The sequence below is a fragment of the Lycorma delicatula genome, chromosome 5 (assembly GCF_047948215.1).
Source record: "Lycorma delicatula isolate Av1 chromosome 5, ASM4794821v1, whole genome shotgun sequence".
Taxonomy (NCBI): Eukaryota; Metazoa; Arthropoda; class Insecta; order Hemiptera; family Fulgoridae; genus Lycorma; species Lycorma delicatula.
In genome coordinates, this window is record NC_134459.1 from 143,143,637 (window position 1) to 143,283,359 (window position 139,723).

The 139,723-nt window shown below is 30.8% G+C and overlaps 1 protein-coding gene across 1 annotated transcript; it reads right to left on the reverse strand.

Annotated features, from left to right (window-relative positions):
• Positions 1-4,846: 4,846 nt before the first annotated feature.
• Positions 4,847-118,514, reverse strand: PolA1 (DNA polymerase alpha catalytic subunit). Its single transcript, XM_075367225.1, has 29 exons — positions 118,359-118,514; positions 114,838-115,059; positions 107,524-107,753; positions 104,071-104,216; positions 100,393-100,534; positions 97,074-97,220; positions 95,119-95,288; positions 93,579-93,708; positions 89,855-90,019; positions 86,999-87,190; positions 85,689-85,865; positions 83,414-83,630; positions 79,860-80,137; positions 73,728-73,838; positions 70,921-70,985; positions 62,850-62,968; positions 57,533-57,660; positions 51,008-51,259; positions 41,395-41,541; positions 38,398-38,506; positions 37,379-37,518; positions 32,705-32,913; positions 26,743-27,010; positions 24,434-24,608; positions 16,535-16,643; positions 11,575-11,638; positions 9,290-9,424; positions 6,952-7,080; positions 4,847-5,232 (listed from the first exon to the last, which is right to left on the reverse strand). Exons 1-29 carry the CDS (start codon positions 118,369-118,371, stop codon positions 5,002-5,004), a joined length of 4,620 nt encoding a protein of 1,539 aa, XP_075223340.1. The 5' UTR covers positions 118,372-118,514; the 3' UTR covers positions 4,847-5,001.
• Positions 118,515-139,723: the final 21,209 nt, after the last annotated feature.

The window sequence follows — 139,723 nt, forward strand, 5'->3', positions numbered from 1 at the left end:
TTGCTTCCTCTATTGTTGACAAATATTAACTATTTTAAACAGAAATTCTCAAAAAAAAGAAGAAAAAATTGTGCCCCAATAATTCATTTAAAATACATTCAAGAAAATGAATATGAATTTTGATACCTTTTTATAAGACAATTTTTAACTATAAACATCTATCTAATAATGATCATTTGTTTTATAAAATGAAATTTTTTTTTAATTTGTTATTATTTTTAATACATTAATTGGCATGACAGAATAACTTTAAAAATGTATAATTTAAAATAAATAATATATATTACTACAGCATTTTGACATTTAGTAAATCTATTTTGAAATGTCACTCTTTTCATACTTTAATCATAAATACAATTCTAATCGATTGGTACAGGTGTTCTCAATTTGTAAACATATTTTATAATCATTTTAAAAAAAATTTTCAAAATAATGATACTGGATTATAAGTATTAGTAGTTTAAAACAAATTTCATAGACATACGATGTCATAAATCTGATTGGTTTATTCATTTACAGATTAATTATGTACATAAAAATTAACTTTTATTGAATGTTTATCTGTAATATAAAAGTAATATTCTTTATCATAATATTAATATAATAAGTGTAACATTCATGTTTTTAATAAAGGATAGGAGGTTGAATTGCACTGACTATTAAATGAATGTTAAAATGATAAACAATTATTTTTAAATAATCAAAACCGTTTACTTCATGATAATACTTATTTATGTTCTGTAATTAATTAATAATTATTTCATGCACAACAGTTTTTTATATATGATATAGTAAGTATTCATATTTTTTTTATTTCAGAATACAGTATTCATGAAAATAAAATAATTACTTAAAAAACATATATAACATTTTAAAATATAATAATTTTAAATACTTTTATCTACAAATAAATTAAAGAATATAATATAAATTCTTTTATGTTTGGTTGAATCTGTTTTCTTGGTGCCAGTGAATCATGAAAATAGTCTGTAAAAATTACAAAACATATCATAGTTAATTTTGTTGTTAAGCGATCAAAGATCAAAATAAATAAAATTTAAAAAAAAAGAAAAAGTCTAGAAGATTATTTGAATATTGTAATATTTCATTTTTTGTCAAAATAGTAAGGGAGTCAGGAAACATGTGATGACTAGAACTTCATCAGTAATCCTTCCTTTCATGCTTGAGAGCTGGTGACCCGATTCATATCCCGCTGATAGTCCTCTGCCACTCGAATCAAGGTGCCTAATGTTTCTCCAGTTGCATCTTCAATTTGGTCCAGCCATCTTTTCGGCGCTCTTCCCCATGATCTGCTGCTTTTGATTTTTCCCTATGCTTCTAGCTTCTCAACATTTTGCCAAGCCTATGGACTATATGGCTGAAAAAGGGGAGGATGCCATGGAAGCATTCTTCCCTTATTGTGGACTATCTCTTCTGTATGCTAGCTCATTTATAATCCAAGTTGTTTGTCCTCTTTTCCATCCATGCCACGTGGAGCATTCTTCTGTAGGTCCACATGAATGCATCAATTCTCCTTCAGTCTTCCATCTTGATGTTTCATGTCTCAATGCCATACATGACTACTGGGAACCAGTACTTGAAGCAGTTTCAGCTTTGTATTCCTCGTAATTACATTATCCTTCCACACAGCTGTCAACTTCATAAGCACCTTAGCCAAGATAATTCTTCTTCATATTATGGCCGACAAGCCTCCATTCTTTATCTATTGTGGATCCTAAATATACAAAATGATTTCTCGAACATGGTACCACTGATTTGTTAAATAAATAATAATTACCTGTTTGATAACATGATTCCGTTTGATTTCATTTTAATCCACTTCAATATACTGGTAGGACCAGACAGTCATGACTGGTTTACATTTTAACTGTGATCTTTTAAAATTTTTAACTTTAATGCAATAATTCTATCTCCTGATGATGGCTTTCCAGTAAGCTGAAAGATCTTGAGTTCATATCAATGTGCAGGTAAGGTGGATTTCATTAATTGTTATTATTATATATGGAATGGTTCACCTTTTTGAAATCACACAGCACATCACTGACTGGAAGGTCGTTGGCTCCGTCTACGATCATAACTTTGTTTTTCCAATGTTTAATTTCAGCCCTAATGCCTCACTTTCTTGCTGAACTCAGTCGAGGATCTCTTTCATTTCAATTTCAGAATGTGCAAACAGATATATACCACCAGCAAACCTTAAATTGGTTATACGCTGCCCTCCTATTCATACACCACCAAGCCAGTTTTTGGCATTTCCGCAAGATATATTCATCGTAAATGTTGAATAAAATTGAAAAAAGAATACACTCCTGTCATACTCCTCTCAACGAGTAAAAGGCGCTCCATTGTGTGATTTTCCAGTCAACCATTGCACTGTTCTTTAGATATAGGCAAAACAATAACAAAATAACAGTAACAAGATGATCAGGAATGCCCATCTCTTTCAATACTCACCACAGATCTTTCCACCTGATCAAGTCAAAGACCTTGGTGTAATCTAGCAAGCATATTACTAGAGTGGTATTGAACTCTCTGGCTTTCTCTATCAGCTGCCTAATATTTAGGATTTGCTCACGTGTACTATTTTCTTTGACAAATCCGGCTTGCTCTGCAGGAATTTCTCTATATCATAGAACTAAATTTTATTTGTAGAGAGTTTGGTGCATCTGTGATAAATTTTTTTTTTTGGAATATGAATTTACTTTTAGAAATTATGAACTATACTGACATGAAGGAGACCAACAGAAATGAAATTAGATTTGCGAGGCGATGTATTCCTTTATAGTTTGTGAAACTCAGTAACAAAATATCTTTTAGACCATTTGTTCTCAAAGTGGGCGATAATGCCTTCTTGTGGGCGCTGGAGGCCTTCAAGGGGAGGTGGTAGAAGGCCTGCAGAATCTTGGAGGTGTCCAGGCAGTCTAAGAAGCTGATGGCTAATTACAAAAAAGGCAAAAATTATGTTTTCCTGATATTTCAAACTAAAATTAAATACACTAGTACAAAACAAATTAAAGGGACACCTATATTTTATGATAAAAATGATTGTATCAAACTAATTTTACTTTGCAACCAAGAGTGTTACAGAGATGAATAAAAAAAGAATTAAAGCTTGAATACTCTACTTTTTGACAGTATACTTCAGATTTCAAAAATCATCAAATAAAAAAAAAACCAGATCAGTGAGAAAAGAGTTTTAAAAATTTGAAAGTTTTTCTGTGTTTGATCAAGCACATAGGGGAAACAAAATTTTTTCAATAAATTGCATTAAAATCATTTAAAAGCTTAAGTCTTTAGCTTTAATTTCTTTTTTTATGCCTACAATTTTTCTGAACTGAAATATTCCACTTTAAAGAGAAAAGGCCACTTTTATCTTAAATACTGTATATCTCTCGATCTAAGGAACGTATTGACACAAATAAATATGGAAATTAAAAGGTTTTGATCCAGCTTTAATGACAAATTGTGAGGTCTTTAATGTAATGTTGCAGTTTTTGGCTTTTGTTCATTTTGTGTCGAGGTATTGGAATCTTTAATGATTGCGACTGTAACATGACTTTGGGTTAAGCTGAGAGCAGGTACATGTTGTATATCCTTCCAGTAGTTAACTTGGAAATGATTGTTCTCCCTCCACTCCTTATAAAAATAAGGCTTTTCTAAAACTTTCATACAGCAATGGATAAAAATGTTGCTGAATTTATTAATTTGAAAAAAAATTTATCATGATAGTCGTGCTAAACTTAAGAAGGAATTTTTTTTGTTTCCAAATTAGAACTTTGATTTGAGATGAACAACTCAGAGAACTAATAAGCCAAGTCAAAAAGTTAGCGTGGAGATTATTTTAAAGTGTTAAGCAAAATAATGATTTTCTAGGAAATCATAAATACCCATTAGTTACACTGTGGGTGAATTATTAATCATAAAGTCACAAACATAAAGTACTATCAACACTGGATGTTAATTTCAAGGTATCCTTGGCATCTCGTAAAGTTATAAGATCTGCAAAAGCTTTGAACAGGAATATTTTACTTTCAGAGGGTATTAGAAATAAAAATTACCATATCTGCATTTCTGATGTTGTTTCCATTTCTCCAAAACAGCAGCAAACATAATATTAAAAAATGATAACTGCTATTTTCTTCATTCAATTTTTAGTAGAATACATAGTTTTAAAATTATTTTTTCTTACTAATCTTTTTATATCCGACTCTACATGTACTACAACTGACAAAATTCATTTCTTAATAAACGTAGAGGGAGAAATTTCCCATGTGTCCAAATTTGCCTCTCAAAAAAAGTCCATCATTATTGTAAATAAAAGCAAGAGCATGTGAGTGGATGATAAGAGTATATTAACAAGGAAAGGAGGTGGAGAGTTATGTTACATTTGTCGACCTAAAAAAGACATTTGACCGAGTTAGATTGGATAAATTACTGCTAATTTTGGAAAAGAAGTGAGGCAGGGATGCTGCATATCACCAACACTGTTTAGTATATATCTGAAAGAAATAATTAAATGCTGTCTGAATGGGAAAACAGGAATAAAAACTGGGGGAAAAAGAATAGAAACATACACATAGTTTTGCTGATTACATGGCAATATTGGTGGATAATCCCAATAAACTAAATGAAATGTTTGATGAATTAAATGAAGCTTGCGAAAGCCAACTGTTTTAAATTAAAATTACAGGTATAAAACTGTACATAAAATCTATCTGTAAATTGTATAGCAGTGAAAAACTACCAATATGCAAGGAGCATATCCATAAAAATAAAGATTTTTGGAAGAGTAAAAAATTCAAAATGAAAATTTTGAGACATAGTATAACACATTTGATATGTTTTTTATTAATATAATTAAGATATACAAATATATTTTTTAAACAAAAATAATTTAATACCGGTACATTAAAAAAAAATTAATATACAATATAATAACATTTAAATATTAAAGAGATTAAATATAACAGTTTAAAAAATTTAAACATCTTTTTCAGCTTTTTTTACAGCAAATGGTGTTAATAAATAAAAAAGATGTGATAAATCTACAGATGCATAAGCACTTAAACTAAGAACATTCTTTACATCATCTTGCAGCACAGCATATGCAGCCAATACATCTGTATCAACTCTAACTGAGGCAGGTATTTTAGATGAATCAAAAATCGAACGGTAATATACAAGCTGAGTGTATAACTCGTGATCTGTGTACTGAAAAACAAAACATATTTTCAAAAATAAGCAAAAAAAAAATAATAGCAATAAAATTACTGACCCCAAGTTGTTCATAGCAGAAAATTATTTTCTTTAGAATTTAAATAATAATAATAATAATAAAATTTATAGACAAATAAAAACCCATTCTCTCCTCTTTGTATCAATTGTACACAAAATTTGTTATCTTACTACATGTCTAACATAATTAGCATGTCTATTAGCATGTGACAATATCAGATTACAAAAATAAAACAGAATTAAAAAACTTCTAACAATTGAAAGAAACGAGAAAATAATTACATTTAAAAAAATTTTAAATATGAATTTGTTAAAAAATTTGTACCTGAAGAAAAATTTGTACCTTATGAGCAGAAAGCTGCTCATAAAAAACTGCATTTTGAAAAAAATAAGAAAAAGAATGCTGACTTTTTTCTTCCACATCTTTCAACAATTTATTTTTAATTTAAATATGAAAATACTTAGAATGTAAAAATTACATCATATAAGAAACGAGTACTATAAGCTACAATTCAAATAATCTATATAGAAAATGTAACTTTTTTTATTTCAAAAAAGTTTTCCAGTTAAGTTAGCTGAAAAAAATTTACAACAGTTCCACTGAACAGTCACCACGTTTTGTTTGATAAAGAATACAGTTTGAACAAATATAGATAACAGACTGAAAACCTCTTCCATTTTATTTTGCTAATGATGAATTAATTCATAAAAATTTCATTATGTTTATATTTCATTAATTTACTATATCAGGTGATGTCATCGTTTTAAAACAGCAGACTTGAATTGCTTTACATGTCATTCCACAATATACCAAAAGAGAAAAGATCTTATGACAGAGATATACGGGAGCCATCCGATACGGATTATCATTTGTTTGGTCCACGCAAGCAGGCATTATGTCGAAAAAGTTCAGCAACAACGAGGAAGTCAAAGAATTTGTGGGAAACTGGTTCAAACAATAAGACAAAGACTTCTTTGCATCAGGTATTAAAAAAACGATTTCATTGTTGGGACAAGTGTATTAATATAGGTGGGGATTATGTTGAGAAGTAGTAAAAGTCCCATTTTGTAAAAATGTACAGTTTTTTTTCTACATCAATTTGTCTCTTTAATTATTGAATGTCCCTTGTATATATATTTTTGTATTGAGAAATAAATACCTGTTACAATACATCTTCATTTCAACAACAAAATGTAAGATAAATTGAGGAGCAATGTAATAAAATGTAACAATGCTTTAAATTAACCAGAATAGCTATTTTTTTTAATGGCTGCTATTATGAAACTTACAATCAGAAACTTTTAAAAGTACTTAATTAAGAAAACTGTGTTTTTATATGAGCTTAAACAATAATTTTTTTTATAAAAATCTCTTTAATATGAAATATCAAAATTGCATTACTGAAAGTATTGTAAGAATTAAAAAAAGATGTTTCTTACTGTGTTTTCTTCAAATAAGTTGCAACTCACAATTTTACTGTAGAAAAGAACAAAAGGATCATACAGGGTATGGCTTATTTTTGAAAGTATTGTTTTGACGAATAACATATTAATTACAACTAAAATATTGCATATGTTATCATTCAAAGTTATACAGCCCACTTCCCTAAATCACTTAAGTGAGAAAAAAAAAATACCAGAAATGTTTACATCATATACTTTTAAAAATTGTTTATTAAAAATTAAGAAGCATACCTCAACTTTCATAATATTGTGAGAATTGTGTTTTAAACAAGAATCACAAAGAGGAACACCATGTTTTCTTCTCAGTGCAATTCTACGTTTCCTGTTTGTACAATAAGGATCTTCACATTTTAGCCAACCCTGAAAAATATTTTTGTTAGTAAAATTTTAAATAAAAATTATAAAATTTGGTAATTAAAATTTTATAATGTAATATCAACAACTAAAATTAATAAGTACTGGCCAAATATCCAAAATCGACATTCAATGATAACCAGGTACAATTTTTTTTTTTTGGATTCGTTTCAAAATGAATAAAAAATATTTTATAAAAAAGATGATTTTCCTTTCTGTTTCTTTTTTCTTTATAAAGAAAAATTTATACCTCAAGACTGAATGAGAAATCATTAATAAGGTGTGTATATTTGCACGAACTTTAAAAAATAAAAAATTATGTTGTAAACATTTTCAAAAATTACAAAACTGAGGCCACATCAATTTGGTAATTTTTTATATCAAAATCATTGTTTTTATCAAAATATATTTTATTACTTAAAGCAGATTTATAATAAACAATGACATCTTATTTTTGAAAACTGGTTGATAAAGAATTATGCAGAAAAGTCTGCATGAATGAGCCCTTTGCAAATAGCAAATAAATAACCTCCTCACAACGATCATTTCTAGACGAAGAACCCCATGGTAACACATTGTTCTTAACTGGGCAAAGTTTATTGTTGATGGTAGCATTCCACTCACTTTGCCACTCATCAAGAACCACCCTCTTCAGAAAACAGACAAGATCATTTGAAACAACATGATAAATGAAAGAAGAGTGCAAACAAGCCTCTTTTGGTGCACATCAACGCATTCATTGCCTGAAATTGCAATATAACTAGGGATCCAGAAGAAGCTCTCGGTTGTTATGATGAGTCATTTCAGTGATAACAGACTGTATATCTCAGACAATAGGGTATCTGGAGTACATGTCTCCAATCGCCTGCAAGGCACTCATGTAATCTGAACAGACAAGTACGTGTCGGAATGTTGGGCTAAGTATATTTAAGGCCTTGTGTTAATAGCATACAGCTCCACAACAAGAACACTTGCGATCCAAACATTATAAATATTTCATTAATGGACCCTTTCTATAAAAATATAAATGACTAAAACTTTCCTAACATTGAATGTGACTTTTTGCACTACTTTGTAAAAGCACTTTATTTAATGCACATAACTATATCTTAGTTGAAAATATTAACTGCATGATAATTTTATACTTAAAAATATTTCACCAGGATGTTAACAAAGTATGGTACCCTTAAACAACTTTTCAACAGTTAAACAAAAAAGATTTATCAAATGTTCCTATGTCAAAACAATCTACTTTTCAGTATGAAACCACTAAAACCCCAAGCACAAGGTGGTCATCATGGGAAGCAACTCAAAAATTTTAAATGGAAAGGAGTAGGATTATGACATCATTTTAAAGAGATTAAGAAACCAAAATTTTAATGTAAAAACCTGACTATGTTTTAGGTAAGGGCTCTCATGAATCTTAATCAAAATGGTGGCCATGTAATGTCTTTAACTGCGCATTTCAAAAAGATCTTCGGTACCTCTTAAATAAATGCATAAGAGTGAAACTAAAAAATAAAATTTAGCAAATGCTATACCTCAAAAATTACCATTTTTTTCAGAATAAAACCAAAACCTAAAGTGTACTGTAGACCAATTTTGATGAAACTAGGTGAGAAAAATATTAAATGGTAACCATTTTGGTTATGGTTGTTTGATATTTTTATGCCAAAATCTTTGTTTTTCAGTATCCCTTAAAATGTTACAACCCTATCCTTTCAATAAAAAGGTTTTGAGTTCCATCCTGAGAGCTCGGGAAATATTGTCACACCAAAATATAAATCGTTCCAAGGATGGAGCATTTGCTAATCTCAATTTTGTATGTTTAATTTCTGTAATAAATTATTTAAATCTAGTTATAAATAATTTCCATTACTTTGTTAATAAGTGAAATATTTGATTTGAATGTCTCCAACAACTACTGTAAGCTTCTTTACTTGGGTCATACAAACAGATGCATTCCTCATTTGTGAAGTCGCATACCTGTGAACTATTACATCAATGGATTTCCAAGCAAAAATGTGTTAATTATAACTGACAACAACCAGCTGTAAGTATAACTGATTCATTTTGAAACAACAGTCAGCATGGGAAATCTGTCATTAACCACCTGTGCCAGACTGAAATAGCCATTGTAATATAATTTCTTAATTTATTTTTTATCTGATGTAAATTTATCATTAATATAAAAATAATAATTAAAAAGAATTACCTGGTAATACTTCTTCATAAAATTTTGCATACACAATGAAAGAGCATTTCTTATGCTAGTTAAATACTGTCTTGGTTGAACAGGACATTCATTATTTGAACAGCAATTAAGCACTAATACTTCAACTCCATTATCCTATAGTAAAAATAAATAGCCAGAAACAAATCATTATAAAGCAATGTTAACATAGACAGTATTACTATAGCTTAGGCTGATATTATTACACACAACAGCAGCGGCTTAATATTTATATAAATAATATTGATCATCTGACATTTACCAATTACAAATGCAGACAAGTTGTACCTATTTAATAATGAGGCTGTGTTTTTACTGCTAAGAAAATGGGCAGTTCAGAAAGTAACCTCTGTTGTACCCATAGCACTAGTAGTAGTGTTAGTGGCATTGCCACTGGCATACTGGCGTTCTCACTGAATCAGTGTGCTTCCAGCTGTCAGTGTAAGCCATGTACTTTAGCCTGTTCGCTTGTTATAACCTAAAAACATGAGCGCTGCAATAGAAAATCCTGCAAAATGTGAGGGGCGTGCTGTCATAAGATTTCTTTGAGCACAAAATGTTTTGGGAGCAGACATCCATCATCAGCTGTGTACTATGTATGAGCTAAATGAGTGACAGTGTAATGCGGCAACAAGTCTGTTTTTTTAAAAATGGAAGGACGATCATCCACAAAGAAGAGAAAAATGGTAGGCCTTCCGTTGTGAGTGATGATCTAGTCAGTGAAACTGATGAAAAATGCATGAAAATCAAAGAATCACCATCTCTGAACTTTTCAAACAATTCTCGCAAATTTCTCATACAGTTTTGTACGAGATCGTCAATGATAAATTAGACCACCGGAAGTTCTGAGCTCGATGGGTTCCAAATATGCTTACAGAGATCCATTGAACCAAATGAATGGACTCTGCCTTAGACTTCCTTTCATGCTACGATGCAGAAGGAGAAAGTTTTTTGAAGAGAATTGTGAGCGAGGAGGAAGCTTGGGTGGCCTACATGATCGCCGAAATGAAACAATATTCGATGGCCTGGAGCCATACCAGTTCTCTATGCAAGCCAAAGAAAGCATGTGGTACGATGATTACTTCAGCAGACTACTGCAAAACTTTGAAGAAACTTAGGCGAGCCATTCAGAACAAATGTTGTGGTATGCTGTCATCTGGTGTTTTTTTTGCACAACGCTCACCCTCACAGTGCTCAAAAAACTCAACAACTTCTGAATTAATTCCAATGGGACATTTTTGATTATTCTCCTTAAAGTCTGGACTTGGTGCAGAGTGTTTTTCATCTTTTCACTCACATGAACAGGCAGTGTCTTAGCAATTTCATGACAACGAACTTCAAAATGCTGTGAAAGATTGGCTAGGTACCCAGGTAGCTGAATTTTATGAAGGTATTTGTAAATTAGTGAAACCTATGACAAATTCTTGAATTTAAATGGTGACTATGTTGAAAAATAATTAAAAGTTGTAGTTTTAAGTTATACATAATAAAATATTTTTATCTATGCAGGTTTTTTATTTACAGCCAAACGGAGGTTGTTACTTTCCGAACTGCCCCTGTACAATTAAGAAGTGATTATGGCAATAAGATTATAATAATAAAATCAATAATAAATCTTATACAAGAATTATTCACTTTTACTATTTTCAAAGGAACCTAATCTAAAATTTTATTAATAAATAATGACACCTTGTCTCCTAGGAACTCACCAAGGAGCTTCTCATACTTCATTGTTATTGCACACTCACTCATATGCTCTTAGTAATATTTTTTACACCAGGCTTGTAGTTTTCATAATATAACAGCAGCCAACTAATCCTTTTCATCAACCAACTGTAATGGCATCAAAACATTTATTGCCTGAACCTTCAAACAGTTCTAAAAATTCTTTCCATTATTCCTCATATTTGTTATTACTGGATTTTCTCATGTTTAAAATTTATTTGTTGATTTACATTCTTCATTTTCTCTCTCTCTTTCTTCTTCTCATCTTTCTATTATTAAGCTTCTTTACCTGTTACAATATATTTTTATTTTCAAAATAAGGGTTATATTTTTTATATACTAATTTGTTAATATCTACCAGTTTATAGCAAAGTAATTAATGTAGATGAGGATGACCAAATTATATAATGTACTGTGATTTTAATGAAAAATCATTTTCACTGACAAAATAGCAATTTAAAAGCCTAGGAAATTTAAATTATAAATATATCCCTAATCAAATAATTCTAAAATTAATTAGATATAAAGAGATTAATATTTACCAATTTTCTGGTTACTCCTTCAACAACATTAATTGTGCCACATTTAATACATTTAAATGAAAATCTGTAAAAAAAAACTACAATTATAAACGAAGTTAAAAAAAAATCATTAAAAGAATCTCATAGAAGAAACTCATCAAAGTTATATCTTTATATAAAGCACTTTACAGTGAACTGCAACATTAGTTGATCAACTTTTCCAAGTTTCAGATATAAGATTTAAATAAACAAATGCTAACAAAGGGTTGCAAAAATTTTCCAACACTGTTCCTTTCATTCAACAAAATTTTAAATTGGAAATACTTAAATATAAATTCTGCTTTTTGAATATAAAAATTAATAATTGGTGCTATAAGTTAATAATTTTATTTAATAAAATAAATGAAAATAAAAATTGTGAACATTATTTATTATTAAATATTAATGATTATTATTAATAATAGTAAAAATAGTGGTTTGGTTAACAGAGTGCAGGAAGCAGCAAATTTTCAATCAACTGCAAAAAAAGAAACAAAATGTTTAGTAAATTAATTTGGGTCCAATTTAACCCCCTTAATGAAATTATGTTTTTATCTTAAAATCTGTGCCATACCAAAAGAATGTAGAGAATAAGATCAAAGTTCTTAGTAAAACACTTAAGGTCCCAGTCGTTTCTCTTGACCGAACGAATGATAATTTCAGCATTTATTCTCTAAATTCAGCATAGTTTTTATCATCAAAGTTATGCTGAATTTACAGAAAATTGCTAAAAAAACAAATGTATTAAAAAAAAACTTTTGTCTCATTTGACCTTCTTGCTCAACAGCTATTTCTTACAATATTTTTAATAACAGGCACATCTTGAAAAAGAGATAAAGTATAAGAAATTATAAAAAATTAATATATTTTTTCAAATTTTTCTAGAACCTATGAGATTCTTTTTTTAAAAAAAGTTCCTTACTGTTACAGTAATACTAGATACACTTGGTTTTTCAGTATTGAAAATTAAGTTAAAAAAAATTGATATTAAGTACAGATTTCGTTAGGCTCTTTTTTAGTCTCAAAAACTTATTTATTACAGTAATTATTTACTTAAATAAGTAGAATTTGGTGAAGTGTAAAAAAATTAGTTTACTAAAAAAAAAAATGCAGGTACTCTAATTCCCCCTTGTCTGATATGTTTAAAATCAAGCCAAAGACAGTTATATATGATAGTTCTGCCAAATTTCAATTTTTTGGTCAGATTTTTAAGATGCAATGCAAAAATTGTTTATAACAAATTTTGAATATCACTTTACCCTTAAATCAAATTGACTTAAAACTTATGAATTTTAAATATCTTAATAAGAATTCTCAGTGAGCTAAAGCTTAATTTTCTATGATGAGTATACAAAAAAAATCAAACATTAAAAATGTTGAAAACTACCACTCAATAAATGCTGTTATGTTGGTTATATTTAGTTTTTTGAACATGGCACCATTTGGTATAATAACTATTATATATAAATTCATAAACAGCTTACCAAATTCCAATTTGATTTCCTCGAACACTTTTAGCTATTCTGCCATCTTCAAGAGGAATATAATTATAATTAAAATAATAATCATACATAATTAAATTATATAAATTGTTACCACATATATGCCTAATTTAATATCGGCAGATGAACATGGTAGCAACTCAGATGCGAGCCGGTGCACAGTATATGTACACGTTGGTATAAGCATCACTCCGGCCACACAGATCTCCCATCATAGCGACACTGCAGCCTCACCACTCTCAGGCTCCAATAAAAGAGCGTGCACGAGAGTGAATTTTCAATTCATCGACCACCACATGGAGAAGCCCCAAGAAGAAGACGAAGGAAAAAGACAAAAAAAGTACCCTGGCCGTCTCAACACGGGACCTCCCTGTGGATGCCAACATCCCCACCAGAGCAGCAGGCCTGGCTGGCCCACCGAGGGAGCCGCTGGATGCTACCTTCCTGCTCCAGCTCACCAGGCTTCAATTGCCCTGGCCAGCAAACTCAGCAGCAGGAGCCAGCCCAGCATGGGATCACTTGGGAAGAACCACCTTGGCTGCGCCAGCAGAAGATGACCAACGCCAACCCAACACTGCAGGGCTCTGGGGGCCACCACTGCCATACTGTAGTGGGGACCCAGCTGCCAATGACGGGAAGTCCGGTCTGACGTCAATGGACAAGCCGTAACTCCCCGACTTCATCAGAGACCAGCTTCTGAACCCAGCTCTTCTCAGAGCTAACGCAAAACAGCCATTTTCAGGGCCACCACAAGGTTATGAAATGCATTATGGTTATGAGTTAGCCATTGAAGCCATTCAATGACAACAGTCCTTCTCCGGGATACCATAATGTTATTAATTACAACGAGCTGTTGAAGCCAATCTATGACAAAAACGGCCCTTTTCAGGCCTACCACAAGGTTATTAAGTGTCACATGGTCATATGGCATTGAAGTCATTCGGCGACAATATATATATAGTTTTAAGTTTAGGTAACTATATCTGTATTATAATAGTTTCTCAATTGTTATCTGATTGTCTTCATTGTTTGTCAATTGTTTTCAATTGAGAAACTATTACAATACGGACATAGTCAGTTAAAATTTTAACTACTGATGAATTTTAACAAAATGACGATCTATTGTTACATATATAATTTAATTATGTAAGATTATAATTTTATATATGTTAATCATAATTATACTCCTCTTGAAGATAGCAGAATAGCTAAAAGCGCTTGAGGAAATTAAAAACAACTTAAAAACAAGTTATATATGTAATGGTTATTTTTATATTGTGCTATGTATATCGTAGCGTTTGTTAGAAGAAATTTAAAAACTTTTTTTCAACTTTTTATCTTTATTTCTTTAGTATTTTTGTTATTCATTAGTTTTAATTAGAATTAGTATTAGAAATAGAAAAATAATAACATAAAAAATACATGAGATTAGTTTTTTATGGCAATCATTTTAAAGATGATTGATAACAGAATTCTGAAAAATCTTTCTATTTTATTTAAAATGAAGAACTAAAAGCATATTTGTGATAAAATAAAAGAGTACAGCAGAAAATTGACAGAACATGTAAACACAGTTCAAAAGGTAATGCGTTGGGGGCCACCCCCCCCCCCCCCCCCCAAGGAAACACATGTACAACATCAGACAAAAAGAAATCAATCAAAAATTTTCTAGTGCTTCCCAAAATTTTTTAACTTACCATCTGTTAAAAATAATAATTGCAATTGCTGTTTTTAAGATGTCCTCTTAATGTAAAGTTGCAAGTTTTGGATTTTGCTCATTTTGTGCCGAGGTATTGAAATCGTTAATGATTGAGACTGTAACATGATCTTGGGTTAAGCTGAGAGCAGGTGATGCATATTGCAGTCTTAATCTTTAAAGATTTCAATACCTATGTACAAAATGAACAAAAGCAAAAAACTGTAACGCTATATTGAAGAAATCACAATTTTTCATTAAAGCTAGATCAGTTAGATCAAAATCCTTTAATTTCCATATTTGTTTGTATCAATTATGTTGCTCAGATGGAGAAGAAATGACACATTAAAGACAAAAGTGGCCTTTTCTCTTTAAAGTGGAATACTTCGGTTAAGAAAAATCGCACAGAGACATACAAAAAAAATAAATTAAAGCTAAGGCGTTAAGCTTTTAAACAATTTTAATGCAGTTTACTGAAGGCCCCCAATTTTCTGTGGGCCTTTTTCCGCCAACCTGAAGGCCTCCAGCGCCCACAAGGGGGCGTTGCACCCAGTTTGAGAACAAATACTTTAGAAGAATACAGCATAGCTGGAAAAACAAGGGCACTCCACACAACAGACACTCATGAGCACCACCTCCAAGATAAAATTCATGGGGTAAACTTCAGCACCAATAGAGAAATAAACAGGAGTCAGACAAGGAGATGGGCTCTCCCAGTTATTCAAAGTGGACAAAATTATTAAATAGTGGGATAAACATGTCAAGGTGATACATCTGAGAAGAAAACAAGATGCCAAAAGTCATAAGATGCCTGGCATTTGCAGATGAGAACATGGCAATACTCAGAAAAAACAAACAGTAAGCATGAGAAGCATTTAAACTCTTATATGAAATTACTGCCAAAATGGGATTACAAATATAATATGAGAAAACATAACACATGGAAAGGCAAAACAAGAAGACACAAAACACAAAAACATAGAGAGAGTTGAAAAATTCAAATACCTAGGCAAATATATACAAATGGGAGGATCAAACAAGGCATTCATCATGGAAAAAATGGAAAGACTTCAGAAAGCATACAGACTCGCATGGTTCCAATACAATAAGTGAAGTATATTGAGTCAGGCAAAATTCAGACAATAGAAGATAGTTGTGCTACTGGAGGCATTGTACACATCAGGAATTGCCACAATTGGAGCATCAGGCATCACCGAAGCAGAAAAAAATAGAACGGAAAATACTTACAAAAATTTTTGGAACAGTACATAGAGAAGGCATATGGATAAAGAGGCCAACCAAAGAATAATATGAACGAACAGGCACACTCCCAGACATGATCAGAAAACATAGACTTACATTCTATGGGCACATACAGTGAATTAACAACAGACTCATGTAAAGGATTGTTGATGTAGTGAAAGACTCAACCAGGAAAACCAACTGGCTCAAGAAATAGAAGAACCTAAGACAAGCAGGGATCAACACAGAAATGATAGGAGAAAGAAGAATGGTGAGAAACAAAATTATAAACACAAAATTTGAAGTGAAAGAAAAGAAGAAAACAGGAGCAAAGTAGACAGAACAAAGGAAACAGTCAAGGAATGAAGAGATTTTGGGAAGAGAAAAGGAGAAAACAACTTAGGATTGTATAATCATGAAACATTCAAGTTTAAACACTGTCCTCAAGGGCAAAAATTAATAATAATAAAAATATATATTATATAATAATCCTTTCTCTTACTTTTCACAATTTTTATATTTATCAGTCTTCTTTGACGATAACATTTTATCATTATCATCTTCATAAGAAAGCATGGCTGCTTTTTTCTCATACTGTTTATAATCAAGACCTGCAACAGAAAGAAATCATATCCACTATATACACAGAGTAATTTTACACATGCATACTTTTTTTATCTGGTCTATGTTACTATAGTACTTCACATGTAAATACAAATAATGAATGACAAAAATTTATATCAGGAACATAAAGATTAATTTTTAAGCTGGAGTCTATAAAAAATATGGCCCTTAATGTGACTAAAATGTCTGTATAAATTAGAGTGTAATCTGTTATGACAATGCTTAATCCTCCATTGGTCATGACCTTAGGATTGGTCATGTACAGTTGCTTGGTTGTAAAAAGGATAAAACTTATATTGATATACGCTCTCAGCAATGCTTCAATGAATCATTCCTTGTTATCACTATGTGATCGAATTCATCAACTTGCCATTAGGAAACGTGACACCAGACTATAAATATCCTAGTTAGAAAAATCTAATACACAACTTATGGTGACCATGCTTTTGTTAGATATAAACTAACACGTGACTAACTGTGATATTTATTTATTGTTTTTTTTTTTTAATTTTTAATATATTATTATGTTTAGTTTTACTAGTTTACATTAAGTTACTTTTCTTATAGTTAGTGTTAATCAGTGTTAATGTAAATTTTTACGTTTGCTTATGTTTTTAATTTTGTCAATTGAAATACTGAAAACAGGCCTTCAAAATGTCATATAATGAATTTAATAGAAGAATTTTAGCATTATAGGAAGCTGAAGAAAACTCAGTCGATGTGAACAAAATGAATTCTGGTGAAGAATCGGATTACGAAGATGCTGAAACTGAGTCCAGTGATCACGATACAATACTGAACAGTCTGGTATTAAATATAGTTGATAAAATACCAGAGAAACTAGAGATGTGGATGCTGTAGAAGAAATTGAATGTATTTCAAGAACAAACTCTCATTCTAAAAGGCTTAACATACGTACATTTTTTTTTGCAATTATAACTTTTTAGGTAATATAGCTTCATGGTATGCACGTACCACTTGTTGGAACCCTTAGTAAAAATAAAAAAGGAGATTCCTCCTGCTTTCACACACATTAAAATGAGCAGCTAAAATCCAGTATGTTTGCTTACAGCAAAGACGGAGTATTCCATTTTAATTCAACTAATTTTCAAAAATTTTACTTTACCACTATTTTTGATTTTGATGATATTTGGTATATCATAACTACCCACCCTGTAGTTGCTAAAACATATTTTTTTATATTTTTAAAAAGTTTTTTTCTTGAGTAACAGACTATTTTCTAATTTTCCAACAAGTATAAACAGCCATTTTCATCACTTTTTCCAAGAGCAGTAGCATTCTTATTTCAAAAATGGCTGCTAAATCTTAAGATTTTGAAAATGTATCATTTTTGTGGACTAAAAACCACATGTTGGACAGGTGGAAAAAATCTGAAATGTTTACAGCAGTAAGTACTGTTAATGTACTTTAAAACAATATAAAATTTATTTTGTTACTCAAAGGGGTTGATGAGTAATGAAACCATCAAAACTGCTAAAAACACCATTCCTTCTAACCATAAACAATGCATCCAAAAAATTCACAGTGTGTATTTTTTCAAATAATAATGTAGGCCTAATATACAAAATATTTTGATATGTTTATAATGAGATAGGTTATATTCTAGATAGTTTGTTAATTAAAGTATGACTCATACACACAAACATGTTTAAACACCAAAGTGAATAGACACGCATGGACATGAATGATTGTGTTATCCTGAATATAAACATTGTAGAAGGCTCAATTACTGTTTTGATTTCAATCTGATATGTTATATTGTTGCTAGTGAGTTAATACTGTGGCTAGGTAATATAACTTGTTTATAAAGTAATATTATTAGCAGTGATATTCTCTTTTATGCTATATCGTTTATTTTTAATTTTATTATTTAGAGAAATGTTTATTTTATAGAGAAACTAGGATAAGACAAAGTGAGATACAATTGGTAGTTTTATATTCATACTAACTGTATATTATTGTTAGAACCTTTGCATTTTATAAAAATGTATTGAGTGTTCAATTGGTACTCACACTGAAATATTAAGTCACAAATTGACTTACTTCAGTATTGCATGATATTTTTGAGTTTACTGAACAGCAAATAACACTGATATTTATCTTTAAGAAGTAGATGTACTGAGAGAAAAAAATATCTATACTTTCCATAAAACCGAATATTTAGATAAATGTTTTCATATTAATGAGAAAGGTTGCTCTGACCCATTTAGCTCTCACACTAAACCGAAATCTCTTCAAGAAATATCTTGAAGAGATATTTAGAGCAATCTAGCAGATCTAAATTTAAAATTAATTCCAGGCAGAGCACTGTGTACAAAATGTTTAAACAAAATATAAAATCACAAGATGATGCAGAAAGTGAACTGGAATGTCAAGATATAATTGAGCCTCAATGTGTTATAGTCAGAATTGGTGAATAAAGCTTGTTCAGCACTTGGCATTTCCTCCGTTAAGGTTCAAAAATTATCGAGCAGCAAAACGGAACCAATTTTAAAAAATAAAGTTAAAAAAACAGCCAAGTCAGTCACCAGTAAATTAAACGATTCCTTTGATTTAAATATTTCTACAGAAGAAACCAGTTTAGTACCACAAAATTATGCTGATTTTTTTTTAAGGAATATGAAAAATTAATCATTAAAATAAAGGATAAAATGAAAACAGTTACATCAACCCAAGAAAAATTAATATTTTAAGTTTTTTACCAAGCAGCTTGAGCATTCAAAAAATTGAAAATTATTTTAGTGTTAGTCAGTATTTAGCCCGTCAATCCAAACAATTAGTTAAAACAAGTGGAATTTTGCCACAAATCGGCAAAAAGAGTAAACCAGTCTTTGATGAAACCAGTCAAGTAATTGATGAAAATATTATTAAATATGTCCAAGATTTTTACCAGAATGATAAGCACAGCCAAATGATTCCAGGCAAGAAGGATTTGGGTCTGTAAGACAAGAAGATTTATATTCAAAAAAGGTTTATCTTATGTAACTTAAAAGAATTGTACACAGCCTTCAAAGAAATACAATTTAAAAATTGGTTTTTCAAAATTTGTTAGTAATTGTTAAGATACTAGATAAACTTACTAAAAATGTAAATAATCTAAAAAGGCATCATTTTGTTGCAAAGAAACAAGCTAATTTCCTCAACATTAAAAACGAAAACTTGTTTGAGGGTGAATGTATTTTAATGGGAGACTTCTCTCAAAATTTTCCTTTTGTGAAGTCCAGTCATATCAGTGATCAAAAACTTATGCCACAGTACATACATTTCTCATATATTTAAAAAAAGAAGGAAAATTACAAAGCCAAAGCTACTGTGTGATTAGTGAGTACTTGAAGCACAATACTACATAGTTTTCCTGCTTCCAAAAGAAAGTTATAAATAAAGTAAAAAAATACTGTTACAAGTTAAGCAATTTTTTTATTTTTCTAATGGCTCCTCAGCCCAGTATAAAAACAAAAAAATTTCATAAATTTGTGCTACCATCAAGAAGATTTTGAAATGGCAGCTGAATGGCATTTTTTGCCTCATATCATGGAAAAGGACCATGTGATGATATTGGTAGAACTGTAAAAAGGGTAGTGACAAAAGCAAGCCTTTAAGGACAGTCAACAATTGAATTGTCACATCTTCTGAAATGTACAATTATTGCTGACTATTAAAAATATAACATTTATTTTTTGCTCTAATAAAGATATTTAAGAGACTGAAGAATACCTCAGTTCTCGTTATCAGGTAATCACAACAGTCCCACAAACAAGAACCTTTCACAGTCATGTTCCAACAAGTCAGAAATGTATTTTGAAAGTCCAGGCGACCTCTGAATCAAAAACATTTAGCATCGGTGAACACAGACATTAGTGTTTCTGAATGCTTTATAGGTTTATCAAAACCAAAATGTAAAAATTATGTATGCTGCGTATACAATGGCAAGTGGTGGTTAAGCGAAGTCATTGAAGTCAGAATACATGAAAATGAAGAGGAATATTGAATACACTTTTTCCATCTGCAGGGTCCTGATACTTCATTCAAGAAATCATTGAGGGATAATCAAACATGGGTTCAACTGGAAAATATTTTAAAGATTCTCACACCTTCAGAGCTTTTTCTGTCAACTACTGAAAGAGGACACAACATTACACCAAAGATGAATGAAGTTTGTTATCAAAACGTGTAAGATTTATTCATAACTTCCATTAGCAAGAATAAAATAAGATTAAGTGAACTGAACAACTTATTAATGTATTTGAACTGTTTATGATTTTGTAATTATTATTTATCATTCTGTAATTGCCTATTTATTAATTATCAATTTATTCACGCTAATGAGTTAAGTTGTGATTTTTATAATGTGAAAAAAAATAGATAACATCAGTATTTTTGGATATGTTGTTTACGATCAGAAGGAACAGTGTTTCTAGTGGTTTTTTTTGGCTTTATTACTCGTCAACCCCTTTGAGTAACACAATAAATTTTATATGGTTTTAACATAAAACAGTACTTACTGCTGTAAATATTTCAGATTTTTGCTACCTATCCCACATATGGTTTTTGGGCCCCAAAAATGAGACATTCTCAAAATCATACGATTTGGTGGCCATTTTTTTTTTTTTTAATGAAGGACACTCAGTAACAGTCAAATTTTTTTTTTTATAAGTACTAGTAGTACCTAAGAGTTAAAAACATAGGTCTATTACCTTAAGCCCTTCATTATTTATTTTGGCCCCAAAAATTGAAAAAACAAGTACACAAAACTTCAGAAACATTACAAGATTTGTTATGTAATAAAATGAATTTCGAGTACACTAAAATGAAGTTCCATCTTTACTCTTGCCAATAAGCCCTTTTTTACTCCCTGTACGATATAAAATAAGAATGCTACAGCTCATGGAAAAAGTGACGAAAATGGTTGTTTTTATCAGTTGGCAAGTTAGAAAATAGTCTATTACTCAAGAAAAACTTTTTTTTTAAATATAAAAAAATATTTTTTGGCCACTACAAGTTGGGTAGTTATCATATACCAAATATCATCAAAATCAAAAATAGTGATACACTGATCATTTGTTGAATTAAAATGCAATACCCCAGACATAAATAAATGTTTACTTGTATCATATATCCCGAAAAAGAATAAAAATGTGTTACTTTTATCAACTTTTCACAACAATTATGAAATAAAACATAGAATGTGGCGTGGATTTAAAACCGAAGCTATATGTTTTTACAACTTGACAAATGGAAGAGTAGATGTGGTCAACAAGATGAAATCAGAATATTCTGTAACTAGGATCAGTAACAGATGGCCATTCACTATATTTTGTTATTGGAGGTATAAATGCTCAAATTATTTACAAAAATAGTAATATGGGGAAAAAGTCAGCCAAAAGGATTATCTAAACGAATTGGGAAAGGCTCTCACCATTCAGCACATAATGAAAAGAGCCACAATTCCAACTCTATCTATGATGTTGCAGCAAAAATTCGGTTTGTTTCTACCTTCTACAGCTACGTCAGTCAACTGCAAGGACTTTGTGGACAAAAAGTAACAGAAAACCAAGATGTGATTTCTGTCCCCAAAAAATAGACAGGTTTACAGGCCATAAGTGTGACTCATGCACGAAGTATAGAGTATAGAAGTATTTGTATAGAACACAAAAGCGAAACAAAATACTTTTGCCAAGAATGTACAGTCAACATGATTCAGGCTAGTCCTAATGTTAGTTCATAACAAACCTTTTTGTAATATATTTGTTCTAAACTCATTATGTAACAGATGCTACCTTACATTTTTTTATACCTATTTTGTTAAATGTTCACTTAATTAAAACCTTTGCTTTAGTAAATAAAATTTGTATTGCATTGAAATTAACTCACTTTGTACTAGATAATATTATACTTTTTTTAAGTTTATTTGAATAATTACTTAATTATATCTTGGCTTTAATTAATGTAATCTTCAATAAATTTTACTTATTATGTTGTAAAAATGAAATAAATGTTGTAAATAAAAAAAAAAATCAAGGAAAAAAGCGATCACTCCAGTAATACTAGAAAAAATCTAACACACGACTTATGCGTACGTGCTTGGTCTCATAGTCATGACCAATGGAGGGTTAAACATGTAATATTCATTATAAATTCACTGAAATGTAATACACAAATAAATAAATCTTTTATTCTGATCGGTAAATAATAACACATTACGCAGATCCCAAAAAGAATAGGTAGGTATATCTGCTATCCATGGATAAAAAAAGTAACTGCCTACATTTGAGTGAATAGATCAAAGTACATGACTATGGTATAAACCTTAATCAGTCAGCATCACAAAATAAATAAATAATTTAACTTATAAAATTAAAAAAATATACAAGATTAACGTCAGTATTATTTAAAATATAAATATATGAAGATACCGAATATAAAACATGTAAGTGGCTGAAATGTAATGGGAAACAAAATTCACACCAAGTGACAGATACTGTTAAGTCTGCTATGTCAATGCATTTAAAACAACATGCAGTGATTGAATTTTTTTCCTTTATGCCTAAATATAGCCAGGGATTATGTTAAAAAGTAATGTCAGTTTCAATGTCATTGAATAAATAATAACTTTTCTCATCATCTTTTTCTTTAATTATTGAACAATTCTAGATTCTTCTTCTATCTTTGCTTTTGTTATTTTTTTCAAATGGAATTAATGAAGTTATCTATTTTTCTTGTACTCTTTCTAATATATTTATTACTAATATTCCCTATAAAAATATCCCTACATCTATTTTGCTTTACTTCATTTTACTAAGTTTAATTTTATTTCTTTATGTAATTCCATTTTGTTACTGTTGTATATATTTGTATGCGTTGTGTGACTTTCCATAATATGTATTTATTTTATTTTATTTTATATGATCAAGAATGATTTGATTCTCTGTAGATAGTAATATTTTGATGTAACTAGTACTATTAGTACTAGTAATATTTTGATGTAGATAGTAATATTTTGATTTTAGTAACTTATTATCTATTATCAGCTTACATGGTAAATTTTAATTTTACCTACATACATACCATATCATATTTACTTTTAACAAATATATATTGTCTACAGAACGATACTAGAGTTCTGCTTTATGAATTTCAAAATGTTGTATCAAAATTTTACATTCAATGATAATACAAGTACATTACCTGATATAGTATTTTAAAATTAATGATTATGAGAAAAAGTCTTGTTATAAATTCTATTGCCATTTTTAATAAATTAGTGCACCATTTAAAAAAATCTTCTCACAAATTCATTTTAAAAAAAATTAATTTTTTTTAAAGAACAATACTCAGTAATTTTGATATAATACCAATTAAAAAAAAACTGGTTTTCTATTTTTTAATAATGAATTTTATGCATCATATTTAATATACAATATGTAAATATGTGTTCAATTTTTATTAACATCTTTTGACTTCTAAATTATTTTGTAGTTATATTTTATACTTCCTATCTTTAAGTAGTGTTAATATTTTAAATAGTTAATATAGACTTTAATTTTGTCTATATTTTTATTTTATAATTAATTATGAAGTTTATGATACACCTCTGATCAAGGATTTCCATTAATCCGTAAAGACAAATGCTGGGGCACTTCAATTTTTTTGTGTTGTGGCATATCTACCTGTTTCCGATGGGAACTATATATTATTATGTACTGATCGAATTAAAAGATTTATTTATTTACGTGATGTCAGCAATAAAAAAAATTACCAAGAGATTCTGCTAATCGAGCAGGTTCACATCCATCAATAGGTTCACAAATACGGCTAACGACAGGTAAAACTTGTTGTTCTATATAATAATTTACATCAACTTGTAAATCAGCATTTGTTTTTAATTCTTCAATAAGATATGCTCTTTGAGTAGCTGAGTTATTAGTACCATCCTGAAATTTAAAACAAAGTAAAATAAATTTTAATGGCTAACTTTGATATTACTGTCATTACTTTATAAATAAGAAAATTTAAAGTTTTTCCACTTAGAAAATGAAAACATAAAGATTAAATAAAACTGTAAATTTACATTAGCAAAAGTTTATATATTTATCATATTTTTATAACAAATATTTGAAGTGAGTGCTCTATATAGCGTGAGTGCATACAGTTTGGCACATGAGTGATCAATTAAGAAATTAGAGATATAGCTATGTAAAGTTTTTTGTTTCAATTTCCCATGTAAGATTGAACACTTACACAGCCAACTGTAACCCCCAAAAAAATGGAAGTAGAAACTGACTTTTGTTTTCACAACCTTGCAGTTGAAGATACGTGGAGACTAACTCATATGGGCTCATACTTGCATATAGGACCATGGTTTTAACAACTCCTATTTGTAAAAATCCATTAATAGGAATTAAATGAAAATTATTTTTGATGCAAAAAAAGATCCAAGCAAGATGGTTAACAATATGTTAAGCATTCTTTCCCCCTACCCATTCTGTTTTACTTATATGTCTTCTTATTTTTTTGTATGATCTCTTTTCCTAGTTACTGATTTTGTGATTGAATGATTCTAGAACATTTTTCATCCTCAGGACAAGACATGATGAGCCATTCCATCACTTCCTATGAATATTGCATCAATATTGGCTTCCAATACTTTTATGAGGGGCAACTTATGAATTGGAAACTACACATTTCTAGTCCAGTTGCTGCACATTAAGTCTAAGGCTTCTAAAAAAAAAAAACCCTGGCTTTGCTCTTGACAGATTTTAGGGGTTTTTTAATATTAATGACACTTATGCAATTTTTGGAAAACAATTGCGAATATATATGAAACTGAAGTAAAATAATTTAGTTTTAATTCAACTTCTTTGATCAATTAGGTGAGACTCTCACATATAGGTTATTAAAAGTTTTATGACTCATATAACAATTTTAATGGCCTAACTTTTCAATCAACTCATTTCTGGTTTGTCGAGCGTCACCAGGGACACTGTTATGTAAAAACAACATCCTGCGGGGTAGCACCTCACTTCTTTGCTTTTTTTTTAGCTCATCTAAGATTTTTTAACATTTCAGAATACATATGAGCATACAGAGTAGTTCTGCAATCACTAAATTCAACAGGCAAGACACCGTTTTTGTACCAAAAAAACAGTAGCTATAAGCTTCTTTAACAAATGTTCTTGCTTAAACTTTTTTGAATACAGATGCAAGGCCTTAAGGAATAGTAAGACATTCAATAACTTTGTTCCATTGTTCCGTAAGATATTTTGGGTGTTAGCTCTTACTTTAAACTTCCGACACAATGCCACATAAGACACAGTCCACAAGGATGTGGTGTACCATTAGTTGACAATCGCAGTGAACACAAACAGGTACATCAGTCTGAGTCATCAGATAAGGAGTATGCTTCCTTCAGTATGAGTCAGATCAGGAAAGGGAGCATTTTGCTAATGATGATGAACTGAAGGAAGCAGTCCTTAAATGGTTGAAGGAGACTGGATGAAATTTTTAGAGACTGAAATTGAAAAAGTTATTGTAAGATATGAAAAGTGTTTAGAAAAACTTGGTGATTATGTTGAAAAATAGATAAAAATATGTATTTTTTTGTTCAATAAAAAAAAATTGTCTTATAAATGTGTTTGTTTCATAGAGGGGGTGTAACTTACTTTCTGATCATCCCTCATATGCTGAGTTGATCTGGAGATATTAATCAAAATACAGGCCAACACATATATACACAATCATCTTCTGATAATTTCTATAACTGTTTTTGTGTTTTTTATACTAAGGGGGTTTTAAAATGCTGATATTTTCAAAAACCTTGATATCAAAATTTTTGTCGGTCACTCTTCTTTTGTAGCTATGCTCATCCAACAGCAAGAGAATTATAATATAGAAAGTAAAAATACATAAAAGTGGTACCGCACCGGGTTATCATTTGTTTTCCTGTAAGAAATGTCAGCCAATCTCTCAGTTACCATTAAATAATTTAATTAGAAAAGCTAAAAAAAAAGATATCCAAAAATTTTTGGAAAATCCTATAAATAAATATTAATGAAAAAACCAACAAACCTCACAAACAATATAGTGTACAGTATCACCAGCTTTAAAACGCTTTTGTCCAGATTTAGCATTAGCACGTAAAGCAACTTGTACATGTTGTTGTGACTTTTTTTCGGTATATTCTTCAGGTGCTTTAGCAAGCTGTTTAGCAATTGTTAATAAACTGAAAGGCACTTTTCCTTGTTCTAAATCCTCACGAAGTTGTCTTAAATGTTTATGTATATTTTCTACACGTTCATCTGTCTCTTGATCAGATAATATTTGGGCTAATATAAATCTAAATAGGAAAAAAAAAGAAAAACAAAAACAATTTTTAATTATTCTTTTATCTCTCAATTTTTTATTCCTTTATTCTCTTCATTTCTCTTTTGTTCTCTCTTTTGAGAGGGAACAAAAAATAAAAGATACTTGTGAATGAAAAAAGTTTATGAACTGTCAATTTTTTTTGAAAAGAAATTATATTTTTATGGTTAAGCATGAATGAGTCAAAACCCAAATAAATAAATAATTGTAAGAGGGCAAGTCAAAAAGTAAAGTTAAATTCAAAAATCAATATATTTATTTGTACTTACATAAATGATACATGCATTATTTTTCAACATAATTCCCTCCAACTACATGCACTAGTCCATCTTTTAATGAGCTTTTGAATTCCTTCCTGGAAGAAAGTTTTCAGTCTGGTGTGCAGAAAATCTTTCATGGCTTCTATGGCCTCTTCATCAGATCGATAATAATTCCTTTGCAACTCTTCTTTTAATGGGCTAAAAACAAAAATCGCTTGCTGGGCTACTGGGCAGAGTTTCTGTAGTATATAGTTCTCCTGCCAGGAGAACTTCAAGCAGCATCATCTGGGAAGGTTATGTCAGACCTCCGAATTTTTTTTGTGAAAGCTGTTTCGCTTGCTTTTTATTTTATGTCATGGTGGACTTCACTGAACAGCATGTGGCCAGGGAGTTTCTTTTGCTTCCTGCTCAGGAAAAAGCTTACACAAACTATTGTGATGTTGAAAACAGCTTACAAGTATATTGCTATGAGAAAAACTCAAGTGTACAAGTGGTTTTCAAGTTTCATAAAAGGTGAAATGTCAACTGAAGGCCAACCTCATTCTGGACATCCTTCAACTTCCCAAACAAACATTGTCAAACAAAAATGTCAAAAAAATTCACACAATTGTGCTTGAAGACAGATGTACCATTGAAGAAATCAAGAAGTTGTCTTGAATAACTTGGAGCTTGGTTCTGTGAATTTTATTGGAAGATTTGGGGTGAGAAGAGTTGCTGCAATATTAGACCCATGCCTCCTGACTTCAGCAAAAAGAGGGTCTCTTGGAAGCATGCCATGCTTTGAAAGAACAATCCCAAACTGACCCAAAATCATTACTGATGATGATGATGAATCACGGTGCTATGGTTATAACCCCCCAGAAACCAAACAGTCAAGCCAATGGAAGACTGCAATGTTGTCTTGCCAAAAAATAAAACTCGAGTGATGAGGTCAAACATCAAAACAATGCTAATTTGTTTTTTCAATGTGAAAGGGGTGGTGTGTTCAGAATTTATTCCATTAGGTCAGACTCTTAACCAGGGTTTCTACTTGGATGCTCTGAGAAAATTGTGCTACAGTTTGTGGCAAAAAAGTCCTAATTTTTGGAAGACAGGTGAAAAACTATGACAGTACACCTGCTTGCACAGCTCTCTCGTACACCAATTTTTAATATAAAAAAAAGCAAGACTCCCCCCCCCCCTCTGTGAAAACACCTGATTTAGCTATGTGAGATTTTTTTTGTTCCCGTGAATGAAGAGGGAGCTGAAAGGAAAACATTTTGCTGATGGAATGAAGTGAAGAAAAATATGAGGAAAGTGCTGCTGGGCATCATAATGGACTGGATAAATGTACAAGGGTAAATCAAATATAAATGGAATTTTTTTCCTGAGCATCTATGGTTGGTAGGACTGGGTACACTCTTCTAGTGTGCTTGGGTGGGTCATTAGGAGTGGGGAGAGCTGGCCATTCCACACTCCCAACCAATTAGTCAGTAATGCTCACAATGTCAGTGCAACAGGTGCAGCCGTCCAGTGCGCAACGCATAATTATAAAATTTCTTGCTCGTGAAGGAGTTAAAGCGACAGAAATTTCCAGAGATTGACTCCATAGTTTGGGGACCAAATATTGTCAAGGACTCGTGTATTTGCCTGGCATAAAGAGTTCAAGGGAAGATGAGAATGAGTGAAAAATCAGGAACACAATCACTACTCTCAAACCACGATTACAGACGGAAACATTCATGCGGTTCATGACATTCTTGAAGACGATCAACAGGTGAGAGTATCTGAAATTGCAGAACAGGTTGGAATAAGTTATGGGGGCTGTCAAGCGATCATCACAAACAACCTACAGTTCTGTAAAGTGTGTGTTTCAGATGGGCCCTCACCTTTTGACTGCAGATCAGAGAAGCTGGGACGTTTGGAGGTCTGTCAGAGGCTTATAGCAAGGTTTGCAAAAGAAGGTGATGCATTTTTGAGTCAGATCGTCACCTGCAATGAAACATGGGTCCACCACTACATTCCCCAGTCAAAACAAGCCAGTATGGAGTGGTGGAGGAAAGAGGAGGCAGCCCCAGTGAAAGCCGACTATCAGCTGGCAAGTTTCTTTCAACCAGCAAGGCATTTCACTCATAGATTTTTTGCATGAGTGACACATACAATGAATGCTGATAACTACAGCGAGCTGTTGAATGAGATGAGGGCTGCAAATCGCCGCAAAAGACAAGACCAACTGATTCAAGAGGCCATCCTCGTCCATGACAATGCCAAGCCCCATACTGCAGCTCTAATGTCTCAAAACTAGAAGAAATGCACTGGACTCAACTTGATCATTCTTCATACAACTCAGACCTACTGCCCTGCGATTTTCATTTGTTTGAGCAGCTTAAAAAAGGTCTAGGGGGTCAACGATTTGAAGATGACAAGGGCTGGAGGGATTCATGTGCAATTGGCTCCTGATGCAACCAGCTTCATTCTACGATGCTGCAATAAAAAACCTTCCTTCTCACTGCGAAAAATCTATTTCTAAACCAGGAAACTATATAGAAAAATAAATTATATTTGCCTTTTATTTTTCAATAAATAATTTTTATTTTAAATAAAATCCTGTTTATATTTGATTTACCCTCGTATTAGCTGTAATGTATAGTATTTTGAAGGAGATTAAGTTTTTTGTAAAAAAAAAAAAAATACATATATATATAAATTAAAAAAAAGCATTTGGTAATTTTTGGGTACCGTCATATATATAAAAAAAAAATCATACAAATATTTACATTTTGCTGCAAGATTTTAATCAAAATGGCTATCCTGTAAATATAGTACTGGTGAAATTATTTGAAGCAATATAAGAAAATGGAAACAAGAGATTCAGAAGAGACAACGAATTAAAATCAGTTATTTAATGAATCAGACATTGTTGATGTGATAAGCATGGTAGGCTAAGGTGGCTAGAATAAATCCTAAAAATAAAAGAGGATGAAAATGTTAAAGCTGTATTAAGGGTAGGCATATTACATTACTATTAAGGAAAATCTAACAAAGTTGGTATGATGAAGTAAAAACTGACTTGAAATACATTTGTGGCTTGGGATGGACACATGATGCTATAAACCAACTACAGTCCACTCTACTAAGAAAATAAGTGAAAAATAATACAAATTTTTAGTGCGCATATTACAAATTTTTATCAGATTACAAAAGGTTAGTTTTTAAAAAATCAACATAAAACCTTTATTTATAAAGATAGGTCTGAATATGAAATTTACATACAATTTTCAGAAATGCTCAATATTGGTACCATCCAAATGCACAGGATGAAATAGTTAAACTCATCCCATACTTGTGCAATCATGTCTGGTGTTATTGCAACCACTGCTGTTATTATGCAGTTTTGCAGTTCATTACAGCTGCTGGAATAGGAGGCACATAAACAGTCTTTCAGAAACTCCCACAAGAAAAACATTACGACAGTGAATAGGACAACTTTGGTGGCCAGTGGTGTAATACCATATCAGCATCCCCTTATGGCCGATCCATTATCTATGATTCACAACATTTCACAATGTAACGAAATGCTTGAATTTGCAGATGCCAGCGAGGCGGTGCTCCATCCTGCTGGAAAATGAATTTATCAGAACCTCCTTCTAACTGAGGGAAAAGCCAGTTCTGTAACATTTCCAGATAATCTTATAACTGTTTTCTATAAAAAAAGGTGCAAACCATAAAGCGTTTACCAGGAAATGGCATAGAACACATTGACTTCTGGAAAGTCTTTCTTGCCGAAAGTGTCATCTTTCTCCTGCCTTCTGAACAAATACGATAGTTAAACTCATCCCATACTTGATCAATCATGTCCGGATCAATCATGCACCTGACATGCAACTACTTCTGTCAAGATGCACTCAATATCTTTGTCTAATAGATGGGGGGCAACCTGCAGATTTTCCTTTACACAAACATCCTGTTTCTTGAAACTGCTGGTGCCAACACTAAATGAGCTGAGCAGTAGGAGATACAGTAACAGGGTATTATTGATGAAAATCATGCTGCACAGTAGTTATGGATTCACAATCAGTGAAGTGGAGACTGCCATCTTGGTGCAGATTGATGGAAGCATCTGCCGGCAACCAAGTGAAACTATAGAATACCCTATCATGAATGCTATGTGATTGTGGAGTTAAAGCCTTTGAGATTAGATCATCTTTTTGACACATCTCTATTATTCATTCTCTTTATTTATTAATTTACTCACATAATGTTCATACTTTTTTATTATAAATTATTTTAACACATCAGACAATCTAAAGATCAATATCTCAAATTAATAATAAGAAAACAGTTATTGAAAAATACCTTTTATTATAATACTCATAGGGGAAGCATTCAGAGTGTCATATTCTGACCTTATAATTTTGTGGTAATATTTAAATAATGAATTGCACATTTTTATCTTAAAACTTTATTCCAACTTATAAAATCAACTAAGTTTTCAATTGCCAGCTAAGGCAGTTCAGGCAATTTCCCGAAATGAAAAATTGTAAGGTGCCAAATCACAAGAAGCAATGGAAATTTGATTTTTCTTCAGCACATGATATTCATTACGGAAATGTTTGGTTATAATAGTCTTAAACTTGAAGAGCATAAAGAGAAGATTTTCATCTGGCTGTGAAACATATGGATGACCAATTTCAAACACAGTTTTTGAATGCTGTGAATTGCAATATCTAACAATATGTGATATGAATTACTTATAACATTTCCATTGAAAAAATAAGCATTCAACACTTCTTTTTTTGTGATACCACAGTTAATATAGATTTCAGATACATTAAGTAATACTTTTTCACAAATATGCAAAAAAATTTTATTAAGCCAATAAGCACAATTATGATAGTTTTGCTAAGCTATCACTGAATTTGAAGTATTTTTCTTGGAATATAAAGAAATGAGCATCTATCTTCCATAAGCAACTCCTCACCAAATCCCTCCCTTCTGTCAAAAAACATCTTCATAAAATAACTACTGTTACACCTATCTGATAATGGAGCAACTCCATCAATCACATCCAGTATTTTCATATTTTATGTTCAACTTAACACAAATACCAACAATATTATTAGGAAATATTAATTATTTCATCAGTGTTGCATATTTAAATAAAGCAGGTAATATTTAATTTTTTATTACCAACCTTTCAACTGTATTTCATTACTTTTGTTTTATACCTATTTATAAATTAAATTATTTTTTTCTGACTCAATTATTTAAAATTTTAATTCAAGTACAATAAAAAATGTTTATCTTGTAAGTAAATTAACATTATATCATTAAAAAGAGTACAAAAATATGATATAAAATGAAAGAAATACTTTGAATATATTATTTAGAAATTATATGTTCAAAAACTGAAAAAAGAATTCACTTACTTTCCTGCTTCTGAGGATACTTGGCACCAATCTCGACGTACAACATCCAAACCTTTTATTTCTTGTTTTAATTGAAATGTACCATCTGGATTCTGATCAATAATAACACTTGCCGCATATTTCTTTTTTTTACATAATAAAAGACAACGGAAAATACCATCAATGTCCAACTCCAGCTGTTTGTAACATCGGTTCACCTCGGATTTAATCTAAAAAAAAAAGAAAAACACATAACAACCAAATAAACAAACGTAATAAAAAAACATATTTGCTATTTGGAAACACTACTGCAGCATCATGCTTCTCAGGTAGGTGTTAATTATTGTTAATCGGTGGATGCAATTCCCTTTAATGATGATTTTTCTGTTGCCCAACGGCGAAACTTGTAGATGTTTTATTATATGACAAATTCTCTTGGGATGATCAAACTGATCATCCCAATAACATCAAACTGGCTTTGAAGCACCTTAATAAATTTATTTTTTACACTTAAATTCCCGAATGAAGTAATCATCTCTTAGAATTCCCTCAAAAGAAACAACAAATTTTCAAGATACAAAATTGGCTGTCAGATTAATATCCGGCATCCTAAATATTAATCATGTTATAGACCAATATTTAGAAAATCAAATAAGTTAAATTATCCAGGTACTTACATTTAGTATGTGCAAACCTTGTTAAAAAGACGTAATTATTCTTTAAAAAAAATAATAATATATCCTCTTCTATCAAACCAGATAATAGAATTGTTTTCATATAACTCAACAAAATATTCTGTCTTGCGAGAGAGCCATATTATGCTTCCACTGACATTTTTAATAAATTTACAAAACGAATTAAAAAAAAGATCTTCTCATCAATTTATTTAAAATGTAATTAAAGCACTTTATTTTACACAGGCAATACTACTCTGTTGATGAATTCTTAAATAATACAAATTAAAAGAAAAAAATGAATTTCCTGGATTTCTGTTCAACATGCATGTAAATATGTGCTCAAATAATTTTCATCAATGCCTTTTGAATTTTTATTTATTTAGTATGTCACATATTTAATTTAATGTGATGGACTTCAATAATATCTAATTATTATTATTATTTAATTTTTTGTATATTTTGTGATGCTGTTCTGAACAAGGTTTCACCATAGTTTCCTTTGATCAATTTAGTTGCTTTTTTCATCCATGTAAAAGCATATCTACCCATTCCTGATGTGAATTTAAACAAGGTTTTCATAAAAACTGTTTGTAGAATTCATAGAATGGTTCTCTACATTGAAATAAAGAAAAAGAATGGCTGTCTAAGAATGGATGAAAATATTGTGTGAAGATAACGCATGATTGGGAAAGTGTTTCTGATTCAGCCATCTCAGCTCAAGGGTGTTTGTTGCAATGTGCAAGACCATACATTAAATGCATATCGGCCATTTCTTAATATAAATATGATACACATTACTTTCCAAGATGAATAAGATAATGGTAGAAAAAAAATAATTAAGTAACTCATACAGCACAGATCAACGTATTCATTTGGTCCGCAGCAAAAGTCAAACTGGGTATTAGTTTTTATTTACATTTACAATACTGACTTGTTAATTATAAAATTTGTTTTAATATAAATTATTTTTCAATATTAATATTATTTTCATGATTTAAATCATATTTTATTTTCAATATTATATAATAATAACTAATATTAACAATAATATTTTCAATATTATTAATCATTAATTTTTACATAACATTAATACAATTTTATTTCAGTTAACATCATGTTGAATAATCTTAATTTTATTCAGAGAGAAATGAAATCTAGAAAGACTCACTTCAAGAATTATTGTCATACTTTATTATTTATGAACAGATTTAAATAAATAAAGTGTCATTTTCTTTATCATAAAACACTTAACATTTCTTATAATAACATAATGTTTAAATAAATCAGCAGTTGCATAGATATCAACAATTAAAAAGTTTACGTGGTCACCATTCTGAAATGGATTGAGATTAGGTTCATTGTTTATACTCCAGGTACTCTAGCAGTATAAGAAATTTCAGCCTGATACTATTAACCATTCTTGAGAAATAAATCTTTATATTAAAAATACAAAATGGTGAATAGCTAGTAAACTAGGCATTTCCTGACATATGTTGATTTAAAGTTTTTTCTTTATTTCGATGTGGGGGGGCTATCTCCTGAATTCTTAAAACAACTTTTATATAATATATTATCATTTACCTATCAAAATAAAATATCTATTATTTATTCATACCCAATAATCTAGTCAACTAAAATGATTTTAGATTTTGTGATTTTACTGTCACAACTGCAAAAGGGTATACATTGTCTTACTGAAAAAGAAGCTACTTTTTTGTTAAATGCATAATACTGCCTGATTTTCAATTACGCTTCTCTAGAAAGTTAATGAAGAGCATTCCAAATGCATTCATTATTAATTAATAATGCATTAGCATTCCAAAATACAGTAGCTACCAAATTTTCTACTGAGTAATAGTTTTACCTTCTTTGTATCAATTCCTTACTGTAACCTACTGTTCTGATCATTCCTCAATTTCTGATTGACTGATATATCTGAATTTCATCAATTGTGTTGAAACAGTGGAAGAAATTTTCTTGATTACATTGAAACAATCTCAAAGTGTTTAAAAATTGTTAATTATTAATGCTCTTTACTGTATGCAAGCAAATACGAGGGTTATTTTTTTTCAAGGTCCGATTGGTCGCAAAATAAAAACCTGCGCAAAAATCGGATGAACCTTTGCACATATGTGTTGTGCAGCATCTCTAGTATGGCCTTCAATCACACCGCGTCACTTTATTTAGTTCTAAACATGCAGCTAGCACGTAAACATGTCTACAACAATAGCATCTCCCGCCAAATGTGAAGTGCGTGCGGTGATTCGATTTCTTCAGGCTGAGGGTTGTAATGCAGCTGAAATTCATCGACGAATAAGTAATGTGTACGGTGAAACTTCAATGAGTGACAGCAAAGTGCAACAATGGTGTAGGAACTTTAAAGCAGGACGTACAGATGTTCATGATGCAGGCAGTTAGGGAAGGAAGCGAGTGTCAACTGATGATCTCATTGAGCGAGTGGATGAGGCAAATCGAGAAAATCATCTGTTCACAATTTCTGTATTGAGTGATTCATTTCCTGAAATTTCAAGGTCAGCTCTCTACACCATTGTGAGTGAGAGACTTCAGTACCACAAACTGTGTGCGAGATGGGTTCCCAAGATGGTTCCTGAAGAAACAAAAGAACAATCCAAACAGTGGATGCATTCTCATTCTCCCAGTACACCAAAGAAGTTCAAGCGAACCTTCTCCAACAGAAAGTGTATGGCTACTGTGTTCTGGGACTGGAATGGAGTTCTCTTGTTGGAATTCATGAACATGGCACGACCATCACTGCAGCCTCATACTGCATGACTCTTCAATGTCTACGAAGGGCAATTCAGAATTAGCGGACAGGAATGTTGTCATCAGGCATTGATGCTGCAGAAGCTCCAGCAGCGTTTTCGTTGGGAAGTGTTTGATCACCCACCATACAGCCCGGACTTAGCTCCATACAATTTTCACCTCTTTGCTCACATGAAACGCTGGCTAGGAGGACATTTTGGCACAGACATCGAGCTGCAGACCAGCGTAAAAACATGGCTGAAAACACAGGTGGCTGATGATGTAGGGTATTGATGTTCTATGATGAGGGTATTGGAAAGTTGGTACCACGCTATGACAAATGTCTAAATTGGAGTGGTGACTATGTAGAGAAATAGCGTAACTATGTAAGTACTTGTTACAAATAAAAAATTTTTTATTTTCAGTGTGGTTTTAATTTCGTGACCTTGAAAAAAAAATAACCCTCGTACATTACCCACCTTGCAGACAATTTTTGTAAACATAAAACTTGTGTTAAATATCATGCATATGTTCATTTGAGATGCCTATCTTAATGTTATCACACACTTTTATCTATCCTACATCATAATTTCATGGTTTTTTTTCAGTATTCTCTGCAATTATAAACAGGCTATTTGAAAGGATTCAGTATCATATTTGTACATATGACCATCTGAAAGCAATGAAACCACTGTAAAACTGTTCTAATTGATGCAGTCGATTGACCATAATATTTACATTTTAGTTTCCTGTGTGATTTTGTCTTTCAAAAAGTAATGTTTGATCACCCTACAAAATTCTTTTTTATCCATTTTTCACAAATCATGATATATGATTAATTCAAATTATTGCCGACAAGAGAATTATCAATGCATCTAACTGAATGCTCTAAACTGAGGTGAAACAACTAACAATGACCTAAACAAAGTACTGCAAGTCCCATCTCTTAACTTTACACTGATTTATCAATACATATATGTACATGCAACCAACCTTCACTAAATCACATTCACAATAAGCATTACTGCTGCTACTAACTGTCAAATGTTAAAATACACTCATATACTTACAATACTGTAATTTTTAACACTATTATGTTATATGAAAGAAAGATTACTATTACAGATGTGAAATATAATATAGTTCTTATGTTCTTTTGACAAGGTAAACAGAAAAATCTACTACTAGGAAATTGTTGAAACTGACTTAAAACTAAAATTTTTCAGAAAAAATACAAGGGTAAAAAATAATATACCTTATGTCCAATCTTTTTAACACCAGCATAATCCATACTATTTGTATTTATCATTAATGAATCTGTATCACCATAAACAACCTCATATCCCATCTTCTCTACTAAGTCTTTAGTTTTCAGTAATATCTCACGGCCCTTTGCTAAAAAAAAAATAAACAAAAAAATTATTAAAAATATGAGTAGTTAATCAGAAAATAAGCTCAAAGGGCTATTAAAAAAAGATTAAGAAATATATAACATTTTTATTACTTTTTTACAAATCTTACTCTTCTACATAGTTTGCACATTGTTGAGGCATTTATCACATCTGGGCACAAAAAATTATATCTTTTACACTTAATTATATCTTTTTAGACTTACAGTTAAATGATTTTTTTTTTATAATCAAAATTCAAATGTAAATTCATATAAATTTAAACAAAGATTCTACCTGAATTTTCTTTTATAAACAATTTTCAGCTGTCATTCACTAATTATGATTAATATTTATATAATTTATTTCATTCATATTTATTTGCTCAAAATTAAATTCTCTAGAAATTTTGTTTTAAAGTTTTTTAGTTTATCTAAAATCTGACGATCTATTTACAAAAAAAAAAACCCTTAAAATATAAAATAATGTTTAGTAATAGTTTAGTTTATATATATAAAAAGTTAAAAGATTTTGAGTCACATTTTATAATTCTTTAAAACAAAATAGTCTCAAAACCCGAAAGTTTGTCTGTAATCATTGTAATCATCCACAGAAATAAATCATCACACTAATTTACATTTATAGTAAACATTTAAAAAAATGTTTTCTGTAATTGGTAAACAGGATGTTTTCAGACTATGAATTTTTTTTATTTTGAATTTTTATGGAGGAATTCCATGTTTTGGTTCAAGGAACCTGTATAAACTACTTAATTATTACGTAAATATAAAAACACATACCAAAATTACATCTTTATTATGTTTTACGATAAGATTAAAAAGAAAAAACTTAACTAAAAAAAATGTAAATAATGAATATTACAAACCTGTGACTAAAGCAGCCAATGGCTTACAACAGAATCTTGAATTACCAAAACCCAAACAACCATACATACTATTAGCCATTAATTTTAGAGCCAGCTGACGTATTTCATACTGAAAAAAAAGTCTAATATTTTAATAATAATTTAAAAAAATACTAAATTATAAATATACTTTAAAATATTATTATATAGAAATGTCTTTTTTTTTGTCTTCAGTCATTTGACTGGTTTGATGCAGCTCTCCAAGATTCCCTTTCTAGTCCTAGTCGTTTCATTTCAGTATACCCTCTACATCCTTCATTCCTAACAATTTGTTTTACATATTCCAAACGTGGCCTGGCTACACAATTTTTTCCTTCTACCTGTCCTTCCAATATTATTGGAAATGTCATTATTATTACTAATACTGTTATTAAACATACAATTTTGAATCTTAAATATTTTTCATCATCAAACATAATTTCAAATAAAGAGTAAACCATTATAACAGAATAACTTTTTTCTGATAAAGTTTAGGTATGTTAAGTAACAATTGATTTTTATTTCTACTATATTTAGTTACGACAAGTGTTTGATAGATGAAATATGTTCATCTGCAATTAAAGGATTCTAAAACAAATTGTTACAGATTAACAGCTGGTAATTTTGACACACTTCAACATCTATTGGAATGATGGAGTAGCACAATCAGTCATGCTGTGTAAATCAGATGTAGTTTTTTTAAGAAACTGGTTCAGCATTCAGCAAAAAGCATTTTGGTAAACAAAGGTATATAATATATATAAGGTGTATATATATATATATATACCTTATATATATATACCTTATATATATATACCTTATATATATATACCTTATATATATTATATATTATATACCAGAATGCAAACAGTATTAATGAATATATCAAGAACAACTGCATAACATTAAAGTCACTGTATGGTGCAGAACAGTATCCTTTGGAGCAATTGGTCTTTATTTCATGATTGTAATACTGTTATTGTCAAATCAGAGAAGTTTGAAATTGAGCCAGATACACGTACTCAACAGGATAGGGAACTAGTTGTTCTATAAACTGTAAATACAATTAAACCATGTTACCTCCAGAAACTACAATAATCCTTCATCTACAAAATCATTGGATATACACCATGCAATTTTTTTCTTATGGGGCTATTTGAACAGTAAAGAATTCAGTGAATCAACCGCCCCACAAAAAGAAAAAACTCAAAGAAAACATTCGACATGATTATACACTAATTCCTGTAGATTTGTTGCATCTTGTGATGAAATACTCCATTGAAAATACATTAAGTATTTCTAAGTGTTATAAAATATCATATTCAAGGAAAAAAGTATATTTCAGTACAACTATTTTATGTATGAATGTCATCTGATAATAATTAAACAGACAAATGGCAACAGCAGAAAAGCTATAATAGAATAAACTGAAACTGTCTGACATTCAAATCAGCACTCCTAAAATAGAAAATATTAGTTGCTCAAAAAAAATGTTTGTTATTATAACCTCCTTTATTTCAAAATGTCAGCTTTGTTTGAAAAGTGTACCATGGAAGAAGTGTGCTGAAATATGATTTTTACTTTCTGAAATGTGTAAAACAGGTCAAAGTGCACAAAACTAGTTTGAAGTGAGTTTCAATAGAATCAACTCAAAATGACAGTCTCAAAATTCAACCTGAATTCACTTATGCACAGAACTTGCACTAGCCTTTAGCGAAAAGTAAAGCTTTTTTTAAATAACTCATGATAGAACTTGGATTCATCATTTTGAGCCGGAATCTGAACGTTAGAATATGGAATTGAAACATCAAATTTTTTCTACCACAAAAAATCCAAAACCAAAGTATCAGCCAATAAAATGATGTTAATGGTGTTCTGGGACTATAAAATCCAAATTTATTGTGATCATTTAGAAAAATGACAATCAATAGCAGGATATTACGACATATTAGAAAATGAAGTTAAACTCACAATATGTAGGAAACACCTTGGTTCTCTCAAAAGGCATAATTATTCTGCATAATAATGCCCACCTCTATACCAATAAAGACGTGGGAAGTTATTAAAAAAATGAATTGGGAGTTGTTGCTAAATACACCTTACAGTCCAGATCTTAGACTAACAGATTTTTTTGCTTGGTTCTCCCAATGAGATTTTACATGGCACTGAGTTCAGCAACAATGAACGAGTCAAAAAAGCAGTACAAGAATGGCTCGGACATTAAGGTGAACAGTTCTTACAGAAAGATAGAACAAGTGCCAAAATGCATTTGGGGATTATGAAGAAGAGTAGTGTTAGTTTCATTATAGTGTAATATATAAATTTTCTACAGTCATTTGTTCAATTATTTTAAGAAATCCTTGTTTAATGACATCCTTGCACGAGTGACAGATCATAGATTTGCAGGTTGTAATGATTTAGAAGAACGACTAAACAAACAGTCTAGAAATATATTTGCAGTAGAATTGGTGTTATCTTCTTCATTTGATTCTAGTAAAAGTATGCATCAATTATCTGATACCCTTACTGTTTTTTTTTTTATATTAATTGCACTGAAAAGATTACTCTGTTATTTGTTTGATAAATTATATAATTTTTATAAATTTCAAATACTATATGAGAATTTAGAATGTTTTAAGGAACAGTTAGATGATATTCAATAAAACTGCCAATTTGTATTAAAGTTATTTTTTAAATGTATAAATAAAAAAATTACCAACTTGTCTATTATAACCAGCCAAACCTGAAGTAAAACTACTTTTTTAACACTTTAAGAATAATTACTTTGTAAAATTTCAAAGCTTAAGTTTTAAAAATTATTTGACATCCTCATAAAATTATATTTATTGCTTTGTATATCATCTGTCATGTAGATCAAATCAAGTAAAATTTATTTGAAGGAAATATTTAAAAGCAGCTAACTTTGTAATCTACTGAAAGTGAAAAATTTCACAAGCACCATAATAAAAAAATACTTACCTGTTGTCTTAGATCAGGTGATATACCAGGATTTTTCATCATGTTTTTAACGACACGTCTACTCTCAACTAGTTGACGTATCTCAGATGGTAAAATACCAGGTTTTGCATCAGGTCCAGGTAGATTTAACGATGAACTGTGATCCAACTGTAACAATTTTTTATAATTAAATTTCAGTAGATTTATTTCAATAATATTTCTAATTTTTTAGCAACTATTAGAATTTTGGATTCCACAGGCAGTATTTTATCAATATTTAATGATTACAATTCTAACCATTGATAGATATTTCATGTAAATTAATATATGTACATGAATGTTCTGCAGTTATCACATAATTTTTTTTCAACAGTGTTTTTTGATGATATTTAGGAACTATTAAAAAAGTATTATTACAATATTTGAAGCTTTATCATGCTCTTTGAAGTCAAAGGATATTTTTTAAATGTTTTATCTATTGGTTAGATGCCCTAACTGATCTTCCATCAGTTAGGGCATCTAACCAGTTAACATCTAACAGTTAACTATAATATAGACACAAGTGATTTCTAAAAAAAAAAATGGTAACATTAAAAACAAATAACAGAAACAAAGTAAAAAACAACAGGATAAGATTAATAAAAAAAAGTTAAGGATTCCATTGGTTTCTTCACACAAGACAAATTTCCTGTTAATTGAGCATGTAAAGCCCATCACAAAATATAAAAGCTTAAAAGTAACATCTAAATTCTTTTTACCATGGAGAACAGATTTATAATAAAAGACTATGCTGATAGTAAAGCATGCACAAAATCTATTATTTATTTTACAATATAGAAAAACATTTAACATATTCAACAAAGAAAAAATAAATATGTCAAACCTAATGGCTAATGATTCAAAAGTAGTAGACAAATAAAGGATTAGTAATAAGAATCACAGATTAGAATATATGAAACAGATAACTGAGATTAAGATATTGGCGAAGTACAAAAAGAAATTGAGAACTGCATCAAATAAATAAAATGAACCTCAAAATTAAGCAGTAAATGAATAATTATCAAAACAAACTGTAAGACATTTATTATAATTAGATGGGTAAGAACAATGCATTTGAGTTGCATGCCATTGTTTTATTTTGAGTTAGCGGCTCAGCATTGTTCTTATAAGTACCATTATCTGTTGAGATGGAGTGCAATACAACAGAAAAATGAGTTTTGATTGTTAAAGTTCATTAGAAGAATGGTGAGTGTTATGCAGATATTGTTCAAAATTTATGATGAACCTGACATTATAATGCAACTACTGCAACCTGAGACTAATGAGACAGTTTGTAGGTTGTAGTTTGTTGACAGTCTGTTGTGAGTAATGAAACAATTTGTAGGATGATCAAGAAATTTAAAGAAATATGTATAACTGGAAAAAACCACTTGAGCATTCTCATTCTAGTCGATCTTTCAGAATATCACAATAGTGAGTGAAAGTAATATGCGAGTCCAACAACATTCATTCATGATCATTCACAACAACTGGGCATTACAAGAAGCTCCTTAAAACAAATTCTTATCAAAGATCTCCACATTAATAGATTCAAAATTTAGTTAACTCAACAATTGAAATAAATTGATCATGTGCAACACAGTTTGTTGAATGGTTTTTTCTATCAATGTTATTACAGACAATCCACTTTTCATTGCCGATGATTTGTTTCAAAAAAGGATCCACTTCATTACGTTTGAGATGCATTTCACAAATACTGATTTGTTGTGTTAAGTGAATCATTTTAAATTCATGTAGAACCTGAATATCAAGATTCTTAATGAGTCCAAAACATCTGAAGTGATTTTCAATCATTGTGTGCGATACATTTAACCTCTGCAATCTCCCGTACATACACATAAAACAATCCCAATTCAATTATGGCTTCGATTTGGCATCCATCGACTTCAATAAGATGATCAGAATGTTGGTCATCTTTGAGTGAAAAATCTCTAGGATGGAATTTTTTAAACAGCATTTTTACATGCATTCTGTTAGATGATCAGCACCAAAAACCTCACATACAGTGAGTACAAAATAGTATGATAGTAGCGCTTTCAACGCATGGAGATATACGTATTAATTTTCCTTTTTATAAGTAAAATTCAGCATTTTATTTTTTCTCATTCAATTGTTTACAACAGCTGTACTACAATTGAAACAGCTGTAATCACTTGATACTCACATAACTTTTGTTTTGTAATCTGTAAGCTTAATTCACAAATGATTTAACATAAAATCACTGCAGTTTAAATAGAATAGGTGGACAGAAAATAATTTGTGTATAAATAAGAGAGGTAGTCTATAATGTTTAAGCTCATCAATTTGTAAGTTCATCAATGTTTAAGTTAAATGAAGAAGCGGCAATATCAGTTACTGTTAAAAAAACCATGTCTGCAACTGGTAATAGTGAATCCTCTATTTGGCGGATTCTAAGTGAATCCCACACAAATGGCAATTCAAAATTCCAAACCCTAAACATTAATAGAAAAAAAAACTAAAACTCAATCGATGGTCAATAAATTTGATAAGATGTAATTCAACAAACTATAAATGAGATATATATTACAGAAAAGCTAAGACCAACTTTAACAAATGTTTATAGAAAGGTAGGTGCAGATAAATTTCAAAGGAAGCAAGTCATCTTTTCACACTCTTGGGCTTCAAATGGTGGACTACAAAAAATAGATATTTGTTTGAAAGACATGATATTCAAATTAATATGAAAATAAACAAAAACAAAATGAAAGTAATGAAATGCAGTAGAAATAACAAAGATGGACCACTGAATGTAAAAATAGGAAGAGAAAAGATTATGGAGGTAGAAGAATTTTGTTATTTGGGAAGTAGAATTACTAAAGATGGAAGAAGCACGAGCAATATAAAATGCCAAATAGCACAGGCAAAACAAGCTTTTCAGTTTTTGGCAGTGACTTGTATCTCATGTCAGGACACCCACATCAACTCAACTGTAACTTTATGGTATTTAACAAATGTAACAAAAACTGGAAGCAAATAAAGTTACTTTTGTTTTGGTTGATGGATTAATTAACCACAGAATCTTTGAAGTCTGAAGCTTATACGTTGAAATATAAAAATGGATTTTTGTAGCGAATGAAAAAAGCCATGCCTGGCTGGGATTCGAATCCGCAACCCTCGGTTGAAAGGCCCCGACGTAAACACTCTGCCTTGGAGGTTTATTTTTTTAAATTAATCGCCACATAATAGAGAAGTATGTAAAATTATTCACAGATAATTAGGTAGGTACCTATTCAGGTATAGAGAAGTTTGTCATGTTTTATTAAAGTACGTGATGTGCTGTAGATAAAAACTTGTAATGATTAATCTTAAACTAAAGGTATAAAACTTTTTAAAACGTTGCTTTAAAAAGTTTACACATAGTATAATCAACAAAAATTAAAACCTGAAAGGTAACAGTATTTTCAGCGATATGAAATGCCAAATAGCACAGGTGAAACAAGCTTTCCATCAGAAATATAATTTGTTTACATCAAAAACTAATTTAAACATCAGGAAAAGATTTTTGAAAGTATATGTTTGGAGCCCTCCTCTATGAATCATGAGACCTTGCCATTGGTGAGGGGGCTTGAGTACTCAGTGATACAGAGTAGCTGGACCGAAGGTGCAACCATATCGGAGAGGTATCTGTTGAGAGCCAGACTAAGGAATGATTCCTGAAAGAGGGCAGCAGCTCTTTCAGTAGTTGTTAGGGGCGTGAGTCAGGACGACTTAAACGGCCATATCAACATCACTCAGTCCTCTGAGTACTGCGCAGCTGAAAGCAATGGAAAACTACAGCTGCTTTTTTTCCAAGAGAAAGTGGCTCTCTGCATTTTCATATAGCAATGATGGAGGCGCCTTCCTTGGTAAAATATTCCGGAGGTAAACTAATCCCCCGTTCGGATCTCCGGGTGGGGACTACTAAGGAGGGGGTCACTAGAAAATTAAAAAATAACATTCTACGAGTCGGAGCGTGGAATGTTAGAAGTTTAAAAAAGGTTGGTAGGCTGGAAAATTTAAAAAGAGAAATGGATAGGATAAATGTGGATGTAGTAGGAATTAGTGAGTTCAGTGGGAAGAGGAAGGCGACTTTTGGTCAGGTGATTTTAGAATAATAAACTCACTTTAATAATAAACTCATTTTAGAATATTTCAAAACACATAGCAATAGAATCATTGTAATAAGGATAAAATCAAAACCTAAACCGACAACGATTGTTAACGTCTATATGCCTACAAGCGCCCATGATGATGATGAGGTAGAGTGTGTATACGAAGAGATTGATGAAGCAATTAAACATGTAAAAGGAGATGAAAATTTAATAATAGTTGGAGATTGGAATGCAAGCATTCCAAGGAATTCCAAGGAAAGGGCAAGGAAGGAAATATAGTAGGTGAGTACGGGCTTGGCAAAAGAAATGAAAGAGGGGACAGACTTATAGAGTTTTGCACAAAGTATAATTTGGTAATTGCCAACACCCAATTTAAAAATCATAATAGAAGAATATACGTTTAGAAAAAGCCAGGCGATACTGCAAGGAATCAGATAGATTATATCATGGTTAAGCAAAGATTTAGAAATCAACTCGTTGACTGCAAAACTTACCCTGGGTCAGACATTGATAGAGACCATAATTTGGTGATAATGAAATGTAGATTGGGGTTTAAAAAACTGAAGAAAGGGTGTCAGATGAATCAGTGGAATTTAGAGTAGCTTGAGGAAGAGGAGGTAAAGAAGATTTTTGAGGAGGACATCGCAAGAGGTCTGAGTAAAAAAGATAAGGTAGAAAATGTAGAAGAAGAATGGGAGAATGTTAAAAAGGAAATTATTAAATCATCAGAAGCAAACTTAGGCGGAACAAAGAGAACTGGTAGAAAACCTTGGGTTTCAGGCGATATATTGCAGCTGATGTATTAACGTAGAAAATATAAGAATGCTAGTGATGAAGAAAGTAAAAGGAACTACCGACAATTAAGAAATGCTATAAACAGGAAGTGCAAACTAGCGAAAGAAGAGTGGATTAAAGAAAAGTGTTCAGAAGTGGAAAGAGAAATGAACATTGGTAAAATAGACGAAGCATACAGGAAAGTTAAGGAAACTTTTGGGATACATAAATTAAAATCTAATAATGTGTTAAACAAAGATGGTACACCAATATGTAATACGAAAGGTAAAGTTGATAGATGGGTGGAATATATTGAAGAGTTATACAGAGGAAATGAATTAGAAAATGGTGTTATAGAGGAAGAAGACGAAGTTGAAGAGGATGAAATGGGAGAAACAATACTGAGATCTGAATTTAAGAGAAGATTAAAAGATTTGAATGGCAGAAAGGCTCCTGGAATAGACGAAATACCTGTAGAATTACTGCGCAGTGCAGGTGAGGAAGCGATTGATAGATTATACAAACTGGTGTGTAATATTTATGAAAAAGAGGAAGTTCCATCAGACTTTAAAAAACATGTTATAGTCATGATACCAAAGAAAGCAGGGACAGATAAATGTGAAGAATACAGAACAATTAGTTTAACTAGTCATGCATCAAAAATCTTAACTAAAATTCTATACAGAAGAATTGAGAGGAGAGTGGAAGAAGTGTTAGGAGAAGACCAATTTGGTTTCAGGAAAAGTATAGGGACAAGGGAAGCAATTTTTAGGCCTCAGATTAATAGTAGAAGAAAGATTAAAGAAAAACAAACCAACATACTTGGCGTTTATAGACCTAGAAAAGGCATTCGATAACGTAGACTGGAATAAAATGTTCAGCATTTTAAAAAAATTAGTGTTCAAATACAGAGATAGAAGAACAATTGCTAACATGTACAGGAACCAAACAGCAACAGTAATAATCGAAGAACATAAGAAAGAAGCCGTAATAAGAAAGGGAGTCCGACAAGGATGTTCCCTATCCCCTTTACTTTTTAATCTTTACATGGAACTAGCAGTTAATGATGTTAAAGAACAATTTAGATTCGGAGCAACAGTACAAGGTGAAAAGATGAAGATGCTACGATTTGCTGATGATATAGTAATTCTAGTCGAGAGTAAAATGGATTTAGAAGAAACAATGAACGGCATAGATGAAGTCCTACGCAAGAACTATCGCATGAAAATAAACAAAAACAAAACAAAAGTAATGAAATGTTATAGGAATAACAAAGATGGACCAGTGAATGTGAAAATAGGAGGAGAAAAAATTATGGAGGTAGAAGAATTTTGTTATTTGGGAAGTAGAATTACTAAAGATGGACGAAGCAGGAGCGATATAAAATGCCGAATAGCACAAGTGAAACGAGCCTTCAGTAAGAAATATAATTTGTTTACATCAAAAATTAATTTAAATGTCAGGAAAAGATTTTTGAAAGTGTATGTTTGGAGTGTCGCTTTATATGGAAGTGAAACTTGGACGATCGGAGTATCTGAGAAGAAAAGATTAGAAGCTTTTGAAATGTGGTGCTATAGGAGAAGGTTAAAAATCAGATGGGTGGATAAAGTGACAAATGAAGAGGTATTGCGGCAAATAGATGAAGAAAGAAGCATTTGGAAAAATATAGTTAAAAGAGACAGACTTATAGGCCACATACTAAGGCATCCTGGAATAGTCGCTTTAATATTGGAAGGACAGGTAGAAGGAAAAAATTGTGTAGGCAGGCCACGTTTGGAATATGTAAAACAAATTGTTAGGGATTAGGATGTAGGGGGTATACTGAAATGAAACGACTAGCACTAGATAGGGAATCTTGGAGAGCTGTATCAAACCAGTCAAATGACTGAAGACAAAAAAAAAATGTTTGGAGCATAGCTTTATATGGAAGTGAAACTTGGATGATCGGAGTACCTGAGAAGAAAAGATTAGAAGCTTTTGAAATGTGGGGCTATAGGAGAATGTTAAAAATCAGATAGGTGGATAAAGTGACAAATGAAGAGGTGTTATGGCAAATCGATGAAGAAAGAAGCATTTGGAAACATATAGTTAAAAGAAGAGACAGACTTATAGGCCACATATTAAGGCATCCTGGTATAATCGCTTTAATATTAGAGGGACAGGTAGAAGGAAAAAATTGTACAGGCAGGCAACGTTTGGAATATATAAAACAAATTGTTAGGGATGTAGGATGTAGGCAGTATACTGAAATGAAATGACTAGCACTAGATAGGGATTCTTGGAGAGCTGCATCAAACCAGCCAAATGACTAAAGACGAAAAAAAAATGTTTTTTTATATAAACGACATATTCAATTTAAATCAAGATGAAAATAGTATTATTGTACCACATGCTGATGATACTGTACTGCTGTGCTGTGATAATGATGGACAGGTTGATGCTAGAATATAAATTAAATGATTTATTAAATAAAAAGTATTTTTATTGGAGATCAAAATATTTCAAATGCAAAGGAAGTTAAATATTTAGGTATAATAATAGATAAACAACTCATACGGGATGTGCACATTAACAGACTTATAAACAGAATTAAGTATTTATTTAATACATGTATATAAATTAAGCAAAATATTATCCCAGAAAACTTGTATTAATATATACAATACATTAAAGTAATGTATTGCATATTAATACAGTAATGTATGGTTTGTATTACGGTATAGTAACATATGGTATTGTAGCATGAGGTTCTTAAAATAAGTGTAATGAATGTACTGAATAATGTACATAATAAAGTAATAAAAATGTTAAACAATGGAAGTGGTAGTGAAATGCTATCCATAAAATTTACAGGAAAAGTATACATTAAAAGCAGTTGCTCTCCATTACAAATTCTTCTGAAAAAACCTGAGTACATCTGTTACTAGAAATAAAAATTTAACAATACTTAAAATCAGAATAAAGGTAAAATTGAATCAACTGTTTACTGCAATGTGCTATTTTAATAAATTACCAAATGAATGCAAAAATTTGAAAATAAGAATCTCAAAACAAATTGAAAATATTGTAAGAATACGTATATAATATTGAATTTCCTTGTGAAACTTTCTATCTACAATTAACAAAGTTGATTGTAATAAATTTTTAATAAATTAAAAATCATTGTTAGTTACGTAAGTCCAGCAAATAAAAATAACTTTAAGTTATCTTTATATTATATTATTTATTTTTACTATACAGGCTGTATGCAGATGTAACCCATCTCTCAGCAGCAATAATTATATGTGATACATAATAACAGTTTAACTCGTTTATCAGTAAATAAATATAGTGTGTCCAAGCTTAAGATATTCAAAAATAATTACCTATATTTAGAAAACCACTCTCATAATTTCTTTAATATAGAATGTTAAAGAACAATCAACAGGAAATATCTCCAAGATTTGTTCTGTAAACTCTCAAGGACAGCGGAGTACCCATGTGCAGGCAAGCCATCTCACATGCAATTTTAGTCAGTGTGGGGCCCACAACAAAAGGTTCAGTGTGTGCTTTGGTTAGTGTAGTTTCAATCAGTCATGCGTGTTCATTGGTGTGTACGAACTGAGTGGAATATTGATCCTTCGTCATCTTACAAGTCTATTTGTCAGTAGGATGTAACTTTAATAAAGATTTGAAGCTTGGTTTCACAAACTTGCAAACGCCGAAAAGTTTCATTTAGTGACAAGACTGTAGATCATGTACACAATGTATTCACTGTTAATTCTGGAAAGTTAATTAGGTGGGCTAGTTGTAAACCGCAAATTCCTTGTTCCACTGTTCATGACATTATTCATAAGCGACTTCATTTGTGAGCATAAAAGTCCTCCATCACATTAAACCAAATAATGACTGTCTATGATATCAGTTCACTGCAAAGGTAATGCACAGTGTCGAAAACAAAACTAATTATCTTGATACATTGTTATTTAGTGATAGGCAACCTTTTATATGTGCAGAAAAGTTAACAGACACAAGTGTCGGATTTGGAATACTGAAAACTCTCATACAGAAATTGAAAATGAAAAGGACAAACCAAAAATCAATGTCTGATTAGAGCTGTACAAAAAGAGTATCATTAGTCCACTTTTTCATGGAGCCTATTGTGACAAGACACATGTATCCTGACGTGCTTGAGAACTTTGCTGTTCCTCAGACTCCTGGAAGCTTCAATTTCCAACAAGAAGGTCCTCAAACACTTTCATTGAGATATTACCACATTCTTGAACAACAATTTTCCCAGATGTTGAATCAGACAAGGAGGTCTAACTGCATGGTCCAGATATCACTCCTTTGGACTTTTTGCTTGGGGATTTATTAAAAGTTATGTGTACAAGGAAAAGTTTGAGATATAGAAGATTTGAAACAGAAAATTGTTGAAGATGTTAGTCTAATAATGCTGCAGATGCTCCAGGTAAGAGTTAAAATTATCTTCTAGACATCTGCCGAGCTACAAAAGATGCAAACACTGAACTTGATTAAACCTACATTAAAACTTGGCAAGTTGCTTTATTTATTAAAAAATAAGATATTAGATTTCATAAACCGGTTTTCTTAAAGTAAGCTGTTACTTTTTGATACCTTTAGCCCTGACACCCTGTAAATATGATAATGGGAAATCCCCAAATTCAAAAAAATAAAAATTTACTTACTTGAACGATACTATTTCTATCGATTGTAGTAAAACAAATATTATACTCTTGAATAATACTTGGATACAAAGAATTAAAATCCATTAACAGAACTAATCTGTCATACAATCCTCTTTTTGGTTCTAACACAAGACCACCAGTATAAGCAGGTTTTCTACGATTTGATCGACTTCCTGCAGATTTTGAATTACTATTTTGTTCAATATTTCCTGTATTACTGTCAATCAATTCATCAAAATCTATAGGCTCTTCCTGGAATAAAAAAAAAATTTTTCAAATTATAAAATAAATAATTTTATTTATAATATAAGCTATACAATTATACCAAGTGTGAAGTGATACTTATATCACTCATTTTTTATCAATGAATATTAAACAAACAAAAAATACAATAATAATAACAACAATAAAAAGGATTAATTTTTTCATGTAAATAAGTAAATAATTGGATATATACAAGGATATTTTGTACAGTACAGCCTGTAAGGAGCATGGTAAATACAAAATCCAAGTAGAACAGAATAATGAAACTTGGTACACATCTAAAAATAGCAAAAAGACATCTGTGATATAACGCAGACTTTAATCTATAACTGTTTAAAATTAATCCAGCAATAAAGAATTTCTCTAACTGGATAGTATATGCAGTAATGGTAAAGTGACTGAAATCATCTGTCGAATTTGTAAAGTTTAGAAGAGATTGGCAGACCCATAATGAAGAAAGAAACAACCAGCTAACTACTTAATGATAACTGGTTAACACGTTCAATGTCACTGTGACATCGTAATAGCTTCAGCCACAAAATGTTTTGTTTGATTATAATATAATTAATAATTATCAATTTTTATTTTACGTCTCACCCAGTATAATAATTTACACTACGTTTTGTCTACAAAGTTCAAATATCTAATATGCTTCTATTACTGTAAATTGTACGGTGTGAATAAAACTAAGGAAAAGATATAACAATAATTATTTTGTTTGCTGCTTGTCATGTTCTACGTAATAACCCATACATGAAAGTTTATATCTAAATATAAACAAGTCTATATTTTGATATAGAATACATGCAATAAATATTTTATAATTTACAAATAATAGCAGACTGTATGGCGGAAGAACAGCTGATACTTAATCAGAAGATGCGTTAAGACTGTATTCTGTAGCGGGTGACGACATTATGGCGTCTTAAATATTCAGTCAATTTCCAGGCAAAAAGCATTAATAAATTGAAAAAAAAACAAATACTGGCATTGATAAAGATCTTAAGGATATGAATTTAAAAAAAGAAAAAAATCAGCCACATTGATTGGTTTTTGATACACCACAAAGACTGAATGTGTTAACTATATATATATATATGTGTGTGTATGCATGTATGTACACACACACATGCACACACACACACACACACACACACAAACAAACACACACACAGAGACAAGGCTTGGCTGATAAATTTTTCACATTACAGTGCTACATGGAAACAAAAGGTACTATCGAGTTGACATGGCAGCACATGATAGCTAAAATCCCTCTCTATAAACCTGCTATAATGCGTTAAAATCCGTTGACCGGTTTGTTTTCAGATTTTTTTTCAGGTTTGTTTTCCGGTTTGTTTCTACTCCATTGAAAAAGTTGGAGTAGAGTACGGCCAATATGTCAACATGGTTAAACTAGCACGCAGTGATTAGATTTTTAACAGCAGAAAATGTGAATCCTACGAATATTTTTCATCATTTAAAAGTGGTTTACAGTAGTGAAACTGCTGACAGGAGTACTGCTAATAAGAGGGCATTGAAATTTTGCAAATGTCAAGCTGGTAAAGCGACAATTAAGGATGCACCTCGCAGCAGACGACCAGTTTTTGTGACTGAAAAGAAACATCAAAAGGAGGTGGACGATTTGCTTCAAAGTGCCTGGTGAATCACCCAGCAACACATCGCTATTCAGTTAGGCATATCTAAAGAACGAGTAGGCCATATTATTCAGCAATTGAGTTACCATAAAATCTGTGCACTATGGGTACCATGCAAACTCTCTGATGGCTCTCCACAAGCTGAAGTTTGAGCCAATCCGCAGCCTCCATACTCGCCAGATTTGGCTCCATGTGACTTTCACTTCTTGCCTCATCTCAAGAGGGATCTAAAAGGTAATCATTACACCACCGATGATGAGGCGAAGGAAGCTGTGGCCACTTGGATCTGAGAAAGACCACCAGAATTTTTCAGTGACAGAATGCAACAATTTGTCACACATTGGGAAAAGTGTTTTCATTCCCATTCTATGCATGTACATGCAAAATTTATCCGCCAGGCCTTGTGTGTGTATATATATATATACACATATACACATATATACATATATACATACATACACGAGGTGTGTTCAAAAAGTAACGAGAATTTTTGGTTATTGGAAAAAATTTTATTTATTCGTCTGCATTAATGTATCCCCTTCAAAATAGATCTCATTAGATATTATACACTTATACCAGCGCTTTTTCTAATCCCCGAAACACTTCTGGAACTCTATCTTTGGAATAGTGTTTAACCCTTTCAGTTATTAGCTTTTTATCTCATCTATGCTTGTAAAACGACGACCCTTTAATTTCTCTTTAAAGTTCTCTTTATTTTTGGGAGTAGAAAAAAATCACACGTGGCCATGTCTGGCAAATATGGCAGCTGGGGTATTATTTCTAGTGTTGTTTTTGACTAAAAACAAGCAATGAAGTGTGAGCAGGCGTATTATCGTGGTGCAAAAGCCATGAATTGTTTCGCCATAAATCCGGGTGTTTTTTTCAAATTGCTTCACGCAAACAACATTGAACTTGTAGGTAATACTCTTTATTGATCGTTTGACCTTCTGGCAAGAACTCATGATGCACTATGCCATTAAAATCAAAGAACACTGTGAGCATAACCTTCACATTCGACCGTACTTGTCGAGCTTTTTTCGGTCTTGAGTGATCCAGAATACCTCCACTGGGACGATTGAGCCTTAGTTTCGACATCATATCCATAAACCCATGTTTCATCACCTGTTATGACATGTTTCAGTAGTTTTGGACCACTGTTGACTTCATTTAGCGAATCCTGAGCAATTTCCATTTGCTGCTGTTTTTATTCAAAATTCAACAATTTTGGAACAAATTTTGCTGTCACACGTTTCATACCCTAAACATCCAAAAAGATTTGATGGCATGAGCCAATTGATATCCAATTAGCATCATCAATGACTTCTATGATTGTGATTTGCGATCATTCATAATCATTTCTTTCACTTTTTCCATGTTTTCATCAGTTGTTGATGTGCTGGGGCATCAGGGGCGCTCGTCATCTTCAACGTCTTCACGACCTTCTTGGAAATGCTTATACCATTCATAAACCCTTTGCTCATAGCAGACTCACCAAAAGCAAGATTTAACATTTTTAAAACATTGGTACACTTTATTCCAATCTTAAAGTAAAATTTAATACAAATTCCCTGATACATTATTTATACAAATAAAAAATCTCCAATCATACCAAAACATGCGTTATCCTTTTGATAGTTGACAACAGATTAAACATCCAATACTGCTAAAAATGTACAGATACTTTTCAAACATGTTTACAAATACAACAACAAAAAAATCCTGAGAATCGGACTAATACAACTCATGAAATTTCAAAATTCTTGTTACTTTTTGAATACACCTCGTGTATATATATTTTGTCTTCAGTCACTTGACTGATGCACAGCTTGATGCACGGTTTGATGCACAGCTCTCCAAGATTCCCTATCTAGTGCCAGTCACTTCACTTCGGTATATTTTTTATTATTACTTTCGTGTTCAATGTTTACTTTTTCAATTATTTCTAAATCTTTTTCCAAACTAGTTATATTATATTTGTTAATTATTAAACGGTCTGCTACATTCAAAAAACCTATTTTTTTATTTTTAAATGACTTGAAATGTTCATAAGATCTATCTTTAAAAGTCCTATTTGTTTATTTAATATATATATATTTTCACAATTATTGCATTTTATTTTATACATATCAGAAGAATCATATTTACTTTTAACTATTTTATTATTATAATATTTTAAATGCTTTATTACATGATTATCAGGTTTATAAGCAGGTTTATATTTTTTATCATTATAAGCATTAATTAATTTTTCTATAATTTTATTTGTGTAGGAGTAGTTTATATAAATATTTTTGTTGTTTTCATTTTCATGTTTTAAGTAATGTTTATGTTATTGAAGCATTTGGAATTATATATATATATATATATATATATATATATATATATATATATATTATCAATCAATGAGGTATCATATCTATTCTTTATAGCTGCTATATTCTTTATATTATTTATTTCATTATACAATTCTTGTTTATCATTCATGTATTTTATTGCTCTACTTACCACATTTTTAAAAATATTAATTTTTTGAGACCAAGGATGGTTGGAATTCCTGTTTATAATAATTTCATTTGAGGTAGGTTTTCTATATACTCCAATTATTATTTGATTTTTTCATTTATTTTATTATTTGCATCTAAACATTTTATTTTCCTGTTATGTTCTATTTCATATGTAGGCGGATTGCTTGCTGTTTATTAATATTAATCACACTGCACCCAGAACTCGCATAATTTCAGACAAATGGTCACTAAACAATGGTATAAGAAACACAAATATACACGACAAACACAGAACTGTCAACTATGCCTAATATAGTTCACAGATCCTATATCAGGTATGCACAATAAACCGTTGAAAGGATGTGGGGCGTTATTTAAATCTACTTTAGATAGTATTATGGGAATCACTCACAAATGATAAATCTGTGATTTTATGTGGAGGAAAAGTTTATTGGCAGACACCAATCCATTTAAGTGAAAACTGGATGAAATCAGTACTTTATTGGTCACCACAATAAAATGTGAAAGTTTGTTGGTTTATTAACAGTATAAAATACTCAATTTCATTAAAACTAATTAAGTGATTTATAATAACTGAAATTTAGTTGTTATCCTGCCATACATATAAATTAATATTTACATCAATATAAGTATACAGAAAATGTTTAAAAATTTACAGGCATATAATGGAATTTAACCTAGTGAATACACAAACATTAGGAATGGATAGAGATGCTACTCAATAAATAAAAAACGGAACTGCCCAGCATTTGCCTGGATGGATCAAGGAAAACTGCAGTATAACTTAATCACAATTAATTATAAAATAAAAAATAGATGAGATTAAAGTCTCCAAATTACATAATAATGTAAAGGTAAAAATATATGAAGACATTAAATATAAAAAATAACGATAAATAAATCGTAATTCATAAGGTAGTAATGAAAATTATTTGAGTACATAATTAAGTACACGTTGAAAGATATACTTGTGCTTTTTTAAAAAAAAGATTTAATTAATATTAAAATATTAACGAACAGAGATAATGTTTCTATAAGAGAAGAATTTTTTTAATTGTATTTTAAATAAGCAGTTAAAAAGATTTTTTTAATGATCCAATAATTAATGGAAATATAAACATAATATGACTATTTCTAATAAACTGAAACGTATTACTGAGTTATTTGAAAACACTTCTATTGCTTGGTTTGGTACAATGGATATTGTTATTTTTTGAGTAAGTGACTATTCTTTTTTTAGCAAACATTGCACATAAATAAATATAAATAAAAGTGTGTTAATCTTAGTAATTACAAATCTAAAACTAACAAAGAATTCCCTTTTAATGTATTTGTTACTGGGTTTTAAGTAACAAAGAATTACCTAAAGGTATTTTGCTACGACTCAAATGAAAGTCAAAAGACATGGATTACGTGATACATCACCCCTCTATTTGAACTAGTAGAGTTTCAATGTTAGAAACAAGCATTTTTACTTAAAAATAACATATATTTATTGTGAGACATTGACCTATTTAACTTTATTGTCCATTATGAATTTGTTCCACACAGTAAGGCAGTAAAGAATGAGCCCTGCACAAAAGTTTTATGGCATTTGAGGGTTTTTCAGTTGTAAAAAAAACCGAAGTTGGATGTCAAAACGTGACAATGCACCAGCTCACACATTAGTTTTCATCCTCCATTACCTGGCAAAACATAATATAACCAATGTGCCTCACCAGATCCTACTCTCCAAACTTGATTCCATAAAATTTTTTTGTTTCCCAAATTGAAGTTAATCTTGTAAGAACGTTGTTTTTAAACAACAAAAATAAGATAGAAGAAAATATAACAGCTGCTCGCCATTCCCAAAATGTGTATCACAAAAGTTCCAAAAAAAGAAGAAACATTGGAACAGTGTAACATCAGCAAATAATTCAGGCCTACATTAAACAGTGAATACCTTAATAGTTTTTTACTCCAAAAGTTCAATCTTTTTTTAAAACATTAACTTGTATAAAATAAATTTACTAATAATAAACAGTTATAATAATTTAAACAATTCTGATAACTTTATATATAAAATAATAAAATATAAACACCTTTTCTTTATTAGATGATCTATAATCCTTTTCAGGTACAATAAATCCTTTATCAGTAAATGCATGAAGCAGTAGGAATTCATTACGTTCGGATCGACCACCCATTAGCGTACGAGACATCACATTACCTTTAAAAAAAATTATAAATAAATCTCCTAACATTATGGGAGTAAATAACTAAATACAATTTAATTCAATCATATATGTAACAATAAATTTATTCTTATGACTTTATCAAATAAAAACATGATAAATGGTTACTAATAAATTTTTGAAGCGAAGCTTCTTAACACAGTCTTTGGGATGGGAAGTCAACTGAGAAAACAAGCATCATGAAGAAGCGACAATTTCTTTAAACCACTACATAAAACTGTTACCATTCATTTCATCCTGATACTCTTGAGAAGATCTGGAATACCCATAAACCACCATTCAAAACCCATTTTCACTTCCTACATGCATTACTATTAATAGTTTTCCTTTTCCAACCACATTTTTCACTCTAAATGACAAACTTTTCACAAAAACATCTCTTGCAGTCTTTTTTTGTTATCTATCCATATCTTTTCCCAAACAAGTCCCTCATTTTTTTATTCAAATTTCATCTAGATAAAAAATTGTCTTATCCTCATCTCAAAATTGCTTAATTTCTCTTAAATAATCCTTATGCCATGAAAAAATATTTTCATATTTAATCAATAAATAAATTATTTTTTCTAGAAATGAAATTAAAATTCATTGATTTCAAGACATGATGCAATGAACTTCCACAAAAATTCAGCAGTTCAGAATCTGTATTTACAGCAGTTAATATTTTGTTGAAGTAAGGAAGCTTACTATTGAAATAAAACAAATGAATTTTTTTTTGATAGAGGTTTTAGTAAAATCAACCAATTTTTCAATCATTTTCACACGCTTTCAAATCTTTTTAGGGATAACTTCTTTACCATCAATTTTGGTTCTTTATAACATTAAAAATTGTTCTTTCACTAACGCCTGTTGCACTACTTGCTTTCCAACCAATGTCTTTGACTGCAGTTTCAGGGTTATGTTGTTCTAAGGTTATATATACATTGCTGTTTTTTTTTCAAAGCTACTTAAGGTTTATGTTTCACAAAAGAATCAGTGATTGTTAAACTCCAATTAGCACAAAAACACAGGGTAAAATAAAATTAATGAAAATAAACTGAATAAAATTGTTAAAAAATGAACTATAAAACTGTATCGTACCACACAGAGTAACAAGATAACATATACTAAAACCTTTTCTATCACTGAACCAAATAATGATGTGACACATTATAAATCACCAGCATGTCATGGCACCAGACACATGATTGCTTACAGTACATTATTATACAAATAAAGCAATAATTGCACTTGCACATGGGAGTGAAGAATGCCTCAGCCTAAACTATTGAGATATTACTAATACATGCAGAATTCATATTTATATCTGCTGCGCGTTTTTGGGAGACAAGGATTAGGTGGTTTATACTACATTAGATTTAAAATATCTAATGTAAATCATTAATCTTAAATATCGACTATATTAGATTTAAAATATGAGGTCTGTAAATAAAGTAATGAGACTGGTTCAGAAAATTTTTTTATTTACAATCCATTTATAAATGGACTCCATCACCTTCGAAATAGTTCCCTCGGGAAGAAACAGAACGCTTCAAACAGTTTTCTTACTCTTCATAGCAGTGTTGGAACTCAGAAACCGTAATATCCTTCACATGGTAGGTTACATTTTTTATGTTTACTACTGTTCCAAAATAGAGTACTTTGAGGTGTTTTTTTTTTAGTCGAGAACAGGAAATAGTCGCAGGGACTCATGTCAGGTGAATAAGGTAGTTAAGAAACTAGAGGAATGTTTTTCTTTGCCAAAACCTCATTAATTGAGAGTGCAGTGTGACAAGGTGCATTGTCATGATGCAGCATCCAGTTGTGTTTGGTGGCTGGCCTCACATGGACAAAACTTTTTCACAGTCTTTCATGAATTTCTCGGTAAACATATTAATTTACAGTCTGTCCTGTAAGCAAAAACTCCTTATGGACAATGCCAGTACTATCGAAGAAAAAAAATTAGCATGGTTTTGATTTTTGATTTGTTCATCTTTGCTTTTTTGGGATGTGGTGAGATTGAAGTGTGTGCCACTTCTTGCTCTGACGTTTTGTTTCTGGGTTGTACTCAAATATCAAAGATTCCAATAATAAAAAGTTTTTAAAAATCAGGATCAGTTCCAATTCGCCCTAGAAGATTGCAGCACACATCAACCCTGTTGTTTTTCTATTCAACTGTGAGGTTTTTTGAGACCAATTTTGCACAAACTTTTTTCATGTCCAATTTGTTTGTCAAAATTTGACGGACTGTGGTACGATTCAAATTCAATTGTTCTGCAATCATTCTGACAGTTAATCGCTGGTTGTACTGTATCAAGTCCCTGATTCACTCAACACTGTCGTCACTTTTTGACGTTAACAGTCTTCCAGAGCGTGGATCGTCCGCAACTAATTCCCAGCCATCTGTAAATACTTTAAACCACCTAAAAACTTGGACTAGTAAAAGAGAGTCATCTTCATATGCCCTTTTCAATTTTGAAAAAGTTTCAGTAGCATTCTCACTGAGTTTAACACAAAACTTGATTGCACAACGTTGCTTATAATTAGTATCACTCATTTTTGAAACACACAACAAAAACTTGTTTCAAGAAAAGTTTGTTTACGTTTCATGTGGCAACAATAGATTAAAAATATTAATACCCAATATAAATCAGCTGTTCATATAACCATATGATGTTATATGGTAAACATATAACCATATGTTTACTAGTAACTTTACAGTGTTGCCACTTTGGCTGCCAAAAAACACTAGTCTCGCTACTTTATTTACAGACTTTGTACATATACTTCACCTTTGAACTGATTTTTAGTCTTATCGGATAAGGAGCATCACACATCAGAGTAACTTAGCAAACTATCTTTTTTTTTTTAATTTTATTGAATAACATTACACACTTGGCCAACTGATATAAGTAAATATGTAAACTTTCAAGTTCAAAAAAACAAGAGGAATGAATGGGACCTATCTTAAAATATAAATTTTCATAAACTTCAAGTTTTAAGAATGAAAATCCAACAATACAGTTGGATATCCATTCTGAACAAATTCATCCTTAAATATGGAATGTTATGTATCCTGTATCTCAAAATTTAATTCAAAGGATAAGTAAAAGGTTTTCATATCAATGTCCCTTAGACAGGATATTTTCTGATGATATGTTGCTCTGGTTATATAATGGGTGATTTCATCCAGGTAAGTGAATAATAAACTTGTTTTTTTTTTACACTTTTTGTCATTTATAATTTTTCTTTATATCTTCACATTGGATTAACTTACTTTTTGAAATTTTGTATGGTAACTTTGACATACGGGTCATTGTTGGCATTTAATTTTGGTTACGATTGATCAGGATGGGGGGATATGGTCACCATGGACAAATAACTCAAAATTTTATTAAAAAAGTAGAATAATTTCAAAAAAAATTACTTACTTGCATGCTTTTATACTTTAACTAGCATCTCCCATTGCAACTACAGCCATGCTATTTGCATAGAGATCTTCAAAAACTGGGAATAGTTTTTTAGTAATTAAGTGTAGGCTGTTGATTTGAGTTACCGCTATTCATAACTTACCAGATAAAATAAAATGTTTTAGATAAAAGATGTGTTCCCAAAATAAAATTTTTACTGAAATCAGGACACTATTGAAGTTGTTCAAAAACTAGTTTTCCAAGCATAACAAAGTCCAGGAGTTTCATTATTCCATTTTTTGGCATTGCAATGGTTACATATTTAATTGTTGGACATTTGAATATCTTTCAAATTCAGATACTCAATTTCAGGGTGATATCAAAAGAAAGTTTAACAATATTTCTTGAAGGTTGAACTCGATTTTGAGTCAAGTGTACATATTGCTCTTCAACTCTTTAAGAACACTCTGGCATAGATTCAAGTTGTCTACGATCATAAATTCTAGTAGCTCTAGAAGTTATTCATCCTTTCTATGACCTTGGCGATCTAGGTGTTATAAAAATATTAAAACCAAACTAAAAGTCAAATCTATGCCAATTGTGTATATGGCTTCGCTTATTTTAGTTCAGGATATAAAAATCTACAGAGCTACTTTGCTTGCATGAGAATGAATTCTCATTGGGTCATTACCAGATTGGATGATGACAATTAACGTATTAAAACACAATAATTTTCGGAAGAAATGAATATCGATATTAAATATCCCTCAAACCATCAAAACTTTGTTAAATACGTAAATAGTCATCATTCCCTTTAATTGTATTATCAAACTAATTTCTTTTTACATATATTAAGATGATGATAATAATACGAAGAGATCTTTTACTGACAATGTCATTAAATTTAGTAAATCACATAACGTTTTGAAAAAGTTGACAATGACATGGATAATGATTGTTATCACATTGATAATCAATATAAATAATATCAATAGATATAAAAAACATTAAATTTAGCAAAAAAAGTTTTAGGTTTTTTATGCTTTTTGTTATGTATGATTTATACAATAATCAGAGTGGTGAAGTCTGAACTGTGCTAATCAATGCAAGAGTCATAAGAAAGCTACATTTAAAATTTCTTAAGATTGGTTCGGTAGTTTTCGCAGTTAGAAACAAACAAAAAGGACATTGTCTCTTTACAAAATAGTGAGATATTCCACCTAATTTTCCTCTTGATGAAGCAAAGAAAGCTATGATAGATAAAACTTATATCAAATACGAGTAATCTAATTTTCATAGTTATAATTTCAAAATTTTCTCCTATTCACTTATGCTTTATATAACACATTATTTTACAATAGAAAGTGAAATGTTAATTTTTTGATTTATAGTAACAACCATAAAAAAAAATCTTACCAACAACAGATTTCCGTCAGAGTTTCTTTCTTTTAGAGTGATGTTAAATTATACAGCTAATACTTAAGATGAAAAGAATGAAGGTGACATTAGGAGTGAATTTCAGAGGGCTCGGCATACCGACATGCACTTGTACATTTGGCTGAGTGAAGAAGACAACAGAAACCACTTCTCTTCATTTTGTTCAGTATTCTTGATATTCTTGAAAATATTATTTTTAGGGGTGAATTGTAATTTAAATTGGGTCACCTACAAACCATTACATTTATACAATTTTACTAAATTTTTTTTCTACTAATGTAATGTAATTGATAAATAAATATCAGTAAAACAGAAAGAAGGTAATGTAGTTTATGTTATACCAGCTATATTGGTGATTTGCAAAGCCAGAGGTAATACGTTAAGATCAATCATTAATTTCAAGATGTATGAAGCATCAAGCACAGTAGCTTTCATTAATCTTACAAGTCTACTTGAATCACTGAAAAAAAAATAAATTATTTAAAAACATTATTAAGCAATCTAAATAATTTGTATTTTATATGTTATTTATTAAATAGTGATGATCACTTGTAATGAATAGATTAATTGCCAAGATAAAATAAACAAAATTAATATTAATTAACATCTATCGCAGTTAACGTCTTAAGAGGTAAGCAGATTTACAATGTTGTGCAAATTAATTTAAACAGTGTTAAATTTTTATATTCTACTTTCATAAATAGTAATAGGTAAAGAAGCTTCCAGTAATAGAAAGTGCCAGAAGAAGAACAATAGAAAAAAATAAGAACAAAAATCATCGCAGAGTTTGAAAAAGAAAAATCCAGAAGAAACAATAAAGAAATTCTTTCTAGAAAAGTGTAGAAAGTAGAAATCATTACACTTGAACACATAAAAGGGTGGGTCGGGTACAGTTCCTGCAGATAAGACCCTGGGTCTGGACTGCTGATGATCAGTGAACTTCAGTTCAGTACAGTATGTGATAAACACAAAAGCATTCGGAGTTAGTGTGCAGTAAAAAACAAGCAAACAGTATATCAAGAGTATTGTTTTGGGATAGTGTTATCTGCAATTAAATATAAAAAGCTGTTCAGCAAATTTGTTGTGAACAGGGTACAGTAAGTGACATTCATTTTTTTACTCATTCATAAAAGTAAGCCAGTTGTTTCCTTTTGTAAAATTAAAAGTAAATAATTTTTGCATAATGTTGATTTTTTGCATAATTGTTGATTTTGTGACTGCTATCTTCTGTTAAATATTGCTGCAGGAGATGAGATGGAATGGCAATTTTATAGCATGTGAAAATGCCATGCCTGACCAGAATTCGAACCAGGGACCTCAAGATGAAAGGCTGAGACACTACCAGTTGCGCCACGAGGCACATTGATTGGTATCTTCCTTGTTATTGTAATAATATAATCATTTTTAATTTTGTATTAGCTATTGTTAAGATTAAATACTGACTAACAAAAAATTCATTTTGAATTTTTTGAATGTACCATCTGCTTAGCAATTAACTTAAAATATACATTTTTTCCCTTGGTTCATGTAAATCTTTTCATTTTATCCTTTATTTTAATAATTCATATTCTCTATCTGAATCAGCATAATTTTGAGGTACTAAACTGGTTTCTTCTGTAGAAATATTTAAATCAAAGGAATCATTTAATTTATTTGTAACTGACTAGGCTATTTTTGTATCTTTATTTTTTTTTAAACTGGCTCTTTTGCGCTACTCGATAATTTTTTAACCTTAACAGGGAAAATGCCAAATGCTAAACAAGCTTTATTCACAGATTCGAATATAACAGACTGAGGCTGTAATATACCTTGACATTCCCGTTTGCTTTCTGTATGATCTTGTGGTTTTTGTTTTTTGCACACAGTGTTCTGCCTGGAGTAAATTTTAAATATGGATTGCTTGTTGAAAGTTTCAAAGATATTTCTGGAAGAGATTTCTTAACCGGTTTAGTTTGACAGCTAAATGGGTAACAGCAACTTTTCCCGTTAATATGAAAATATTTACCTAAATATTCCATTTTATGAACAGTACAGATATTTTTTTTCAGTACATCTACTTCTTAAAGACATCAATGTTAGGTATTCTGTAAATTGAAATATCATGCAATACTGAAGATCTACTGTAACTCAATTCGTGACATACTGTTTCAGTGTGAAAGTCAATTGAATACTCAAAAAAGCGTTTTTATAAAATACAAGGGTTCTTACAATAACAATATAGTTAGTAAAAAATATAAAACTAACAACTGCACCTCACTTTGTCTTATCCCAGTTTCTCTATAACTAAAATAAGCATTTCTCTCATTAATAAAATTAAAAATAAAAGATACCACACAAAAGATAATATCACTGCTAATAAAATTATTTTATAAACAAGTGCACATTACCTAACCACAGTATTAACACTAGCAACAATATAACATATCACATTGAAATCAAAACAGTAACAGAGCCTTCTAAAATGTATACATTCAGGATTACGCAAACATTCATATCCATGCATATCAAAATATTTTGTACAGCAGGCCTACATTATCTGAAAAAATATATGCTGTGAATTTTTTGGATATATTGTTCATGGTTAGAAGGAACAGTGTTTTTAGCGGATTTGATGTCTTCATTATTCATCAAGCCTTTAAACTAATAAAATAAATTTTAAATGGTTTTAAAGGACATAAAAGAGTACTTACGGCTGTAAAAATCTCTAATTTTTGCCACCCGTCCCACACATGGTTTTTGGCCATAAGTATGAGACATTTTCAAAATCTTATGATTTGGCAGCCATTTTTTTTTATTATTGGACACTCAGTAACAGTCCAATTTTATTTTTGTAAGTACTACTAGTATTTAAGAGGTAAAAAGTTGAAAACAGGCTTGTTACCCTAAGCCCTTCATTGTTTATTTTGGGCCTAAATTTTGAAAAAATAATATGTAATCGTAATTTCAGTAAACATTATAAGATTTGGTTATGAAACAAAATGAATTTTGAGTACACTAAGATGAAGTTCCACTGTTACTCATTTTATACAGCAGTTTCTAACTCTCTGTACAATGTAAAAAATGAATGCTACAGCCCACGGAAAAAAAATGTAAAAAACGGCTACTTTTACCTATTGGCGAGTTAGAAAATAGTCTATTACTAAAAATAATTTTTTTTTAAGAATATAAAAATATATTTTTTAGCCACTACAAGGCGGGTAGTTATCAAATACTAAATATCATCAAAATCAAAAATAGTGATGCAATAAAATTTTTGAATTTTTTTAAAATTAAAATGGAATACCTGCCACCGCCCTCACAGATTACTTCTGTAACTTTACAAAACAATAAAATTGTTAAGGTTTTGGCAAAAGTTTGCCTTCAATTGAAAACATCAAAAATCAAAATTCAACAATTTATTTATTTATAGTTCTTCTAAAAGACGCTGTCTGAATCAAAAAAGTACAGATATGTATGAAAGGCGAGATAATAATTGTTATATATTTTCCTACTTAATTTTCTCCAACACAAAAATATACACTGTTAAATATTTTTTCCTGCTCTACTAATATTGTAACTAAATGATAGAAATTTTTTTAAATAAAGCAAATACAGAATCATCAGGAAAATCATATAACAAAAACATTTTTTTTATACTTGTATATATAAATAATACAAATCATACACCAAAAAATTTGTCAAATTTTCTCAAATATGTTGATTGAAAATGCAAAAACTCTTGCCGGCCTGATTTCATATTTCATAAAGCCCAATAATTCATGATCCATAAGTGAGTGTTCTACTTCTTGACTTGCTTCTGAAAGATAATAATTCACAATGCAATTATATGAGTGATCATTTTCTAGTTCTAAATTCATGACAGTACAAACGATTCAATTATTGAAAATAATTAATTAATTAACTGAAAAAATATTAACAGTTCGTAATTTTCTTTGTTTCAAAAATTAATTCAATTCTAGAAAAAATGTTGCATAATTTCAAAATAGCAAAACAAAATTGAAATATGTTTTAATAATTATTCAATAAGTTAATTTTTTCCAAGCTAATTAATACACAATTAGAGGCAGTACTGGTAATTATGATACTTTAGAATGAAGGTGACATTAGAAATGATTTAGTCACTTTGAAATTTTTTAGTCACTTTAGTCAATTTCAAAATATCAAGGAACATTTTTTATTAAAGGTAAAATTACATATGATTAATAAATGTTGTGAGATTTGTTAACCATTAGAAAAATATGATAAATACATGAATAAAAATCGACAAATGATAATTAGTTCACATAATAAAGTGTATAACATTCACTTTAAATTGTCAATGATCGGTACTGCCCCTAATGTTGATCTTTGATCAACACTTGATCTGTTGATTAAGTGATCTTTTTATTGAAATCAGAAATTGATTATTGTTCTTTATACAATTTTTTCACCGTAACGGACAAAGTTGAACTTATTGTTGAGATCATAATGCATTTGTGTAGAATAAATAGTAATGTTAAGCATAAAACATTAAGTTTCGTTCAAATTCTTTCTTAAAAGTATGAAATTGGGCTGGCAAGTTTTTGCATTTTCAATCAACATATTTGAGAAAAATTTGACGAATCCTTATTATATGATTTGTGTTATTAAGTATGAACTCAAATACATTAAAAAATTGTTTATCTGCAATTATTTCTCAATGATTTTGTATTTTTTTTATATTAAAAAAATTCTATCATTTAGTTACAATATTAGTAGACAGAAAGAAAATATTTAACTGTGTATAGGATTGTGTTTGAAAAAAATGAAGTAGGAAAAATATATAACAATTATCATCTCACCTTTTATACATATCTGTAATTTTCTGATTCAGACAATGTATTTTTGAAGAACTATAAATGAATAAATTGCTGAATTTTGATTTTCGATGTTTTCATGGCAAACTCTTGCCAAAACCTTAACAATTTTATTGTTTTAGGAGTTTTGATATCATCTATTTTTTGTTTTCTGTTCATTTGTTAAAATTCTGTGAAATTTTAGACAATATATCACGTCTACTCAATGACTAATCATCTATTAATAATAAGATTCTTCTTATTTTAATGAAAAAAAAAAAAAACTTCAAAATTCTCATCAAATAATGCACTCAATCTCTTCTTGACTGAAAACCTATTTTTTTCACTGCAGTAAAATATGAAATTAATCCACTGCAGTAACTGAAATTAAATGAAAAATGAAATTTAGTTCATATCAATCAATTTTCTAGTCAATACCTAGTCATCTAATAGTATTAAAGTTTTTATTTTCATTGATTTGAGCGATTGCAATAATAATGTAAAAACAGGTCAGTATTACCACCAAAAAGAGTTTTGATAGTGTTGACACAAAGTTATCAAAAAAATACAGGTTTAAAAATGGTAAACCAAACTGAATATAATTAAAATAAATATAACGCAATGAATAAATAATATATATATATATATATATATATATATGTTTGTATAGACATATATATATATATATATATATATGTTTGTATAGACATATATGTACACATGTGTATGCATATGTAATATATATATATATACACACACACACACACACACACACAAATATTCATTATATGTACTATTTTTCAAAATATTACGACACCAGCACCACCTAGCGGGCCCATTTTTTGTGAAAATATTTCATTTCAAATAACTAATATATATTCTGAATATAAGCCAAATCGAACATAAATACAATATATATATATATATAAATATATTTTGAAAAAATGAGCTAAATAGACCATAAATACAATTTTTTTGAAATATCACGACCCAAGCGCCACCAAATAGTTCTTAGAACTATTTGGTTACCAAATAGTATTGTAGAATAGAAATTAAAACATAAAACAGAAATAAATAAATAAAACAGAAAAAGTTGGTAATTTTCTGTTTTATTTATTTATTTTTAATAAAACTAGTATAATCTCTTGTAAACTAATACTTTTATTTATTTTTTTTTTAAATGAAGTGATGGGACTTAAAAAAATTGTTTCATCTTCAGTACTTTCATTTACATAAGAGTATTTACTATTAAAACAAGCTGTAGTATATTTTCTTTTAAATTTTATTATTTCAAGTACACATTATCAACGGCTTAGGAGAAAAAAAATTAGGGTTAGAACAAAAATTTCACATCTTCAAATTAAAAAACATGAAATTACGAAGATTATCTCATATTTATCGAGAAAAAAACCTATATTCATTAACAAGATCTATTTCTGCAATGATATGTAGCTTAATTTCATCAAAATTATTATTTTTTTAATATTTTAAACAATTTTAAAAATTCTGAAATATCGATTTGTGAGTTGGGTCAAAGTAAGTAAGTCGTTTAGTGTGGACAAACACTCGCCAGCATCATTCTACCGAACACTTGATAGTAAAATCAAAATTGTATTTTGTGGTTTATAACTGACTTATTTTATATATAGTGATTCTAAAGTAAATAAATTGTATTTGTAAGAATTTTTATGGGTGTTATCTCTAAATATCCTTGTCAAACCACAAACATATGACAGTATACAGTATATAGAGTTTTGTTAGTATATTTACAACCTAAATATACATTATCACTTCATTCAATCTTTTTGGTGTAAATTGGATTAGTTTTACTCATTGCTTTTAAATTTTTCATCCTGAAACCATATATGAATTACACATCCTGACCCCCATAGGGGAAGATTGTGATCTCCCCCTAGCCCTAGCCCTGATGTGCTTTACTAGTATTCATCTTTTAGACCCTCTAAACTTGATAAAAACTGATGATCACAATCATCAGTTTGGCTTCTGTCAGGATGCCTCACAGACATTTCCATCAGTGTATTAACACAACCTACCTTTGCCTAGCCTTTGTATGGCTTCTTCCAACCACGACCACCTACCATAACTTGCAACCCTCAACTGTCAAATTAACCAATTCACAAAAGCACAATCCCTGCGCCTTTCTGATTTCCTCCTGCATACAACCAATAAATTCTCAATAAGGTTGATATTGGGTCAAGTTCCTTGTCCCATCTAATTATTGTTACTCAAGAACGTTTTTGCTTTTGAAGAATGACAGGAAGTGATATTTTTTCTGAAAAACCTAGATTTTGATTTCTACAAAGGGTAAAACTATGCAACTTCTTAAAATCACTATACATTTTTTTCTTTGTTCATCTTTCCTTAACAGGAAAAAGACAACGATTCCTTCAAAGAAAAACATTTTTTCTAGATGTTTAATTTAAAATAATATATCTGAGAGAAAACACATTATCCATTTGCTCGCTGAATAAACTTTGGACGTTTCTGTTCCACAATGAAATACACTTCATTTGAGAAAATCATTTTTGATCAAAACTATCACATACATATTTTTTACCCAATAGTAGTCTCATTTTCTTATAATTTCTGTTAGGAGCTGCTTTTTCAATGGTTGTTGTATTTTCTGACCTCCTTCAAAAAAAACCTTTGCTGAACAGTCATATCATGAATTTCAACACCAAAGCCATCCATCTATTTTTTATCTATTCTATTTTTAAGCCATCTATTTTTGAGGATTAACTTTTAAATAATCTAGCTGGCAAGACACCATCTATTTTAATAATCTTTTTTTTGTCGCTTTATTTGTGACAAGTCAGAACTTGTCTCTTTTTTCAGGTGAATAAAAAATGCAATAGTTTTTAAACTCATCCACATTGTGCTGCATTTTTACATATTATTTACATAATTGTTATACCACTGTAGTCTAATTTTCTTATATTCTGTTAGCAGCTACTTTCTCAATAGATGTTGTACTTTCTGAATTCCTTCTCCCAAACAGTCAAATCATGAATTTCTGCACAAATACCTTCTATTTCCATTTGAAGTTTAAGCTTCAGTTTTGAGTATTAAAGAATATTCAAGGAGAGTTATTGACTAGTTGACTTTTTGGCATAAGATCCATTTATAAAAAATTAACTTGAACATTTAAAAAATATTACATTTGCAAATATAAAAATAAACACTCTTATAAATAAACAGATAAATTCTGACATAATAAATTGTTTAAATATGAGGAGTACTTGTTTTGACAGCTGGTTTAGTTATTACCTGGTAACTAGTTCCCGTTTAACTAATATTACCATTAGTTTTACCCTATGACAAACGTAATGTATTACCTGAGATAGTATTTAAATAACTGATTATGAATTAATGGATTCGAAAAGCACTTTTTGTGTAAATTTCCTTATTAATTTGTTGTATTTATGATTTTTTGTTGGTAATTATTAGTTGCAACACTTTGGGCAACATTTTTAATATATACATGTGTGCATTCATCTGTTATTGATAAGTATCTTACAATATACTGGGGAAAGAGAAGTGATATAAGAATAATTTTAGTATAAATATCAATACTTACATTAACATTTCAATTAATTCATCTTGTGTAAAATTTTCTCTATTGCCTTCTTTCATATGCAAAACCTATAAAAATAACAGCAATTTGTAAAAATTAGGTTCTAAAGTAAATGGTAAGACCAAAAATTATACATTTTTTATGATTTTACAAACATCAAGATAGTGTTTGTTTTAAACCATTGGCCACATAGATGTTCTGCCTTTAGTTGTATTCTATATTTACTATATTTAAACCTAAGTATATTACCATGTAATTTATTTTTTAAATAAGGTTTCTTTTTTGACAGCATGCTTCATAATATTCAAATTAGTATTTTTCTAGATTAGAAACTAATTTCTAGTCTCCAGTTTAGTTAAAAATTTAAGGTACTAATTCAGGACATCAGAATAAATTAAACAATTCCTGTGGACAAATGATACCTTGGTTCATTTTCCCCCTTTCTGTCATTTTGTGTTTTTACTTCCTTGTATGAAGTAAAGGAAGTATTGTAATCGCGACAAAAATGTGTGTATGTAATTTAATAGGTGTACAAGGAAGTCATTAGTCACACATCAAATTTTTTGAATAAAAATTTATGTCTATATGTCTGTTTTCACTTCCTTCACTAACTGAATTAATAATTATTTATATTATTAGCAAGTGAAAACAGGAAACAGACACATAACTGTTGGACTACAGAATTTTTGGGATCACTTGAACAATTTCAGCACATTTCATTCTTTTATCAATCAATTTAAACTAATGAGGGGTCATTTTGTTCAAATAAAAGTCTTAACATTTTATATAATAAAACATAATTAGATACAACTAATATTTATGGAGCTATTAATGATTAAAAACTTTAAATGGCTACCAAAGGCAACGTTTTCTAACTAATTTATGTTGTAATGTTGTCATAAAATTTAATTAAATATCTCATCCATTCTTAATATTTAGATTTTTACTGAAAAAAAAATGACAGCAGAGGAAAAATGAAGCGAGATAGGACATTTACATGAACTTTTCAGGACATATATGAACTTTTTTTATTTTGATGTCCTGAATTAGTCCCTTAAGTTTAGTCAACGACTTTATAGCAAATGAAAAAATGCCACAACAGGCTAATACTTGAACACAGAACTTCCTGGATGAAAGGCCCAGATGCATAACTTCAATAAAAGATGCATAAGACAGCATTATACCAAAGAAATTTGAATATTGGACATAGTGTAATCAATTATGAAAAAAAAATTAAGTTTGCACTTAATTTTCTCAGTTAATTAACTGTGTTAGTTTTTATCTTCTAAAAGTATTGATGTAACTAAAATATAGCAGTTTTAAATGTTCAAGCCCTTTAAGCAAAAATTCATCCATTACTTTTTAAAAAATTCAATTGCTTATAACTCAACTAATATTAATCAGGACTTTATTTAAGTTACATAAAATTATTCAGTGAAATGTTATTTTTCTGCAAGTGTATGTAAATTCTAAAAATAAATCACACAGGAATCTTTACATAAAAAAATATGCAACAAGTACACTTTATATGACAAAAAAGATTTGTTACCATACTTTATTTGTAATCTGTTTCAGCCAATAAAAAATAGAAATTACTGCAAATCTCTACAAACTATTATTAACGTACATATAACATTATAGTTTTAAATGCATAGTTTAAATTAAGAAAATTTATGTATGTACGTAATGTTAATTATGTCAATGTTTATAGCACTCTGCTAGGTATTGACAGATTTGCACAAAAATAGAAGCAATTTTTTTGTGAAAAATCTTTTTTATTTATCAACATAATCTCCTTTCAAGTCTGTACACTTAGACCAACAATGCTAAAGTTTTTCAATCCTGTCCTTATAGTAGGCAGATATTTCGGCAATAGCTTCATTAATACAGATAAATTTCTTTCCAGCAAGTCACTTCTTTAAATTTTGAAACAAGACAAAATTTTCCTTATTTTCTCATTTAGACAATCCAGCTGATAGATAATATGACCTCGTTTAGCCTTCTGCAGAAAGCCATGAGCATCCCAAAAAAATAGATATCATATTTCTTGTTGATGGAATGGTTTTTGCCTTCTTGCAGTTTTTGCCACTAAGGAGTGAGTCCCTACATGCAACCCAGTGTTTAGGCACTCCTCAGTTACAGGTCAGTCAGTAGTGATGTATCCCAGTTTCATCAGCTGTAATGAAATTGTAAAAATTTGTCTTAATTGCATTAAAACAGCCTCGAACGTGTTAGAAATGTTTCCTTACACTTTTAATTGACTGAGTGAAGGATAACAACCACCTTGTAGTTTTCCCCAGATGTAAATATTTATATTAAATACGATACCTCTTACCATCGATACCATCTTAGTGATCTCACATGCTTTCAATCTTTAACTTTCCATCACCACATCATGGATTTTTCACTATTCTTTGTGTTGTAACCTCAAATGGCCACTTGGAACATTTAGTGTTGTTTGTGCTTATATGACGATACAGAAAATAACCAAACTACTTGTAAACTGTTCTAATTGTTGGAGCTGACTCATCGTAATATTTATCCAATTTAGCTTTAGGTTTATAATGCTTGAAAAGACTCGAATGACTGGTATCTGAGTGAAAGTCGGTGTATGTCCCTAGTGGAATTCAGGAAACTAAAAATGATCTCAACAATATACTATGAGTGCCATCTCTTGACTTTGCATGAATATCAAACTCTCCCTAGTTAAATAACTTTTTATACACAGGGTATCTACTGTAATCAATTATAAATTGATAATTACAACAAAAAAAAATTGTTACAATCAGAGCTAATTTAATATTACATACCTCTTGACACAAAGTATCCAAATCATATGACCTGGCTCTTATAAGTTCCTTCGCACATATTTTCATGTCGCATAATAATCTTCCACATAATGCACTCCTTATCACATGCATCTGAAAATATTATAATACATTAATGTAACAATTTTTTTTTTACATGAAAGGACTGTAAAATATATTTTTAATCTAAAATGCCTAAATTACACTATAAATTTTCAAGTATATGAAAAAAAAATTTTATGAAAATTTCACTATAAATTTTAAAGTAAAAAGAAAAGGCACGTATTCTTAAATAATAATATCCATCTCTACCAAACTACTGACAGGACAACTGTTATTGTAAACTCAACAGTTCACAACTGATTATAGTGTTATAGATTCAGCTTAATAGATAAAGTGTTATTGTGCAGAACTGTTTCTGTTAAATCAATAATTCAGTTGATGAGAAAGGGGTGGTGTATAATCCTTTAATATCTTACCAAACAATTGTAAAAAATCTTGCCATCAATTTATTTAAAATGCAATTGAAAAAATTTTTCTTTTACAGAAATTATAAAAGAAATCTTGTAAGAAAATACGTCCTCAAATAATTTTCATTAATACCATCTGAATTTTGATTTATTTTATCGTAATCTAGTACCTTCATATATTTACCTTAAAATTATTTTATGTATTTTAAGTAATTAATATGGAAACTTTAATCACATCTATTTTTACTTACTTGTACGAAGTAAAGGAAGTATTGTGATAGCGAAAAATTTCGGTTTTCAGATTTCAACGGAAATATCAATTTTCAGAATGTCTGAAACCGGCAGAACTTTACTCAAGAATGTTGAAACAGTATGGTAAAAAATGTTTAAACCACAATAACATGTATAAGTTGGTGGAACAGTTTAATTTGGGCAGAACAAGTGTGACTGATCTCTATAGCTCTGGAAAAACAGTTAAACTTTTTACTACCATGCTGCAAAATTGCATAAATGATTTTATTTGCAAAGACAGGTGAATCGAAATTTCCCAAATTCCTAGTTTGTGTAACATTAGAGTTGGAATCGTGCATTCAATCATTCATGACATGCTGAATTATCATAAAGCATGTTCCGAGATGGGTTCCAAGACAGATGACTCAAGCACATAAAGATAACTGGATTCACACCTGTTCTGAGCTCAAAGTACGGTTTGAAGCAGAACTTTCTACGTAAGAAGTGGATAGAACATTTCGAGCCTGAATCCAAATGAAAAAGTCTTGAGTGGAAACATCTGGATTTGCCCACAAAAAAAAACTCAAAACTAATAACGTACTGTTAACAGTGAGTACAATTCGAACATGCTCCAACAGAAAGTGAAACCCACAATAAAGTGAAATTGTCAGGGCCTACCTCAAAAGATGTGATTCTCTTGCATGACCCCACATCACTCAGAGAATGGGAGAAATGCCACATCCTCCTTATAGACCTCTTTCCAGACCTCGCCCCATCCGATTATCATTTGTTCGACACACTCAAAGATATTTTACATGGCAAGAAGTTACAAATAAAACGGTCAAAAAAGAAGTATACAAATGGTTCAAACAGCAAGGTAAAGACTTCTATGCTGTGGGAATCAGAATGATGAAACAAGTGTCTAATTGTTGCTAGAGACTATGTTGAAAAGTAGCATTAGTTTCATTGTCATTGAGTAAATAATTTTTTCTTTACATAGATTTGTCTTGTTAATTATTGAACGTCCCTCATATATGCAATGGAAAACAAAGGAGCCAAAAAAACACCTTAGTCTGCTAGTTGTTAAAGAACTAAACTGGACACTCCACATATAAAAATTAAAAAAGAGACTTATTAATTTATTTATTCAAATTCTACAAAGTAATTGACCACAAAATATATTAATCATTATCGATAATTCATTAATAAACTGAAGGCAAACGATACTAATAAAAGATATACATGGAAAAAATAAATAGGCGTATGCAGCATCCTTACCAATTAAAAAGAAACCCTTTCAGCACGCCAGAAGGCGAAGGTAGATTTCACCGGTGCTAAGTAGGGGATAAAAAAAATTTCCACCTTAAAGTAAAAAAAAACTTCAAATTTACTCAATATGACAATAGCTGTATGTGAAAAAAAAGTTTCACATGTTTAGCATATGACAAGCACCATCTTACAATTCCAGAAACATTTTGGTCATCCTTGCTGTACAGGTTGGTCATATCAAAAATTGTTTCAGACAAAAGTTTTAGGTAATGTTTAGAGAACTAAACAACCACTTTAAAGTGACTTGTTACTTGCCTATTAAGGGAGTTATGGTTTTTTTTTGTCAATGAAACCCCATTTTTCCACCCCCAGGGCCAATGGTTGGTTATATCAAAAAACTTTACTTAGATAAGTTTTAGGCCCTTATCCAAAGAAGAGTAGGAACTAGCAAATTTGATATTTTACTTAATAAGAAAGTTATAGCAATATTTTGATTTTTGAAAAAGCCACCCCATTTCTACCCTCATGGTCCGATTTTGGTAGTTAACGAACTCGACAGAGATTTTGGATCGAGTTATTTTTAGCAAATAATTTGAAAGTGATCGGTGCAAACTTACGGCAGTTATCGTGTCTACAAGAAAGTGAAATATATATATTTAAAAAATTATAAAATTTTATTTCATTTAAAACTTCTGATTTTTTTCATTTTTTTTTTTTTTTTATTGAATTATTACTCATCGTAAAAAGTTTTTTACAAGAGAGGTTAATAATTATAATAAATCAATATATTTAAATTTTAAAAAAAGTTAAAAAAAAAAGGAGATGAAGTCTGATTTGAACCGATGTACTTTTCCTTAAGACCCAATTATTTCATTAATTAAATTTTGATTTGTCTATAACTCTGGAACCAATGAGAATAAGTAACACTTATGATGAAAAGCTCTCAATGAGGGCTTATTACTGTAATTAAGAAAAAGTCCAAAATCCAAATTTTTTGGACATGTTTGGTTCAGTCGATTGCAATCAAAAGGGGAGGTGCACAACTAGATGTTACAACAATCCTAAATCAAAAATTTCAACATCCTACGGCTAATTGTTTTTGAGTTATGCGAGATACATACATATGTACGTACAGACGTCACGCTGAAACTAGTAAAAATGGATTCAGGGATGATCAAAATGGATATTTCCATTGAAATCTGAAAACTAAAATTTTTCATGATCAGAATACTTTCTTTACTTTGTACAAATAAAAAACTAATCATACACTACCTTTACACTAATTAAACATAACTAGAGATTCTAAGAGCGTTACAACCGATATAAGATAATAATACATGATGGTTTGATATAAAAAATAAGCAGAGCAGAAAATGAGTTACTTTGTTCATTAAAAGTTACCACTTAATTATTTGGAAAATCTTTTGGTTTTATCAGTCTAAAAATCTACAATATATTAAACAAGGATTTTCAAATTAAACTAGCTTAATAAATGAATCAATAAAAATTTGATATCCAGAAAGACCTATTATAAAAAAACTTAATAAATGAAAACCTGATGGTAATATAAATTGGCTTAATACATTTTCAACCATATTGAACATCTATTACCTTACCCAAACAAAATATTGTTATAGTTATTTTTATTACTGCTAAATAAATTAAATATAAAAGTACTTTTAATAAATATTTAAATGTACATTTATCAATTAAGTAAACAATATATTTTAAATAACAATGTTTTATTATCAATAATCTATTATAATTTTACATAAACAAACTATGTAATATGAGGGTAAGTCAATTATTATCCGCAATGTAGTTATAAATTTTATTGCATTACAAATAGGAAACTTACACATACATCATTTTTCAACAGAGTCCCCTTGCATTTCAACACACTTGATCCATCGTTACACAAGCTTCCTGATGCCCTCATAAAAGAAGGTTTTCGGTTGAGCTGCGAGAGAGGGATGCACCGCTTCTTTCACTGTTTTGTCTGAGGAAAATCGACAGCCCCTTAATGCCTTTTTGAGCGAACCAATCAAGTGGTAGTCAGAAGGGGCAAGATCAGGACTATACGGAGGATGAGCCAGTAATTCAAAGTGGAGTTTCTGGAGCGTTTCAGCAGTGTGGGCAGCAGTATGTGGATGGGCATTGTCATGCAACAACACCTTTCGACTGCAGTCCTCGGCGTTTGCTTCAAATTGCAGGCTTCAGCTTGGCAGTAAGCATCTCACTGTAACGCTCACTGTTTATTGTCATGCCCCTTTCCTCATAATGTTCCAGTACTGGGCCTTGTGAATCCCAAAAAACCATAAGCATCAGTTTTCCTGCAGATGGTTGGGTCTTGAACGTGGATGGTTGGACTTTTTTCTTGAACTTTTTTTTGCAGGGCAAATTTGGATGTTTCCATTCCATACTGTGCCGTTTACTCTCCGGCTAGTAATGATGGATCCATGTTTAGTCACCAGTTCTGTCTAAGAAGATGTCTCGATTGTTACCATAGCGATCCAAATGTTTTTGGCAGATGTCCAAGCACGTTTGTTTATGCAACTGTGTGAGTTGTTTTGGGACCCATCTTGCACAGTTTTTATGAAAACCAAGTCTGTTGTGGATGATTTCATAAACAGAACCATGACTAATTTACAGACAATGTACCACTTCATCAATAGTTACTCGTCTGTCTAAGAAATCCATGTCACATGCACGCTCAATGTTTTCCTCATTTGTGGCGGTAAACGGTCGTCCAGCTCCTTCGTCATGTGTAAAACTTGTGCGATCATTTTTTAATTTTTCAATCCATTCTTAGACACTCAGTTGTGGCAACATACTGTTCCCATACTGTATTGAAAGTCTTAGATGAATTTCGGCCCCTGATACATCTTCCAACCACAAAAAACGGATCACTGAACAGCAATAATGCAGCGATAATGGAACTAACCTAGCAGCACCAAACCTGCACAGACATAACAACAATACACCAAGCATGCGTCATCTACGCAACACGACAGTACTACCAACATAAACAAAAATATAACTAAATTGCGGGTAATAATTGATTTACCCTCATATATATCACTTGTTCAACATAAAATTGAACCAAACCAGCTCAAGAGTCAGCTTTAAAACTGATATTAGCAGGGCCAATATTTTTTCATCAGATTGTCAATATAGAAATGTACTGTATAATATTAACAGATCGTGAAAACAGTACAACTTCTGCCATCAAAATGAAGCAACATGTCACATATCAAACAACTCACTAGCACATGTTCAAGCAGCTTTCACAAAAGAAAAACCATCAGCAGAGACTGTGGCCTTCGCAATCCCCAGATTTGTCAGGCTGTGATTTTTATTTTGGGGCTATTTAAAGGACAGATTATTAATCAAATCCCCATACTACTGATGAACTAAAGGTGAATAAGAAATTGACAGGATTGAAAACAATATTTTGTGTCAAGGTGATACAATATGACCAGTAAAGCACAAAAAAAGAATCGCTGCACAGAGCACTCACTTTGAAAATTTTTCTGTAAAAATTTGGTAAACAAATTTTTCTAATATAAATACAGAATCAAATTTAATTTACATTTTTCATTTCATTTTAAAAATGTTACATGCCACAACTGTGTTTAGTCTATAGCGGTTTGATTTTAAGTTGCACACCCGATATAAGTATTTAATATATTCATTCATTATTTGTTTATCATTTCACTTAGAAATATTTTGATTTCTAGTAGTTCCATTCTTTTAACACCGTATATAACAATTATAATAAAAAAGATAAAACATGCAAATAGATATACATACTGTATCTTAATCAAAATAATACAGAAGTTATTGAATAGAAAATGTTAGTTATTTGTTTATTAATGCACTAAGAAAACCTAAGCCAAAGATGATAATTAAATAGTAATATTGCTGATAGGTCTATTGATATGGTAGATATTCAAATATTATATTACGTGCAATTTTTAGGAAAATGTTATATATGTTATATATATATATATATATATATATATATATATAACATATATATATAATTATTTATGTTATATATATATATATATATATATAAATGGACGGAATAAAGAAATACAAATAAAAAATAAGATTTGTAACACAATTTTTTCCATAATAAATAAATAAATAAATAACTTACTCTTCCTTGTAATTTATTAGCTCTTTTTAATCTGCCAAGTCTTGACCAATTTGGTATTTTATGATCAGTTAATTTTTTTAATAATACACCTAATTCAAAATCAACAAAATCATGGCATACGATTAAATCAGGATCGATTCGGCATAATCTAGCCATAAAATAATTTAATAGAGCTCTCTCTGAATCACATTTTTCTAAATGTAATGATACTGACTCTTGTTTACAAAGTTCATTTTTTAAATTAAGAGGCCATGGACGATCAGAAAATTTTGTCATTGCTGAAAAATAAATAAAAAATTAAAATTAAATATCAGAATCTACCATTATATTAATATAAAAATTTATAAAGAAATAATCCATAAAACAGCTATCAAAATAAGATTTTTCTGAACGTGTTTGTAAAAAAATCTGATGTGGACACCACATGACTGCCTTGTACATCTATTAAATTACATATACACATTTTTGCTGCACGTCATTTACACTTATTTCATTTGAAAGTGAGATACGATCCTCCAATTCTTTAATAAAGTGGTCAGAGTTACACAATTGCTAAAATATTAGTTTTTATTAACATCAAACATTTATATAATTTTAATTCAATAGTCTTACATGAAATATTAGGAAAGAGTAAAAGTCCCTTTATTACTCATATTACTAGATCAGTATTATTTGTATCTTCATGAGTTGCTGATTAACAACAGTTTTAGATTTTTGTTGTGTAATATAAATAAAAGTTAATAATAATTAAACTCTTCCATTTAGTGAACTCCTGTACACTGGTTACAAATGTTCATTTCGACCTTACGGTGTAAAATATTGAGTTTTTATTACTGGATTATTTGGTGTTTAATCAAAAATGAAAAAGAAACAATCATACAGAAAAAAGGAAGATAACATGAAGAAATATATCTCAAAAAACTACTACAAGATGAATATGAAAGGAAGAAAATGTTAAGAACAAGGGAAGAATAAAAAAATTAAGAGAAAATTATAAATATAAAGAAGAAACTGTTAAAACTAAAGAAAGAGTAAAAAGATTCAGAGTAGATGATAAACATAAACAGGAAGAAAATGTTGCAAACAAAGAAAAAAAACATGAAGAGAAGATGATAAATATAAGGAGGAAGAAAACATTAAGACCAAGGAAATAATAAAAAGATTAAAAGAGGATGATGAATATAAAGAGGGAGAAAATTTGAAAACTTGAGAACGTGTACGCAAATTAAGATCAAAAAAAATATATCAAACCAAAGATTTAAATGAACTAAATTTGCTTTATTTGCAATTTATTAAAGATCAGGCATGTATGCCTCAATGAATATATTGTTCTTGTGAGGTCTATTTTTAAGTCATTCTGCAGTTAACTTTAATGTAGATAAAATTAAACATAAATTCCAGAATAATTAAATAAAATTTAACAGAAACTAAATTAGAAAATCCAAAAATAATACAATTCTAAACTATAATTTTCAATTAATATTAAATAATCAGATATTTCACCAAATCTATTACATGTATATTACATACATGTATATTACATATGTAATATAATACCTATTAGATTACACAAACACATTTATAAAAGTACATAATATTTTATTTTACTAATAACTTATGAATTTTTCTTACATTTTTTTATTATTATTGAATTATTATTTGTTGTAAAAATTTTTTACAATCACAGGTTAACAATTTTTTAGCAATGTATTTAAATTAAAAAAGTTAAAAAAAGTAAGAGAGCATTAAAAGATTTAAATGGCAGAAAGGCTCCTGGAATAGACGGAATACCTGTAGAATTACTGCGCAGTGTAGGTGAGGAAGCGATTGATAGATTATACAAACTGGTGTGTAATATTTATGAAAAATTTCCATCAGACTTCAAAAAAAGTTATAGTCATGATACCAAAGAAAGCAGGGGCAGATAAATGTGAAGAATACAGAACAATTAGTTTAACTAGTCATGCATCAAAAATCTTAACTAGAATTCTATACAGAACAATTGAGAGGAGAGTGGAAGAAGTGTTAGGAAAATACCAATTTGGTTTCAGGAAAGGTATAGGGACAAGGGAAGCAATTTTAGGCCTCAGATTAATAGTACAAGGAAGATTAAAGAAAAACAAACCAACATACATGGTGTTTATAGACCTAAAAAAGGCATTTGATAACGTAGACTGGAATAAAATGTTCAGCATTTTAAAAATATTAGGATTCAAATACAGATAGAAGAACAATTGCTAACATGTACAGGAACAAAACAGCAACAGTAATAATTGAAGAACATAAGAAAGAAGCAGTAATAAGAAAGGGAGTCTGACAAGGATGTTCCCTATCTCAGTTACTTTTTAATCTTTACATGGAACTAGCAGTTAATGATGTTAAAGAACAATTTAGATTCGGAGCAACAGTACAAGGTGAAAAGATAAAGATGCTACGATTTGCTGATGATATAGTAATTCTAGCCGAGAGTAAAAAGGATTTAGAAGAAACAATGAACGGCATAGATGAAGTCCTACGCAATAACTATCGCATGAAAATAAACAAGAACAAAACAAAAGTAATGAAATGTAGTAGAAATAACAAAGATGGACCACTGAATGTGAAAATAGGAGGAGAAAAGATTATGGAGGTAGAAAAATTTTGTTATTTGGGAAGTAGAATTACTAAAGATGGACGAAGCAGGAGCGATATAAAATGCCGAATAGCACAAGCTAAACGAGCCTTCAGTAAGAAATATAATTTGTTAACATCAAAAATTAATTTAAATGTCACGAAAAAATTTTTGAAAATATATGTTTGGAGTGTTGCTTTATATGAAAGTGAAACTTGGACAATCGGAGTATCTGAGAAGAAAAGATTAGAAGCTTTTGAAATGTGGTGCTATAGGAGAATGTTAAAAATCAGATGGGTGGATAAAGTGACAAATGAAGAGGTACTGCGGCAAATAGATGAAGAAAGAAGCATTTGGAAAAATATAGTTAAAAGAAGAGACAGACTTATAGGCCACATACTAAAGCATCCTGGAATAGTCGCTTTAATATTGGAAAAACAGGTAGAAGGAAAAAATTATGAGGCAGGCCACGTTGGGAATATGTAAAATAAATTGTTAGGGATGTAGGATGTAGAGGGTATACTGAAATGAAACGACTAGCACTAGATAGGGAATCTTGGAGAGCTGCATCAAACCAGTCAAATGACTGAAGACAAAAAAAAATAAATAAATTAAGAAAAAAAAAGTTAAAAAGAGATGAAGTTGATTTGAACCGATGTGCCTTCCCTTGTAAGATCCAAATATTTCATTAATTAAAATTTTAACTAAAAGATCAACTAACTAAACATTACAGAATGATAAGTACCTACATTATGTATATACTATATATATATATATATATATATATATATATATATATAGTACAGAAACAAAATAAAAGACATAAATTGTTTAGAATTTTAACCAAATAAATAAAATATTTTTATAAATTTACAATTAATTTTGAAATAAGTAATAAATTTATTATGTTTAATATAGTTAACACAAAAAAATTATACCATACCACAAAAATGTTGCTGAAATGGAGGTTTTGGAGCAGCTCCATCTAATGGAAATTTATAATGAACAAGACCACATATACAAATAATTTCATTGTTCAATGTACGTTTATTGTAAATGATGCGTGATGATAACGTCAATACAGTTAAAGGTGGTAATAGTTTATTGCTTAATTCACTGAATATATCACTAGTAAGTAAATCATCACCAGAACACGTTACCTAAAACATTAATACAAAAATTTCGGTAAATTAAATCAATTAATATTATAACACTAAAAAAGCTGTCAAACAATTGCATAACTTTACTGTTGATTCTGGCAATGTTATCCACTCTAGCTATGGAGGGCTTCATCCTCCGCAGACTACTACATAGCAGAGAAATTATTCACAAGTCCTTAGCTTCAATAACTTCATTAGCCAACATATACCAACATAAATAATTCTTCTTTAAGCTACAAATACTGTCAGGATTAAAATGTACTGGATGTTTTGCTAAGCCATACAAATATAAAAGCCTCCTAAGAGATTTTGAATTATGTAAAAATAATTATTCTCTGAATAAAATTTTGAGTAGATACATGCTTACCCATATTCAGAAATAATCATAAAAAATTTCATAAAAATCAATTTATTAAGTCTGATGAAATCAAACAAAACAATAACTAAAAAAAATTGCATTACATTAAAAAAAAATTAGGTTTATCTCCTACTTCTGAATGAAATTACTTGAATACATCAACAAAGTGACATACTAAGTAATGGAACAATCTAATTCGAACAAGAGGGAATTCAAGTTCAGAAAGTTCAAAAGAAAACATATTTTCCCCCTGTATCTCCATACCTCCCTGCTCCCTTAACAAATTACAACCAAAATTAAATACCATTAATGCACTCACTATATACATAAATCATTACAGCAAATTTCATCCAAATCAGTCCATCCAATGGACTGATATTTCCTTCTTCTTTTATAAGACTTCAAACTTATGCGTATATAATCTCTGCACTGATAGTAGTAAGCATTATTTTACGCATGGATATGTAACAGGATCCACCATATAGTTTTATAATAAATTAATTTTTTGAATGATTGAATTTTAATGAGACCGCCGCTCCATGTGAACACGGTAGCAACTATATTATTGCAAGTACTGATCCTAAGTAGTAAGCATTCTTTTACATACTGTATATATATATATATATATATATATATATATATATATATATATATATATATATATATATATATAAACCAACTAATTACACTGGTCAACAATGATTTTGTTACATGGTCAATATTTGCTGAACCTTGTGTTTTTTTGGGCACGATTCCAAATAGGAAGTCAGAATTTCCCTATCGACCTCAGGAACCAGGACTTGAAACTGGAACCTCTGGACAAAAGGCAGATAGATATGCTACAACTTCATCATGGAGTTTATTATATCAACTGATAAATAATTTTAAAAAATATACATATAAAGGTTGTCCAGAAATTACCTACATTTTGGTATTAAAAAAACAACACCTGATGGAACAAAAAATTTATAATATATAATTTGAAAATACATCCTTAATTTTTTTTACATAGTCACAAAATCAACTCAGACATTTGTCACATTTGTGCAAAACTCCTGTCATTTCTTCATCAAATATTCTGCTGGCTGATTTCTCAACCACATTTTGAAACCCATCGAGCACAAAACAAACTCAACTTTTCCATCACAATTTCATGCAAAAGACTATCTGAAATTTTCAGGAACTCAGATGAAAGCTCTATAATGGTAAAGCACCAATTAGCATAATTCTTTTCATCAACTTTTGCTATCAGTTTATCAAACAGAACAGAGGCCAACCACATAATTTTTTATCACGAACATTTGAATGGCCACTTTTAAACATGATACACCACTGCCTCAATACACCTTCACTCATAATGTCTTTCCAATAAACATCAATATAGTTTCTAATAAATATCAATGTGTTTGTAATTTTTTCGAAAATTAAATCTAATAACTGATCTTGCTTCACAACTGGTGAGCTTTTCTATAGCAGCACACATTTTAAATACTTATAAAAATCAACAGATTGCATTATAGTTCTTCAGCAGCACAGCTCATAACATACTGAGTCAGGTTAGCAACGACCCTAATCCTTTGTGAACAACAACGAAACATAAGTTATTTTTGAATAGCCCCCATATATCTTCCATCTAAGAATATTGAAAACATCATTTTAAATAAAAATAAAATTTTTTTTTGCTAGTAAAGAATACATACCTCCATACGACACCAACTAATATGATTAGTAACTGGTTCTGAATTTTTAATAGCTAACCACCGTGGACCTTTTATTTTACGATCCATAAGTAATAATTCTAGAAAACTACTATTAACACCAAATACATGTGAAAATGTTTCACCTCTTAAATCAGCAGGTAATTTTGGAAATTTGGCCTGAAAAAAAAAAATCATTAAACACATTCAAATTTAAAAAAAAAAAATCCACTTCTCAACTTAAACAATGTATATAACGCATTGTTCTAACCGAGAGATATAATAATTTGAATAAATTAAATTTTCACTTCCCAACAATTTAAAAAGTGTAAATCCTAGTACTTTCGGAGCTGTTCTCCATCTTCAGGGATTTTCTAAAAGCTGTTAATTTAAATTCAAATCAATAATCGTTTTTAAATTAAACTGTTATGTTCATAATAATCGGTCGACAAGAATAAAATTAATTTGTACATCTACAAGACAGTAACATCATGTTTGTAAGATGTTTGCGACTATTATCTTTTTAAGTTGTTGGTAAGTGGAAATTTAATTTATACTATTATATTAATACCAACGGTGCCAAATGCTTAGTAAATTAAATTTGTTTTTTTTACGCTATTAGTTCTGGTTTGTTATAAATGTGACTAACAAAACACCTGAGTTATAAGATGCTTCAATTCCTTCCTTCTACAAAAGTAATTATGCTCAATATACAACCAGTCTGTGGTAAATAAGAATGAAGGTGTCAAATGTAAAATAAAAATCTAGTTAATTTCAGTAAATATGAATATATGAATATGAACATTATGTTTTGGCATAAATAAACAAATCTTTTAATCTGATCAATAAATAATAACACATAAGGAGTATACATCACAAAGGAGTGGGAAGGTATAAAAGAAAAGGAACTGGCTTAACATTTGCCCGAATTAAACAATGGAAACCATGGGGATAAAACCTTGATCAAAGTAACATCTCAAAAACACAACTTATTATTTAAAATAAAAAGTTAGATAATTAAAGCCCATATTAATTGTTTAGAATGTAAACACTACGAGAAATATGTTAAATATAAAAAATAATTACAAAATAATTCACACTGAAAACTATTTGAGCATATAATTACATACATACACACTGAATGGGATGTAAAAAATTTAATTTTTTTCTCACACAACATGCCACACACACACACACACACACACACACACACACACACACACACACACAAACACACACACACACACACACACACACACACACACACACACACACACATTCTTTCTTTCTCTCACACACACACAAGAACTTACAGAATATTTAACTTGAAGGTACTCAGAAGTTAATGGTACATCAGCCTTATTGAAAGCATAGCTTTTGGAAACATTACGGCACTTGTATTGTAATATCTTATAAGTATCTGATATTTTCTTATCAAATTCTTCATAAACATCTTGCATTGAAACAGGTTTACCAGTAGATTCACCAGTGAACACATTAACACACTAAAAAAACAGAAAGAAAAATAATACATACAAATCACATCAAATTCTTAAGAAATGTATTTTACAACTACATACAAATTTAAACTATCTACTCGCTTTTAGGGCAAGTAAATAAAATATCCATTTTCATGATTTGTATCTATTACAGATGTTTAATAAGTTCATGCAAAGTCAAGAGATGGCACTTGTAGTATAACTATTAAGGTCATTCTTAATTTCTTGTGACTCCACTAGGAGCAAACATTAAGTTTCAATCATACATATTTATAATTTTGTTGATAGTTGTTCAGTTGTTGGAGTCAGTCAAGTTTTGAGATTTGTAAAAAAATGGATGTACAGTGGTAAAAAATTACTTTTTGAAAGGTTAATACCACACAGTGAACTAAAATCAAGACAGATAAACATTACATGAATCAGCTACATAGATTAGAACAGTTTATTAGTGGATTGGTTACTTTTGGAGTGGTCATATGAGCACAAATAACGCTGAACATTCTGGATGCCCTGCTGCGGATTTGATTGCACATAATTTTGAAACCCATGATATGATGATGGAGGATAGAAAATTAATAGCACATGAGATTGCTAAGATGGCAGACATCTCAAATGAACAAAAGAATCATATTTTAAATGAATATTTACATGTGAGAAAACTGTCTGCAAGATAACATCATCTTTTATTCACAATCGAACAAAAGTGTGAATGATTAAACATTTCTAATCACAATTTTGGGGCAGTTTCAATGAAAGAAAAATGTATTTTTGTGTTGTTTCATAACAGTTGATAAAACTTGGAGCATTACAATTAACCTTTAACCAAGCAAGTCAAAATGAATTATAGAATTAAATATCAACTGAAGATACAGCATCTCACAAAAATCGATTCTTGGAATTAATATGGTAAATTTAAAACTTATTTATTTACTGTGTTTTGGTGGTTTACATTTCATTTAATATGAAATTATGTATATTAAATTTAAAATGTAGCAATGTTCAAAATATTAGCTACACAATGATGATTAAAATCTAAAAAATTGAATTATGCAAGCCAATACTAACACCACAATACATCTTATGAAGTCTCATTCCGTATTAGGTAATAAAGCAAATGATATGCTAAAATGATAGTAAAATTATTTAAGTGCGGTTGTCACTGCTGTGGCACCAAGCATGAAGACTCGTTGCACCATTTGTATGTTATGTGACAGCAATTACAAGCAAAAGCAGAAAGAACAAAAAAATGCCATTTACGGTTATAAATCTATTTACTGTGAAATCTAAGATTTTTAAAGAAAAATCTTATGGAGGATATTTATTATTTATAATGATAAAAAAGTAACAAAGCTAAATATAAGTAACAAATATTTTTAAAAATCTTCACTCCACTGAATATTGCATGTCCTAAAACACTAAAAATTATAATATTCAAGTTACTTAAGTAAGTTGTAATACCATGTTTTGTCTGTAATAACCCGTTTATCTACCTGATCATAGAAAATTGTAAATCTTTTCAAGTTGAGAGCTTTGGATATTCTCTTTTGACGACGCGATTTTTTTTCTCTTTTAATTATTTCTTTCTTGGTATTTTCCTTTGTCTTGATTTAATCTAACTTGAAGAAAATGGCAAAACATAGTAATATATTTTCATTCTAAAACTTACGAGTTAAGTTGTCTCATCAATCATAAAGCCTACAAAACCTACATTTCAATGTAAAAAATTCAATTGTACAATTTCTTCACTACCATAAAAAATATGCTTTTTTAATACAGTTTTACTATCTTTGAATGAAACGACCCAGATTTCTTTTCCAAGATCATTATTGATGACAAATCATAGTACTATGGCTATGACCCCTAAAAACCAAACAACAATCACGCCAGTGGAAGACTATAACGTTATCTCACCCATAAAGCTCTTCAAGTGAAGTCAGATATCAAGACAAAGTTCATTTGTTTTTTTGATGTGAAAGGTATGGTGCATTTGGAATTAGTTCCACCAGGTCAGACTGTTAACCAGAGTTACTACTTTGGAGGTTCTGAGAAGACTGCTAAACAGTTTATAAAAGATGGGCAACTGGTTTTTCCACCATGACAATATACATGCTCACATAGCTCTCTCATTGTGCCAATTTTTAACAAAAAAAAACCGGCATGATTCCCTTGCCCCAGTCTCCTTATTCACCTGATTTAGCTGTGAACAATTTTTTATTGTTCCTGTGAATGAAGAGGGACCTGAAAGGAAAGCGCTTTGCTGATGTGGAAGAGGTGAAGAAAAATATAAGGAAGGTGCAATGGAGCATCACAACAGACAAATTTTAAAAATTTTATGAACAATGTAATAGAAGACTGGACAAATGTATTGGCATGCTGAAGAGTATTTTGTAGGGGATTGAAGTTTTTTTGTAAAAAAAAAAACCAATGAATACATAGATTTAAAAAAATGCATTTTAGTTATTTTTGGGAACCCCTCATATTTAAGTGTAAATTACTCATTTTAAAGTTGTAGTTTGTCTTTTTCCAATCTCATAATTTCAAGTTTAAAATGTTAAATTAAATTTAAATTTGTTAATTCAAATTTAAGAAATTTGAAATGACATATTCTAAAATTGGGTTATATATTCCCCAATAGTAAATTGAGTAAATACATTTGAGAAAAAAAATTACCTCTTCTCTTGGTAAAAGATAAATATTCCTATTAATATCTTTAACTGTGACACAACAGCTATGGTAAGCTTTGGTTCCTTCATCCCATACTTTACCAAATAAATAAACTACACCAGGTTGTTGAAAATATTCTTCATGTGCATCCAAGTAATAAAAATGCATAACCTGAAATATTAAAAATTTACTTAATTATAAATAATAAGATTATAAATGAAACAAGCAACTATTTAATACTACTCAGGTAAGTACTCTTGTTTATAATTACTTAAAAATATTGTTACTTTATGGTAGTTCATTTTTTGTAATTAAAAACTTGTTCATTAATATATCATCAAAATCCAGGTGATTCATACATCCAAATACATTATTGAAAAAGTACAAACAACAACGCATACATAAAAAAATGAATCTACGTAACTAACAATAAACAATGAATATCAAACTGTCACATAGCAAGATATGTTTGGAAAGTAAGGATAAAGTCACATTTTACAAAAACCAAAAAAATATTTATTTATTAATTAAACGTATAAGACATATACATTAAGTATACCACTATTTTTCTATATATCCACCATTCAGTTCCAAACATTTGATCATTCAGTGTATCATCTTACGTATTCCTGTCACAAATCCCTGCCGCAATCTCCTTTGACCATTTATATATGGCATTCTTCTCATCAGTTGAAAAGTGTTTTCTGCTTAATGATCTTTTAGAAGGGTGAAAAGAAAAAAGTCACATGGTGCCAGGTCAGGACTATGGGCAGGATGGCTCAGAATAACTTATCAAAGCTAGTGAGGAGATCAACCGCTTTGCATAGTGCAATACCGAACATTATCGTGCAACAAACACACTCCCTTTGTCAGCTATCCTTTTCTTTTGTTTTGAATGGTCTGATGAAGCTTTCAGAGAATCTTGAGGTAGCTGTCAACATTTATGAATTGACCTGGAGCAAAAAAATAAACAGCAAAATTCCTTTTTGATTTTTTTCATATTTTTATATTTTGAATTTTTTTCCGATGGGGAACCAGTATGTCACCACCTCATAAATCGCCTTTTGGACTCTGATGTGTATTGAGCTACCCAGGTTTCAACCCCAGTTAAAATGGAATTGAGGAACTTTTCACCCTCAAGCTCAAAAGTTGGGAAACACCTGAGCACAAACAACTCAATTTGTTTTGTGTTCTTCTGTTAACATTTTCAGAACCCATCATGCAGTTTTTGAAAATTCAAATGTTTGGTTACCGTTTCACACAGAAAATTTCAATCAACTTCTGGATACATTTCATGAAGTTTATCCACAGTGAACAGCCATCTTTGCAAATTAGCTGATCAAGTTTGTCAACAAACACGTCTATCGTAATCGATGGTCATCCGCTCCTCTGTTCATCCTGTATGTTTGTTCTACCATCTTTAAACACTCTACACCACTTTGTTACTTTACCACATCACATCATCAGAATTCATTTTCACATTGATTGAATTATTTTTATACACTATTCTTTAAATTTTTCATTCCAGTAACACACATGGATTGTACTGTTAAACATTTATTCCTTGTTACCTTATCCTTGTTGCATATTGCCCATAAATTATCAAAACGGTTAAGATCCAGCAAATTTGCTGATCGGTCTAGGAAATGGATATTATTATTACTTATGATTTTTTTTTTTACCCCTTTTGAAAAATGTCAGAGGGTGAGGTTTGCTAAAACACCCATTTTTTGCTTTACACAAGAGGCAGAACTTGCTGTAAATGTTCTGTATTGATCATTCCTTCAATAAGAACAAACTAATGGAGTCCTTCAATAAAGAAATATCCCCAGAACATTTTTTTTTTTTTACTGGATGTTAAATGATGAATTTGAGAAAAACAAAATTTTCATCTTCTTTTGAACAATCTTTGAGTCTTTTCTCTTCTGCAATGAATATGATTTTTTCAGAGCAAATTTTGACAGATCTTCAAAAGTGCAATTTACATTTCTTAGTACATTAGTCTCATTTTCTTTATATTTTTTGTACAGAGATTCTTTTTCAACAAATGTCATGTTTGTTTTCCAACTTTGTTTAAGTGAATTCACTGCAGTAGAATAATGAATTTTACCACTGAAGCTGCCATTTCCCTTTAAAGATTTGATTTTCTAAAATCTATTTTAGATAACCTAACCATCCAAACATCATTTCTCTTAGTATTTCTTTTTTTCTATCAAGTGTTTACTTTTTTTGTGACTCAAAAATAGAAACCAGTTTTGGTTTCCTTTTTCATGGATAAGACTGGTTTTTTTTCATGGATAATAGAACTGTCATGTTTTAACTCACCCCACATCATGTCACAGCCTGGTGTTCAAAATATTAAACAATATTCATGGACAGTTATAATTTTACTTTGCTTTTTATTTTATTTATTTTTTTTTGTAACATCCATTTAAAAAATTTAATTGAATGATCACGATATTTATCAAAAACCAACTACAACAAAAATTAAATAAATCTAATAATTTACGAAACACTGAATATGTAACTTCACACTAGATTATAAAAGACCAACTGTGAGCATAGCCGTTAACAAAACAACCAAAAAAGGTACTTTGTGATTATGCCAAAAAGTAGAATGTCAATATATATATATATATATATATATATATAATGTTTTTTTTTTAATGTTGGTGTAACTAACTTTCAGAAAGTCCCTTGCATCATAATACGAGGTATGACTAAATAACAAGACTAATGCTGTAAAATATTTTATTTTAAATTTATACATATTTAGTTATTATATTCTTCAATATGCACCCCTCCTATACACCTACAATGCTCCATGCGAATTTTCCATTGTTCAAAACAGTGCTGGAAGCCTTCTGTGAACTCTTTCATGATGTGTGCTGTTTTTTCTTTCACAGTTTCAACGGTCTGAAACCTTGTTCCTTTTAATGCAGATTTGACCGTGGGAAGCAGATAAAAGTTGTATGGTGCCAAGTCAGGCAAATAAGGTAGATGGTCTAACACTGGGATGTTATACTTGGCTAGAAATGTCTTGACAGACAATGCAGTGTGAGTTGGTGTGTTGTTCTTCCACAATTCGGGTCGTTTTTTTCTTATTTTTTCACGAAGTTCAGCAAGGACTTCAAGGTAGCAATGTTGACTAATAATTTTACCTTCAGGAACCCAGTGAAGGTACACAATTCCATGAATATAAAAAAAAAACTATCATTATCGCTTTGAATTTTGATTTGCTCATTTGAGCTTTTTTAGCTCTTGGTGAAATTGGGGCTTTCCAATAAATGGATTGACGCTTAGTTTCTGGATCATAAGTGAAAAACCAAGACTCATATCATGTTATCACTCTTTCCAAGAAGTTTGGGTCATTTTCAATGGTATTGAAAGTGTTAAAACCAACATTTTCACAAGCTTCTTTTTGTTCAATTGTGGAATTTTAAGCACACTTTTTGCATGTTAAAATTGTTATGTAAAATTTGCCTTACACAATCTTTGTCGATTCCTACAGTTTCAGCAATCTGACGAATAGTTAATCAGCTGACCCACAGCTGTCAATCGTACAAATTTGGCACAAGCACAGTTCTTCTGTAGCACTATTAGTCGTGTTATTCAATAGCCACACCTCATATAGGGTTAATAATAAGATAAATCTGAATCTCTACACTAAAAGGTCACAATTTACTGATGAAGTACTTTTAATTCATTATAAACAAGAATAAATAGGTACCTTTCCATGTGATTCAGTTTCAATCAGGGGAAGCTGTGATGGATCCAGTGAACTGAAATTTGGTAATTCACCAACAGCTGTTGAATCTGATGATGCTTTTACAACACTATCCCAACCATCCACATTTATTCTACAGTAAAAAAAAAATAAGTATTTTTAAAAAAAAACTTGGATCATTAAAAAAAATTAAATTACAGTCCATTTTTACTAAATTACCATAAATCATGACATAAATAAAGATTTTAAAGTCAAAAAGAAGAGGTATATCTATTAAATAACTAAACATGTGTTTCTTCAGCTTAGAGAAAGCATGAGAGAACGGACTTCGTAAGCAGTTTCTTTGGTAGAAACCTTAGCCATATCTGTATTCCATGATTAACTTCAACATTCTCAGCATCCAGTTGACTGTGAGTCATTGCTTAGAGCAGATGCGCTTTTGGTTTTAGGATGGAATAATGCTACATTTAAAGGTGGCAACATGTCATTTTGAAATATTTTGACAACCAATTACTTCACTGTATGAAATTTTAAAATTGTATAATAAACAATTGTCAAGACATTTAATTAGATCTCAGCATAGACTACTGTCCAATCTCTTATAACTGACTAGCTTCCAAAATAAAATAATGTAAATCTTTTAAATATGTGACTTACTTTAGCCAATAAATTAAGGAAATTTTAATGATGAATGAAAAAATTGTTTTTTGCTCTTACCCCTTTAATTTAAACTCCAATGTGATACAACATGAACCAAAAATGCATAAGCCTCCTAAAAAGATATTAAATCGTGTAAAAGAAAACTACTTTATTCTTCAAACAAGACCAATTATGTCTCCCCATCCTCTGGACCAACAATAACCAAAATTAAATAATTAAATGGCATCAGTGACCCATGTTTAGAATTCATCATAGAAAATTTCATAAAAAATTAGTTAATGCAGAAATAGAATGTCACACAAAGCAGTAACTGGCAAAAAAAGATTAGGCTTAGTTTCCTATCCCTGAATGAAATAACCAGTGACATATTAATGTAGTGGAATTAAATAATCATAAGAATGTGACTTAAGTCCAGACATGACAAAAAAAGAAAAAAAAGGTTTTGCCCCCCTTCCCCTTCATGAGAGTTTGAATAAGACTAAACACCATCAGAAAGTATCTTATATATCTAAGGGGCATTTTCCTAAGGTCAATATTCCTTGTTCTCTTGACTGATTGTGATCAAAGTAAAGTGGCATCAAAATCCTATACACAGGAATCATTGTGCCAAATTTTATCCAAATCAATACATCCAGTTTCGAGATACCAAGTAATGAACAGGTCAACACTCATCCTTCTGTAACTTCTCAGTGTTAAAATTGTGTTTTATGATTAAAAGGGGGATGAAGTTCTAAAATCTGGGAAAAATCCAAAATGTAAAATTTACCAAGATCAGCTTACTTTCCCTTACATATAGTATAATATAACTATGTATAAAGCTGGCAAAGGAAAAATATAAATTGAAAAAAAATTGTAAATTAGAAATAAAAAAATATGTTCTTACAATTCTTCTTTGACGTCATTAATGCTGGTATTATTTTCATTTTTAACATCACTTTTCAAATTCATTTCTTCAGAATTAAATTCTTCTATAAAAAAATCATTATTAATAATATCATTTTCCTCTAAGTTATTTTGATCCTGAGATTCAACTTGTTCAATTTTTATTTTAGTCTAAAAAATAAAAACAGAAAAATATCATTAAAAAAATTGACAAAATTATTTACAAGTTAGGAGCCAATATCAAAATGTTGACCACATTTCAACTTTCTATGCAATTGGAACTTCCCCTTTCCAACATATAAATCAGAAGAATTGACTATTACTTATAAGAATAGTATAACTCCCAATATTCAGTAATAATATTACAAGCATCATAAATTAAAAAGATCATATATGAGGAATTATAAGTTTCAAAGTACTTAGAGGAAAGAATTGTTTTAAACCACATTAAAATACATTCTCTTCTGCATAAATGTTTTGCGTTGTAATTTATTTGAAGAAAATCTGAAAGAATTAAGTAAAATTATACATAAAAAAAAAATCCAATTTTTTTTAACAGTTTTCCTCAGTAGTGGAATACACAATAATTTAGTTATCTTATGAACTATATAACTTAGTGGGTAACTGCTATGTTTTTGTCACCAAAACAAATCATAGAAAAAGTTTAATTACACCATCAGAATCATTAATTTTTTTGTGTAACAGATGCACATTATTTTTTGATTTCTTTTTAATGGAATGAAAATAGAAATAAGCACAGTTTAGCAGGTAGTTTTAGAAACAGTAGAATTTAGATAACTATAAAAAAAAATAACCAACAATAAAAATTTGATATTCTAATATGTCATTCATCTAAGTAACCCTTATTTATTACAATACTACCAATAACAATTCGATTAAATGATTTTTAAAACAACTGATGTTTCTTGCAAAGAAGTGTAATACAGATCTGGCAGGCATTTTTCAATAAATCTCATATCATTTCAATCATCAACAGAACACAAATTTTATTATAACAATTCTAAATCAAAATAAAATGATAGATGCATGATAGCCACAGATTTAAAAGTATCTTATGAATTTAAAAGACATGCATGGAACAACAGTCCTCTCACTAAAGTATAGTCTAGTTGTAATGCATTATGTAGCTGTAATTTGTTTTCAAATTTGTCACATTATAATAAAATACACAAAGTTTCAACTAAATAATAACATTATTGTATACTCAGTTAGGCAACTGCAGTTACACGTAGTGGAAAAAGTCACTTTGAAACAGTGACTTTTTAATTAATAAAATCATTTCAAATCTACTTCCATCATCTTTCATTCTTTTATTTTAATTTCAAAATGTTTTAGTTGAATTCGTGTTGCACTATCAGATCCTGCAATGTGCTACTTTAAAAATAAACCAAGTCACGGGAGTTTTGAAAATTGTTTAATCAAATTGGTACTAACAGAGGGATAAATAAGAAGAGCTAGATGAAAACATGTTTTTTTTATAATATCTAAATTTTACTTTACCACACTTTTTTTTCCACGGCAATAAAAAGAAACACAAAATCCACATGTTCTATAAATAAAACAATTAAATATTAAAATATAAGAATATTAAATTGAAATTAAATAAAACACATTATAAATAATATAAATTAACAAAAATTCAACATACTGTTGTTATATCTATGTCATCATCAAAATCCAATACCACATCTGATGGAATGTGCGAATCAAGGTGCTCATCATTGTCAACTGGAGGAAATTCTTTTTTAATAACAACATTAGGTAATTTTACTTTACCACACATTTTTTTTTTCACGACAATAAAAAGAAAACAGAAAACACAAAATCCACGTGTTCTATAAATTATACAATTAAATATTAAAATATAAGAATATTAAATTAAAATGAAATAAAACACATTATTTATAATATAAATTTAACAAAAATTCAACATACTGTTGTTATATCTATCTCATCATCAAAATCCAATACCACATCTGATGGAATGTGCGATTCAAGGTGCTCATCATTGTCAACTGGGGGAAATTCTTTTTTAATAACAACATTAGGTAATTTTGGATATTCTAGTTTTTTTTCAACAGCCTGTAATAAAAAATTATTACAATTAAAATAAATTCTAATACATAGAAAAAAAAAGTCAGTTAAAAATGAAAAAAAACCATCTTATTTATTCAATGTATGATAAATTAAAAATCAATTAATTAATATAACAAGTATTTACAACAAATAAATAAATTTTTAATTTCTAATTACAAAAAAAGTCTACAATAACACTTCTAAAATTAAAATTAATTTGAATCTAAAATTACGGAGATACATTTTTCCTACTAATTGTTTGCTTTTTGCAAATCTCAGAATGTTCATAATTATATTTGAAACCATATTTATGAAAAACTAATTGAAAAAAAATTTAAGTATAAAAAACATAAGAAATGTTAAATGTAAATGTAAGATATAATGAATGTATGAATCATTAGTTAGACAGATATGAATTTAGAAAAATACTTGTATTTTATTTTAAAATCATTTAATCAATAAATTTATTGCTAATACATACACTAAATGATTATTACTTTATTTTGAAATGTACTATATTTTAAACCATCAGAAATACATGTGATACAGACATATGTCCATGATATATATATCCTATATAATAAATGGATATATTTCACCCAATATCATCGATTATACAATAAATAAAATACATTAAAAAAAAGTAGCAGACAGTTACATAACTTCACCACATTCAGTTTGAAAGTTATTAATCAACAGATTATTATTTAGAAGGAAAATTATTAAGCAGAATATTAAAAGTATTTAGATTTTTGTAAATAAAGAATCATGCAGAAAAGCATTATTCCATTTTTGACAACCAGTAGTGTGTAGCCTGAAGTGTCACAAAACAGACCATATAAGTTGTTCAGGGTTCATTAAATGCATAACGATGTCAATGCAGTTCAAAGATGACACAGAAATGGACTCGGGTCATTTAAAACAATTCGAGAAATGTGCATACATCAAAATTTAAATGCAATACTGTGTCAATAACTTATCAATCCTTATGGGAAGGGTGTGGTGATGATACTGTAGATTGCAGCATTGTACAGCTTCGGCATAAAAAGTTTAGGGGGGGCAGAAATAGGTAGGACACTGATTACTTTTGGGGCAACTCTTGTATATACTTAGAATTAAATTTCCTACAAGTTTTATTATGAAGTTTTATCTGTTTATTGGCAATTTAACAAAGTTATAATAAGTAAAACGTAAAAAAGTGCGTTTTTCGACTCCATTTTTTGTGCTTTTCACCAGTTTTCTAAAAAAATATTGAAGTTAACAGTTCCCCAGAATGCTCAACCAATGAATCCTCAACTTCAGTAGATATTAATTATATTCCAGAAGAACCTTACCTCATCACACTAGCACAACTGAACGACCTAATTTGTAACTTGTATTTGTCGAAACAACATGCAAAATTCCTAGGTTCACATCTTAAAAATGGAATTTATTAAACAAGGCTACTAAAATTTCAGTATATAGAAATAGAAACGAAAATTTACTGAAACACTTTAGAAAAGATGGTTTAATTCAGTGTTTCTCATCCTTTCAGTATTTGCGACCCAATTTTCAATCATAATTTTCATCATGCACACTCCTCATAGAATAACAATGTATACGATAATAATGTATTTTGAGTATCTTGATGCTAAAGCTACACTACGACCTTAATTAAAAACCTTACAAATTACCATGAATAAGTAAATTCTAATTCACCTACTTTTCCAAATTCTCATCTCAGTTCCAAATTATTTTTATTTTTTTTTTGTTGACCTGTGTATTCCATTTTTAGGAGTTAATAAAAATGAACAAAGCAATGAAGCTAATGTTGATTTTTTTCAAACATTAGTGTAAGTACTAAAGTTACTGACACACTTGTAATGTAATAACAGGGGGGATTGTCAGTTGAGCAGTGGCTACAGGAGAAAGCAATATGTATCTAATGGTTTCATGAAAGTAGATTTGTTACTACTATTCATAAACATTTTTGTTAAGAACACAGCCGTGATCCTCCTAATAAAGTCTATATTAAATGTTGGTATCAGCAGTTTAAAGACATAGGAAGTGAAAACAAAAAAGGTGGTGGCAGCCCTCCCACCTGCGAGATACTTATGGAGAGAGTAAAGAAATTTTCAGAGGAGCCTGGGTAAATTGAATCATCATGCAAGTTTAAAATTGGAAATACTGCAATCAACAATCATGAAAGTTCTACACAGGCGCCTAAAACTTCATGCATATAAAAATCAGTCGGTAAATGCAACTGAAGATGACGTTAGACCACGCCTTTACAATTTTGTCATGGGCAATCTCAATAAAGTGAATGAAGATTATGTGTTTTTAGAAAAAGTAACCTTCTTTGATGAACCTACCTTCTTTGTTTCTGGTCACATTAACCATCATCATTGTCGGATTTGGGATAGCAAGAACCCAAATGAGGGTTCTAGCTACTCAAAATTTACGTTTGACAAACACAAGTGACAGCCCGAAAATTAATGTTTGGTGGTAATTGACTGCTAATTAAATGATTGGACAGTTTTTCTTCACCAAGCCAATGGTTACCAGCATTACTTACTTAGACATATTATCAAAGTACACAGTACCACAAACTGAACATCAGCAACCCAATGTTTACTTCCAAGATGCACCACCACACTCAGGTTTACATGTTATGGACTTCCTACACAAACAATATTCTCGGCATTTTATGGACTGTAATGGACCAATTGACTGGCGTTACACCAGTCTATTTCTTTCTTTGGGGGTTTGTCAAAGACAAAGTGTACACAACAAAAGTTGTCAACATCAGTGAACTAAAAAGAAGAATCAAGGTGTAATTAATGGAATAACAAAATATTCTTTGTAATGCGTGCAGCATAAAAGTGAATATCATCTAAATATTTTACAAGCCACAAAATGTGCTCATGTGGAACTTGTTTGAAGTTAATAAGTGCTGTAAACAAAACCGTTTGAAATGACCTGTTCTACAATAAAAATATCATATATGTACATTGCTTAGTTTTTTTATTAATACCTAATGTGCTGAATAATTTATTATCACCTGTATTTTCACTAACAAATTAATAATAGCATTACTAGTAATTAAAAAATACCAAAAAAATTAATAAATATAGAATGAAAAACATAACAATTTAATTGAAAATAATTTTCAAAGTTGAAATACACCAATACTACTTACTAAATCATGATCATTGTTTCTCATTCCCGATGAAAAATCTTTACCTACGTAATTAATAGAAGGTGATGATCCATTTGACACTGGAAGTGAAGTCCTTTTACTCACAGTTCCAATTACAGGGGCAAATGTTTTTAAGTATTCACTATAAAAAAAAATGTAACAAAATATATCATCAATCACTAAATAAATAAATCTTTTATTCTGATTGGAACATAATAACGTATTACATACATTACATCAGAAATGGGAGATATACTACACAATCAAAGCAAAGCACAATTAACAACAGTATGAAAAAAGTAGAAGTAATCAAAATTTAAACTAATTTTCTAAGATATAAACAAGTAAAGGTAAATACACGAAGATACTAAATATAAATACAACTACAAAATAATTTTACAGTTCACAAAGCATTAATGAAAATCATTTGAACACATACTCATGTACACGTTGAGAAATGTACATAAGAAATTTCAGGGTTTATTTTTTAATTTTAAATAAATTGATAGGAAGATTTTTAAAAATGGTTCAGTAATTTAATAAAGCATAGTAAGTCCCTTTATGGTAAGTCAAAGCATTGCATAACTGATTTACACAAAAACAGTACTGTTATCCGATTTGATAGAGGTGGACGTTGTTGTTATACTTCCAGCATTTGCCTGGCTACATCAAGGGAAAGAAGGGTAAAACCTTGTTCAAAGTAGTATCATAGAACAAACAATTATTTATAACATAAAAAATAAGTGTGACTAAAGTCCAAACTAATTATTTTAAACATAAACAAAATAAACATACTACACATTAAAAAACTATAAAAAACACAATTCAGAAGGCATTAATGAATATTACATGAGTAAATTTATATACATACAGAAAATTGTAGTAAATATGATGAGATTCAAAAATTAAACAAACAGAAAGGAACAAAGAATAACATCAAACTAGACATTTTACTGATAACTTCAAAAATAAATAAGTATGGTAACATGTAAATAATTTTTCAACCATCAAATATAGAAATATTAAATTTGGCAAATGCTTCCAGATCAAAACAGCATTTTTCTCTGAGACAACTCCCCAAAAGCAAACAGAAGGGGCCACCTCAAAAATTTTAAATAAAAAGAGTAATCTTGTGACATATTATTTTAAAGGATATTGAAAACTAAAAAATTGTGATATAAGAAATATCAAACTAACCACAATCCTAACAATAATGGCAGCCATTTAATGTTTTACGCAGTTAGTTTAAAAGTGGTCTACAGTACCTCTTAAATAACTGAAGGAATAAAACAAAAATAAAAAATAAAATTCATGACATATGAAAGTAAGCTTTAAAAAGTCACAACAGCATGAGTTTTATACATCATATTTTCAAGGGTCATTCAATAATTAAATACATAAATTGTTCTGCAGCTAAATCGGATTATTAATTTAATGCAACTTTTTTCACTTTTCAACATGTAATCTCCAGCAATATTAATACACTTGTCCCACCAATGAAACAGAGATTTATGTCTGGTATAAAGAAATCTTTGTCTTGAGCCGAATTAGCATGTTTTCTTTGATGTGGTCATTGCCACTAAACTTCTTACCATGTAGCACCTCCTTTAGTAGACCAAACAACTGTAAATCTGATGGGGCCAAGTCAGGACGGTATGGAAGAGAGGTAATACTTCTGATGCTATTTGTCAATTGTTTCTAAAGGTGAATGGTTACCCAAGCTGTGTGAGACCAGGTGTTATCATGAAGTAGAATGATGCCTTTGAGTTATGATCTAGGGTGATTTTTCAACACTGCTGGCTTTATTTAAAAGATGTTTCATTTAATCAATAAGAATGTTACAATAGTATGAATTGTTTACTGTATGCCGATCGATTTCTAGAAAACATACAAAACAGGGCTTTTACATCCCAAAAGATTGTCATCACAATTTTTCCTGCTGATGGTTGGGTTTGGAATTTTTTCTTTACAGGGAAACTCATGTGTTTCCTGCTCTGTTTTTGTGATAGTAGTTCATAATGGTGAATCGATGTCTTATCACTGGTTAAAATGCTTTACAAAAAAGCATCATCTTCCTGCTGATACTGTTGTTTCAGCTCAAGGCACAGGTGATCTTGTCTCATTGTGGTTATGTCAACTCTCTCGGGACTCATCTTGTGCTTGTTTAATGGTAGTTAAGCTTGTTTGTGTTAATATTATGTATTGAACAGAAACTTATTTGTAACTTTTCTGCTATAATCTCAAGTGTAATCTGTTGGTCTTCTTGGATGAGAAAGTCTAACACAATGACGTGTTCACCACTAGACCAACCCACTGGGTTGTTACTTTTATACGGATTTGAATACTAGATTGTTGATACTGGTGTTCTGTGGTGGTTGGGTTTCAATTAACCATACATCACAGGAATGATCGACCTGAGACTGTACAAGACCACTTCTTTACATTCATACATATCATCCTCATTCATCCTCTGAAGTAATATCTTACGGTGGTTCCGGAGGATAAACAAAAAAAACGTTTCACATGCTCTAGTTGAAACTTCAAATTTCAATATGCTTCCAGTTGATTCCAGAACAGTGATTGTCAATCACTTAAGTTCAATCATAATTAGAATTTTCTACCCACTTGAAAACATTTCTGTGACTCTTACAACTTTGTCTGTATTGTTCGATCATACAAGGGTAAATGTTATCCAGTTTTATCCAGTTTTCCCCTCCAGATATAAAAAATAACAGATCACTGCAGGCTGATCAACTAATTCACAAACTTCAACAGGGCTTGCAATCATAAAATTGAGGTTATAAACAAACACCTGAGGTTTATTCAGCTGATCAGAAGTCATCAAAGGGTTAATAAGTAACTGTTCTGAAAGTATCATAACCCTTTTGCTGACTGTTTTGCCTCCACATTTATTTCTGTCTTGAATTTAAGTGAATGATTCTGAAACATTGGATAAATACATTTTTACTTCCTTGTAGGCAACAAAGGAAGTATTGTGATCACAAAAGATATTGGTTTCCAGATTTCAATGGAAATATCCATTATGACTACCCCTGATTCCATTTTTCACTAGTTTCAGCATGACGTCTGTACATACATATCTCACATAATTTAAAAATGATTAGCTGTAGGATGTTGAAATCTTGGATTTAGGACTGTTGTAATATCTAGTTGTGCACTTCCCCTTTTGATTGCAATCAACTGAACCAAACATGTCCAAAACCTTTTCTTAATTGTAGTAATAAACCCTCATTGAGAGCTTTTCAACGATATATAGTAATAGCCAAATCAAATTTTAGTTAATGAAATATTTGGATCTTATAAGGGGAAGGTACATCAGTTCAAATCGGACTTCATCTCTTTTTTTTAACGTTTTTATTTTATTTTAAATACATTGATTTATTAATAATTATTAACCTCTGATTGTAAAAAAAAAAATTTACAATAATAAAAAAAAAATATGAAAAAATATCAGAAGTTATTAATGACATTAAATTTTTATGTACTTCTCATTTTAAAAAAATGTGCATATGTAATTTAATAGGCAGACAAGTCATGTAGTGTCCACATCAGATTTTTAAATAATAATATAATATAATATAAAATAACATATAATATAACATTAATTTTTAAAAACAATGTTAAAAGGCTTTAAGAGATTTCTTTTTTTTAACTTACCGAGCTGAATTTCTATCAGTAAAAGAATTATCATGCATTACATTTGGTTGTTTTAAATTACAATTTTTTGATTTTGTTTCCAAAGGTGAAGCTTCCAATTCTTTTAAAATATCTTGTAAATTACTATCTTCCTCTAAATTTTTTATCTGAAACACAAAAACATTGGAAATAATAAAAACAGAATTTAACTGACTGATCCCTTTTATTCAATGGACTTGATTGTAATCCATCAATTAGAATGTTAAAATATGGAAATTTATTAACCATTAAACATAGAAAAATGAAGTTAAGTGAATGAATGAACAAACCATCCTACCTCAAAATGATATATTTTTCAGTATGGGACTACTACTACTACATTTGCAAGCCCCATAAGGACAACTCAAAAATGTTTTTAAAAGAAAGGGTAGGATAGTGATGTATAATTTTATAATGAATTTAATGAAAATATAGGAGTCCAGGGAACTCTGCCTCTGACTAGCTAGTTTAACATATAATATATATATTTATTAAATATCAGGATACAATTTCAGTATGTGTCAAGAAACACTAATGTCAGTTTTCAACTGGTTTATCTTAAATCATAGCCCATAGAACAATTTTCTGCAAATAATTGAAGATTTTGTGAATTAAATTAATTTTTTTGCTATTAATTTCCTATCACTCTTCGAGAAACCACTTGAATTCATTTTATACTTTACTGATCAGAAAGACGAGCGAGACCTTATGAAGGAAGTTCTTCCTAATTATTTCAAAGAATGACAAATCTATAATTTTTATACTGTAGATGGGATGCATCACATTTAAAAATTATTTTGGAACTATGGAACTGTTATCCTCATTATACAATGTTGAACAAGGTCTGATTGGTGGTTTTTCAGATGGAAGGCTAAATACAACTGGGTTCGCCCACGTGCCCAGAGTACATCATTGAAGACTCACCAGGTAGAGCCTTCACCCTGTGGCACGATAGTTTCCACCTTAAGTTATGGTTATGGTTCATAACACATCACAATGGCCTGATCGGAGAGAAATAAGAAGAGCTATAAGGAAAGAAGGGTATTACTCGTTTGAATGGATCCCAAACCCTCAAGAGGATGCTCACCCTTTGTCCAAAATAACTGTCAATCCTGCTTTTATGTAATTTGTTATTACAGACATAAAGGTTTGTGTGCTTCTGTCTAGTACTGTGAACAAGAAACTTTCCTTACTTTTTCTTGACCCATTATCCAAGTATAAATGAAGAATACTATCGTCCAAAATTATAATTTAAAACTGCTCAGAAATGTATTTTGGCATAACCGTTTAAATCCTGTAAACCATTCCTTATAGCATGTCCATCGGCCCTTTACACCCATTCGTAAAACCATGTTGTGCCTTCTTCAAATCTAAACACATTGTGTAGAATGCTGTTCTTTTACAACAAAACTGAATAATTTTAATTTGTAACGTTTACAACTTAACACACAAAATTCATGATAAACTAAGAAAAGCAAAACAAGGCGACAAAATTGTTTGATGATTATTTGATATGGACTTATAAGAACACATACATGTGGACATATATGATCATGCATAGTATGTACAGTGACTCACTACATTGATATATAAATACAGTAACAAATATTAATAAAACAATTAGATAAAATTAAAACTTCCAATGTTACCACTAGATTACAACTAGATTAATTAATAACTTCTCTTGACATATAACAGAAAAGTACCAATATTGGTCCACATTTAATATTTTTTTTAAATGTAGTAAAGAGTTGTACAATTATTGAACATTTTGAATCTTTTAGTTCTAATAAAGAAATGAGTAGAAAAACAGAAATATGAAAAGAGGAATTGAATAAAAAATAAAAATAAATAAATGAAAAACCTAATTCAAATTAAAAAGCTACTCATAAATGAAATAAAATTACTCAATAGAATTAAAATAGTCCTTTGATATTGAATGTTTCATTCGTAAAATAGTATAGAAGAATTTAATTGCCCAATATAACTTCTGCAGGTATTAAAGACGCACATAAAATCATTCTGAATCAAATATAACTTAAATTCCTCAAACAATAACCTTAAGATATTGAGAGTTAAATAAAAAGTACAGACAACAGGAAAAATCTCAGCTGACTGAAAAACAGCACAGATGCAAAAAGGAGATAAAACAGATGTTAAAAATTACAGAGGGATTTCACTTCTATCAGTAACATTCAAAATCACTCATGCACTGAACAAAAAAATAACTGAACCCACAGCTATAATGTTAAGGAAGCTTTAGCAAAGATCACTCCTGCATGGAAACAGATTCTTCTTAATTTAAAATCCATAATCGCATACCTCAAACTGGGTATTCAGTAACTATGTAATTGTTTTTGTTGACTTAAAAAAAGGGTCAAAGAAATCCTATTTAAAATCCCAAGAAATTCAGCTAAGTTAGTAAAACATGAAAAATCATTAGGCAAACATTAAAAAGGTGGAAGACCATAAAATTAGTGACAAAATCAAACCGGGATAAAAGAAAAATAACTTAATACTGTCTAGCATTAGCAGATTATTTGGCTTTCATATCAGATTCAATAGACCGCAACAATGTAAATAACCTTACTAAAATAATAAAGCAGAATTCATAATAAATATCAAACTGGAATCCAAAACACTAACAATGGTATATGGGAGGGAAAATTAACAATTTGAAAAATTCAAATACCTAAGGATGTTATTGAAATCAACATCTCTGAAAAAGATGCAATCAGATCAAGAATCAATAAATCAGAACTAGCCTATCAATTAATTAAGAATACCTATAATAAGAAATCAAAATCAATGAATGCTAAACTAATATACTATGCTATAGTCATTTGTCTAATGCAGCTGAATGTCAGACATTTAACAAAAAGCTTCTAATTGATAAACTAAAAGCAAAAAAAATTAATCAGAAAGGTCCTATGACCTATCAAAGATGGAGAATACAGAAGAGTCCTGGTTAGACATGACATCTTTTCATATACTACCAATTTCCACTGGGCTAGACCACAGCTGTTGACATCTGCTCTTTCATACAAAAAAAAAATCACCGTCTACATTTATCTACAAAGAATGAACATTAAACAGGCTTGCAAACAAGCTACTTATTCACTTCAAAAAGATTAATAACCAATCAGAAATACTAAAATTAATTTATTTAGATCAGAAATACTAAAGGAGACATGGAAAATAACAAAAGATATCGAAGAAGATTACCAGTGAAAAATAAATTGCAAAACATTACAGGTTTCCAGAAAAGGCAAAAATAACATAAGTAAACATGGACAAAAGAAAAAAACACAGGGAAATGATGAGTAAGGAGATGTGGAAGAAAAACAATCTTAAAGGTGAACTAGTTGAAATACTGCAGTTCATGCAAGCTAAAACAAAAATAAATTTATACATGAAGAATATAGCTTTTCATACCTCTGCTGTTTTCTTCTTATGCGATGTAATATGTGATATGTTTCCAATTAGTTTACGTATATCACTGCTACCCTTACGCCTCTTTGCTGAACCAGACCCATCATCATCACCACCAATATCCCTTTTTCGAATTTTACAACCTGATGATTTTCTATTTTTAGAATTTTCTTCATTAACATATAAATCATCATCAAATATTTCACGTCCATCTTCAACATAACCAGTTCCATCTGTACATAAAAAAAAAATGTACAGTAAGCCAATCTCTATGGCGGAGTGGTAGAATCTCAGACATTCATATGGAAGGTTCAAACCTCAGTCAGGCATGGAATATTTCATATGCTACAATATTCCATTTCCATATTCCCAAGTAGAAGCTTCAAAAGTTTCTGCAATGGTTTGATGAATTATAATATACAAATTAATGTATGCAACTGAGAAATGTTATGAAATAAATTATAAATTTATTAAACTTATTTTAAACAAAATTTAATAACTGTTCAATTTTTAATTCCTCAGAAATTGTTATATACCTGCTGCAGCAGCTATGGCAAAATAATTATTGGTTAAGCTCCATTATATTCCAGCAAATCTTTAAACATTTTCTTTATATTTATATAGATATAAATATGTGTTATAATAATAAAGTGACTAGTAGTCATTAATGTAAAATGTTTCCTGGTATTCTGGGAACAAGCTGACATTACCTAATCATAGTGTTGCAACAAGTATGCTCATGAGGTCAGGATCTGGATTGAGTTATAGAGTTCAATTTGTGATTTTGTTAAAGGCTATGGAGGTTCCTTAAAATATTTTCAATTTGAACGATTTGTGTAAATCTAAAGATTGATGTATTTCTTTCTTTCAAAAGTTTAATATTCTGTTACAGGAGAAAACATAATAAAGGACATAACATGAGTGTAAACTGAAAGTCGAGAAAGATGGCAATGTAATAAAACTGAGTGTAGACAAAATGTTTAATTACAGTCTAATTCCTAGTTAGATCACACAAGACTACCTTTTGGAAAAATGTTGTTTTTTTACTTTTGGGCTATAACATGCTAAATATTAAATTTTGTGAGCATGAACTATCAAACCACCAAAAAACTGTAGATCAGTTTAACTATTTGAAAGAGAACCATAAAAAACTTTTAGAAACACCCAATGTAATAGAAGGACCATAGTTAATATTCAAAATCAATGAATCACTATTTGCAAAACACAAATTTAATGTTGGCAAGGTTGCCAAAGTAATAGGTTTATGGAAGCATTTGCAATGAAACAGCTGACTGTTTTTTGTTTGATGTGGAAAATAGAACAACGGTTTGTTTGCTGTCTATTAATGTTAATCACACTACACTCAGAACTCATACAATTTCAGACAATTGGTCATTATACGAAGGTATAAGGAATACAAATAAACACTACAAACATAGTACTGTCAACTGCACCAAATAGACCCTATATCAGGAGTTCATAGACCCTAATCAGGTGCACACACTAACACCATTGAAAGAATGTGGAGCATTGTTTAAATCTTCTTTAGGCAGCATTATTATTAAAAGTATTATTATGAATTAATGTTTACAAAAATTTCAATTTTTTTAAAAATAAAGTTACAATTGTGACAAGTTACAATTGTAAAAAGTAAACAATTGTTTATTAACAATGAATTTTAAATAATGTAACACTGTTTTAAACAGTGACTTATACTGATCACAGTAGTAATAAACTTGACAATATTCATCTGAAAGTGTTAAAACAATTTGATGTGATGTTGAGCAACAACTAAAAACAATTCTAATACCAGGTGATTAGCGATAATTTTAATCACACCATTTGATTATTATACGTTATCTGTGTGATTTTATGTGGAGGAAAGGCCTGTTGGCAGACACCAACCATTTAAGCATACAGTGGAAGATATCAGTACTTATTAGCTACCAAATAACATGAGTGGAAGTTTGTTGGTTAAAGAGCAATTTAAAGTGTGCAATTACATTAAAACTAATTATAATACAATGAAATAACCTGTATTTATTTAGTAGTTTTTATCCTACCCTAAATATAAATACAACATTTATACCAATATAACAATATAAGTGTACATAAAATATTTAAGAATTTGCAGGCAAATAATAGAATTTAACCAAATCATTTTTCATTTTCAACTTTTTAACTGATTTGAATGATTTTAAGTAATAATAATAATAAGAGTTAATAATATTTAAAAACTCTATGGCATATTGAAAACAAAAATTTGTTAAGGACAAAGCCAGGGAAATAACAATCATATGCCAGGTTTTTGAAAATGTTTTTGTTTTTAATTTTTAAATGTGTAATAAAAGAAAAATTAATTTTTAAAAACAGATCAGTGTATGATTCTTACATTTAAAAGAAAAATATTTTTTTATACTTTCTAGACCTATTAACATAATAATATGCAAAATAAAGTTATCTCTACAGTAAAAGTTCATTTTCATGAAACGTTTGATTATTATATAAGTAATCTTTACCAAATATTATTTTTCACAAACAAAAATATTTCAGAGAATAGCAAATGCAATAATAATTAAAAAACACCAAAAATTTATTACCAATTATAATTCATGTTTTCAAAAATTTCAATTTTTTTTTTTAATAAAATTACAAATGAGACATATTAGTATTCAGTAGTTTATTAACAATTAGTTTTTAAATAGTGCGGGCAGTCTCCTGATTAATACTGATCACAGCACTAATAAACTTGGCAATATTCATCTAAAAATGTTAAAAGAATCTGATGCGGACAATTCTAACACCAAGTGGTAAATGAATATTATGAATATTATTTGATTATTATGAATATCACTAAAATATTATTTGATTATGAATATCACTACAAATACCCAATATCTATAAAAATCCACAATGCAGCTTAATGTGACGCATGCACACAAACATATACATGTAAGTAGACATAAAAATTAATATTGATTACAGTTAACATTAAGATATGCTAATATTGTTTAAGGTATGAATGAATCCTCAATAAAAATCTGGGTTTAATTATTACAAATTTTGTTTAACCCAGACTGATCTGTGCTAGGCATAGATATGAGAGTCATTCTGAAATTTTTGGCCTGACAGAGAAACACAAATTTTTTTTTTTTTTCAATACTCACCACGCAATCCAATACATTTAGATGTCTTTCCATCTTTTTAATACCATTAGTATAATGCAATTTGTTCAACTTTGCAAAAAACTGTTTGCATCAACTTTAATTTTATCATTTGAATAGAATCTTCCATCTAGCGAGTAATATCTTCGGGTTTGAGTAGAGCAAGTAATCACATGGTGCCAAATCCGACAGAATGTAGAAGCACTTCAAAGTGTAGATCATAATTTTGTAGCAACCTGAGACAGGTATGCAGGTGCATTATTGTGATGAAAGAATAAAATTTATTTTTACTAGATGTGAATGTTTAGCCTGAATAGCACCCTTCTATTGGTCCAGCAGTGAAGCGTAATATTCCCTGGTGATGGTCTTGCCTTTTTTCAGGTAGTCTATTAAGTACCACACCATGAGAATCTCAAAAAACTAGCCATGATTTTTTTCTGCAGATGGAACAATTTTCACTTTCTTTGGCACACTTTCATCTGCCCCCACCCACTGTTGGGCTGCTGATCATTCTCTAGTATGTAATGGTGAATCCATGTTTCATCTCCTGTTATAAAATGTTGAACACTTTAACAGAACAGCATTTAAATAACTCCAAACATCCTCAAGAAATGTGCAGTCAAATGCATTTTTGGTCAACTGTTAAAAAATACGGTAACCATTAAGTAAAAAGCATTTTCATGCCCAAAACATTGTGTAAATGTAGTGGACACGGTCTATAGATATTTGCTGTCAATAAGTTCACATACCTTCAGTCAGTGACCATTTAAATGACAATTATTACAGTCATTTGGTCTTCTGCCATCTCTGTGTAAGGTTGTGACCCAAACTTTATGAATGACTTTGGTGAGATTTTTCTAATCAATATAATTATTAACCCATTGGCGACTGAATTTTCAGATTTTTTTTGTTGCTCTCAGGTCTGAATATTTTTACACTTTACAAGTATTCTCTTAACGCTCTCTTATATATTACTAAAATAATGGAATGGAAATGTAAAAAATACTTTACTTACCCTTTCTAATTGATGAAACCTCATACTAAATTACATTTTTAATTCTAAATTTTATGTTGTTTTTTTTTTATAATACACAGTTTTAATTATTTAAGTCGATGTGGTACTTTTCAAGACAACTGTCTAAATGTAAAGGTTTTACACTGATACACTGTTTCTGTGTGTTTATTATGGGCTGCATAAACTCTACATTTTCTAGATAGCCTCCGTTTTGTTGTAGCTGGGATTTTTTCAATGAAATGACCCCATTGTTAGGTCAGTAAGCGTAATGTGTTGCAACCTATGTGGACGGTCTTCCAACTTTACAAGTGTGTTCAGGGAGTGTTACAGTTCCTAAAAGCTGTTCCACTACTTTTAGGCAAAAATCAGTGGTTTTGATTTTTACCAGTAACTAGACTGTGAATGACATTGTATAAACAAAATCAAATAAATAAAAATAAAAAAAAACATTTTTTGTACCCCTTTGCATAGCACTTCATTACAGGGTAAGCACAGAGTTTCTGGTCTTGCCTGTCTACACCACACATAAATTGGTTGTAATTACTTACAACATTTGGTTTTAACACTACCAGTGGGGTTTGGTTTTTGCTTTTCCCTTTGTGGACCACTTCCACAAAATCTGGACGATCATGGAGGGAAGAAAGCATTACTACATCTTTTCTGTCTTTCCATAAGACACACAACAAAATATTGCAAGCTGAAAATGTGATTTCACCTTTCTTCAATTTGATCTTCAACATTTCCATAAATCTTTCTTATTTTTCTTTGCAGTACCAACAGCAAATTTACGTCTTAGAAATTCAACAAAAAGGTTCAGCGAAGAATACAAATTGTTCATATACAGAACCCTGCCTTCATTAAATAAATCATTACATAATTAAAACTACTAATTCACTAACACTAAAATTCCTTACAGTAGGTTCTGGATTTTCTTTACCTACATATATTTTAAAATTATAACATCCATTTTCTGCATCACACACTTTATAAATCTTTATACTAAAACAAGCCTGTTTGGAAGGATTAAACTGAATAAAAAAAAAGCCTCCCACGAAAAGCCATTAGGCTTTCCATCAATATGTATATTTTTGTTAGAAGTAAACACTTTTTTAAATTTATCTACTAGATAATCAATAATAGGCCTTACTTTATTGCATTTATCTATCATATCATTGGAAGAAGAGAAATGAAGACTTTTAGAAATAAGCTTGAATTGTCTCAGGCCATTGTTTCAGAAAAAATTGGTCAATGAGTTATTTTGCAGGTTGTCCAATAATTATTTAATTTTTGATTTTTTATACTGTGACATAAATCAGAATAATAAAAGAAAAATAAGCTTTTACTTCATCGGGAGTTACAATCGTACATTTGTTATTGTTTAGCCTAGTGTAAGCATTTGGTTCCAAAACAACTTGGTGCCAAAAAGTTCCATCTAAAAATTGATTGACTACATTTATATTAGCTAGACAATGCATTATTATAGGATTAATACCAACATTACCAGTAAATGGAATTTAACATACATTATTTTTTCTAACTCCACTCCCAACTGGATTTATTTCAGTTAGAAGAATCTTCATTTACTTCACTGCCACTGTCACTAGTATCTTCATTAACATAACATTCACTAATTACAACCCTATCATTACTGGATTCATTAAAAAAATTATCTATAATCACATCAAAATCCATGCCAAAAACACGAGCAGAATGGTAAGCCGCCACAGTAAACACTGTGCACTTAACCTCAGAATTGTAAATTATTAGGTTATAAAAGGGTACATGAGGGAAAACATTTCTCTGCATAGACAAAACAATAAAAAAATACTATAAACAGTTGGGAACAGTTGAAATTTATAATTACAACTGAAATGATTGAAATTGAACTTACATTAATTGGGTAGAATGAAATCTGTTGGTAAAGTTAACAAATACATCTTTAAATATCAAGATGAGCAATGCCCAACTTCTGGCATATCAACTTGCTAAGATTTAGGACGAGCACTTCTGTCCATTGTCACCAGTGGGTTAATGAACTGATTCTTTGCTACAAATTACTTTATTTACTTCTTTATAAATAAATTTTTATTATTATTAGTAAATAATAACACATTTTATAGACATATCAGAAATGGGTAGATATCCTACTCCATGAATAAAAAACAAAGGATCAAGGGAAACTGTGTAAAATCTTGTTCAGAGCAGCATCACAGAATACAAAGTTAATTTTAATAAGATAAAAAATAGATCTAATTAAAGTACATATTAATTATTCAAAATATAAACACATGTAATAATATTAATGTAAACTCAGGAAGATACTAAATATAAAAATATAACTATTTTTAATTGTATTTTTATAGATTATTAATCTATTAAAACATATAAGACTCTCAATCATTACCTGAAGTATTATGTTGCAGAAATGAATGAATACAAAATTCTATCATCTGGTTGGTAGAGGTGAATACTGTTATTTTTTTAAAGAATAAGTGACTTCTTTTTAGCAGAATATGAACATTTATAAATAAAAACACTTCAAGGATAGAATAACATTTTTAAATTGGTTTACACGATTCATACATACAGGCACTTAACAATTAATTATCTTACATTACATTTCTGTATTCTAGAAACTTGTGACTTTTGGGAGCCCTAAGAGATCATGATAATATACTTCAGATGGGAATATACATAAGCACAATAAATAATTAATAATGATGAAGTTGTTTCAAAACAAATATATGAATGAAAATTAAATAATTCAGTGATGTTCTTGGAGAAAGAATAATCTAATATGAAATTGTAAATTTTATTTAAATAGCCTAATAAAGAAATCAATGAGTCTAATAAACAATCAGCACCATATTGATTGTTTATTAGACTCATTGATTTCAATGAATATGCATGATTCACTAATACATTAATTTACTGTTATATTCAATTCAACTGTAAAAAATTTATTACCTACATGCAACTACTCTTCTGTGGATGCATTCTTAAGTTATGAACATAAAACTAAAATAATAAAAGTAACTTCTCATTAAATTTAACTATCACTGATCCGTACCATGTACAACACCATTAAATTTACATTAACTACCATATTTAATAATTTCTTTACTTTATTAAACTTACCATCATCTACAATAAAATTTTCTTCTTGTCTTTGTAACACTCTTTCAGCATATTCTCTTTCATCGACTTCTTCATATACATTATCTACTTCAGTAAGTTCATATTTGTTTTTACTTCCAGATCCCTTAAGTTGTTTAAGACGTTGAAGAGCTGCTAAACGACCTTTTTTATCATGTTTCTGACGTCTTGATCTGCCTACTGCCACCGAATGATCACCATCACCTACAATAAAATTTGTAAATTAAGGTGCACATTTTAATACATGAAAATTTTAATAAAATAAAATAAAATATTTTAATACAAACTTCTCTTCTTCTGTTCTTCTCTTCTTCAACTGTTCGGCAAAATATTTTATCTTGATATCTTAAAGCAAATTCTACACAAGGGGCACAACAAAAAAACCAGATAATTCCAGAAAAAAAATAACTCCAGGACGACTTAAACAGCCATATCAACAACACTCAGTCCTCTGAGTACTGCGCAGATGAAAGCAATGGAAAACTACAGCTGTTTTTTTTCCAAGAAAATGTAGCTCTCTGCATTTTCATAGAGCAATGAAGGAAGTGCCTTCCATGGTAAAATATTCCGGAGGTAAACTAGTCTCCCATTTGGATCTCCGGGTGGGGACTACTAAGGAAGGGGGTCACCAGAAAATTAAAAAATAACATTCTATAAGTCAAAGCGTGTAATGTTAGAAGTTTAAAAAAGGTTGGTAAGTTAGAAAATTTAAAGAGGGAAATGGATAGGATAAATGTAGATGTAGTAGTGAGATTCAGTGGGAAGAGGAAAACAACTTTTGGTCAGATGATTTTAAAATAATTAACTCAGCTTCAAATAATGGGCAGGCAGGAGTAGGTTTCATAATGAACAAGACGATAGGGAAGAGAGTAGAGTTTTTCAAAATGCATAACGATAGAATCATTGTAATAAGGATAAAATCAAAACCTAAACAGACGATTGTTAACATCTATATGCCTACAAGCGCCAATGATGATGATGATGATGATGAGGTAGAGTGTGTATACGAAGATATTGATGACGCAATTAAATACATAAAAGGAGATGAAAATTTAATAATAGTTGGAGGACATTGGAATGCAAGCACTGGAAAAGGCAAGGAAGGAAATATAGTGGGTGAATACGGGCTGGGCAAAAGGAATGAAAGAGGAGACCAACTTATAGATATTTGCACGAAGTATAATTTAGTAATTGCCAACACCCAATTTAAAAATCACAATAGAAGAATATACGTTTAGAAAAAGCCAGGCGATACTGCAAGGAATCAGACAGATTATATCATGGTTAAGCAAAGATTTAGAAATCAACTCGTTGACTGCAAAACTTACCCTGGGTCAGACATTGATAGAGACCATAATTTAGTGATAATGAAATGTAGATTGGGGTTTAAAAACTGAAGAAAAGGTGTCAGATGAATCGGTGGAATTTAGAGTAGCTTGAGGAAGAGGAAGTAAAGAAGATTTTTGAGGAGGACATCGCAAGAAGTCTGAGTAAAAAAGGTAAGGTAGAAAATGTAGAAGAAGAATGGGAGAATGTTAAAAAGGAAATCCTTAAATCAGCAGAAGCGAACTTAGGTGGAACAAAGAGAACTGGTAGAAAACCTTGGGTTTCAGACGATATATTGCAGCTGATGGATGAACGTAGAAAATATAAAAATGATAGTGATGAAGAAAGTAAAAGGAACTATCGACAATTACAAAATACTATATAAAAGAAAGTGCAGACTAGCAAAAGAGGAGTGGATTAAGGAAAAGTGTTCAGAAGTGGAAAGAGAAATGAACATTGGTAAAATAGACGGAGCATACAGGAGAGTTAAGGAAAATTTTGTGGTACATAAATTAAAATACAATAATGTGGTAAACAAAGAAGGTAAACCGATTTATAATACAAAAGGTAAAGTTGATAGATGGGTGGAATATATTGAAGAGTTATACGGAGGAAATGAATTAGAAAATGGTGTTATAAAGGAAGAAGACGAAGTTGAAGAGGATGAAATGGGAGAAACAATACTGAGATCTGAATTTAAGAGAACATTAAAAGATTTAAATGGCAGAAAGGCTCCTGGAATAGACGAAATACCTGTAGAATTACTGCACAGTGCAGGTGAGGAAGCGATTGATAGATTATACAAACTGGTGTGTAATATTTATGAAAAAGAGGAAGTTCCATCAGACTTTAAAAAAAGTGTTATAGTCATGATACCAAAGAAAGCAGGAGCAGATAAATGTGAATACAAAACAATTAGTTTAAATAGTCATGCATCAAAAATCTTAACTAGAATTCTATACAGAAGAATTGAGAGGAGAGTGGAAGAAGACCAATTTGGTTTCAGGAAAAGTATAAGGACAAGGGAAACAATTTTAGGCCTCAGATTAATAGTAGAAGGAAGATTAAAGAAAAACAAACTAACATACTTGGCATTTATAGACCTAGAAAAGGCATTCGATAACGTAGACTGGAATAAAATGTTCAGCATTTTAAAATAATTAGGGTTCAAATACAGAGATAGAAGAACAATTGCTAACATTTACAGGAACCAAACAGCAACAATAATAACTGAAGAACATAAGAAAGAAGCCGTAATAAAGGGAGTCCAACAAAGATGTTCCCTATCACCATTAGTTTTTAATCTTTACATAGAACTAGCAGTTAATGATGTTAAAGAATAATTTAGATTCGTAGTAACAGTACAAGGTGAAAAGATAAAGATGCTGTGATTTGCTGATGATATAGTAATTGTAGCTCAGAGAAAAAAGGATTTAGAAGAAATAATGAATGAATGAAGTCCTACGCAAGAACAACCACATGAAAATAAACAAGAACAAAACGAAAGTAATGAAATGTAGTAGAAATAACAAAGATGGACCACTGAATGTGAAAATAGGAGGAGAAAAGATTATGGAGGTAGAAGAATTTTGTTATTTGGGAAGTAGAATTACTAAAGATGGACGAAGCAGGAGCGATATAAAATGCCGAATAGCACAAGCTAAACGAGCCTTCAGTAAGAAATATAATTTGTTTACATCAAAAATTAATTTAAATGTCAGGAAAAGATTTTTGAAAGTGTATGTTTGGAGTGTCGCTTTATATGGAAGTGAAACTTGGACTATCGGAGTATCTGAAAAGGATTAGAAGCTTTTGAAATGTGGTGCTATAGGAGAATGTTAAAAATCAGACGGGTGGATAAAGTGACAAATGAAGAGGTATTGCGGCAAATAGATGAAGAAAGAAGCATTTGGAAAATATAGTTAAAAGAAGAGACAGAGGAATAGTTGCTTTAATATTGGAGGGACAGATAGAAAGAAAAAATTGTGCAGGCAGGCAACATTTGGAATATGTAAAACAAATTGTTAGGGATGTAGGATGTGAGGGGTATACCGAAATGAAACTACTAACACATGATAAGGAAACTTGGAGAGCTGCATCAAAGCAGTCAAATGACTGAAGACAAAAAAAATTTTTTTTTTTAAAAGACATACACGAAATGTATAACTCAAATTTACCTGAATCAGCCATGCTTTTGTAGAAATTTCATTGAATAAAAATCAATAAATGCAACTTTAATTAAAAAATATAAAATACTAAAAACTTAACACCACTAAGAAATAAAACTTTCGATGTAACATAACCTTTCAATATTAACACAGTAGCAAACCGCCAAAACATTCTGCAGGTTGATAAACTACCTCTTGATTACTAATTTTCATTACAACATTAAATCCCTTTAGTTATTTGTTAAAAAACTGAAAAATTATACAAAGAAACCATATTTTTGAAAATATGTTGTTGTTTTTTTTTTATTTTAGAAGTATAAAAATACTATTTTCAAAACTTATTCAACTAACAAAAGGTTTTGAGCTGTACTGATTGATTAATTTACTATTTAATAAGATTAAATTACTTTAGACGTTAAAAAAAAATACAATGCTCTTTTACAGTACATAAAAATATGCTTCCATAAATATTCTTAGCTGCTACTCAGCTTAAAAATTGACTTTCTAATGGCGGTCTGTTTAATGAACAGTGTTGACGTGAATCAAATAGTAAATTTGTTAGGCATTGCTAGAACAAATTCATCGAATGTATTCGTGATATGTATTTTGTTTGTTAATTTTATCTGCATATTTATTATAAATTATATCTGTTGTAAATTAATTATTGTTCAAGTTTTACTTTTTTTTTGCGAAAAACGCCTGGGCGTTATCATCACCCGGAATTTTATTAATAAAAGGGTAAAATAACTCCAAAATAATAAAACTCATAAAGTGTAAAATTAATATTAATCATATAATAAAAATTTATTAAAACAAGAGTCAAGAAGGTAAAATAAAACTCAAAACTAATACCGCAGACAAAGTCTTTAAAATATAAAAGTTAAAATAATTATTATTTTTAACAAAATTTTGTATATTTAACAATAGAATCATAACAAATTTATTTGAATTAATGGTTTGTAAGTTTAATCATAATGTTTTTCATCGCTGTACTTTATGCTTTTTTTTATGGTTGTACTTTACAATTGCTGTTGCTGTTTTCCACACTAGTCGCAGGTAGTTCTATTTTTTAAATGAATATTTAGAATATGGTTAAAAATGTTAATTTTGTACATTGTTTTTATGTTTGTATATTTCATAATTTCAAAATATGTTGAGTTATGGTCTTTTCTTATGAATTTGACAAATACCAAAATTGTTGCTGAATTTGTGTTTTACATAGATCATTATTGGCATCTATAAATACTAACCATGTAAACTTCATTTTTCTATTTAGCCTCCAGAGCCAACAAAAGGTATTACTTCAGAGGATGAATGTGTTCACTCTCATGTTCTCATCATTTATGATAAACAAATTATGCAACTCTTTCTTCTTACTTATCTAAGATATAAGCAAATAAGAATATGTAAAATATGAGCAAATAAGGGCTCTGTCTGTGTGCAAACATATATATCAAACCCAAGATGCTGATTTCAGTGTCAGGATTTTGGTCACAAAATAGATTGTTGCACGAAGGAACAAGTTTGTGCACATTGCGGCTGTATGGGACCTGCTAATAGCACATGCGCTGAAAGGGAAGAATTAATTATAAAGGTCTCACACTCAGCAAGGAAATCCCTCAACATGAGGAATCCGGTATAACCTAGTGTTAGTCCTGTCCAGGCTGTCTCTGTATCATCAGATACATTATTATGCTTAATGACGATCAAGTGGCACAGGTCATTTCTTGGTAATTTTGAGTGGTGTTTTCTGGTTTTTTGGTTTATATGCTAGTGCTGTATGTGTTGAGTATTTTGAGCCATAAATTTCAAAAAACAGTTCGTTAGTTGTTAAGTAATTAGTGTTTTAATTTTATTCATAAGAACCACGTAGCGAACTCAAACAATGTGACTGTAGATTTAGTTATATACTCTAAATTTACTGTTTTAGTACCAGTTGTGTTTAAATACTGTCATTAGGATTAGGATTTTAAAGTTAGAATATTCGATTTTTAAGTAAGACTTTAGGGAGCACATTGCTAATCTATAAAAGCCACGTGCTCGGTAACCAGCCAACGAGACCTACACTTTCAAGATATCTCTTTGTTCTGGCAGTGAATTCAAATCAATCCAAGTGGACTTATTTTTTCCCCGGCGACCTCCCCCCCCAAAAAAATGATTATTTTTTCATCCTCTACACTCCCATCCTCAAATTTTTTGCCCTTCAGAATATGGTGTGTGGGGAATCAATCCCAGGATGCAGAATGAGGCCTAGACTTACATTCTGACTCTAGTTCCCCTCAAAAACCTGACAAAATGAAATTGAAGGGTTCTGAGCAATGGGATTACATAGAAGACACAATTGCAAGGGCCAGCACTAGTCCAATGATGACTGTTGAACAGCTTGGACTGTCCCCTGGAGCTGACATGGACAATAAAAAATGGGTGAAAAGACCCAAAGGGAAGCAAACCCTCGCAGAGGGAGATCGCACTATGGAACTTGAGAACATAGTAGTGAGCTTAAAAAGGTTAGCTTCTGATCTCCGTAAGAATATTGACAAAAGTATCAAACGGAACATCAAGGAGGTTGACGAGGAGCTGAGCAAAACTGTCAAGGAACTCAGAAAGATGATGAGCAATAGTATCCTCATACAAGTGAAAAAGCAGACAGTGGAGGTGGCAACATACACTGGTTACTATAGGCTGCCTTATCCTAGACAGCCTAGATGAAGGAATTCCTGACGCACAAATGGCGAAGTTCATTCAAAGGTATGACCTAAAAATGCATACCATTATATCTTCTCTGGACTACCGGATAAAAGAGATGGCGCAATGGACAGCATTGCAATTATTGATATAAAGAATATATCAGAGAATAAGCACCTTGAGAATCTGGCATCAAGACACCCACAAATTGTGTGGCTAGATAATGGTCCAGGAATTAAGGCTGGGAACCTTCAGACTTCCCTTGAGGCTAAACTCATTGGAGAGGAGGTGGGAGAAGGGGTCCCCATTAAGAACTTATTCCACCTGGCGTATGTGAATTCTGGAGAAAGCAACGATCTAGCAAAGGATCTTATAGACGTCGTTGGCAAGGTCAGAAGGATTAACGGCGGGTAGTTGGGCGGAATACAGGCGGAGATTTGTGTTTCTGCGACCGTCACCCTCACCAGGATGATATTGGAATGCGAAGTGAGAAAGACGGGGGGGAAAGATTTCATGTAATTGCCCCTGGAGGAAAACTCACCTTCGCGGGTAGTGAAGCACAGTTTGTTGACAAATGCAAAACCGAAACGATAATTCTGAAATCAAAGCTACATACGCAGAGCTTATGAAGACAGTTCGTATCGAGGTTACGGTGTCTCCAGCTGCAGAGATTCTTTCCATTCGGAGGGCGGGAGAACGAATGGAGATAAAAATACAAGAAGAATGCGGGAGAATTTAAGCAGGCAGTCACTGCTACTATCAAGGGAGAACTGTACAACAAAAACTAGAACTACTGCCCTGCGCATTAGAGTACTAGAAAATGAAATACAGGAAGAGGATATAACAGCAGGAATATGCGAGGTTGTTGGCTCCGAAATACCTGATAACTTACAGTACACGTTGAGGACTGGATACGGAGAGACTAGGATTTCTATCTGCCGATTGCCGGTCCCCATGGCTGCTCTCATTGTAGAGAAGGGCTGTGTGAGGATCGGCCTCATCTCCTGTAGAATCGATGTTAGAGAGCAGCCCCTTCGATGTTACCGCTGTTTTGAAGTGGGTCATGCTGTCAGGAACTGTTGCGGAGAAGACCGATCTGGAGGCTGCTTTAATTGTGAAGATGTGGACCATAGGGCAATTGATTATACCGTAACTTCAAAAAGCTTGACCCATGGCACGGACAGGCGCTCGCCTTAATTCGCTCAGGAAACTATACACCGCCCAATTTAAGGAGATCTGACGACAACTCGGTGTGCTCATATGCGAGTCCAAGAGATTCTGCTGGTGACGTCTACTAACTGAAGTGTACTCAAATCCCTGAGATAATTCCTACCAGATCTTAAAAGGGCCTTGCAAATAAAGGATACGCTACTCGGGATAGAAACAAGGTAGGTCGAATCATTGAGGAGCTCTTCCCCCAATGCGAACCTGTTGCGATATGTGGACGAGGCGACGAAGAGCCTCCACCCTTTTTCACCAAAGAAGAGCTGGCAGTTGATGCAACGCGCATGCCAGCAGACAAGTCTCCAGGCCCGAACCTACTGCCTAATAAAGTTGTCAAGATGGCAGCACAGGCTGATCCTGATGCATTTCTGGAAGGTGACAATGCATGCCTGGCAGAAGGAGTCTTTCCGGACAGGTGGAGAAGGCAAAGAGTAGTTCTCGTCAACAAGCCCGGGAAGGACCCTGAGCTCCCCTCCTCTTTCAGGCCGCTTGCTATGCTGGATGGAGTGACAAAAATACTGAAACTCATGCTCCAACACAGATTAGTTGAGTTGTCGTAGACTCAAGTCGACTCTCTCAGAGTCAATTTGGCTTCCGGAAGGGCAGGTCTGCCGGTGATGCGATATCTGCACACAGAGTAAATACTCTGTCTGCACGGCACACAGAGTAATACGGAATGACGGTGGCCTGTCCACCTGTAGGATGTGCGTGCTGGTCTCCGTAGACGTCAGAAACGCTTTTAACAGCATTACCCTTGCGGCAATTGTACAATCGTTACACATGTATGGGGTAGCTGAATATATAGTCAGGACTGTAACCTCATACCTGACCGGACGCATATTAACCTGTGAAGTTGAAGAAGGTGTACTGGAGCACGCGCTGGATAGAGTTCCGCAGGATTTGGTCCTTTCACCGACCCTGTGAAACCTTGCCTATGACGGGGTCTTTCGCCTCCCGCTTCCCCCAGGTATATCTCTTGTTGGTCACGCGGACGACCTCGTTGTGGTGGGAGAAGTAGCCATCAAGAGAGAGGCGACGGAGAATATACACAATGCCTATGGTATTATCAGCGACTGGATGCCAATAGCTGGACTTCAACTCGCACCTGAAAAAAACAGAAGTAGTTGTGGTAACTGCAGCTAAACGACGACACAAATTTATAATTACCTTGGAAGATCAACGCATCCTGTCTAGACCGGCCATAAAATATTTGGGCGTATTGCTTGATGCCAGGCAGCGTTTCGGGACACATATGATAGAGACATGTAAGAAAGTGGACAGGGTCATGGGACTAGTTGCTGGCATGCTTCCCAACTGCAACAGTCTGAAACAACAAGCTTCTTATCAGCATGGCCCACTCCACATTCCTATATTGTGTGGAGGTGTGGGCAGGAGCTATGGTGTATGCCAGATACTTGGGGGGGGGGGCAGTGGAGGCACATTACAGATGGTGCGTGCGTGCGTGGGTGCACGCGCTTGTGTGTGTGTGCAATCTTCCCCTTCCTGAAGAAATGCTTCTTTAAGCTGTACCAGGGAGGTTGGATAGCCAGGGGTGGAGGTTTAGTCGGTAGTGTGCAGAAACACATACGCACTTATTAACATCTTGCGGAACCTGTTAGTGAGCCCGTCACTCGTAAATGGAGTTCTTCCACCTCATAGAAAAAAAAGGTTGTCTCTCTATACAACCTGGTGTTAGTTCTGTCCAGGCTCTCTTTCTAACAAATCACAAAAAAAGAATGAATGTGCATCATGCTTTGAATTAACCAAAATGGTAGAGGCTTTGTCAGACCAAGGAAAGTCCCTCATATTTGCTATTACAGCACTGACTACTGGAAAGAAGCTTACTTCTGCTAGAGAGCCCAAAAATGGTTTACCAAAATCCATTTCACTTCAATCAGTCCACCAACAAATAAAATTCCTGCTGCACAAGAACGCAGAAGATCCCTATGAACGGATCTATTAAAAATCATCGCCTGGCACGTTGTCTAGCGTCCCAGGTTCCAAATCCCCACTACCATCTTGAGTTCTCTTCAAAGATATAGAAGCACATAAAGTACCCGAAGAAGCAAAACACTTCCTATATGTTTTAAATACCAAAAAGAAAAACAGTATAATATTTGATAAAAAACACGAACATTTTTACATATAACTTGAATAAAGTAATTTTTATGTGTATAAATATTATTCATGGAATGTTTGCTGTCTCCATTCTCGCCATGAGGATATCAAATTCTATGAAGAAGAAAATCCTATAATACAGTATCTGCATGAGACTCACCTTTGCCCCCAGTTTGGAATGTCTTTTCACAGTTATGGCTGCAAAATATTTGACAGAGGACAAAGGACATGAAAGTGCGCCTGCTTTCCTGAAGGAAATCTTATTGCCACGCAGATTACACTAGCGATAAACATCCTTTCATCCCTGAGAACCTGCCATCTCAGTGAAAATATTGGTGCCATTTAAAATGAATATCTGTAACGTGTATCATCCTCTAGATTCCGATCAGTGAGGATGATCCATCTATTAAGTTTTCACAGATTATTATGTAATACCTACCTACTACCTAATTTGACGTTTTCAACACACATCTCTATTCATGGGGCTCATCATATTCTTCCCGAGGCAGTATAGTTGATCGACTAAGGCAGAACTTGGATCTCTGAATTTTGAACAGTGGATGGTACCACTTTGTCATCTTCATCAGATACATTTTCATGCATCGATATGCCGCTGTATTCAGCATCCCTACTTCGTCTTAAATGATGTGTTTTCAAAAACATCTTTGGACACGATTACAGACCGGTTATTATCTCAATTGGTAATAGTAATTTGCCTCAGAGTTAGCCACGCAGATAGTTGGTTTGGAAGCCAACTAGATGGGATAAAAAGATTTGGCCAGTATAAGAGTGATAGTGTAGTTCAACTTGCCAAGTTTACACACTTGATACTTGATAATGCAAGTGAATTTATCCCTCTAACATCTGGAAAGCCAAGGCGGCCTGCTGTTCCTTGGTGGAACAAAGCCTGCAGAAATGTACTTACGGTTTGTCGCAGGACTTTATTTAATTTTAATCGATGGCCTACGACAGAATTATTCTGCACTTTCCAGAATGCAAGAGCTGTATGCTGTCGAGTGTTTGGTGTGCTAAACTGAAATCGTGGATAAATTATGTGAATACAATTTCTCAGACAACTCCATCTGTTGTATGGAAAAAAAAAACAAGCCATGTGTGTATCAGAACAATCTCCAGCCAATTGGCCTGGAAAAAATGACATTCTCATCACCACGCCAATAAATGTGGTGAACACATTTGAAAATTCATTTGTCAGTTTCCCTTATATCCTCATATTGTACTGAGTTTATAAGGTATAAGTTACAGGTAAAAAGTATACCATTTGTTACAGGAAACTCGCAAAATGTAATCTTCCTTTTTCTTTTGATGAGCTAAGTTATGCTTGAATAATTCACGTAACACTTACCCTGGAAATAATAATATCAGGCTCAGTATGTTATCTCATCTCCCAGATACTGCATTACGACATCATTTGTCTATTTACAATAAAATATTTCTGACTAGGTTTTTCCAGATTCTTGGTCGGAAGCGTCGGTGATTCCCATGCTGAAATCTGGTAAAGATAAATCATGTCCCTCAGTCTATTTCCTTGACCAGTACCCTGTGCAAGTTGATAGGACGAAAGGTAAATCATCGTACCTTAAAAGAGAAACTACCTAATTGCTCCCGACCATTGTGGTTTCCGCCAAGGTAGGTCGTCCATTGACCAAGTACTTGCCCTGGAATCTGTTATTCAAAATGCCATCCTACTTTGCCAATGCCTGGATGCTGTACTTTTCGATATGCAAAAGGTGTAAGACCTTTTGCATATCGACCTTTTGTAAGGTGTAATGCTTGGAGAGAGGAATCCAAAATATACTGCAAGAATGGGATGTAAAAGGGAATCTTCTTACATTTATCAGGTGTTTCTACAATAGTCGGTCCTTTCACGTTCGAATTGGAATGAAGGTATCTGAAAGTTTCACACAAGAAAATGGAATACCACATGGAAGTGTCTGCCCTAAGTGTTACCTTGTTTGCCTTTGTCATAAATAATAAAACATTATTTATGACAAAGGCGTGCATAAAAAGCGTGCATAAACCTGTTATGTATTCGTTATTTGTAGATGGTTTGCAATTTACGTTTCTTATAGAATTTTGGCTACTACCGAGAGGCTGCTCCAAATTACAATAACCCATTTGGAATCATGGTAAAAAATGACTGTATTCTCCTTTCCACAGAGAAAAAGAAAGGCATTAGTTTTTCCCAGTTGAGGGAACATCTTGAACCTCATCTGTTTTTATATGGTGAACCAGACGAACCAGTCACGAAGGTTAGATTTTAAGGGTTGTGGTTTGACCAATGACTGACATGGGTAACACATTTAAAAGAGTTAAATGTAAAATGTCTAAACATGCTATACATGCTGAGAGTTCTATCTAATACATGTTGGGAAGCTGAATGAATGTGCATGTTGCGCTTCTACCAAGTTCTGGTCCGCTCCCACTTAGATTATGGCTGCGTGGCTTATTTGTCCGCATAAGCTAAAGATCTTTAGCATCTAAAGATGCTCGATGCAGTCCATATTTCATTTATCCATCTTGCTAGAGGTATGTTTCGTCAAGCCTACTAGTGGACAGTAGTGAGCCATTTCTTTGGAGTGACAAAACCAAATGATCTGCTCCTGGCTTGCAGTAAAACGCAACCAAATCATCCTATCTTTGATGCAGTGTTTTCCAACCAGCATGTTAAACAATAAGAACGCTCAAGATCTACTGCCTGCTAGCTATTAGAGCTCATAGCCTTTTCTTATCTTTAAATATACAATTACCTCCAATACTTCCTGTTAATCAACATTATTACCCCCCTTGATGGCCTTCTCTTGTGAATTATTGCTTTAGTTGTGTTATGAACGATCTCGCCTGAAGACCATTAACATGTTATAGTAGATTTTAGAGCGAGGTTGGACTATATTTTCATAGGTGACAAATTGAAACAACGCCTTGTTGCTTATTGAATTGTTATTTAATTACTTGTCTTGACGTTGAGATAACATATAATTGAACATTTAACACATAACTTATACTAATAAACTAAGCGATCATCTGAAACATGTCCATCTGGACTGAATGTGCGACACGACTGCTCTTTGCAGGATTCGAGTTTCGAATAGTAGAAGGTCGTTACCTCATAATGACCACTCCCTACAGCATTATGACGTAGGACGTGATGTGATCAGATCGCCTGACCAAGAGCTTGCCATGTGGCCTCTAGCCCCCGCTAGGTAGCAGCAACCGATGGCACAAGTGGAACGGAACAAGTTGATATCAAAAAAAGGACTCAAATCTAGTTATCTCATAATTTTTAAAATAAAAATTACAGACAGCTCTAGACATGATAATTCTGTTGGTTGTTTTGTAGTTGGCAATAGAACATACATGCTTGGCCTTCCCAGCATTGCCAGTGTTTTCGTCGCATAGTTGTATGCTACTAATAAGGCCTTAAAAATAATTAGTCCAACACTTCGACACTTACTTGTCTGTTCAGATTCCATGAGTGTCTTGCAGGCGATTAGTAACATGTGTTTCAGACACCCTGTTGTCTGTTATCTCTGAAATGACTAGGCGTTAACACAACTGTGAGCTTCTGCTGGATCTCTAATTGTACTGGAATTTCAGGTAATGTACACGCTGATCGTGCAGCAAAAGAGGCTTGTTTGCAGCCATCTTTCACTAAGTGCATTGCTTCAAACGATTTCTTCTGTTTTCTGATAAGGGTGGTTCGTGATGAATGGCAAAGTGAATGGAATGCTACCATCAACAATAAAGTTCATCCAGTTAAGAACACTGTATCACTGTGGGGCTCTTCATGCAGGCATAACCATCGAGAGGAGATTATTATTTGTTGCGACTTGGGCACACCAGGCTCGCTTACGGATATCTCATGATTCAGACCGATGCACCAGTTTGTGATCGCTGTGACTGCTACATAACATTACACCACATCCTTGTGAACTGTGTTTGTTATGAGGCACTGAGTCTTAAGTTTAAACTAGAGGCCAACAACCAAAATATTTTAGAGCTATGTAATGATGTTATCAAATGTCTTAAGGGCTTGCATCTGGATTCACAAATCTAATTAATTATTCATAAAAATGTTTTCCCTACCACTTGGCATATGCCCGATGGTAATTTCTTTTCTTTTAAATAAAATTTTTAATATTGTTTTTCATTATGGTTTTAATTCATCTTTAGCATATGACATAGGTGTTTTCTATCTATGCTGTGTTTTATATTATTTTGTTTAATTTTAAGTTAATATTTAATTGTTTAGTACATTAATATTGTATCCAGGCGCTGACGATGAGACTTTGTTGTGTGCCCAGAAAAAAAATGTAATACATAAGTAACTAACATTCCCTAGTATTTCCCTGCAGTGACTATAATATAAAAAAATCCAAAGCCCAAGAATTTCACAGCATGAAGTGTCACTTCAAATTATAACACCTGATTGACTTAGCAGCAAAAATAATTCTTGATTTTTGTATGTAGGTAGGTATAAATGTATCTATTGATGCTGTCAATTTATTTAAAGAAGCCACATTACTCCACATTATTTTAAAAAAACAATCCAATTTCACCTTCTTTTTTCTCATTTAACATCATCAGACAAAATTGAAAGTGCATCACGATTAACGTTTAATAAGCCACATTACGAAGCAAGGCTGATATGAAATTCCCTAAACATTGTGTTCAAAAGATAATCTGCAAGTAAATAAGTAAATAAATCTTTATTCCAATTGGGACATAATAATACATTAATATAGATCATGTCAATATAAGACAAATTTAAATATAAAAACAAATTATATGATAAAAAATAGATTTGATTAAAGTCCATATTATTTATTTAAATATAAAATATTGTTAAGGTAAATACATTAAATAAAAAAATTATTACAAAATAGTTCACAATGCAGAAGCCATTATTGAAAATTATTTTGAGCATGTAATTTATATATGTTGAACAGGATACAGAAAAATTGAGTTTCTTTCTTTTAATTAGTATTATTTAAAAATTTGTGAATGGTATATGATTGTTTCTGTAAAAAAAATCATCACTTAATTGTATTTTAAATAAATTATTGGGAAATATTTTTAAATGGTTCAGCAATTTATTAAAGCATATGACACTTTTTTATAAGCTAAAGTTTTTTTTTTTTTGTAGTTACCAGAAAACAATCCTTTGGTCTAGTTTGATAAGAGGTGGTGCATATTTCTTTTACAAGAATAAGTGACCATTCTTTTAAGTAAAAATTGCACATTCATAAACACAAGTAGACTTTTACAATTTTGGAAAACTGCTTGTAAAACTTCAAACTTAGTTTCATCGTTAAATGATGAATTACCTGACCCAGTGAGGTCTGCTGGAGATGAATTTCTTCAAAAAATGTTCAAAAAACTTGTGTATTACCTTCCATGTTGATGGAGATTATTTCAGTCATTTATTAAATTAAATCATCTTTGTACCAGTTTTTCAAAAGAAAGATTCTTTCTTCTTTAGTATAACAGCTACATCCAATACATGTTTTTGATCGATTAGCAATTCACTCTAGTGTTTATATCAATATCTGTTGCATGAAAAACAGAAGGTGGAAATTTAAAATTGACCAACAATTACAAGCAAGATTGTCTTAATTGTTTCCAACACTTTTTTCAACCTTGAAAACAAAGAAACAAAGAACACAAACACATTCTTTGTGTTCAACACAAAGAATGTGTTCAAAGCAAACATTCTCTCTTCTGTAGTATAACAGCTAAATCGAATTCAAGGTTTTGACTGAATTGCAATGCACTCTGATGTTTTTATCAATAACTCTCAGATGAAAAACAGAAGGTGAAAATTTTAATAGATGGAATGATTATCTTAAATTTTTCCAATGGTACTGACTATAAAATATATACAGTAGGACCTCAATAATTCGTCACCCATTAATTCATCTAATTCAATAATTCGTCATCCCTCTGGCAAATTTGTGATTTTTATTTTAGAGGTACAATGCTAATACACAAAAGTAAATTAAATTTTTAATTACTAATAAAAAGTATTCAACGTGTTTCGGCTTACAGCAAAAAAATTCACTTAATTGCGACTGATGTTTATATATGAGCCTGTACGTTAAATATAAATTAAAGTAATCACGTGAGAAAAGAACTGATAAAATTGCTTTACATATCTTTCATTCATATAAACATTTTCATTTGGGCACTATTATCTAATCAGTGTTTACATATTTCTTACGCAGTACAGTACTTATCAAAAATACTGCATCACGTTATTTCCTTTCTGTTTCTGAAATTCATTGTAGTAGTTAACTTTGCGTCGTTTGAGTCAGTTGTTCGTAACCCACCGGGTTGGTCTAGTGGTGAATGCGTCTTTCCAAATCAGCTGATTTGGAAGTCAAGAGTTCCAGTTCAGAGTTCAAGTCCTAGTAAAGCCAGATATTTTTACACGGATTTGAATACTAGATCGTGGATACCGGTGTTCTTTGGTGGTTGGGTTTCAATTAACCACACATCTCAGGAATGGTCGAACTGAGAATGTACAAGACTACACTTCATTTACACTCATTACATATCATCCTCATTCATCCTCTGAAGAATTATCTTAACGGTAGTTACCAGAGGCTAAACAGGAAAAGAGAGAGAGAGTCAGTTGTTCGTACTAGTGTCGTAACTGTTACTGTATACAGTATTTACGGAGCAAAACTATCTAAAATGTGGAAGTTATAAAAGTTTCGAATAGACAAAAAAGTTTTAGATTCTTCAACGTCTGCATAAGGGTGAAAGTGCCGTTAAACTATCACAGGAGTTTGGAATTCCTTGTATGTCAGAAAAGGATATTTAAAAAATGTAGATAAAATAGAAGAATTTATGAGTAAAATGGAAGTTACTGACGGTAATGTAATAACCAGAAAGAGAATGAAAACAGCAGAAAATACTGAACTTGCTGAGCCATATTTGCAATAGTAGATTTTATTGCTAATATGTGATGAATTATCGGGGTCCTACTGTGTGTGTGTGTGTGTGTGTGTGTGTATTTATATATATATTTATTATTATTATGCTTTTACTGCTAACATGGGACCACTTAAGTCAATTTTAGTTGGATCTTTTCCAACTTTTAGTTGGAGAAAAGCGTGTTATTTTACTTTTCCGAGCTGCCCAGTATTTCTTCATCCGTTCAGATCTTGCTTTCTTTTCTTCATCCGTAAACACCCTCTTCGTTGTATTTTGTAGTTTGTCTGTCTTTTGTTTAAATCTAATGCTTTTGTCTTTTAGCTTTGTAATTTTTCCAGTTTTATTCTGTAGGTCAGTCAGGGAAATTCCCAATTCTTTCATATCTTCTCTAATTTCTTTGATCCATCCTACTTCTAGCTTTTGGAATCAGATCTTTCCAATGATATTTCTTGACAGTCTTGTTTCCGGTGTCCTTATGAGATGACCAAAGAAAGAGATTCTTTTTTTCCGCATAGTATCAGTAGCAGGCTCTATTTCTCGATATACCACCTCATTTGGCACAATCCACCATTGGCATTCTTTTTGGTGTTTTTTATTGATACACGTTCTGACAATTCTCCTCTCTATTTTCAGAATTTTATCAATTTGGTTTTTCTGAGTGATTTTGAAAAGGGTCTCGTTTCCGTAGGTGACTTCTGGCTGAACTACAGTTTTATAATGTTTAAGTTTTGTTGAAAGGCATTTTTTGTTATATGTTGACCAAGTTAATTTTTGGGATTTAATCATTTTATTTGTCCTGTTTTGCCATGTCACTTTTTCATTTAAATTATAAGTTATTATTTCCCCTAGATATTTAAATTGTTCTACTATTTTAATTTTCTGATTGTTTACCGTAATGTGCTCTATTACCAGAGGATCTATGGCCATTAGTTCAGTTTTTTCGAAAGAGATATGAAGCCCTATTTTTTGTGCTAGGTTTTGAAGGCTCATGATTTGTGTTTTGGCTTCTTGAATATTATTTGCTAAAAGAGCGAGGTCATCTGCAAATCCTAGAAAATTTAGTGTGATGGATTTTTTCTTAGTACCCATTTTTATATTTTTGGGATTTATTTCATACCATTTTCTCATGAAAAATTCAAGGGCGCAGTTAAAAAGGAGTGGTGAGAGGCCGTCTCCTTGCCTCAATCCAGTTTTTATGTAGAAGGGTTGAGAGAGTTCACCTCTGAATTTCACTCTGGACTGGGTATTGGTTAAAGTTAATTTTATCATGTTTACGAGTTTAGAGTGAAGGCCCAGGTTTCTCAGAATATTCAGCATGGATGGTCGGTGTATACAATCATAGGCCCTTTTAAAGTCGACGAAGGTGATTATTAGTTGTTTTTTCCGTCTTTTATATAAGTCCATCATAAGTTTTAGGGATATTATTTGTTCCGGGCAACCTCTCCATGGCCTAAATCCCCCTTGGTATTCCCCAAGTTCCAGTTCAAGTTGGTCTTTGCATCGGTTGTATATAATTCTCGACAGGATTTTGTATGTGCAATCCAGGAGACATATGCCTATGTAGTTTACGGATTAGTTTTATCCCCTTTTTTATGTAATGGATGAATGAGAGCTGTGGCCCAGTGTTCTGGAAGTTTTTCTTCGTTCCATATTTTCACGAGGCATAGATGTAAGTAAGTTTTGACTGAATAAACTGATGAGTGTTTCCAGAGTTCTGCGAAAAGCTGGTCTTCTTTGCTTGCTTTGTAGTTTTTTATTTCATTTAAGGCTGCGAGAACTTCTTGAATATATTTATATATATATTTTAAAAAATATATATATATATTAAAATGCCTTATTTTAAATATTTATAATATTCGTTTTGGTTTTCTTTGGATTGCGGGGAACTTAATGGTTGATGTTCAGCTTGTTCTTCTTTGCTTCCCAGACCTTTTTTATCTTTTCTACTATGATTTCTCTTTTGTTCATCAGTCCACTTTTTGGCTGACTTGGTTTGTGATTTTTGTCTTTGAAATTCTTAAATCCGACGATTATTTCCTGAATTCTTCACTGTAATACTTATGATGTATTCCGAAATCTTCATTTCTCCAGGTCCTTTTGCGTTTATTTAACCCAGTTTTTTGTTGTTTTCCTATGTGTAAGGTGGTTGAAGATCCTTTTGGTCATTCTATTGTCGTCCATTCTTTGGAGGTTCCCATACAATTTTGCTCATCTCTCCTCATGGTATCTGTGAAGGTCTCTGTATCTTTATAAAGGCTCTCGTTCGCCCGTATTTTCCAAGTGCCATCTTCTGTTTCTCTTAGTCCTAATATTTTCCTAGGATTCGCCTTTCTCAATTTCTTATATTTCTACTTTCTTGTTGGGTGTTAGGCATTCCGATGCATATAACCGTTCTGGTTTGATGATCGTATTTTAATGTCTGATTTTAGTTTTGTAGGAAATGTTGCATTTCTCGCATCCGTTTTGTGTAATTTCATATGCTCGTTTCAATTTTTTAACACATTCTATATTTTCTGTTTTATCCAGTTCATTGGGTTGTATCCATTCTCCTAAATACTTAAAAGTTGTCTACTCTTTTGATGTTGTCGTATTTCGTCTTCATGTATTTTTCATTTTGGTATTTAGTACTCTGTTTTTTTGTAAGAGATTTGTAGGCCAGGTATTCTAGCGATTTCTTTATCATTAATTGCACTTTCTTCTTGTTCTGGGCTAATAAGACGATATCGTCTGCAAACATTAAACCTCTTATTACCAGATTATCTTTTCATTTTTGTAATTGTATACCTTTGATATCTTCTTTTACTGTAACTGTTTCTTTGTTCTTATCACTTTTTCCAGAATTAGGTTGAATCACCTTGCCTTATTCCTGTTTTTATTTCAAATGGTTCCGATATTTCTCCAAGAAATTTAACTTTGGAGGTGATGTTGTTTAGGGTTTGTTTGATTAGGGTTCTTGTTTTCTTTTTAATGTCGAATTCTTTTAGTTTTAAAGAGCAATTGTCTATCAATGGAGTCGTACACTTTTTTGAAATCCATGAACATGACTTCAGTGTTGGTGCATCTTGGCGCTCAATCTCAAGATATTTTTGAGGCTGAAGATTTGTTCCACACAGGGTCTATTCTTTCTGAATCCTCCTTGATATTCTCCTATTAGATGGTCAGCTTGTGCAACAACTCTGTTTAATAGGGCTTTGAATAGAATTCTGTAGGTTACAGGGAGAAGTCATATTTCTCTATAGTTGATAGTATCCATTTGATTCCTTTTCTTGTGCAGTTAGTTGTTTAAGTGTACATTTTCAGTCATCTGGTATCTTCTCCATCTCGTGTATTTTCCTCATAACAGTTTTTCTCCATATTTGAGCATTTCTACCTTGATACTGTTTCTAGGACATTAGCCCTGTTGCTGTTCTTGATGGCTGGTTTTCCTTTGTGGATTCTGTAGTTCCCTTCATGGGTAGTTCTGCTCTGAATCTTGTTTTTTTGCAGTGCAAGGATGTTAATGTTACGTTCATTTAGTATATCTGTTAGTTGTTTAATTTTGCTTTTGTACTAGTGTATTTAAATTAAGTGTTACAGTAGATGTTTTTCTCGGTTTGGATTTTTGTAGTGAACGAAATTAAAGTTCCACGAAGCTCCAATACGTCAGTACATATGGTTCCAGGCTCTCAAGAATCCGATGGTCCAGTTTCATTGCTCAATGGGTGATGCAGTGAGGGATTCATGTTGTTGATTACCCCCTGGAGTAGTTGTCAGATTTTGTTTGTCCATCATTCATAAGTTAAAGTTAGGTTATGGAGGATAGGTCTCCCTATTCCTCATGATTAGTACTGGGGTTGTAAGCCCCAGAGCTTCTTCCACTTTAGTTCAGCGAGCTATGTCCTTGCCCATCCATCAGTACCATGTGGAGGCTCAAACATCGGATAACAAGCCCTTCCGGAATTGCACTGCACCTTTTTCCATTCCGGAAGATTGTAACATATATAATTTTTTTTTTCATAGTGTCTACTGATGATGATTGTTTAACAATCAAAATGATCATTTAGTTTTATATTTTAAGTAAAATTACTGAAAATGACTTTTGAAGTATAATTTTATTTATTTCATTTTATTTCAATAAATCATAAAGCATTATTCTTTATTTTACTATTGAAAGAGTAAACTTAATTACACTAATTATTTATTTGTTTATATAGCAACAGGCTGGTAACCGATAGCAGTTATTTTGTTGATGAGTTTTATAAAGTGTAAAAAAAAACATGCCTGACTGGTATTTGAACCCAAAACCTCTAGATGAATGGAAGAGCTGCTGTTATTATATTTATTGCATTCTCTGTACACAATGATGTTCACATTATGTAACTATTTAATAATGTTTACAAAGTGAATGGAAATTATCTTTGTGACTGATTACACCAGGATTTCAGTGGGTTTTTTTTAGTACCATTCTCCTGGTTACTCATTACCACTTACAGGATGAATCAAAGGGTTAAGTTATATTCTACAATATTTAAGCGATTAGCTGTAGGATGTTGAAAATTTTGATTTTATAATAAATAATTATTCAATAATATCAATAAAAAAAAAATCAGAAGTTATTAGTGAAATAAAATGTTATGCACTTTTAAAAATGTGTCTATGTAATTTAATAGGCATATGTGTATATGTAATAGAGTTGGTGAAACATCTGATTATTTAATATTAATTGAAAATTACAATTTAGAAAAGTATTATTTTTGGAAAGAAAGGTTAACGATTGTAAATGAAAGAGAGGTGTAACTAAATTGGTACAAGGGATATATTTAATAAATTCAAATATTGTTTAAAGATAGCCCACTACAGTATATGATTAAAAGTTATGGGTTCCTAAATTTATTGATGTAAATGAATTGAATATGGACAAAGTGCAACATTGAATTATCAATAGACCTTAAGAAGTTAGAAAAAAAAAAATAATAAAATAATATAGTTACAGGTGATATATCGATTTGGGTAATAATATTATATTGTATATTATTTGTAATTGTTATTACTGTATTGTATAATAAATAATTATAGGAAAACTCACCACTGCCTGATAATCAACCCCACAGTGTTTTATTTGGGGATAGGGAAGTTATGTTACAGTAAAATCCTGATGCAAAGCATTCCATGTGCCACATGTGCTTCATATCACTTAATATTTATAAATCTACCATATGATGGAATGCAATGCAGCTGCATCCTGTACAAAGTGTACAGATAATTATTCAGTTCTGAATAGACTCTTGTTGAGTAATACAGTTGAGCAGTAATACAGTAAATAGTAATACAGTAATACTTGTTGAGCAGTACTCGTTCATTGCATTTCATCATTAACATATTTGCAAAATGATGTTTAAAGTTAATTATATGTAATTTAATAATCGTACAAGGAAGTCATGTGGCGTCCACATCAGACTTTTAACACTTATTTTTATCATAAACATTAGTAATATTTTCTATTATTTTATTTGTATTATTGTATTCTAAGAAAAGACTATTAATAATTTCTGTTATTTTCTTGCTGCAATAGTGCAAAACTATCAATTTTCTGCTTTTATGTATTTTTTCTGTAATTCCAACATCAAAACCATTAATACTGCTATTTGTTTTACTACATCTATTTCCTTCTTAAGTTTGTATTCACTGTACCTTGTATATTATAAAGTTCTAAAAATCAGGTTTTTTATAAGTACCAATTTTTAGTTACCATGTGTGATAAAAATTTACATGTATTGTAATGCCATTCATTGTGGGTTTCCTATAAACCGACATTTCTATGAAATTGCTTTCATTAATTTTAATCTCAATATCCAAAAAAATGTATCTTTCTGTTCTTTTCCATTTTGCACATTAATTTTAAATTATCATTATAATTGTTAATTTTATTAAAATGTTCATTATTTATATCTGGATTATACATCATCAAAATATAAACTACATATCTTATCTATAATAGCACTTGGTGTGCACCCAACATACCATGAACAATATAAAATACTTTCAAAATATTGTATAAATATTTCAGACATATTGCAGAAATAGCTGAACCCATAGGTAAACCTTTTGTTTGTAAATCGCATTTGTTCTCATATTGGAAATAATTCTGGAGCCAAATATTCCTCATAATGATGATCAAAGGATTTGTATACTCCTAGGTTTCCTTCAAATTGTTTTTTATTATTTCTACTGTTTTATCAACTGATATACTAGGGTACATGTAATAATGGTTAAAAAATCACAAATACATTATATTAAAGCCAATTCTAACACTAAAATGGTAAGTTAAGATATCACCAACATGTTTTCTAAATGTTTAAGTTTTTATTTATTCATTTTTTTTATTTTTGTTTGATGTAATTTTGAAATTTTGTACTGGCCAATGATGCAGGATCCTTTAAAAGTCAACTTTTGGTATTAGTTTTTTTTAGGTTTTCTGTTAGTGTTTGGTGGTTATTTTGTTATTATTTGAGATAGTTTAACTAATAGTTTTAATTTTGTTTTACTCTTACTTTTTTAAAAATAAAATGTTTATTAATAAACCATTATAATCTAATTCTAAACAAGTAACAGGTGTTTAATTTTTTTATTAGGAGAGTTGAATGGAAAAAATAACGGAGCAAGATATAAATCATAGTTATTTTATGAGAGTGGAGAGTATGATGGAGTTTACAGAAGATTAAGCTGGCTGTGAATTTGTACAATGCTTGATTCAGGAAATATCAAAATAAAAATAAAATCAGTAAATAGATTTAAGAAGGTATATACTTCAATATTCTGTTATACAAATATGATAAATATAATACAAATTAACAGATAACTCCATTCACAAAATGTTTTATTTAATATATGTTAATAAAGGTGACTTACTTATTTCTGAAGAAGAGAGTGTACTTATTTCTGAATGAACATTACACAGATAATTAAACACCAAACCTTATTACATTAGTTTAAATAGGTGTGGGAAGGAATGCCACTTGTGTTATGTAGAAAAATTGTGTTATGTATGTAAAGGTGATCTTCATCTTCTATAATGCAGTTTTCAAGTCGAGAGGTAAACTGCTCCATACACATTCCAATATATCCTAAGTGATCTGCTTTACCTCTCTACAAAAAGCTGTCATTAGTTTGTCTAATGAAGGAGGCCATGGCACATCTCGGAACTTGGAAATCAAATGATCAGGAAACAATCCCCATGGGATGTTCATAGAATATCTGGTGGTGAAGGCTAAAGTCTCATCTTGGTGTAACATCACACATCTTGCTCCATGTTCAACATCTGTACTTCTGGCAGAAAAAAAGGTGTTTATCATGTGCATGTAACAACTGGAATTCACTGTTATCTCTACAACCTCCTCTTCAAAAAAAATTGGGATTGATAATGTTACGTTTGGATATCGCACACCACACTGTCATTCACACTTGCATTCATCCGCACTTGCATTCACTGCGGAGTGAATGCAAGGATTGAAATAAATATAAAATAAATGGCATCAGTTCATACATATTTTACAACAAAAACCAAAATAATAAAGTTTGGTCTTAAATTAACTGTGTAATGTTCATTCAAAAATGAATACACTCCCCTGTATTACTGTATACAAATAATCAAAATTGATGCCACATGAAGACAGATTAATGACATGTATTAACTACATGTCATGAAACATATTAATAGCATACTATTACAACCATTAAAATTTAAATTTAATTACATAAAACTCTTAGAATGACAATTATATGTAAATAAAAAAGACAATAATTTCCTATTCCATTACAGTTAATAATTATGACAGATATAACATCACAATAAGTTTTAAGATAATTACAAAAGGGCTAGAAATGTTAAATGATTTTAAATAAATTATGTTTTTGTTCTTTAAAATAACAATCATATTAAATTTATATAAAATGAAAAAAAAAACTGAAGTTATGTATTAGATTTGAACTAAATGGCTCAATGTTGTTTCAAAAACTTGGAAGACGATATAAAAAATTAAAATTAACATTTGAAATTTTGATAGAAAACAGTGTATCATACACAGCTTTGATACCACAACACGCTTCTGGGAAAAAGGGATACTCAGCTTTTATTTACTTTGATTTTTCTTTTTTTTTTTTTTTTTTAAATGGCTAATTATCAATTCGTAAACTTTCTGATAACCCCAAGCTAATATATATAATAAATTTATAAGTAAATGGAGCTGGTTACAATAGCATGAAAAAAAATGAGTTATACTTTCAGCAAAAATTCAGTTTTAAAATCAATCTTATTTATATTTTTTTATACATTAAACTAAATATTTAATATAAAAAATTTCTTTCAGCTGTTGATTCATCTGTATAAATAAATATGTACATAATAAATACAC

Excerpts from the sequence above, each read along its gene's own strand:
- PolA1 (XM_075367225.1), bottom strand. Across the intron at positions 37,519-38,397 it reads ATTGGCTGCTTTAGTCACAG|CAAAGGGCCGTGAGATATTA; the intron begins GTTTGTAATATT and ends TTTTTTTTTTAG. Across the intron at positions 24,609-26,742 it reads TACACTATATTGTTTGTGAG|GATGGTACTAATAACTCAGC; the intron begins GTTTGTTGGTTT and ends TTTAAATTTCAG.